Source organism: Phocoena phocoena, chromosome 21 (assembly GCF_963924675.1).
Source record: "Phocoena phocoena chromosome 21, mPhoPho1.1, whole genome shotgun sequence".
NCBI lineage: Eukaryota > Metazoa > Chordata > Mammalia > Artiodactyla > Phocoenidae > Phocoena > Phocoena phocoena.
Genome location: NC_089239.1, coordinates 23,812,169 through 23,956,347, shown reverse-complemented (window position 1 = coordinate 23,956,347; position 144,179 = coordinate 23,812,169). Strand labels below are relative to the sequence as shown.

The 144,179-nt window shown below is 42.5% G+C and overlaps 1 protein-coding gene across 1 annotated transcript; it reads left to right on the top strand.

Moving 5' to 3' along the window:
• The first annotated feature begins 29,468 nt into the window (after nucleotides 1-29,468).
• On the top strand, nucleotides 29,469-131,617 carry STOX2 (storkhead box 2). The gene is made up of 4 exons (XM_065900030.1): nucleotides 29,469-29,634; nucleotides 115,099-115,251; nucleotides 124,150-126,415; nucleotides 131,422-131,617. The coding sequence occupies exons 1-4, from the start codon at nucleotides 29,469-29,471 to the stop codon at nucleotides 131,615-131,617; spliced, it is 2,781 nt and encodes a 926-aa protein (XP_065756102.1).
• The last annotated feature ends 12,562 nt before the right edge of the window (nucleotides 131,618-144,179 follow it).

The window sequence follows — 144,179 nt, the reverse complement described above, 5'->3', positions numbered from 1 at the left end:
CTGATTTTAATCTTACACCAGCACCTTGGATGCTGTTGTCCCATAGGCCCCAAGTTAGCCAGCACGTTTACAGGAGCATTTTGCTGATGCCCGAACCCCCATGTGCTCCTCCAGAGGACCAGATCTCCTGTTGACCCAGGTTCTGTTTATTGGGGACACCTGAACCCTGTCCCTGGCACACAGGCTTTTTTGACAGCGACCATGTCTATCATCTGAACTTGAAGGGGAGACTCCAAGCAATCTGAGCCATTACCCCCGACTTGGCCAAGCTCCAGGCCCTTGGCAGCCTCCCAGACGGGCCGGGCTTCGTTTCCTCCGGGGCCAGCGCCAGCCCTGGCTCAGCTACTTACCTGTTTGGCTCTGATCAGTGAGGGGATGTGACCAATAGGCTCCTTGGCATTCCTTGTTTATAACCAGAAAGGGAGCTCCACCAGGAAGGAGGATTTTACAAATGAGAGTATTCAGCCGAGTTAGGCGGGGCCAGAGGGGAGGCTGCCAACTGAAATGATTTGAGAGGTGCTAAAGGGCCCCAACTGTGCAGAGGCCACCCTTCGGGCCGCCTGCCCGGGGAGGACCTGGGCCCTGCCCTTCTCTCTGACGCCTGGCTACGGCCTGAGCCATGTTGCTTAGCTGCTGTGTCCTCCCTCTCCTGTCTGCAGAGTGAGCAGGGCCGATCAGGGCTTGTCAGGTAGGTGATGTAAACGGGTGAAGTGGGCCGAGGGCACATTCTTGTCCATTGCGGCTTGACACACGTGGCCCTCTGAGTACCACTGTGACTTGGGAATTGAGAATTAGATCTCAGTGTGAGAAAACTTTGCAACAGTGCATGCACCGTGATACACAGCCACTGATATTTTTTCCCTTCGTGTGGAGGAAGGACCCTGGAGTTGTGGAGCCCTGGAGAGCGTGTGGTCTGTACATAGGGTCACAACTCAGCTCCATTCAGGAGTAAAGGCCCTGGGCTATGCTAGTGTCAACCTGAAACAAACAGATGGCCAGATGTTTCTCCAGCAAAGATGGGTTTATTTGGGATCAGCAGAGAATCGCAATTCAGGGTCTGCAGCCACGGGGAGCCGCGGGCAAATCCCCACACAGCAAGGGAAGGAGAAAACTTTTATAGAGGGGAAAAGGAAGTTTGAAGGGCCACGGAAAACAAAGAGTCCCTGGCTTTTCATTGGCCGAGTCCTGGCCAGGAAAGAAGGGGAGTCTTCCTTCTTGCTGTTGGGCTCATCACAGGGTGTGAGAGCTCCCCCTTCTGGTCTCCCAACTCTATTTAATTGAGGTTTCTGTTTATTAATTTTTTTACAGTATCTACAGATTTTTTTTTTTGGATGCTGTAAATATGTGAAAATTCCCCCAATTTGTTTCTTTTAGATTTATTTATTTATTTTTGGCTGCGTTGGGTCTCCTGCTTGCCGGCTTTCTCTAGTTGGGGCAAGCAGGGGCTACTCTTCATTGCGGTGAGTGGGCTTCTCGTTGCGTTGGCTTGTCCTATTGCAGAGCACGAGCTCTCGAGCGCAGGCTCAATTAGTTGTGGTGCACGGACTTAGTTGCTCCGCGGCATGTGGGATCTTCCTGGACCAGGGCTCCAACCCGTGTCCCCTGCATTGGCAGGCAGATTCTTAACCACTGCGCCACCAGGGAAGTCCCTCCCCCAATTGCTAAAAACACTATACGGATTAAAAATGAAAATTAAAAAATGTGTGAGTTGAATTTGACCAATTTATCATTTTGGGATAAAAGCCAATCCCTAAGTTCTCTTTTAGCTTAGAATTTTATGGGTCTTGGAATCCTGTTCTCCCTGAACTAGAACCCTGCTGTTCCAAGTGTGGTCTGTGGTCCAACACATCAGCCTCTCCTGGGAGCTCGAGAGAAATGGAGAATCTCAGACCCCATCCCAGACCTACGGGATCTGCATTGTAATACAATCACAAAGATTACAGTTTGAGAGGCACTGAACTAGAATAATCATTTCAGGAAAAGTTCTGCTCAATTATTTTGGAGTGGGGGGAAAACATGAACAGTATGTGAGAACGAATCCAGCCTTTAGATTAATTCACTGATGGTAAGAATGAATGGGTCCAAATATATAAAGATTAGCGTGGGTGAAAGAAGGAGACAGACCTGTAACTTTGGTTGGAATATTGTTTTGCATCCTATGGGCACCGGGGTGGAATTCATGGAAGCTTTGAGCTTCTGGTTGAGGATAAAGGGTTTTTTGTTTTTTGTTTTTTGTTTTTTAAACTCTGTTAAGAATTCTAAACACCTACCTGATGCCACACTGCACTTAACTCTTTCACATAATTTATCCCATTAAATTCTGACAACAGTATTTTGCGGTAAGAATGATCGCTGGAATATTTTAGACTAGGAAACTGAGCTCCAGGCAGCTTAGGAAGTCATCCGAGGCCACCTGCTAGCTGCAGAAAGAGCTGTGATTTGCACCCAGGAGAGCTGGATCCCCACCCAGAGAGCTGTCCAGCTCAAGCTCCTTTTCTATAACTTTGCCAAGGCTGGGCCTTGCTGGACACATTAAACAATTTTTGATTGCTTTTGGGAAAGATTTTCTCTTAGGTCTTCAGTGGAGGGTTTGCCCCATAAAAAGTGAGAGCAGTTCCAAAGTAAGAAGTATTTGTCACTCCTTAAGGACCGACTATTCTGTTTTAACAATTGTTTCCTGCTCTGAATCCTGGAAGTTGGTTCCTGATTTTGATTTTGAATTCCAATTGCAGACAATAGCAAATCGGGAACATGCATGCAGTTTTGGTCTTGAAAGAAAAGTGAATGAGTGTGAATTTAAAAACCATGTTCATTGTGTACCTTTTATGAAAAATCTTCCTCTATAATGACTTCTTCAATTTAGTATTTAACATTTCAAAGGATTTTGAAGGACTCTGCCTTCTCAAAAGTTGCCAAAGATTTCAGCTGTTGTCATCATTAGACTTCAAAGCGGGGACTGCAGGCGATTTTAATGCCACTGCTTTTAATCCTAACCTTTGTTTTGAGATTAGGAACATAAAGCATAGCCTGTAAGGGGTAAACCTAATTTTTTTTTTTTTTGGTTTTGCTTTGTTTTTCCTTTACCCAAAGAATTACAGTGAAAGCCCCACTCTCTGGAATTGTTCTTTACTCATTGCTAGTTTTTTTTTGAAGTTGTAAGCTGTGCTGAAATCTGCACAATGGTGTCTGTCATGTAAAACGTAGCTGGAGTAATGAAAGGACTTGGCACATAACAACAGTCAACTTCAAGTGCTCCCAGCCTGTTTCCACAAAAGATAAAGAGCCACAGATCTCTCTCAAATTAACTTGTATGTGTCATTAGTTTAGTGTTTGAAGGGTGTATGTGTGTATGAGGAAGTTGGTATAAATTAGCTGCAGTGACCTCAGCCAGCCTCATCCCAGCCTCCACTGACCCATTGCCCATGGGACCCTGCCCCCTCTATTATAGCTGCTGTCCCCACTCCCTCTCATCATCCCGTCCTTCCCCACCTCCCTGGACCCTGCATGCACCATTCACACACCTTGCTACTCTTAGCCAATACATCAAATGCAGGTATATGTACAGTGTTCCCAGAGAATAAAAATTCCCAGAAGCGTACTATGGAGGCAGCCACAGAACTCCCTCAGTGGGTGGTTTCACCAGCAACTGAACATCCTACATGGGTTGAGAATGTGACAGGCCCGTAGGATACGGTTAGTCATTTTCTTTTCCGATGGTGGCTCTGTCAGTAAGGCTTGTGTAGCCGTAAGTTAAAGTAAGGTACATCTCAACGACATCATTTATCATTAGCAATGTTGGATCCCTAGCATTTGTATTGCACATTTCCCCATTTTGCAATGGACAAGCTGTGTATATTAGCTTCTTGGAGAAATCTGGAGCAGAGTTTTTTAATTTTATTTTGTTGAAGTATAGATGATTTACAATGTTGTGTTAGTTTCAGGTGTACAGCAAAGTGATGCAGTTACACACGCATATATATATATTCTTTTTCAGATTCTTTTCTATTATAGGTTATTACAAGAGACTGAATACCGTTCCCTGTGCTATACAGTAGGTCCTTGTTGTTTACCTCTTTTATATTTAGTAGTGTTATCTGTTAATCCCAAACCCCTAATGGAGCACAGTTTTAGAAGTTACAAGTGGCATAGTTGGTTTGCTGCTGCTGAGTCGAGGGAGAGGTGAGTGGGAACTGTTTTAGGTGTGTGGCTGGCTTCCCAGGAGGCTTAGGGGGTGAGATAATAAATAGATGATAAATAGAAGAGGGATCAGTTATACTTGGGAAGAATGGAAGTGAGGAATATGAAAAGGTGACAGCGTGTAATGGTACAAAGAGTACTGAATCAGAGTCAGGGACCTGGGGCTTCCTCCACTTTGGGCTGCCGCCTTGCTGCATGGCCTTGGGAAACTCATTCTGTGCCTCATTTTCTTGACCGTACAGTGCAGGCGTAGGAGCAGATGGCTTTAAAAGTATTCTTGGCCAGGTATCAGACCATTTGATTCCAATCTAACATATCTAGGCATAAACCAGTCTACCAGCCAACCGACCGAACAAACCAGAAGACGCGATGTGGAGGATAAAGCATCGTGCTGATTTTGCCGAGGAATTGAAAGATATTGTTAGAAGTTTAAAAAGACAATGTCATGGCCGGATCAGAGACAAAGGTAATTTTTGTCATCTACATGAACTATACCAGAAAATGTGTGTTTGGAGGCCAGGAAGATGGAAAAGATAAGACTGAAATGTTTAGGTTGGGACCAACGTGGGATTTGTGCCCGTAAAGATGAGAGATGGAGAGAGATAGACCCAGAAAAGGTAGTGAAAGAGACAGCAGAAAGATTAGACATTATTTTATTATTTTCCTCTCATTTTAAAATTTGAACAACCAAAGTGTGAAATTTTAGCATCTTACCTCTGACACATGAAGAACATTGTAGGGTAGTAGATTTGACTGTTCGGTAATTTATTTCTGAATAGGATTTAGTGATTTTTTTTTCCCATCTGTGTACACTCTCAGGAGGAAATTTTTCCAATAAATACATATTACTGTTGGATGTTTAAAATTTAGACCACTGTATAGATAGCAGTTAGTTTTGTCTCATTGGTTGGGTTTTCTGGTTTCAGGTACCAAGTGAAAGAATGAGGGTGAAAATTTCCTTAAATATGACAAACAGTACAGTAGGGTGGTGCCAACCTCTTAAAGATCCTTTTCACCTTCAATGAGATTGAAGTAAAATTATCTTATCTGAGCTCCAAGGGCTGCTGAAGTTACTTATAAGCTCAGAGATTGTCCAGGAAAGAAATACAACCTCAGGCACCAGTGGGGAGAGGAAATCTTAAGCCGAATCATGGAGAACAAGAACAGGGCTTGTTCAGTGAATTGAAAGGACATCACTGTGGCACATTTTAGGCTCTTAAATATTTGTTAAATGACTAAATCAAAGTGTTGTTTTTTGAACACCAGAATTCAACAGGGGTTACTACCCAGGTGTATAGAAAAACCTAATAAAAATATTGCAATCTCTATGTAGGATGCTGTTTAGTCAGAAATGCACAGAGTAATTTTTCCACGTTTAATTGTGTTATTCTCGTCCTCACTCAAGCCTATTTCATACCACGATTTAAATTTTCCATCTGATTTTATTCTCTCTCTGGCATGTGAGCCATCACCCGTGTAGCTTCATAATACCGGCAGATAATGACCAAAATTATTATAGATAGATATATCTTTAGGCATCTCTGTTTGGGAGGTGGAAACTAATTTGAACCAACAACTTTAAAATAACTGATTTCGACTGCTTTGAACTTGAACTAACCTAGAACTGAATTAATTACAGGTAATGTGGGCCCTAGCTAAAGTACCATTCTGCAATATGCTTTATGAGAAGTATGGGTAAGTGACAGATATTAGGGCTTCGGATCTAATGTACATAAATAGCCAACTCACTGTTCTGAAAAATTACAGTGGAATTGTTTGTTCTAAAACACAAAAGTCCTCTCTTTATGAGGACTTCCAAATGGAATTTGGGAAACTGAATCCCTGAGATGAAATGCCATTCCCTTGATCCACGTTAGACCTGGCTTTGTTTTTCTGTATATGGAGTTTTCTTTCCTTTGACGCTTTACTCTCCATTTATATCGATCTTTATGGGTTCTTGAGCTCTGGGTTCCCACTTTTTTTATTTAGCAATTACAAAAGGGAAGACAGGGCATTTCCCAGACATAAAACTCTTTCTCCTTTCCCAGTAGGTCAGTTAATCCTGGGCCATTGCAAGAGTTCAGTGAAACTTAATTCAGTTAAATTCTATCACTCCATTCCATCCCAGTTCTGGAGTTTACCTTTGGCTGCATAAAGAGGAAACAAAGCCAAGACTTTAGCCAATGTCAGAAAAATATCTTTCTCCCGACATTTAGGTTGAATGCTTAGTTCTTGTAGTCGGACAAATGCGTTGTAGAGTTTTAGCAGCTGTTAGGCTTTACTATGCCTGAGTTGCCCTTTAAACTGCTTGTCTGGATACTTCGCTGCTTATTTTGAAGTGGGCTTCATATTTCATCGTATCTTGTAGCTGGAAGAGACCTTGGGAAACTTCTGGTCTGACCCATTTGCTTTAGAAATGAAGCAACGAAGCCCACAGAAGTCAAAGGACTTGTTTTAAGGTCACAAAGCCAGAAAGTGGCAAAACCAAGGCTAGAACCCCAGTTGCCTAACTCCTGTTCCAGTGTCTTGGTCACTGATTTCAGAATAGGATGTAGTGATATTTTTCACCTCTCTCCAGACTCAGGAGGAAAGTTTTCCAAGGAATGCATGTTATTGTTGGAGATTTTAAAAACTTAGACCGCTTTATATAGCTGTTACATTTTTTCCTTTTATTTTGCACAGTTTCTAATGTGCGGAAAAGTAGCGAGAATAGAAGCACAAGCCCAACAGCCAGCTTCGGCAATGTTCAATTCATGATTCATCTTGTTTCATCTATATCCCTACCTACTCTCCCACCCCAGATTATTTTGAAGCAATCCAGACATCGTGTTATGTCACCCATAAATATATCAGTATGCATCTCCAAAAGATCAGCACTTAAAAAGCATAACCACGGTACTACTATTAACTGAAATAAATTAGCGGTAATTCCATAATGTTATCAAATAGCCTATAGTTGGCTTAAAAAAATCTGTTATAAATATTGTATGACCATTTTATTTCAAATATATTTTTCCTTTCAAAGGCGACATACATGCAGTTAAGAACGGTGGGCATTTTAGATCAATGAAAAGAGAGAGGGGCTATAAAGGACTGTCAAAATCACTGATAAAAAACATGCCACAAGTTTACAATCACCAAGGAATTTACTGGATATTCACTTGATTTTGCAGTGTTTTAATTCTCCTTTCTACCTAAACTAGTAAATTTTAATGTGATGTTTTCCAAAGATGTTGCAGCTGTTGTCTTTGTATCCCTTCAAGTCAAGTATCAGTGTATGAAAGAAACTTGTTACCACGGAAGAGGAGAAAGTCGTGGCTATTTTTGGTGGCAGGTTCATGACAGATTTTTCCTTTGTGTCAGCACATGTGAATACCTTCAGCTCCTAGAGCTCTAGTTTCCTAGCATGGGATATAAAATATTTTTTGGTTGGGGACACATTCTCTTCACTACAAGTTAGGGGAGACAGGTTGATTCTTTTGGGAGACACGGTTGATGGTGCATTTCTTATTACTTCAACTCCTTCTGTTAAATGTCTTCAGTGGTGGAAGCCAAGAGCAGGTTTTGAATGACGACCCCATCTCATTAACACATTCAGGTGGGCGTGGAATCTGAGCTGCAGGATATAAAGTCCGAAACAAAAAAATCTCCTCAATGCTTGTCTGCGGTAATGAGAAAGTTAGGAATTTTGGCAAGCTGGCTAACGCCAGAAATGTTTACAGGAGGCTTTTCTTCCTTAGAGAAAAATTAGGAAAAGTTGGATCCTGGGGGTGAGAAGCAGGACGCCAGATCTTCCTGAAGGCCACAGTCATGGAAGTAAACACCCCAGTGTGTAAACCAGCTGGTAGAAAAGAGAAAAACTTGCCGTGGAAGTACAGCCGTGCGCTCGGTGCTGTGTTCCTGTCATCACACACCCGAAACTAACAGTAGAGAGAAGTGTGATCTGAAACGCACTGGAGACTTGCTCCATCTAGGTCAGAGTCACTTCCGGGACATGATACACCTGTGTCATGTGGTTACTGGGGCCACAGCCAGCCTGGAGATTTGCTGAAAATTTTTCTTCCCACCTCCATCACAGTCATCAGTTGACCTCGCACCACCTTTCCAAATCTGAACAAAGTCCTCCCTCTTCATCTTTTGTAGTGTTTGTTGTTGTTTGTTTTACCTTTTCTCTCTGCCATTGGTTTCGGCTGGTCTAAGAAGGACAAGTGTTTCAGAAAAAAAAAGAGAGAGGGACTACATCACTGATAAATCCTACAGTTGGGGCAGCTGTTTTGGGACCACTGGGGTCTCCGAAGGCCTGCCTTGTGCGACCCTCCCCTTCTGTCTGCGGCCTCCTCGCCAGGCTTGAGTTACGGTGATTCTCTTGCATCTGTGGGCCTGCGCCGGGGCTGGCTGCCTCTTCTTTGCTGTGTTAGTGGTGCCAAGGAAGGAAGAGGAGATGCCCCAGCTTCTGGAAGCTAAAGATGTGGACATCCAGCCCGGTGGCTGAGTAGCCTCTCTGTGTCTCCCTCACCGATAGGCCGTCTTCCCGAGGTCCTGCTCTTTCATCCTTTTGCTGTGTAACTCTCTGACGGTGGGATTTGTAGGAAACCCTCCTTTAAAAATGCATATGTCTTTAAAGTTCATTTATTACATTTGGCCTATAGCTCAAGGCCCCAACCAATAGAAAGTCCCCTACACAGGGGCACTGTAACCCCCTCTAGGCCAGTGTTTGCATGGAAAAGGACTTTGAGTCCAGTGTCCTCTGAGGCTGCTGGCCAGAGGGAGTGAATTTCTCTGGCCCCAGAGATAAGGGCCCAAGTGACAGGGTGGACACAGAGGATTGTGGAAGGGAATAAAAAGCAGGGGGCAGAAGGAGGGGGCCCTACAGGGTATGAAAGCCAGAGGCCGTGGCAGGGTTTCAGATGGTTGCCAGAAGGTGTAGACAGAGGCAAGATAAGGGTCGTTCAGGTTGGTTCTTGAAAAGCAGAAAGGATGGGCATTGGGAAGGCGTCCTTGGAGATGGGTCTTGTACCCAAGAGATGCTTTGTAAATGGGATGTCTCTAACTGTGGGACTCCCTGGATGTTTCAACAACACAAACGTTGAGAATAAATCCTGCCTGCGTGTCTGTGAGCCCGTTGAGGATACTTGGGGACACAAAAGAAGTGGGGAGAGAGCTGGCGCTTGGGCAGCTGCTCTGTGTCTGCAGCTCCTGGCACGCTGTCACAGGGCTTCCCAGGTGTGAATGAAGAGAGAACCAGGCTGGAATTAGGCAGGTATTAGTAGGGCAAGATACATAGCAAAGGAGGGGCAACAACTATGTCTTTTCCTCCTAACCATCTTTCTCTCAACTACCTGTTTACCCTCTGAAAAGCACTGCCCCAAACACTGACATCCCACTGCTTGAACATACAGCAAACAATCCGTGATGACAACTCCCATCACCTCCTTTCTTCTCCGCCTCCCTCCCGCCTACAAATGCTCGTTGAAAGCCTTCTACGCATGAAGAATCATGCGAGGCCCTTGAACAACACGTTCCTGTCCATGTTGTGAGCCTTTTCTGTGGCACATCAGCTCAGGACCATTTTGCGATGGTCCTGATGCAGGGTTGTGCAGCCCTGCCCTGCACGAGGATGTCTTAGCTGGAGGACATCATTCACATCAGGGGTTTATACAGTGAGAGAGATAAAGTAATATGTCCTTAGAAAGGAAGCTTCCCCCCTACCACCACAGTTGTCACTAAGGCAGTGTAAAGGCTTCTAGAGGCCCAGAATCGACCTTCCTTTCCCCCTTTACAATCAGATGTGTTGCCGCTCGTGACCAAACCCTTCACCGGTCATTAGCAGTTACTCTGCTGAGTGCACTACATACATTTTCATATTTATTCTTCACACACATTGAGAGGAAGCCACTTTTCCCATTTTACCTTGGAGGAAACGATGGCCTAGCAGAGATTTTTGGACTTTGCTCAAGGTTACACATCTGATAAGTGTTAGATCCAGGATCTTTTTAATACCTGAGGATGGAGGCAAGTATCTTAGACGTATCTGTATCCTCCTTCACCGTGGGAGAAAACTAGGGTGTTGGAGATCTCCATTTTCTTTTTATTTATGAGACAAGTTCATTTTTCAAAGGATGGGGATTCAAGGCTCCAAGCAAGACCCCCCCAAGCCTATGCCCCCCAAGCAGTACTAATAGTGGCTAACATTTGCAGTGCCTTCTCTGTACCAGGCATTGTCTAAGCAGTTCATGCGGATTAATTGATTTGAATCTTACAGCAGCCCTGAGTTCTATTATTATCCCCATTTTCCAGTTGAGGAAATTGAGACTCGGGGTGATCATACGGGGATGGTCAGTGGCCCAGTGCATTTACCTGGGCAGGCGGCCTCTAGACCCTGTACGCCCCACCTCTCTGTAGTGCCATCCAGATCCCAGGTATATCAAGGCCCCGTCCTGCTTGTTTCCTCCTGGCCTTGAAGGAGCGCGGAGGAGGAAGCCCTTGTGAGGTCTGGCGGAGACAGCAGTGCGTAACTGGGATCTGGATGTGTGCTCCTGCCTGCTCTTTGCCAATCCCGTGGTTACTTCTTATTCTGACTTGCTTATTTATGGGCCCTGGGGCTTGGCAAGGAAGAAGCTAGAGGTTCACACAGTCTGCACAGGAACGAGACAGATTCTCGTTCCTGTTAATGAGAGTTAAACATCTCAAGTGTTGCTTTTCCCCCACCCCTTTCAACCACTTCATTCTTTTGGAAAGTGTTCAAACCCCGCAATTATGCAGGTGACCATAGTGCAGAGCCGATTTACCCCTTATTTCTTGGGCTAATTTGGCTTTGGACGAGGGAAAGGGGCAAATGCTCCCTTTCTCTCGAGCACAGAAAACAAGTTGGCTTCTTTCCTGTGTAAGTGATATGCACAGGTTTTCCCAAAAGGGAAGTTTTGCTTTTATAAGCTACCGAAAAAGTTCTTGAAGCATTATTGGGCCATCTCGCTTGGTTTACTTATTTATTTTTCTGAATGAATCCAGCTTTGGTTTAGGAGTTTGAAGGAGTCCAAGGATTGTCATCAACAACACTGTTACAGGTTGAATTGTGTGCCCCCTAAATTCCTATGTTGAAGTCCTAACCCCCGGGACCTCAGAATCTGACCTTATTTGGAAATAGGGTTGTTACTGTTGCAGTTAGTTAAGATGAGGTCATACTCGAGTAGCGTGGCCCCTAATCCAATGTGATTGGTGTCCTTATAAAACAGTGAAATTTGGACACAGATATGCATACAGTGAAATGCCATGTGAAGACAGGGGTGATGCAGCAGAAGCCAAGCAATGCCAAGATGGCCACAGAAGCGCCAGAAGCTCGGAGTGAGGCCTGGAGCAGATTCTACCTCCCAGCTCTCAGAAGGAACCCACCCTGCGCAAACCTTGATCTTGGATTTCTCCAGAACTGTGAGACGGTCTCTGTTGTTGAAGCTGCCCAGTTTGTGGTCTTTTCTTCTGGCAGCCCTAGCAAACTAATGCGAACAAATTCGTACCTTAAACAAACAAACAATAAAAATGAAAACATTAAGTTAGTAAAGTTTGATGGGCCTGAGCCTTTGAGCAAAGTAAAAACTATCTTTTTTCCAGCATCGCAGCAACTTAGAATCAGAGGACCTTGGCACTGGAGGGCCCTGGCTGGGGACTGGCTCGAGGTCTGCAGGGGCACCTGCCGGGCTCAGCCTGAGTCCAGGGTCACTGGCTCACTTCTGCTTCTCTCCACCGACACTTCCTCTCCGTTCATTCTTGACTTCCGGTCCCCTGCACAAGCTCCATGTCCCAGGATAGTCTCCTCTCGGCATGTTAATTTCTCTCTCCCTTCCTACCTCTTCCTTTAAGTCTTCCCAGTTTGATAAAAATATGCCAACTGCTTCCTTTCAGCTCTCTCGATCCGGAAGTGAAATCCCCAACGCCCTCTTGCAGAAGAAGGACCCCGCTAATTTTCGATTCATCCCTATCTTCCACCCCTTCGGTGCCCTTACCCTTTGCCTGTATATTTGGATGCCATATTTTATGCCTCCCTGGCTTGTGTCTGCCCCACTTCCGCCATCCATTAGGTCAGGTCGGAGTTGAGGTAGGACCAGCGTGGGTGGGGAAGCCAACGACAGGTAGGCTGAAGTTGAAGGTGGTACCTTCATTTGGTGGGAGGAGAGCCTGGGTGGGATGCCCACGCTGTGAAGGGGAGATAGACCACCATTAGAAACACAGGTCAACACATAGAAGACTTCGAAACGGGGAGATCCGGCCAAGAATCAGAGATGGGCGAGGAGATAGAAAACCAGGCAGACTGATCACATGGGCCCGGGAACCAGGGTGAACTCAGGGCAGTGTATACGGTCTCTGGCAGCGCCCGATGTGTGCGTGCATGCCATTGGGGGACTGAGTAAGATCAGAAAGGGTGGAAGCTTTACCTCAGGAGGTGCAGAGGCCGTGGGACCATGCCATTGTGTCATCTGCGGTTAAACTCCCCAGGGTTTAAGGCCCCCGTCTATGGAGGGCTTTGACTGTTGTGCTTTCTACAATATAATGCTTCATCGACGGTGCCAATTTTTACTAAAATTTTACTCATCTTCTCTTTGGAACTTTAATGGTTTCCAGATCTGCTCTGTGTTGAAGGATGGCCACGAGCTGTGCCAAAGGGGATGGGTGAGGTGCCCTGCATGGTGGGCCGGCCCCCTGGAGGGTCCGAGGTGCTGGTTTAGGCAGTCTTGAACTGCCACAGCTGCTGGTGGTCTGTACACGGGTGGAGGGTCCCGGATCAATGCGGAAGATGAGGGAGTACCTGGGCATCTCATTTGGTGGGTGTTTTCTACGCAGACCGCAATCCTTTGTTTTTTGCCCAGCAAACACCAAGTAGAGCTGCGTTGCTACTGCTAGTTTTCTTTAGTCTTTGGGAAACAAAACAAGCTTTTCTCCCCCAAATAAGACTTTAAGTCTTAATCAGGTAAATACTTAGTGAAAATCCTTGACTCTACTAAGTTTTAGCCCACTTGCTCATCTTTGTTTTTTTGTTTTTTGCGGTACGCGGGCTTCTCACTGTTGTGGCCTCTCCCGTTGCGGAGCACAGGCTCCGGACGCGCAGGCTCAGCGGCCATGGCTCACGGGCCCTGCCGCTCCGCGGCATGTGGGATCTTCCCGGACCGGGACACGAACCCGCGTCCCCTGCATCGGCAGGCGGACTCCCAACCACCGCGCCACCAGGGAAGCCCCCACTTGCTCATCTTTGATGGCAGGGACTTCCTGAATATAAGACTGAGCCAAGAGCTCTACATATATTATCTTATTTAAATTGACCACTATATATTTTTACCGTTCTTATTTTAAAGATGAGAAGACGCAGGCTTATAGAGGTTAAATAATTTGTTCAGGGACACAGAGGAGGTAAGGAGCTGAGCCAGGACTTAAACTGGGACCTGACTTCAAATTCTGTGTTTAACATTGAACTGGCATAACCAATAGTGTCAAATTCTGAGTTCCTAAGAATTTCTTTTTATTCTTCCTGTTGTTCCAAAGTAAAATTTTACCGTGACTTGCGTTATTATCATCTCAAAGTCACAAAGAAATAGATCAATGACTTAGTATGTATTTATTATTACTCTGGCCCTAATCAGCTCTTCTAAATATCAATAAAAGTGAGATGTAGCGCTTTCCTAGACTTCAGAATGTCTGCATATTTATCGCATTATGGTAGCCCGTCGTGGTGTTTGAACCAGGAAAGGGACGCGGCAGCTGTTGAGTGCAGTTCCCACCTTTTCTAAATGAAGATATTGAGAGTCATAGAGGTTTGGTGAGTTGACTGCTGGGAATTATTGAAGGCTGGCATAGAACTTCCATGCTGGTGTTCTTTATCCTTCCTTCAGTGTTCTTCTCTATAGAGCTCTTATCTTTTCCAGTACCTCGTTGAGGTTGGTGGGTAAAACAATACAGGAGCAGAGAAGTTACACGACACTTGCTCAAAATGCCAGAGGAAGTCCACAGTGGAAGGAAGACATGAGCTTAAGAACCCTGGGACCAGCCTGGTGTGCTTTCCATCACCCCCACCCTGTCTCCCTGAGCCTTGCTGTGCTGTGCTGCCTCTTAGGGGTTGCCCTCTCAGCAGGTCTCTGAATGGCCACATGGCCACGTTGCCTTAAGCCCACTGATGCGAGAGGAAGGGAGGGAGGGGAGGGAGGGAGGGGGAGAGAAATAGAGAGAGGGGACCATCACCATATCATACCTGACTGATTGTGAAAATGGTAAAGGATGTCTGGAAACTTTTGTTTCATGCATGTGTGTGTGTTTCTTTTAATGGTCTCTATTTTTCTTTTTTTTTTTTTTTGGTGAAAAACTCAGATTTTATAATTATTAAGAAATTCTTCCTGTCAGAGACAAAAGAAAAAGTGAGCTGCTTGATTCCATTTCCAGCAATATAGCAGACCATATATCCTCAAAAGCCCCGGGATTAAAACAAAAACCACTATAAATTTCCAGGTGAAATATTTCATAGCATTTCTTGCCTCTTCGATCTCATAAAATGCAAATCTAGCTCCATCCACATTTCTGTACCATTAAGCTAGCAACTCAGCCCCAAGGGAACTGGCCTGTTCATGCTGAGCAAAGAAACTGGTAAACAGGGTAAACTGCAACAAGGTTTGACTATTTAAAACCGTAAAAAAAAGGGGGGGGACAGAGAAAGGAGAGGGGGAGGGGGGAGGGAGGGAGTAGAGGGAGGGAAAAGAAGCAGGAGATGGAGGAAGAAAGAAAGGAAGAAGGAAGGAAGGAAATGAAACAATAACCTGGGAGCCAATATATGTTTGTACAGAGCTGAATCATTGTCAGGTATTTGTGTTGTTTGGGAGAATATGGAGATGGTGATTTATTTTAGATTGTTTTCAAGTTCAAGAATGCCTGTTGAAATATCAGGGTAATCACTGAAAGAATAGAAGAAGAGAAGACATTAAGAGAGAAAGAGACTACTTAAATGATTTAGCATGGCACAGTAAAGAATTTTCTGAGCTTCCCAGGGGGTGCACCACCTGACCTGGCAGTCAGGGTGTGTCGGCCTTGGACCCGGTCGAGGGTGTTAACTAAAATGAATTAAAGTAACATTTACTGAGCACTAACTGATTGCCAGACACATACTTCATTTCATCCTCAGAACAGCCCCATTAAATTGGCACTTTTGTCTTCCCCGTGTTACAGAGGAAGAACTCAGGGATAGAGCTCATGTCTGAGGTCGCCCGGCTGGGAAGTAGAGATGCTGGGATTCAGACACTGAGAGATGTGCTCCAGAGTCGTCACTTTTAACTCCTAAACTCCTCCGCCTTAGCAAAATCCTTGCAGGGAAATCCTTGCCTTAGCAAGATTCTGGGGTGGGGTGGGGGGTGGGTGGAGAGAACTGTACCCCTCCAGGGTGGCTCAAGGCCTCTCCCCTCTGTTCTCCTGTCCTACGGCCTGTGGGCCTCCTGGAAACGTGCAGGCGCGCAGCTGGAGGAGCCTTTTGCCTTGATTTCATGGGCACAGTGCAGTGCTGCAGTTCTTGAACTTGGTCATTTTGGACTCTGACAAGTGCATAAAATCCCTTCCTTTTAAGCTTTTCTGTTTTAGTTGCTGAGGTTATGGTGTTGATTATAATGGTCTGTCGTGACACGTGAAAGCAAATCGGACGTTCTCATAATTGATGCATACTTAAGACGTATTTAGCCTCTCCTCTAAGCAAGTTATATTTCAATTGTTACAGGATCTAAATTTCAAATATCCCATTTGCCGTGCCACCCATTCACTAGCATATAGGTGCTGGCTCCATGAATACATTTATGTCAACACCAAACATGGATGGATTTCTTTAGGTCTGCAACGGAAATAATTTAGGTCTAAAAATGTGTCCTGGCTCTGGAAAACTCTGTAGGAGGCTCACCTCCAAGAACTTGGAGATGTTTAAACACGCAGTGTCTGGAGCCAGGAAGCCAGATCAGATATTCTCTGGAAATCAGCTTCCCTCTAAGATTTTGGAAGAAAACTGTGTCGCAAAACAGTGTCTCCATCCTGTCTCTGGGTTCAACTTTCTCTTTTCTTTATTGCCTTCTGTCTCTTTCTTGTAGCTTCTTATTTGGGTTTGGCCTTTTCCCATTTCTAGGATGTTACTCCTTTCTTCTGAGAAGCCATGAAGACAGAGAGGTAGCAGTTTCCTGACCGGCACAAAGGTGTGTCCACACGAAACTCACCTGTAGGCTGAAACGAGGGCGGGCCCTCACCTCTAGTCTAGTCTGTGTCACAAAGCACAGTCCACGTGCAAAATGTTAGGACTTGGCACTTGTCCCTTCCCCCTGCTGCCAGCGCTCAGCTTGGTGGCCTGGAGGGAGCCCCCGCTGGCCTCTTAAGAAGGTAGTCCCTCGTTCTTTGTGGGAACTGGGAAAACAAGGCGGGGTGGGGGGGAAAGGCTGGGGAATGCAGGTTATGCTGTATTGTGTATTCTGCTTGCAGGAAGCGTTTGCCATCAGATGGAATTACCTCAGCCAATTTTTGGCTTGGGTAAACGAGATCATAGCAGAACCAATGCAATTTATGTCTTGCCAAAAATTAAACTTTGGCCACAGGTCTTTGAGCCTCCACCCCCATTAGTCAGGGGACAAAGAAGAGTACATGGTGACACCCCCAAATGCCAGTATTTTACATTTTAAAATATCTGATCATACTGGCAGTTTTTCTTGTCTCCCCACTTACATTTATTTGTTCCTCTTATAAAGCAAAAATTATACTTTTTGACCAGCCTTCTTCCACTAAAAGTAGAGTGACCGTATGTCCCTGTTGGACCAGGAGGGTTCTGGTCAAGCGTTTTGTCCTAGTGTAATTAATAGCATCCTTTTTACTTGAAAAAAATGTCCTCGTTGAATAATAAATAACATGGTAACGAATGAAAGCTACTGCAAATGATTATTAGGTTATAGTTAACCCTCTCTGTTTGAAATAGAAGTCTCATAGCACCTTTAAAGTATCAAATGAATAATAATAGGAAGACTAAAGATTATTACCCAGAAGGCTAATTACTTAAATTTTGAAATATTGAAGGAGAGTTGGAAAAAATCTCTCCAATGCACTTAGTAGTAATTATTAATCTCATCTGTGTATTTTTTATTCTATATTAAAGTCGAAATGTTATTAGTAATTATTAAAGGATATCACATAAAAGTCCTATAATTTGCTGGGAGTTAAAGTAGTTATTCTTAAATAGAGTCAGGAATTTAAATATCTTTTAAAAAATTATTGTAATTTGATAGAACAGGAACCTGTTGGAACTTTGCTTATGTTTTCATATATGATTTTAATTGTTCCTGTATAACATTTCTTTGAAGCACAGGAAGTGACGTGTTGAAAAAAAGATTCCTCCTTTAAAATCCATCTGTGTTATCGTGTGGTTTTTCAGTGGCTTGGGAAGCAGCTCTGTGGTGACCTGCAAACAGAATTGAGAAAAGAAAACTTTCAAGATTGATTAGTCTGAAGGAGGTGTGTGGATTTAGGTCTAAATCTCATGCACCATCTGTATAAACCAACCGAGGGAGTCATTTGAGTCATCCAAAGAAATTTGTCGTCTCTTCCACACGCACATATATTCATAAAAAGTTATTAATAACTTAGAAATTGGGGGACTATTCTAGCAATATAAAGATTTCTGTGAGCTTCGGACTACCCAAAAGCAATTAACATATAACCCTAAATTTAGTAACTACCCCCATCCATCATTACGGGGGCAGCAGGGTAGGGCAGGAAAAATCCTGGACTGGGAATCTCAAGAGAGGAATTCTGGTTTTTCAACCTCTGTATGACTTGGGGCAAATCACTTACTGCCTTTGAGCCTTCGTTTTTTCATCTTTAATTATGATAACAAATGTTACCTTGCTGACCTCAGACCTTACGAGACTCAATAAACTGTAAGGTCCTATGCAAACATAATGCATTATTTATTATTCCTTAGCTACTAGTGGATCTGAGGGAAAACAAAGTAGGTATGATATTCCTTTATGACCCTGAAAGCACTTTAGAAATCCATGGGCATTTGTTGGGCTTCTGCGAGGAACACAACGCTGCAGAGGGCCAAAAATCAACATATCCTGGCACCTGCTTATAGAGAACCTACTTTTAAAAGGCACGAGGCTTCAAAAGATGAACGAAGTGAAGTCTTCCCTGGCCTCTCCATCTTAAATCGAAAACCTTCATCTTAGCCTTCCTCCCCGGCGTTATTTTCCTCCACTCCACTCATTGCTATTTCATATTCTGTATAATTTACTAATTTGTTTACTGTTATCTTCCCCCATGGGCATGGAGACTCCTTAATCACAGACAGTTTTGTTCTTATTGCTACTTTGTTTTTAAACTTTGAATCCCAGAATTTGTAGCCGTCTTCAGCGCATAGCAAGTGCTCAATGAACATCTGTTCAATGAACAAAACAGTCTTTGGTCTCAAGGAACCGGAAAGCCAGGGAAGCAGGGGACATCTCTGTACGGTACCGCATTCTATTACAGCATTGTAAGCACCATCATGGAAGCGCACAGATTGCTGTATAGATGGGACCAGGGCTCCCAACTCTGCAGGAGAGGGTGTGGGAGGCAAAGAGAGGGAGAAGATGGAAAGTTTGTCGGAGCACTGACTGCAATTTGAATCTTGAAGGATGAATGAGAGTCTTCCAGGAGGACAAGGTGGTGATAGGCATCTTAGGCAAACAGGGCAGCTTCCGAGAAGGTCTGGAGACGGAGATTGACATTGCTGAGGAACAGTGAGAACTCATATGTATATTGATCTTTTAAGGAAAAAGTACAAAAGAAACGAAGGCTTACAGATTGATGCCGCGTGTCACTCGGGGACGTGTGAGGGTCTGCGAGGTGGAGGCCATTTCTGTGTGGCCCTGTGTGTGCCGTGTTTTACTTTTAGGTGTTACTCCTCATAACTGTTTATCTGTGCTCAGTGAGTGGATTTACAGATCACATGATCTTCATGGTTTTGTCATGAGATGAGGAAGAATCGTGAAATATCTTCTACCTCACAAAAGTCTACTTGTTCTCTCATGGCAAAATACTTCAAGGAATCGTTCAGTGTGAAGATAAGGTATTCTTCTTCATAAAATGATGAGAGTTACAATTTTTCTGACCTTTTCTGATCACACCGAGACTGAGACCAGTCACTACAATTGGAGGAACCCACTGATACTGTGATTTTAGCTGGTCTTTTGTGGTTAGTCAATTATGAGCTGAACAAAGTTCACGGAGCCACCACGTTCAGTTGTGCTGAAATCTCGGGTGGTCCAGGAGGACCTGTGTTGCCTCTGAAGGTTGGCAGTAGAAGCAAAGTCGCTCACTGTTGTCTACACAGGGCAAGTCGGAAAATGGAAAGATTTACTTAATGAATTGTCACAACTGTCAGTCATGTCAGTCAGGCAACTGAATTTCTCCTTTTTTCCCTTCAACTTGTGAAGAGGTGTGGTGACTCCAACGGACCCTTGTTTCATTCTGAAGCTTGTTGGCTTTCAGTGAGAAAGTCCACTAATCATCTCTTAGGGTTTGAGAAAAATATTAGGTCTTTCTAGGGGAAGCTTGCTCTCTGTGAGAGTATGCCTAGTGACTCCTGGCTTTGTAAATGCTGACATTTCGGTGCTCCCTTTAATTCCCTGAAGCTTATGAGTATAACTGCAGGTCCGTCAAATGAACAAATATAGCTGCAACACGTGCTAATTTGCCAAGACAGGTTTCTAGTATGAGGTAGATTGAAAGAGGCCACTGGATGTAGAGGCTGCTCAGGGAGAGCGTGGTGAAATGGGCTCCTTTAGTTGACTGAACAACTTGTTTAAAACTCTTATCCTTTCACTGAGAATACTTTAACCATTCTGAAGAGAGACGCGAAACCCTGACAGAAGAGCCTCATGGGTATTTTCTCAAAGAATAGGGCAGTGGACATTCCTATATACGCGGCATATGCAGAACAAAACAGATCCCGAGGTTTACCTCAGGTAACAAAGTTTGTTGAACAGAAGTCAGGGGCTTCATCTTCAGTGTCGAAATCTTGTATCAGAAAAGATGGTTAAATACTTGTACGATTTCCAGCTGCGTTCACATGTGAACTGAGGCTTCTCCGTGCAAGTTAACATAAGACTGAAACACATAATTGTCTTACTATTGTGCAGTCTGATTTTTGCCTTAAACTATTTCATATTGATTACTGATGACAAATTGCTTATTATCAAGTTTCAGTTTTGAACGGATAAACTTTTTTTTTTTTTTTTTTTTTTTGCGGTACGCGGGCCTCTCACTGTTGTGGCCTCTCCCGTTGCGGAGCACAGGCTCCGGACGCGCAGGCTCAGCAGCCATGGCTCACGGGCCCAGCCGCTCCACGGCATGTGGGATCTTCCCACACCGGGGCGCGAACCCTCATCCCCTGCATCGGCAGGCGGACTCTCAACCACTGTGCCACCAGGGAAGCCCCACGGATAAACTTATTTTGAAGTATGTATTCAAGCAAATAAATTAGATATTTGATTACATATTTTTAATTTTTAATATTCAAATTTTACAACAGTCTTACTTCATTGAATTTCTTAGGTTACCCTTTCTGTATCTTAGGCACATGACACTGGCTTGCTGTGTCTGGCCTCCCTCTCCTTCCCCAGTGCCTTGACTCAGGCCTTCAGGATATAGGAAGGCAGTAGAAACACAAGAATTTGGGGATGGATTGAGTGTAGCGATAGGCATGGGGTGGATGGGAGGAGAGCAGTGAGAGACAGGAAGCAGTTGAGGATGCATCCCAGGTCCTCGCTTTGGGAGACCGAATGGCTGGGAGTGCCGTTCGCCACGTCCAGAAATGTATTCCAAGAAGCCAGAGGTTGGGAGCACGCGGATGAAGATGGTTAATTGTGTGTAATGAGAAGCTTGAGTTTGATTGTCCGTGTAGTATCTGGGGAAGATGTTCACTTGGCAGTAGGAAATAAGGATTTGGAGATCAGGAGGGAGGTCTGATGGAGAGTTTTTGGAAATCAGTCATTTCTAGGGGTTAAGACAGAGCAGTGGATGTTGCTGAGCTCAGCTGGTGAGACTGAAGGTAGAGAAGGGTGATTGGGGACGGAATCCAGGGAACACCAGTGTTTAATGGGTGGAGGTGGACTGGAGAGGTAAGAGGAGAACCAGTGGAGAGAGACAGGAAGAAAGACAAAGGAGGGAAACATTTTAAGAGGAGAGAGTAGACAATAGCGCCAAGCAGGAAGCCAGATAAGGGCGAAATTTGTCGATGGATTGGGTAATGGAGAGATTGCCAGTTATATTAGCACGAAGAAAAATGTGTGTGTTTGTATAATATTTTAGAACTATTTAACAGTGGAAAGAAAGTATGAGAATAAGGACCAAAATCAGTAGCATAAATCATAAATACTTCAAAGCTCAAGAAAGGGGAGGATCCAGAATTAAAATGATTTCCCAGTGTCTATGTGTGGAATCAGTCCATAAACATTGGAGTTACCCGTGACCCTGTCTCCTCTGTTTGCCCTCCACTGCCCTGTCTGTCCTACACTCCCCAGGCTCTCACAGATCAACTGTGTAGGTCGGCAGGTTTGAACCTGGCAATGTTCCCTGTTCACTGTTCTCCATTCCTTCTGTTAGAAATCAGATTCTGACTAGCATCCTCTCAATTGTGCTATGGCAGTCTCCTCCTAACTGGTTTTCTAGCTCAAGTCTTTAAGTTTTCCAGGTTATCCTCCACTCTACGGCTGGGTTAATTTTTTTTAAACAGTATCATTGAGGTATAATTGTATACCACAAAATCCAACCATTTTTGAGTGTGCTATGTGTTTTTATAAATTTATACAATTGTGTAGCCATCACCACAATTCAGTTTTGATAACATTCTCGTCACCTTGGAAAGTTCCCTCAAGCTTGCAGCCAGTTCCCGCTGGATTAAGATTTCAAGTCCAAACCCAGCTATGTCTCTCCTTTGCTCAGGGTTCAACGCGCCCCTTTCCCTCTATACTTATGCACAGACTAATTGACCTGAAATCCCAAACACTCCACCAACTGTCCCAATATACCCTTCCAGCTTAGTGGCTCACGAGTCCCTGACATTTTCGTGCCTTTCAGACAAACAAGACTATTTAGGGTTCCCTCCATCGATTTCTGACCATTGTGACTTTGCTCAGGCTCCTTTCTCCAGCTGGTAGAAATGGAGTGTTTGTTAATATAAATTTTAAAGAGCAAAAACTTTGGTGTCCCTAAACTTTAAAAAGTCTTTAAAAAAATTTCTCTAGATCTTGACAAATTCAAATGCACCTTTGAAAGAATCATTTTCCAGTTATATTTGGGTGGAACCTGACCCTGCCAGTTTACTTTTGAGCTTGTTTTATATTCTCGGTCTACCTGATATCAGCATTTGTTTTCAAACATAAAAAAAGGCGAGGCTGTGTGCCCCGCGTGTGTGCAGGTGAAAGGACCAGCTCACAGCAGCTTGTCTTCCGCCCTGTCCACTTCCTGACTGTGCCTTTGCTTCTTGGACTCTATTCTTTTTTATCTTTTAAATTGCATAAAATATACGTAACATTTACTACTTTAATTCTTTCTGTACAGTTCAGTGGCCTTAACGTTGTTGTGTAACTGTCACCACCATCCATCTCCAGAACTTTATCACCATCCCAAACTGAAACGCGATACCCGTTAAACCCTAACTCCCCCTCCCCTTCCCCCAGGCCCTGACAACTGTCTCTGAATTTGACTACTCTAAGCACCTCATCTAAGAGGCATCACACAATATTTGTTCTTTTGTGTCTAGCTGATTTAGCATAATACCTTCAAGATTCATCCATGTTGTAGCGTGTGTCAGAATTTCCTCACACTTGCTCTTTCCATTTGTTGACAGACGCAGGTTGTTTCTACCTTCTCTGGACTCTGTTCTCGACCCTGGGTAACTGCTCCAGTTTGAGCAGGGTGTGCTGGGCACCACTGAATGCTGCAGCTCTTGAAAACACGCTAGCTGTGCCTGGGTGTTTTCTTCTTTCTTTTTCCTAAACCCAGTTTGTGGGTGCTCTGTATTTCAGCTATGTAACTCAGTAGCATCCACGGTATGGTATCACTGTTACTTGCTGGCCCCCACTGGAATTCAGCTTGTTTTGTTATTTGATGCAAAGCAGGATGCATAGGTGGACAAAAGGATCTAGAAAGGGTTCAGGTTTTTTAAGTGCCCCTCCCTTAGTGATCAAGCGTAATAATAAACTTGGCTATTTTTTTCTTGATGCCTTCTGCTTGCCAGCAGTGAAATGGAACGTTTATATATTTACCTCTGATCTTCACTTTGAGAGCTTATCACCATGACAGTTGAAACAGTGGAACTCAAAGATGAACTTTTCCCAGGCCCCCAGCAAAGACGTGAATGCCTGCTCTCCTTGGCGTCACCACACCGACCTGCCCTCTGTTACTCTGACTTCGCTTAGTCTGGCCTGGAGACGGATGTCATCATCCTGCCAGCCTACTCCAGCCTCTCCATTCTCCCAAACACTCAAGGACCCTCTTGAGTTACTTCTCCTTGGTGAGTTCCTCCATCCCCAAATAATTGCTTTCTTTGGGAGTAGAATTCATTGACCACCATTATTCATTGTAGCCCTGTCGGCAGTGGGTTATAGGTGACAATGTACCTGGTGGAGAGACTAAGGGAAATTCAGCTTAGATTTTGATAGGGGTGCAAAGACCAATATATACACTGTCTCATCAAACTTACGACTTCTCCGAAACATGTTTTACGCCATGGATTTATCACCTCCCACCACCTGTCTAGATCTGTTTGCCTAAATGTGTTCCAGCGACAGGTGGTCCTATGATTAGAGCTTGAAGAGCAGTTGTTGTTGTTGTTGTTGTTTTCTTGGTGGATTTACAAGGTGCGTTTGCACATGAAAGGCTCTGAGAAGTCCAGCAGGCCTGTTGTAACTTTAGCACATCTTCTGAATTTATAATGGAACCCTCTTTCCAAGTCACATTTGTTAATGTATCTCAGGACAGGGGTTCCCCAGAGCACATTATTTATTGGGAGCTGCAGACCTTCATGCCAGCAGCGTGACCACTGCCCTGGCAACCACGCTGGTGGTCCACATAAGAAGAGAGCATCTTCTAAGACAATAAATGCTCAAGCTTTCTGATAAAATTATAGCTAGCAGTTTGGAGCCTGGGCAAAGGAGGACAAAGATTTATCTACCAAACACATGGTCAGCTACCTTATTAGCTACTTTTGGAGGCCCAGGTCATATGAATGTGCATATGTACATACATGCAAATATATGAGTGTATATATGCGTCACATAAGAAATACTCCCAATCTTCCAGCTCGAAAGCCTCTGAAAAAGCCCTCGTCCTTTTGGGACACATTCATTTCCAGATTCCATTCAGCTTCTTAACCCGGGCCACGCAGCCACACAATTTTAAGGTGTGTATATGTATTTTTTTTTACTAAAAGCACATTTGTCAAATGAAACTGTTAATATCTTTTTCAAATTATGTTTCAGGATGCAGCAGCAAGATAAATGACTATCAGACTCAGAATTTTGATTTTTATTTAACAAATATTTTAATCACAAAGTTTGATGCATATATCACAGACGTACGTAAATACATAAACACCTATTTCCTTTCTGCGGACTTAGCTCTCTTACCATACCAAAGTGGGGCTTTCTGTGCACAGCAAAGATCACTTATATTTAGGTCTTTAATGAATGTTCAGTATACCAGAGATACAAGTTCAAAATATCAAATTTTCCTTGATTAGAGATACAAATGGGAAAATCAAATTTCCTTCAGTTTTTAGGTTCAATGCATTCAGTTTGTAAATTTGGTATTTTAAAAATAATAAAATTAAAACTGTAACTCTCAGGGGCCTTTGAAAAACATTTGATCAACTCACATTGAAGACTAAAGTCCTTTTACTCAATAATTAGCCCCATTTAGAAACACAGTTATGGAAAATTTCAAACCAGATTCTTCAGAGTACTTAATCAGACTTCATTAGTCATCACATCTGGGCCAGTTACTGTGAGCCACTGGACACAGCTATGAACAAAGCAGAACAATGGACTGCAATGAATAAAACAGAAAACATCCCTTGCCTTCATGGAGCTTACATACTTGTAACTATTAAATTCATTCAACCCTTGTAAATCTAATAAACCAAGGTTTTAAATGAGGAGCGAGTCAAAGTCAAAATTCTTCTACCTTTCAACTTAAAATTACAAGTCTAAAATCAATTACAGTTGACCCTTGAATGACACAGGTTTGAACTACCCATTTCCACTTACACATGGGTATTTTTCAATAGTAAATACCACATGGCCCATCCGTGGTTGATTGAATCTGAGGAACCGTGGATGGAATGGCTGCTATAAATTATACTTGAATTAACCTGGTTGTTCAAGGGCCAACTGTATACATCTGAATTAGAATCACAAAGCACATGTGGGTCTAATTAGTGTCTCTATCTGATGTGTAAATACCAAATGTACAAATTATTAAGCCTGATTTAAAAATTACGAGTACTGTGAAAGTGATTTGCTGTATCATTTCGCTATTTAATTCTAAACTTTCCTACTAGGAAACTGGGATTATACAACTGAGCTTACTTGATGGACAGTTCAAGACCCAGATACTTGATTGTCTCAAGTAGGTTGAGCGATTTGAAACTAGGACTAGGGACCTAGGGGTTGAGTATGACCAGAGTGAATCTTTTCATAGGACAGATGGACACACTGAGTCTGATTTTAACAGTGGCTGTAATAACGGGATTCCACTTTCTTTACATAGCGTTGGTTTCACAGTATGTTGTTTGCTAGATTCAAGTCTTACCTTCATAACTTCTTTTGATGTTGCCACTTAATTTGGATGGATAAATTACTTAGCTGTCTCTACCTCTCCTGCTTTACTATCTGATTCGATTAAGCTAACCCAGCCTGTTTACCACCTGATTCTTCTGTGTCTGGCTATTTGACTTTGGCTCCAAGAGCATTCTGTTGCGTATGGACACTGGGTGATATCGCTGCTCTGCAAAGGCCAGCATTCAGAGGTAGCTGAGTGGAGCTGTAGCTCTGCTCCCAGAATATCCATCAACCCACCCCCATTCCTTCAGATGAACAATGAATATTTTCTCAGTTTTAAGTCAAGTGCGATTCAAATTTACAGTCCAGAAAAGTCCTGGATGACCCCTCCCCTAAACAGAATCCTTCTTCTAAGCCCCTTTTATATAGAAATTCTGAAACTATCATTGCTTCTTTGCTTAAAACCCTTCAGTGGCTCACATAATACAATAGAATACAAAACCCTTAACATGGCCTGCAAGTCCTTTCGTGATCTAGCTCTTGGCTTCATCCGTGATCTCATCACACGCCTTCCTCTTATGCTCCAATTCCAGCCACACTGGCCTTCTTTCACTTCTTCCAACAGAAGCCAAGTTTCTTTCCCACCTCAGGGCCTTTGCATGCACTGTTCCCAGTTTCTGAAACATCACTCTCCTTACTCTTTGCTTGGATGACTCCACATACTGTAGGTCTCAGATTAACTGTCATTTTTTCATGGAGGTGATTCTTCTTTGTAGACCTTAACACAATCCGTGCATTTATTTGCTTACTACCTAGACCATAAGTTACGTGGGGCCGTGTGTGTTGTTCTGTTTGCCCAGCATCCATCACAGCATATACTAGACAGTCAAAAATCATTTGCTAAATGAATAAGTATCACAGTTGTCACAGCAATCACCATTAGACTTCAGTCGTAACCATTATAATCATTCATATAACCACTTTTGGCTCATGGGATGTAGGGTAGTTGTTGAATTGGATTGAGATATCTAAATGTCAATATCTCATGCATTCATTAATACAATTATTTTTTATTACCTTTATGGTTCTTTACACATTTAGTCTTCCTTAGCTTCAAAAGCTGGAGGCTTTCTGTTCTTAGCAGTCCTCTTACAGTAAAGAAGACAATTTAGCAAAATGTGCCTTTTGGGAGACTGTCCGTTTCTAACTTTTAAAAAATATCATTGAATATTAGCTAACTGGTTTACGGTAATAAATTTTGTATTAATAAGTAATAAATTTTGATTAGTGTAAATACAAGTTGCTTAGAGATTTTTGTTTGTTTACCCCCGGGTTCCCGGGAGATAGATCAGTTACACTGGCCCCAGGTTACAGAGGGCAGCCCTTAGATATTGAATGGAAGTTCTAGGTTCTATAATGTTTGTTGCCGAAACCTCGCCCCTCTCTGTGTCGTTCTTCGAGAACCTGCCCCCCCCCCCCGCAAAGAATTAAAGCCTTGGAAAAGCACCAAATTGTGCTAAAACTCCTGAATCTTAACCATTTAGAACCCAGTGCGGGTTTTTTTTTGGGGGGGTTTACAGTATCAACCTGAAAAGATCATAGGTTCATAAAGATTTCATATCCCTGTCTCTGTACCTTGGCACCTGCGAATATGTAGAACAGCATAAAACATGATTTTGAACGTTGCATCGTCACAAATGGAAAAAAGCGCAAAGACGTAAGAAGAATCGGGTTTATTTTTGTTGTTTACAACACCTAAGCGTTATTGGAAACCCAAACGAGAAGCCAAGCTGACAAAACGGCCGCAGCGCAGCGCGGTCGGGGTTCTCCGCAATGTGGACGCGCACCTTTAACTTGCAGTGACCTCCGCGTCCCGGCCCGGCATCCCGGGCCCGGCGCCTCGGCCGGGGCGGCGCATCGCCCCCTCCTCCCCTCCCGCGCAGCGCGCATTGTTGTCCTTTAGCGATTGGTTGTTGGACCAGAAACAGCGGTGCAGAGCCGAGCCGGGTAGTGGGGCTGTGGACCTGAATGCAGGTTAGCGGGCTGGCAGTGACTGACACCGGGGGCTCGAGGGACAGCGAGGAAGAGCCGGAGACGCCCTCGCTGCGTCCTCCAGGCGGCGTGGACCAGGTGCCCGGGCGTTTGCGGCTGTCGGCGGAGCTCCGGGTGGCAACCCCTCCCCCGGATCTAGCTGCCTCCGGGATTGGCGCAGGTGGGCAAGGCAGGGCACCGCAGACTGCCCTGTTCCCACCGAGCGGTTTCTCTCCCTTTCTGCAAGCGGGAGGCGCCATCCTAAAAAGATGTAAATATCCGAGCGCTGACTCCTGGCTGGGGCACCAGCCAAGTCCCAGAGCCGCCGCAGGGTGTTTTACATGAAAATGAGAAGCCTGACAGGATCCGTGCTCTAACTTAAGGCAGCTCGGTGATTAGCATGAGGCTGAGCGGCTTCCTGGCTTCCGGTCCTTCAATAGCTGTTCTGCGCGCTCGCGACCGAGCAGCGGTGCCGCCGTGCGGGTGGCGATCGGCAGGCTCCGCATCCTTGGCAGCCATGGCTCCCGTCGCCGCCGCGGCCAGTAAGTAGGAGCATGCCTGTGTAGGGGGGCACATGCGTGTCGGCGCGCGCGCGCACACACGCACACGCAGACACGCACGCACACCACCCTGAGCCTTGGAAGGAGGAAGATCGACGAGGCGCTGCAGTCGCGAGGACTCTTCCTGGATTCGGCAGGGGCCCGCCGCCGCAGCTGCTGACTGCAGAGCCTGCTCGGATCCTGTGCACACGCGCCCCCCATCCGAGCCTCTGTAATGAAGACTGCCTCCCGAGGACTGCAGGGGAGGCAGAGCCAGCCCGCGCCCGGGACTGCGGGCCGCGCGGCTGATAGGCCCAGGGGGACACGACTTGGACACTGTCATCCCCACGCCTCGCTCTGAGCCGCCCGGTGCGGAGAGGGTCTGCCGCCGCCCCTCCGGCTTCCCGGGCGCCCGATCCCGGGTCACCACCGGAGGCCTGGGCTTCCTCATTTGTTTGGGTCTTTTGTGCCGTGGCTCACAGTTGGCTAAGCACTCCTGCGCTGAATCGGGCCATTGTCTGCGCTCCCATTGCTTTCACGCTGCAAGTCTCGGCGCCCTCACCCCGCCCGCCCCCTCCCCGCCTCCTCCTGGCCGGGGAGCCTCCTAACGTGCCTTTCCCCCCAGGAATCTGGAAGCTATAAGCCGGGCGGATTGCAAATGAAGTGTAATGCATTGTGGGACGTGTGTAAAATCGGAGCCTTCGCCTTGGGGGGGTGTGGGGGCGTGGGGAGGGCCGGACCCGCCGCTGGCGGTGTAGACGCCGACGAGGAGGGGCTGGGAAAATGCGCGCAGAGTCCGCCCGGGTCGTGCCCGCCGTAGACGGATGAAGCCGCGTGCTGCGCCCCGGCGCTGAGGCCCCGAGGATCGGGGCAGCGGGTCGCCCTCCCCACCATGAAGAAGACCCGGAGCACAACCTTGCGGCGAGCCTGGCCTAGCTCGGATTTCTCAGACCGGGCCTCGGACCGCATGAGGTCCCGCAGCGAGAAGGACTACCGCCTGCACAAGCGCTTCCCCGCGGCCTTCGCGCCCCAGGCTTCGCGGGGCTACATGACATCAGGTTGGTAACCGTGTCCCTGCCCCCAGGCCGGGGCCACGGGGCGTGCTCCGAGCGCCGCGGCCGGGGTGCTTCCCCGGGAGGACGGGCGGTGATGGATGCGATAAGTTATGGGGAAAGCAGGAAAAAAAATTAGCTCTCATCCACCATTTTGTACCTCCGCAAGATCCACAGCAGGCCCTCTCAATATGGGGTTGGAGAGCTATTAGTTAGGTGAAATCTGGGAGGGGGACGTGCCGGGCGTTTTGGCTGCGCAGATAAATGACCGCCAGCTCGGGCGCCCAGCCTCCTTGAGCTTGTGGAAGAGCCTGCGCCCGCCGTTGCCCGCAGTATCGGTTTTGCTCGCTCCCGCATTGTGGCCAGTTATTATCATAGTGGGTATTTAAACAGCCTTTCTTTTTCAAAAGGGAACAGGTTCCATGCACAGTTCTGGATGGTTTGAGTCAGGGAAGAGGTCTCAGGCTGGTCTGCTTACACGCAGGGAACTGTGTTGCAGCCCACTGAATGCATTCGGTGGGGTAATGGTGTGTATGCGGATTGAACGCTCACATGATTTTGTGTGGATTTAACATATGTTGTTTTGAATCAGGTTATAAGGAAAGAATGGAGGCTGTGTCATGTATTTGCATGTCAGACAGGAAGGACAAACAAAACGGTGAACGGGAATGAAGGATTTCATCTTAAAACGCATAGAAGCATTTCTGAAGGCGCCGGTTAGTTGCCTTTGGAAATACAGCGGATGGCTTTGCTGTGTGACTTGGAAACCCAGGGATAAAATACTTGAAACGCTGAAGGAGGAAAATCCTGAAACTCTTCTCGTTGTTTTCTCCTTACTTACTGTCGACCACTTGTATGTAATGACGTGGAAGACACCAATTTTGGTTTGTTTGTTTTTCATTCTGAATGAATTCATTTTCTTCTAAACAAAATGTCCTGGGAAAACCGAGGTTATATTTGAAAACACATCTATACCAAATCACTCTAAATCCTGGGAAGATTGTTTTAAGCTTGCAGTTGGTACGCAAAGTCTAGCTCTACTATCTTTCTCCTAAAGCAGCAAGTTTAAAAAAAAAACAAAACTGGGGCTGGTATCTCATGCTTTAAAAATGTCTTGTGAGTGCATTTCCGTGAGTATAAAACCTAAATAAAATAACCGTCTTTTTTACTGCAAAATCTGGTGACATAAGGATGTACTGTCTTGGCAATAAGGCTCCCTTGATTTTCCCTGTCATGAAATGCCAGATTTGTAAAGGAAGTGACAACTACAGTTTATACTTCAGTAATTGAAGTCAGTCACTGCTGTGGTTGCTTTATTCTTCAGGCTGGTGGTAGTAAATTTTGAAATACACCTAAATCCAAGTGTAACCTCAAAACACGTATGTCCATAAACCCATGTCTACACTGAGTGTTCAGATAATCTCAGGTTTCATATCCTTGGGGTTTGAATGTCTTCATTCCACACTGAAGAGTTTCGCCTCTTTTTTGCCCCTCTTCAGGAATCAGTACTGATACCAAGAGTGAGGCTGTAGGAGGGCAGGTGGCCATAATGTCTTCAACAAACCTGCAAGACCCTGTAATGATTTCAGGCACGTTCCCATGGAGCCTGTTTTCGCCTATCTTGTCATAGCATCATTAAGATCACATTTTTATTCTTTGCTAAAGAACTTCTCTGCTATTGCCAGTTTTTCAAGGCGTTTTTGAGGGCTTGAGGAAGAAGCTTTTCATTTTCTTTGATTCTCTTATTTCTTGACTTGTAAATAGTAAGCTGGTCCTATGGGGATACTGAAGGATCAGTTCTTTCAGGTTGGTGGTTGTCTGTGCAGGTTTCATGTTAGGTTACTACTGAGAAAAGAAAACCAGAAGGTGGGGGAAGAAGAGCCGTGTTATTCATTCAGCATTTTATGGAGTCTCCCCCCACCTCAAGCAAAGTGCCTTGCTAGATTCTCATGGGGCTGCAGGGTTGGGTATAATATGGTTTTGTCCAAGGATGGAAGCTGTTATTTATTCTTTATTTTAATTATTAGCCAATATGTATAATAAAAAGGGTTGGGGCTCATGGAAGGATAAAGTAAATATTAAGACAAGCACATACAATGAACACTGGGAGAGTAGGTGGAATCTTTCTCATACACATCTTTTTGGGGGAGATTGAGAGTAGCTTGTCAATTTCCTTTTCAAATATGGTTCCTTTCCAAATACCAGTGTTGATAGTAATAGATGGTATACTGAGACACTTTGACATCATTTGGGAGAAGTTGTCTTCCCCTTAACAAATGTAAGAAAGTCCTCTTACATCAAGTTAGTGACTCTGGATACAAACAGAGCCTTTGTCACATGAAATGAAATAGAAAATGAAGCAGCTTAGAAACACATGAAGCTTTTCATACTTCTTCTTTCTGTTTGTCCAGTCATTTTGCCATAATAGCTACTAGTATTTAGCATACTTATTCTCAGTAAAAAGAGGTTTTTTTGTTGGGTTCAAAGGACAAGATAAGCTTCTTCAGAGAAATACTCAATGACTTGAAATAACTTCAGTGGAGACCGTTTTTAGAAATCCCCTCCAACAAATATTCCTTAAAAATATGGTGAAAGAGAAATCCCCTCCAACAAATATTCCTTAAAAATATGGTGAAAATCACTGTTTTTTTTTTTTTAACTTTAGGAAAGGAGAGGTCCTTGGAAATTTGAATAGCTGTCCTTTTGATCTGGCCTACTATCTCACAGTAGGTATTTCAAGTTTAACTCTCTTTACTTAAGCCAAAATTATAGGCATTCCATAATCGCTTTCTAATGAGACAGAACCTTTTCAAACAGTCTTTTTTCACTAATAAGTAACTACCAGTTTGAAATGTGATTTATAGCAACAGGCTTGACATTTAGCCTTGGCTTTTTCACGTACCTTTGGGATAAACTACACTTAAGCTCAAGAGGTTAGAGTAGACACATATCAAACCCAAGGAGATCCTACAAACGGACAGTTAGAGAATTCTGAAACTTTAAATTTTGAAGACCATGCCTTATATGACTATTTAAGCCCCTGATTCATGCTACCAAATCGAAAATAATCCTAAGAATTCACAGGCCTCCTGGCAACCAGCAAGTTCACAGGCCATGAGATGAGTTCATTGTTCATCTTGAATATTAATTTCCCAAAGGTAGTTTCTGAGCAGAAGGGGGGAAAATCTTGCCTTTTGTTCAAATCAAGATGAATAATAAAATGTGCATCCATGAGCTGAATAAGAAAAGGGGTTAGGCCAAATGCACGTGGGATTATTCTCCCACAGTTTCTAAAACTAGAAATTATGATATTAATTAACTAGAGAGAAAAGAAAACTCCCCATAAAGAGGCACATAGCTGTATAATCCTTAGGGCTTTATATATGAAAATATACTCACCTACCTTCATGAAATGATTTTCAAGGCACCAAACCTTTGTTAATGAAGGTGTTAGAACCTTCTCTGTCAGGACCTTGTGAACTGTGACCTCTTTATACAAATGATGCTACTTCACTTTCCTCTCCCCAAGCCCTGGGGATGGCCGCTTCTTTATATTTCACATGGCATGCCACCAAGTTTGGGGACATTTCATTGATCAGGACTGCAAAGTGATTTGTTTTCCACTATAAAGGTCCTACAGAGCATGTGCATAAAAGGCGTCCCCTGTGAACGAGACACCCCCAAAGTCATGGTACTTTTGGATGGATGTTTGTCATTTTAAGAAACAACAAGGCAGACAATTTTAAAGGATTTGAAAAGAAAGAAAACACAAGCCGCAAACTGACATCTATAAACCAGCTTTGTCTGCCGATCTAACTAATATAAATCAGCGGGGAGGAATGGCCAGGACGCCACCTTGATGAGTTATTAGTTTTCATTTTATAGAAACTAATTCTGGGGCACAGTGGATTGTGGGGCCCAGTTCCTTACGTTCTGTTATTTTGAGAGTTTTCTGGGAGTGGAGGATGGGCACCTGAGGTTCTAATCTGGGCCTGCCCCAAACCAGCTGTGTCCCTGGCGGGTAACATGACCTCTCCCCGTCTGGAATGGGCCCTCCTGGCCCGCATTTCCATTACAGAATTGGGCTCCGCAGCGCCTCTGTAATGGGCAAGCCCAGGATTTCTCAGCACTTACACAGAAATCGTTAGAAATAACCTTTGCCCTTTCTGCTTATTGGAGTCATGTGCTTCCGTATGTGGGGTGTGTGGGAATAGCGCTCATTTTGCAATGGAGTCTTATTTCCTGTCATCCCCAGATGTTACGTTAAGTGGCTGCATTAGGGCTTGTCCTGGTGACCAAACTAATGGGGGTGAGGGGACAGGGATGAAGCCCTGGCAGGTTCCGATCACGTGCAGGTTTTCATAAAGAGCATCCTGTTGCCTCCTTATACCTCCTCGCAGAGATACATTTCCAGCCTCGCTGCTCCAACTGTGCTTTCATTTGAAACTACCTGTGTTGACTCCTTTCATCAGGCCTGTGGAAGTGAGGAATATTACACTTGGTGGTGAATGACTTTATTCTTTATTTCCCAGGAGAACGTGAATGTGCTTACAAAAGGTCACCTCTCTTGGTATTTCAACATCTTTTACGCTCTTGTGAACGTTTTTATTTGAAAAAAGGAATATGTGTATATTGTATAAAAACCTTAGCATTTTTACACCTCCAGAGCAATTGTGGCTTAAATTCTCTATAGCCCCAGAGAGTTAGGGCAGTTCAGACAACTGTATGTTCTTTGGTACAAGATGGCTTATGCCGAGTGCAGCTATAACCAAGGAGCAGAGTCTGGTTGGATCCTTGCCGGTGGGTTCAGATGCCGACTTTTGCAACTAGGACAGGTTTTGTACATCAGTCATAGAAACTGCGTGATGCCTAGTCTATCAGGTTTAGAGTAGAGGTTCTTGTCGTTCGTAAGACTATAGACTATAGTCAATGCTAACTTAACCTTCACCACAGTAACATGGGAGAGAAATGGCATGGGTAATTTTTTTTAAGTAGATAGTGAACTTTTCCTTAAGTAGTTAATCCCCAGACTATTTTTATTTGACATTGGAATGCACAACCAGTTGGCCAGAAAATCCCATTGATTTCTACCACCTAAATATTTCTAAAATCTCCCCCTCCCTTTTCATCTCTGTTGTTGAAATCCTTCTGTTCTATTACAGTGTCTTCCAAACTGACCATGTCCAATTCTTGCTCTGCGGGTCCCCAGAGGGGTTTTGTTTTTTAGGTTTTTAATACCTCCTAAAGCAAAACTGGTCATGTTACTTTCCAACTCTTTTCAACATTTCTCATGCCTATGGGGTGAAGTCTGAGACCAAGGCTCTTCATGGCGTGACCTCCCCTGCTTTTCCCACCCCTCCTTCCATCCCTCCCCCACCACCCTACACTCCACGCTCTGGAAACTCTTTGCCTTCTGCAATATCTTGTTGCCTTTTGTGATTTATGTGACACCTCTGAGAGTGTGCTCGCCATCTTTAAAAGTCTGATATTTAGCTAAAATATATAAGGCTCATCCTGTTTAGCCTTCCAGAACAAGCTCATATACCCCTTCTCTTCCTAGAGCGGATCACTCATATGATGGTTGTTTTGTACTTGTGTTACAACAGCATGGTGACATTGTGTTGTACCTCGGGTTTACTAGCCAGTGAGTTCCTCAGTTACAGTATGTGTTTTATTCACATCTCTATTTTGCCAACAACCACAGAGCTTGACACATATCAGGGACTCAGGAAATATTTATTGGATAAATGAATAAAACATGGCTTCTCTTAAAAACTTGGTTGAAGAAATGTCTTGAACTCCTAATGTGCGTCATCCTTTTGTAACAGAAGGTTCTACTCTTCAAGGACTTCCTATTGTGGCTGGTAGGACCAGCTCTCAATGAGTTGACCATTAGAAAGCAGGAAATACTGGAATATAATCAAGAGTTAAGTGGGTTCTTCATGACATTCTTTTTTTCTTAAATTCCACATATATGTGCTAGCGTACGGTATTTGTCTTTCTCTTTCTGACTTACTTCACTCTGTATGACAGACTCTAGGTCTATCCACCTCATTACAAATAGCTCAATTTCTTAAGACAGGAATAAAGACACAGACCTACTAGAGAATGGACTTGAGGATATGGGGAGGGGAGAGGGTAAGCTGTGACAAAGCGAGAGAGAGGCATGGACATATATACACTACCAAATGTAAGGTAGATAGCTAGTGGGAAGCAGCCGCATAGCACAGGGAGATCAGCTCGGTGCTTTGTGACCACCTAGAGGGGTGGGATAGGGAGGGTGGGAGGGAGGGAGATGCAAGAGGGAAGAGATATGGGAACATATGTATATGTACAACTGATTCACTTTGTTATAAAGCAGAAACTAACACACCATTGTAAAGCAATTATACTCCAATAAAGATGTTTAAAAAAAAAAGTTAAGCGGGGTTGGTCGATAGGGTTGGTGTAAGTGGAATAGGACTTCAGAGGAGAGATGTCAATAAAAAAAGGTTGCCTGGAAGGAGGACTTACTTGCTTCTCGAAGGACTGGGTAGGATTTGAAGAGCAGAGAAGGCAGAGGACTGGGGGAAGGTTGTAGAAGCAGTAAGAACCAAGACATTCAGCTGGCAAGGAAAACGTCAGTGTGAAATTTGCCATACTGTAAATTTGGGATGTAACTAGAAATAATGTGTAGCTAGATCAGGTGGGCTCTTGAAATCTAGGTGGAGTTTATTGGGGTAGGAATCAGATTTGTGAGTTTGGGAGAGAAATAATGAAAGGAGCATCTTGGGAAGAGGTGTCTGGCTGTGGCTTACAGGATAGATGGAAGAGATGGGAGTTGGGAGGCTAGGGGACCAGCTGGGAGGTGGTTGAGGGAACAGAGGTTATCAAGCAGTAAGGTGATGAGGGACCACCCAAGAGCAGTGTTTTGCAACACTGCTAGGCATTAGCACACCACCCTTAAGAATTTGTAAACCATGTCCATATACTATCTGTGCTATTATTTAGTTAATATTTTTCTTTAACTCTACCCACTTTTATATTTAAATGGATGTAAAAGAAAAATTTTTAATTTTATATGAAATTATGGGTTTCATTTGACAATTATTTTTCTAACCCCCATTACAGTTCATATATTCCTATTTCAGTAAAAAATGATTCAACCAGGTACCACCTGAAATGCCCTCACATACCTGAGTGGTACTCATGCCTCATAGTGAAAACCGTATCCAAGGAAGGAGGGATGAGCATGAAGGGCAAAGGGAGCATCTATGGGGACCAAGGGCCTGGCTGTTCCTTTAAGTGACTGGATTGAAGAGGGGAGAGAAAATCAAAGGCGAATCAGAGATTTTTGTTGGAAGAATGCAATATGTGACCAGGAGGCTGGGGGAAATGGAGCAGAAGATGAGTTCCATGTTGGACGTAATGGTTTGGCTGTCCAAGCAGAGAGGTGGGCACTCACGTGACCGGTAGAGGCTCCAGGTATAGTTTGGGGGTCAACCACTTAGCAGTGTTAGTGAGAACACGGGAATAGTTTAGCTTTTGTACTTTATGTTCCGCTTCTTAGAGGGGAACAGGTGACTTGCTTATTTTTATTTCCAGCAGATGGAGGGTCAGTTGGATTCCATTAACATTGAGTCCTACTTAGGTTTCTGAAAACCTGGAGACTCAAGGTTAGGATTGCTTGGAGATCATCTGCTCTCTTTTCCTAAAAGTAAAGAGCTTTTTAATGTTTGGATGTTTTTGATTAGTGTTTGCATTTATTCAGAAGCTATTGTAGTGTTGATAAAAGGGATGTGCTTTTGGTATCTCTAGTTCTGGTTTGAAAAGGATTCAGAGCTATGCAAGCAGCAGCACAAAAGACTAGACCAGCTATGTAAATAACGTATATTTCAAACATCTGTCATATACCGATCTAGTTGAAAATTTATGGCTTAGGTAAGGCATATACACAGTTAAAATCTCCATTTATCTTCCTACTTAAATCCATGATGGCCCCTCCAGGCCAAGTTTTCTCTTTTTGAAGATAAAAGAGAAATATCTGGCAGGTGCCTGTGGGCATTAGAGGTAGCAGGGCTTAAGCCTGGCCGTCTCCTTCTGATGGCCACAGTTTCAGAGGGAGGACCCTTCTAGCTTTGTAATTAACACCCTCACCTCACCCCTACTGCAAGTTCCTGTCTAGTTGGTTCCCCTAAGAGCTCACAGACCAATTTATTGCTTTCGGCACATCCAACTTTTGCTTTGAAGTCATTTATTTCGTTATTAGGTGAAATGAAGGCTCTGCCCCAGCAATTGAGGTTCTGTGGATACTTGTCATTTTTTTTGGCTGTCCAGCATCTGAACCCCCTTCCCCTGTCTGTATCTCCCCACTGTTGTGGGTTGAACGTGTGCCCCCGAAAACCCCTGGTAACCCTGGATATGACCTTATTTGGAAATAGGGACTTTGTAGATGGAATTAATACGTGGTCGTACTAGAGTCGGGTGGGTCCTGAATCCAGTGTGACTGATGCCCTTATGAGAAGAAGAAAAGAGACACAGACACAGGGGAGACGTCCATGTGAGGATGGAGGTAGAGATTTGAGTGATGGGTCTACAAGCCAACGCAGTACAGGGATTGTTGGTGACTGCTAGAAGCCAGTGGAAAGGCATGGAAGGGATTGACCCCCAGAACCTCCAGATGGAAACAATCCTGCTTCTGACTCTTGGCCTCCAGAGCCGTGAGAGAATAAATTTCTCTTGTTTTAAGCCACCCAGTTTGTGGTACTTTGTTTCAGTGTCTTAGGAAACCAACACACTCACCTTATGGACCTTGGGGGGAGGCAGAACTTCATTTCTCTACGTGGACACCGAACTTGGCCGTGGAATTGATGTTCTGACGTGCCTGGCTCACGGTCGTGGTTTCACCAATTACACACTCCTTTCCAGACTGCATCTGGTGCTTGTGGGGCAGGGTAGGGGGGCTCTGGGGCACGTTCCCTGGCTGGCAGTGGTGTGGCAGCAAGATGGCATTCTGCAGGCAGTGTCTCGTGTGTGGCAGTGTAGGTGGGTGCCAGCTGCAGGGTTTGTGCTTGGCGTGACTACCGAGTTCCAAGCCCGGATCTCCAGGCCTCCCCGCAATCCTGAGTTACTCAATACTTTTCAGTAAATTCCTTTTTGGAGAGGCCGTGTAGCAGAGTGATTTAGAGCAGACATGTAGTCCAGATGGCTTCATAATCCAGCCTTTCCAGTACTGAGCGGGTAAATTTGGATAAATTACCTATTTATTCAGGGCCTCAGTTTCCTTACCTGCAAAATGGGAATAATAATTGTATGTATCTATGAGGTTCGGGGTGAATTACGTGAATTAATATGCGTAAAGCACTGCATTGGTTTCCGTGCATAAGAACAGAAGAACCCCAAAGGAAGCAAATAGACTCCCAACAGGATCTCAAAGTTGTCACTTCGGAGGATGCTGTCAAGAATAAATTGCATGTGACCTACACAAAGAAATATAGTTGAGTTCTACTTTGCAGCCACGTTGGCTTCATTTTGTAAAAGCTTCCAGGGTCCTTGTTTCCATCTCTCCAACAACACCCAGTTTCCCTCTTCCTTGCATCTAGCTACTTCGTGTTTAAAACTCAGTTCCAGGGAATTCCCTGGCGGTCCAGTGGTTAGGACTCTGCACTTTCACTGCCGAGGGCCGGGGTTCAATCCCTGGTCGGGGAGCTAAGATCCCGCAAGCCGTGCAGCGTGGCCAAAAATAAAATATAATCAAATAAAACTCAGCTCCGGTCTTAGCTCTCGAGGAAGCCTCTTTGGCCTGGTGGACTGTTGATTGAGCTGCCCCTTCCCGGTGCTCCCGTGGCACCCTTGTCCGCCTCTGACATCATTTACACATCTGTCCTCATCTTCTCGCCGGATCTTCCCTCTAGACTGTGAAGCTCTTTGTGAACTTGGCTCTAGTCTCACTTGGTTTTGTTCCAGCAAGTGCTAGGAATGTAGTAGGCATACAGTAGGAATTTAAACGTACAACTATGGGGACCCATTGTCTTGCGAACATTTCTGATAGTTTCAGTGAAATCTCTGACCTCTTTGTTTCACTTCCTTCTTTAACCGCATTCACATTCCTAGTTAGTCCCCTGGGGACTGATGATAAGCGGCCTCCAGGGCCCTTGTGTCCTATCAGGAAGCCTGATCCATTCACACTGGGCCAAAGGAGTGAACGCTGGGGCGTTTTAGATATCCACCGGGTTGTACATATACAAGCTCCTGTTTTGGAATTCTAAAAATTCCAGCATGGATGTTCCATGAAAAAACAATATAGCTTTTTGGAATCCACCGAACTTCTAAGATAAAACATCACTTTAGATTGGATGCTGGAGAGCTTGTAGTGGTAGTGGGGCTTCCTGTGAACCTAAAGAACTCATTTGAATTTTCATTTTGATTGGTGTTAAAATAATTGAAAGGAGTATTTGGACCATCTTTCCCCCCCCACACTTGCTAAGTGGTTATTTATAATGAAGGCAATGGACAGCTGTTGATTATCTTAAAACAAATAAAAAGTTTTGAAAAGTCCACTTAGCCAAGGACTTGAACATGCCCGGAAGAGCCGAACAATGAAGATGGCTGTAGTGTCAGGTGGACTTTTCCACATTTGTAATAGTGGCTTCTTAGGTTCGTAAAGTGCCTTTATGTAGTGGCAGAGCTTTTTGATTTAGGACTTTGAAGTCAGACAGGACATCGGTGTCCTGGCACCCCCCTGCTGCCTGTGTAATCTTGGCAATATATCCTCTGTTTCTCATTTATAAAATGAGGATACAGTAGTATCTAATTTATAGTTGCTATGTGGATTAAATGAGCAAATGCATGTAAAATAATTAGCAGAGTGCCTGACGCATAGTAAGAACTTAGTACATTTTTGCTACTGTATTATTATTTCTTTGGGGACATACCTCTACGAGAGTGACCCATTCCTAAATATTTTACACCTGAGGCTGTAGAAGAAGGGAGATGACAGGCGACTTGTCCAGGGTCGGGTAGAGTTAAAACAATCAGAGTTCAATCTGATTCTTTTTTTTTTTTTTTTTTTTTTTTTTTTTTTTTTTTTTTGGCGGTACGCGGGCCTCTCACTGCTGTGGCCTCTCCCGTTGCGGAGCACAGGCTCACGGGCCCAGCCGCTCTGCGGCATGTGGGATCTTCCCGGACCGGGGCATGAACCCGTGTCCTCTGCATCGGCAGGCGGACTCTCAACCACTGCGCCACCAGGGAAGCCCTCAATCTGATTCTTATACTTTGGTCCTCATTTAATCACAGATCAAATATTTCATTACCTATTGATTTGGGTATGTGGTCTTCTAAGAAATCCACAGAATTATTCATTTACCTAAGGGGGCTCACTTGTTCTGGAGTTTCCATCTTAGGAAGCATGGTGGAGAGTCATTGTATATTCAGTATTCCTGTGAGTTAGAAATCTAAGAGAACTTGGCTTCACCTAAAATCAGGGAAATGGTGCCCTGTCTAATCAGAGATATTGACTTGGACTTTTCCAAATAAGGTAAAGAGAAAAAGCCTCTTCCAAGGTTATGGTTGAGCTGTGTGTTTGTATGCGTTTGCGTTTGCAATAAAACGAGTATCGCAGAAACGCAACGTGAGGAGGGAAAGCTGGGAGGCTAAGGTACATCTTTCAAGGGCAGCCCAGTGCCTTCTCTCCTCCAAATCAAGTGCATGTTCCTCCCTTGGTGAGCTTTAAATAGTAGTGATGGTCCCCTGGAATCTCAGGTCAGCACGTCCCCCTGGGTTGCGGAAAGGGAGTGCCACACTTTGGGATCTGCTTTTCACGTGTTAAGATTTCAGCAGCTTTCCTTCTAGCAGATGGTTTGGCAGCAGGACTCGGGGCTCTGGGATGACAGCCTGAGCTGGGGGAGGAGAGAGGGTTTTCCCTCCTCCGAAGCTTTCAGAGCTGCCAGCACCTCCGCTTCACCTCACCGTAGAGACAGACACGCCGACCCTGGCCAGCCGGGATTTGGGAATCCAAAGCTTCCTGTCTTCAACACGTTGCCCCTCCCCAGTTCTCCCTGCCTGCAAGTCCAGGGGAAATAGCTCGAGAAGAACCTCAAGTATTGATATATTAAGCGGCTTGCCTTCCAGGGTTGCGGCCGACTAATTAAACTTCAAAAGCCTCCTCTAATTCTAGAGCCGCAATATGACAAAAGCCTTGGCTTTTGCTGGTAGAAGCATGGTTTTGGGAGGTGGCAGATCTTGCTTTCCTGTATGTTGTACCCTGCTTGGTGTGGGTGGTTTCAACATGTGGAGAATTTCAAAGAACATTTGTTCAGGATGCCAAAGGCAGAGTACATGATGGTGTACCATCCTGAGCTGAAGGGCCAGAAGTGGAGGTATGCGCTGTCAGGTGCCACCGGAAGTGGGAAAGCACCTTCTCTCCAGTGAAGCTGTGCAGAGCGTCATTGGGCTGGGGCTGTGCTGAGGGCCTAGGAGAGCTGTGGTTAATCCTTACACAGTGCTGTGTAGACAGGCCCTGGAAGGTTTCTGTTGAGCCTGGCCGTGGGAAGCCGGAGGTCAAAGGTCCTGGGCCACGAGCACAGCCTTCCTCTGTTGGTCTGAGGACATGCTTCCTATCAAGATAACAGAGTTCCTGTGTGCTCCTGAAATGTAGACATGAAGAGGGAGCCTTTTTACCCCCAATTCACTTCCCCCACAAGGAAGGGAACCAGGGTCTACTGAGCATGTACTTGGTACCAGCCGGTGCGTGAGAATGACCTCACGTAGTCTCAGAACAACCCTGGGAGGCAGCCACTAATGAATATCTGAAGCATCACAGAAGACAACACTGAGATTTTATACATGCGCACACGCTCACAGACTCACACACTCTAAATCTTGTATGTACTCGACTCTTAGTCTACATGCCACCTGTTAGTAAAATTACCTTCTTATTTTTATGTAAACATTAAATATTTTCTTTCACTACCCCGGTGGTTCATCTTGCACTTGCCCTAAGGAGCTCGCTTGAGAGGCCTGGCTTGTACCGAGAGGAAAGATTTCAGAGTTCCCTGCCTCTTCTAACGAGTCTCACCTCAAATATTTGTGTGTGTTATCGGAAAAGAATCTACTCTGCTGGCTGATGTTCTGAGAGTTACCTTGCTTTGCCCAAAGAACCGTAGTCTCCTAAAACCTGACAGGGCGTTGGGGGGCGTGGGAGGCTATTGCTGGAATAGTTCTGTGCTGCTGTTTCTTACCCTTCCTCTTCTCATCACGCTGGAGGGGGTGTCTCATCCATCCGCCGTGAGTTCCTCGCTGTCTTAATTGGCCCGGTGTTATCGGGAACTGTCTGTCCTGCAGTGAACACCCCTCATTCTTGGAGGAGATGAAATCGTTGGGCTTGCACAGTTCCTAGGCACAAAAGGCACCAGACAAGAACATTGAAACTTCAAATGGAAAGAAGTCCCCCCGCGTAAACATAATTCCATTCATTCGTAAACCATTTTCTTCTGCTGACGCATTCTCTTCTGTACTTTTTCTGTTAGGAAAAACTGAAGAAACATGAGATTTCGTGCCATCTAACTTTTGCCATCTGTTGTAAGAGTTTACACTGAGCAAGTCATTCTGAGCATCGCAATAGGCCAGGGTCCAAATAATGGAATAATTTGACAGTACCCAGCACAACAATTTAAAATAATGCTATCAGGGGTCAAAAAAGGCTTGAGGAGTTATATGGGTCTGAATGGTATAAGATAGGATTAAGTCCAAGGTAGTCAAGACAATAATAAACTAGGAATTTTGGTGGATATGACTTAAAAAAAGTATCGATGGTTAAAATTGAGTAAATGAACTGTATTTTTTTTTTTTTTTTTTTTTTTTTTTTGCGGTACGCGGGCCTCTCACTGTTGTGGCCTCTCCCGTTGCGGAGCACAAGCTCCGGACGCTCAGCGGCCATGGCTCACGGGACCAGCCGCTCCGCGGCACGTGGGATCTTCCCGGACCGGGGCACGAACCCGTGTCCCCTGCGTCGGCAGGCGGACTCTCAACCACTGCGCCACCAGGGAAGCCCTGAACTGTATTTTTGATAAGAGTCAGTTCACTGGTTTAGAACACATCAGATGTGTTTTATAAAATCTTCGATTCGGGGGAAAAGAAAAAAACTGTCCTTGTGATTTTCCCATAGGAGGGTCACTGAGAAAATCCTTTACAGTTTCTCCTAGTTTTTCAGTGGTCAAGGAGGGTGAGTTCAGTAACCCATGGCAACGGAATGAATGTGAATAATATGAATGCATAATCTCCATTTAGTACTTCTGCTAGTAGGAGGACCTGCAGAATTTAGCACCTGCATAATCCTTGGAGTATGTAATATTTAAAGTAATACAAATACAGGAGCAAACTCCCATTCTTTAGAATATTTAAGAACAGTCCCAAAGCTTTATGATATACTGTGTATTTTCAATAAAACAAAAATTGCTTTTAAACACTACGTAATAGTTAAAAATTATATCTCTTCTTAACCCACCCCCCCTGTTTTATGGCTAGTTAACTAGCGAACACTTAAAATTCTCTATATACTAGACTTTAAAATACCAAACAAATATAACACAAAGTTGTCAGCTCTTAAATTAAAAAATGTAATTTATGGTTTCTCTGTATTTTTAACTTTAGAATCAAGGCACCAAAATAAACTCACAGAACGAAAAAGGTCAAATTTACTTGTATTCAATTTCTTAGGATTAGAATTTCTTAATATTTGCGTAACGATTGTTTTAACTTCTTGTTGCCAAGAGGGCGGTCTGGGAGAGATTTGATTAGTAAACCGTTTCCTTAAAGAAAAGGGTTTTAACACTATGCAGTAAATTAAATGTATGGAAATTACATTCATCTGAGCTAGAACTTTCACAAATTCCCTGTGCTCTGCTGCTGGGGGGAGATGACCCCTCAGGTACAAGAATATTTAACTCTATAGGCTCATTCTTAGTCATGTGTTGTTGTTTTTTTTTCTTTGGTATGCGGGCCTGTCACTGTCGTGGCCTCTCCCGTTGCGGAGCACAGGCTCCGGACGCGCAGGCTCAGCGGCCATGGCTCACGGGCCCAGCCGCTCCGCGGCATGTGGGATCCTCCCGGACGGGGGCACCGAACCCGTGTCCCCTGCATCGGCAGGCGGACTCTCAACCACTGCGCCACCAGGGAAGCCCGGCATTTAGTTTTTAATTTAATTTAATTTGATTGAGTGTGTTTTCAGGACTAGTGTTCTTTAATCTGAGTGCAGAAGTGGAAAAACCAGATATTCGGATTTTTCTAGGCTTGGCACTTTGCCAAGCAGAAGGATCAAGACGGATAAGGACGTTGATCCTTTTCTCCCTTTGGGTGAAGCTGGAGCCAACGTGTCATTTGGAGGTGTGGTCTTGATGGTGTTCAGGAAGGTGATCCGTGGATGCTGCTTTATCTTCTGGATAGCTGTCTGATGATGGTATTCTAAATACTCAAAAGGTGAACTCAAATTGGGCAGAAATACGATAGGCAAAAATATGAATCTTGTTCTCAAGCTAAGTTGTCCAAAACTCACTTTTAAAGTTGTTTCAAGAATAACTGAAATCTGAGTATGGTATCCCTAGGAATTTTTTCTTAAGAACCGTTCGTGTTCTTTTCTAGCTCTAGTCAAGAAAAATTGATCATCTGATTAGGCCTTTGTCAGATGGAACTTGCCATGTATGTAATGTTCCACACTAGACAATGTAATAAATATAACTAGGACTAGAATTGCACTAATTTGGGATAATTAGGAGGAAAACTTGTCTAAATAAGTGAAAGACCTAAATTTTATAGAATGCTTAATGAAATGGGGTCATTACTTTCATGTCCTTAGGCTATCTAACGAATGGATAAATTATTTATAATTAGCATACCAATTGTTGCCATATAAGAGATTGCTCCTTTAGTACTTGAAAGCAGGTTACTTTTCCCTTCTTCAGAAATTATATGGTCCCTTGAAACCTTATTTATGCCACTTATCTGTACGAACTAAAGATGACCTTCAGCCTAACTCTATTCCATAATCCCCAAATTCCAAATTTGTAGATTTCAAATTAAAATGAAATTTTGTCTTATGGGAGGATAATTCTGCATCCTTAAAGACATCTTTGGTCTTTTGCTTTCTTTTTAAAAAGAAATATATATTTTTTTAACATCTTTGTTAGAGTATAATTGCTTTACAACGGTGTGTTAGTTTCTGCTGTATAACAAAGTGAATCAGCTCTACATAAACATATATCCCCATATCTCCTCCCTTTTATGTCTCCCTCACAGAAGTTCTAAAAATTCATAAATAATACATCATAATACATACATATGACATAAATAGATGTTCAAGATTAATTATTCAAGATAAATTTTAAAAAATAAAATTAAAAAATGATATCCAGGGCTTCCCTGGTGGCACAGTGGGTGAGAGTCCACCTGCCAATGCAGGGGACACAGTGAGAGGCCCGCGTACCGTAAAAAGGAAAAAAAAAAAAAAAAAGTAAAACATTCAAAATGATAAGTAAGTAAATATCCCAGAAGAAATAAATAATAAACATATTGTTTTCCCTAAAGAATACTTTAGAATTCATGATGATAATGTCCCTCATTTATTGAGGGCCTCTTAGATGCCAATTATATTCTTTCATTTAATACGACGACCCATTCTATGAAGTTGGTACTATTATTATATCAATTTACTGATGAGCAGTCTGGGGTTGAACATTTCACAGCTGATAAGCGTCCAAGCTAAGTCTCAAATCCAGATCTAAGTTTTCCTAGTAAAAACCTTTAGTATGTTATCCTCCACCTTTCAGTTAGAATAAAGCAAATGATGTTTTTAACCAGATCCGTAAGAGAATTAGGCAATGGAAACGGGGCAGTGAGTAAAATACCAGCGTGCTATGAACAGAGAGTGGAAGAGTGGTATTAGTGCAAAACTGGCGGCATGGCATGCGGGTCAGAACGGTATGTCGTGAGGAGTGTTATTCATTTGACCTTGATCTTTTTATTTTTCTGGCCAGTTATCGATTCTTTGCACACTGGACTTTTCAGTTTTTCTGGATGTAGAGTCGACATCAGGTACTGACTCCGGGCCCTGGTTTGGGAGAAGGCTTCCCTGCTTTGGATACAGGCTCTGCACGTAGCCAGCTGTGCAGCCTGGCCTCTCGGTGTCCCATGTGTAACATGGGGTCGTAATAGCACCTACTCATTGAATTGTTCTGAGGATTAAATGCCTTAATACATGTAAAACCTTGAGAGTAGCGCCTGGCGTGTAATTTGTGCTCAGTAATAGCTAATAGTTATTATTATTAATAATAAATATATGGTCTGCGTATAGCAATAAGGAGCGTTGAGGCTCTAAAAAGGGGTCATTTATATCTTAGAACTATACCCTTTTTCTTAGAGGTAGGAAAGACTTCACTGCCAGTTACTAGAATCCCGCTGACCCATGGGAGCAGTGTAACACAGTGGGTCTAGAATAGATTGGCTTTGCAGAATAGATGTGGTGCTTTTTCCAGTACATGTGTTACTGATCTGGAAGCAGCAACTAGGACTTAATAGTCATGAGGTTGCCAGCTGACATTTTTGACAAGAGGCAGGAGGGCGCGTGTGCACTGGTGCCACATCCTAATTTATTGCCTTGTTTTGCCCTTTCTGGGACTTACCCAGAACGGTGAGGGGCTGCCATCAGTCTGTTCTCTCTGCTCCCTTTGGAGAGACCCTCCCTCCTCTCTGCAGGTAAGTGAGCAGACTCCCCAGCAGGCCACGGGCTTCCCTCCACGTCGCTTAGAATCTCACTGGCTTCTGTGCCCCTCCCTGCTGTTGATGACAGTCTGGAAGAGGCTGTGATGGGGCAGGCGTGGTGGTCACGGTCCTGCACAGAGAAGACGCAGTTGCAGGTGTGCTCCCAGTTGGCTAGAGGCCCTAAGGAGCCGCGGTGCGTTATTTCAGTGCTTCTGTCCTGCATTGTTTGCTGACCAGCTCTGTGGCAGCTTCTTTCTCATAGATTCGTTTTCAGTTCAGGACATCTGTCTTATTAAGTGCATTTGTTTCTTTTACCTCGGTTAGGAAGGAGAGCAGCTCAGACCATGGGACACTTTTGTGTCTGGTGTTACCTCCTGTCCGGCACTGCATCTTCCCAGAGGTGGCCACTAAACGCTCATAGCCCCAGTTGCTGCTTTTATGTGCAGAAGAGAAGCTTCTTGGGGTGGAAAACAACAGTAATAAAACACATTCGCGTAAGGTTACTTCAGTGCCTAAAGGAGTTTGTATTTTGCCCTCTTAAGATCCTTGAGAAATTTGTATTTCAGGTGGAGAATACTGTGGGGAGGAAAGCCTTGTGTTCAGAGACTTAGTAGAGATTTCAGTTATTAATGGGTGATCGGGGAGGAGGTCTAGATTAAACGTGTAATTTTGCTCAGCACAGACTTTACTCGTGTGTCCTGTCAATGTGGATGTGGACCACTAACACCGTGATGACCTGTCACCAGCAACCAGCGCCCTGGGGCTCTTTGGTTCTATTCTCAAAGTTTCTGAGACAAGAGGGAATTAAAAACTTGGCTTCATTTTGGAAATGGTCCTGAAAAGAACCCCAGCCACTACTTTTGGTGATAGGAATTAGGAGGAACTGAAGATGTCTGAGAAAGCCACAGTTCTTATCCAGAGAAAAACAAGCTTAGGATAAAGTGTAAAATACAAAATTTGGTGATGGTTTGGATCTGCGATGTAATTTAAGGCCAGAAAAAATAACTCCTGTAACCATCTCGAGAGTGTACTCAGATGAATATATTTTAATTGCTGTCTTCAGTTTCATACACACAATCTTTGAAGACATACAGAAGTAACTTAACGTTTTTAGTTACTGGAAAAATTACATGGAGTATAGTCATATTCAAAAATGTAGTAGAGATTTGCTGAAGTCTTCGAACCTATTCATTACTAACGATTATTTTCTTTTGTACAGCATATAGGGTGAGACCAAAAGACTATAGAACTGTACCCTGTATATCAAGTAACTAGCTATAATTAAATTCAATACTTTGTGCTATTTTTTGATTCTGTGGTGACATTTGCCTTCCCTCGAAAAACCCAGTACATACAAACCAAAAACCCAGTAGATACAAATGTTTTAGGAATTCAAGGAAGAGAATGGCGCTTGGTCTGGTGGGTTTAGAAGAAATACGTATCCTCTCCTTATACAACATTAAGTGCAAATATGTTGGGTCATTACCTATCTGAGCGTAACTTTGAGGTGGAATTTCTATCAATAACCAATTGTTGTGTATATTTCAAGTATACTGAGTGAGACTGAGAAAGTGATAGAATCTCTGGTCATAGTCACACATGGTTCTTCTGAGTCTTTTGGAAGCATTAAAACCAAATGAACAGGGGCTTCCCTGGTGGCGCAGTGGTTGAGAGTCCGTCTGCCGTTGCAGGGGACGCGTATTCGTGCCCCGGTCCGGGAAGATCCCACATGCCGCGGAGCGGCTGGGCCCGTGAGCCATGGCCGCTGGGCCTGCGTGTCCGGAGCCTGTGCTCCGCAATGGGAGAGGCCACAACAGTGAGAGGCCCGCGTACCACAAAAAAAAAAAAACCAAAAAAAATCCCCCAAAACACAAATGAACAAAGAGACTCTTTCTAAGGATTCATAACTCTCACTTCACCTGCCTCATGTACTCCAAAAAAGGCCATTTAGCAGCACTGGATGGTGGAGGGCCGAGGCATTGATGAGCTTGTAGTGAAATGCATTTCTGAGATAACAACACCTGTCTTGTTTGCATTATGGCCACTGATTATTTTTGTACATCTACTACAATTAATTATCCTAACTATATAACTTTTGTTTTTAAGAAGGAAATTCGTTTTCAGTATTCGTTTTTAAAGCTTAATAGAATAACAGAAGCTACATTTCTTTCCTTTTTCTTTTTTTGGAGGAAGAAACTATATTTTTTTATGCCATCCATCAGTATTTCTGAAAACCTGGTTCAAGTATTGACCCAGATCTACAATGTTTTCTTTCTCTCTTGCATGATAATCCAGGAAACATTTGTGACTTCTATGGATGTCTTTAAATCAGAGAGCCTGAGCTAAAGCCACAATAGAATTTTCTATTGGGGGATAATGAAAGTGTCTTTATTAGGATCAAAATAGCCTTGAAAATATTCAATCTAGAAACTAGAGTTTGTTGTTGAAGTGACTGTATTAAAACCAAACCCTAGCTTGTTGAGTAGCTTTTTCTTTTAATTTCCTAAAAGATCTTCATTTATCATCTACTACAATAGATTCCTTAGGAAGCTACCTTATTCCTGGTACTCTTCTCTTGATTTATTCAATGATCTAGCGTCTATATACAAGCAATATTTTAGGTGCCAGGAGTCTAAGGATGGTAAAAGACACAGGCTCCTGTTCTCATAGAGTCCGCAGGCTATTGGGAAAGAAAGGAACGGAAAGAAATTCACTATTCCTTGGAAGGTAGTGTCCAAGGTAAGGAGAAGCAGGAACTGAGTCTGAACAGTCAGACAAATCAGAAGGGCATTGTACTATACAATTTATCACCCAAACTGGAATGCTTGGGCCAGGGAAAGGGGCACTATTAATAAATACACCAGAATAGCAGGCAGAAGCTGCAACTCTCCCATGAGACACATGGTTACCCTACTTATAGAGTTAAGGAATTTGCATGTTATTCAAGAGGCAGTCAACAAAGAGCCACGGAAGGCTTTTAATCTAGAAAGTGATGTAGTAAAACTTTGATTTGTGGAAGGGCAAAGGGGAGGCGTGGAGACCAAGTAAGGGCTGTTCCAGGGACCCAGGCGTGAGAAGGTGACCCCTGGGAGCTTATGATGACAGCAGAGAGGCAGAGTGGTGGCCAGACCTAAGATGTACTTTGGAGACCCAACCGACAGATCTTGGTGATGGATCGGATGTGGCAGCTGAGCAGGAAGCGGGGAGTCGAGGGTGGCCCCCAGGTTTCTGGGGAAGAGAGTGCCGTCATTTGCTCAGATGGCAGTGGTGAGAAGCAGGTTTGGGGTAGGGGCGTTGGTGAGTTCCATTTTGGATGTGTTGTGTTTGAGGCACTTTTATGCAGATGGACAAGTAGAGATGTGTGATAGACATTTTTTCTCTTATGCATTAACCTGAAAATCAGCCTGCATAGCATACTAATATTGTTACGTATGGTTTTGATTCCCCATCAAGACCTTGAGCCCATAGATTTGCCTTGTTTTACTCAAGGAATCATGTCAATCTGCAATAATCTATTCCCCACTTTGAGCCTCGGGAGAAGTAGTATGGCTAGTATGGCTGGTCCTCTTGAAGCAACTTAAAGTTGACTATGAAAAGAGGATCCCAGCTTCCTACAGCAGCGGTGTTTCTCAGTTGCCTGTCAGAACTGTGGAAGATGTGGGTGTTTCTGCAGCTTTAGACTTAAAGAAACGTCCCACATGAGAGCTCCTCATTTGAACAATGTTTATAGCCTTTTGCAGAATACTACTTCAAAAATACCTAGTATTTACAAAGCACGTATTCTAAACAGCTAGACTATATTTTTCCATATATCCTTAGAACATACATGTGAGTTTGGCAAGAGGCAGATATACACTCTAAGTGGCAATGGAAAATATGACAGTGCTTTCTGAATGTTTTCTTGGTTAATGTTTATATTATCCTAATATGTACATTTTTAATGGGCGTCAATATAAAGGTTTCTCCTTAAGCTCATGGAAGATTTCAGAAGCAGAATATCTGTTCTGCATGCAACATGTATTTAAATTTGTGGACAGAACTATCATACCTTTCCCCAATGTATTTTATTTTTAAATTTTGTTTATTTTTGGCTGCTTGGGGTCTTTGTTGCTGCATTCGGGCTTTCTCTAGTTGTGGCGAGTGGGGGCTACTCTTCGTTGTGGTGCGCGGGCTCCTCATTGCGGTGGCTTCTCTTGTGGAGCACGGGCTCTAGGCACGCGGGCTTCAGTAGTTGTGGCTTGCGGGCTCTAGAGCGCAGGCTCAGTAGTTGTGGTGCATGGGCTTAGTTGCTCCGCGGCATGTGGGATCTTCCTGGACCAGGGCTCGAACCCGTGTCCCCTGCATTGGCAGGCAGATTCTTAACCACTGCGCCACCAGGGAAGCCCTCCCCAATGTATTTTAAATGATAGTGATTAATTTTAAATTTGATACTGTACATTTAGCAAAAGACATAATTGTGGATGGTTTCTTAAGCATGTTTAATCTTACTGAAATTAAAGTGATTACATAAAAATCTATTTTTAAAAAGGGGGAGTCTTATGTCATTGTACCCAACTTGGGTATTCCTAATGATTTCAGCTTTGAACATGGTAATTAAAAATGTAGTATCTCCTCTTTGGAAGAGCATTTATTATTTATTTACACCCCACCTCATTCTCCCTCCCCCAAAAGGATTTGAAATGTCTTAGGGAGATATTTAATATAATATGATTTTTAAAATTTAATAAATGGAAAAATTGACAAAGGGAGAAAGAATAAAAGTAGAAAAGTAAACTGAAGGTAGGGTGTCTTAATTCACATAAAGAGGATAGAGTTGCTGGAAACGACAAGAAAGTCAAACCTGATTCCATCCTATTTAAAGATTAAATATAAATACCAAATGTAAAACAGATAGCTAGGGGGAAGTAGCCACAAGGCACAGGGAGATCAGCTCGGTGCTTTGTGTCCACCTAGAGGGGTGGGATAGGGAGGGTGGGAGGGAGACGCAAGAGGGAAGAGATATGGGAATATATGTATATGTAAAGCAGAAACTAACACACCATTGTAAAGCAATTATACTCCAATAAAGATGTTAAAAATAATAATAATAAATATGATATTTAACTGAACAATCACTGCCCCTCCTTCCTGAATGCCCTGCCCCATCCCCATTCTTTTTTTTTTTTTTTTTTTTTTTTCCGGTACGCGGGCCTCTCACTGTTGTGGCCTCTCCCGTTGCGGAGCACAGGCTCCGGTCGCGCAGGCTCAGCGGCCGTGACTCACGGGCCCAGCCGCTCCGCGGCATGTGGGATCCTCCCGGACCGGGGCACAAACCCGTGTCCCCTGCATCGGCAGGCGGACTCTCAACCACTGCGCCACCAGGGGAGCCCCCCATTCTCTTAAATCAGGATCAGACTTATTCGGCATTTTGATCAAAGTGTATAATCATCTTTTATTTTCCTATAGTCTATCTTTTATTTCTGTCTCCTTTCCTGACTTACCTAGTTACACAGCAGTTAGTGACAGAATTAATTAAAACAACTATCCAGATTCTTTTATTCAACAGTTCCTTAATTTAGAGCAGTAGTTTTCAACTCTCTTAGCCTCCACAGACCTCCTTTTTTTTGTACAATAAATACTTCGGTGATGCTTCTTTTCCTACCCAGAAATATAATCTTACCTACATACATAATTTCAAAAGAATAGATTTGTTACCTAATTGTAAAGTAAGTGGAGATAAGAAGAAGGTAATTTATGATACAATAATGTTTTGTTAATTACCAAAAAAAAACCATTTTTTTTTAATATGTAAATGCTTGGAGAGGGCCACACTGGAAACTATGATGAAGTCGTCAGATGCCTTGCTCTGTCAGGGGAGTCACCACAAGTGCAAAGGCAGCTGATCCAGCTGTGCTACACACGTGGCTGAAACCATAATCGCCATGGCCGTTGTGGACACAGTTTTCTGAAATGCGGACTAACTCAAGGCAACATTTCAAACAAAGCAGGGTTTGTTCCACGTCCAGTTATAATCCTGGAAAATTCAGCGTTTATTAAAACTGCGTGAAACGGTTTTGTGTTAACATGTAGAATGGAGTTCTAAGTGCAAGTAATTACAAATAAATATTTCGCACAGTGGATGTCCCACAGGACGCTGGGAGGTACACGCAGGAACATGTGTTCTGAGGGTCTGCCTTGTGCACGTCAGAGCGTCCAGCATCCCGGGAAGCTCGAACACCGAAACACAGTGGCGCTCTCTCAAGCCTGGTGGCAAACAAAATGCCCTCTCAAATGTCCCAGACTTCTCTCATGGGTCTCACCCTGCTGAAGGAGAAGCAGAGGAAGATGAAGAAAGGCAATTACAAGTTCGTGTTTAGGGCTGTCTTTCCCTTAGGCCTGGCATGTAGCATTTGGGGATCAACTCCCTAGAGAATTGTAGGAGTGAATACCTACTACTATACTATACTATATACTATACTACTATAATAGAATTTAAACGTAAGTTACTCCTTCAGTATTCCTCCTGGTTTGGGCAAAGCCTGCTCTTCCTTCTGGAGTCTTTCTGTGCCATGTTTGTGAAACTTCCTTACCTGTCCTGTTGAAGCCATGCTGGTATAAAATGTCACTCTGATCACTTCAGCCCAGCTCTTCTGTGTCTGTAGGGCTGGAATGGATGTATTTCTCTTTGTATTTCTCCTGTAAGGGTTTTGCATACTTTCTTTTCTTTTCACAGTCGATCATGAGTTTATTGAGTGAACGGTTTTATTCTAGTGTACTAAGTTATTTCACTTTATTGTAAGCCCTTATGGTGGTGGTGGTGTTTTTGTATAAGAAAGTTGTTCAAAAATGGAAAATACAGACCAAAGCATTGAAATTGTGATTATACAGGAATATTCTGTCGGCAGAACTGTGTCAGAAGACCACAAGTGAAAAAACTAGATTGTGAGAAACCAAGAACTTTTTTTGAGTACATTTAATCATAAATAAGTTTATTTAAAGGAGAAATGCCAGGTGCATGGAGCTCTTTGATATTTAGAATTTCCAGCCTGTATTCCTAGAGGTCCGTATAAACGTTTGGTGCTATATGACCTTTGGTCTTATTTCAAACTTCATGCAGTATTATCTGTTGTAAACACTTATATGTGTCCTGTAAATGCTGTGTCACCTTATTTCCATTATAACTAATGATTGAAAAGAGTTTTATAAGAATGAACAATCCTTAAATGTAATTTTGTGACCAGAGGATTGATGCTTTTAGGTATGATGAGTTGTCTTTACAAAGGCATTATCTTCTTAATTTTAACCAACTCTGAAATAGGCATCATAAGTAAGGAGGGAAATAATCATGACATTATCTTGAATTTACACGTGCATATATTTTTATGGACTCCAAGCAGCGCATGGGCGTCTGATGCACAGTTAAAGCATCCCTGATGGGGACTGTGGTGATTTCCATTCCATTTAACGGACATTCACTGGGCTTTTCTTTCCCTGGGTCGTGCCCTGCCTAAGAGAAATCTTGGTAACTTACAAAGAAAATCCCAAGCACACTGAAACTGGTTAATGTGCATGATGGTTCAGTTGAGATAAATACCTGCCATTAAAAAAAAAATTATTAACCCAGAATTCTCCTAGTTTCAGTTCCCCATTTAGACATAGCTTTCTTGAAAGGCTATAATAAATTCTTCATCTGACTTGAAGGAGAGAATTTACAGTGGAGAGAAAACTGTGTCTTCTTGCCTTACTTCCAGTGCACAGGGAAGCCATAAGCCCCTTCCTTTATTTGCTTGGGGATGTCAGCATTGGTTTGCGAGCTACTCAGAGTGAGGTTGGCAAATAGGTCCATGAGGACTTACATTCACGAACTGAGAGTAGGCATGTCAGTTATACCTCAATAAAGCTACATTTTTTAAAAAAGAAATACTCTTCTTTTGAAGGCAGAGCTAGAAATTTTGTTAATCAAGGTAATCTGAAACATAATCTTGCCTCTTGCCATATACATAAGTTTTTATACCTTAGTTTGTGAGATACACTCCTGGAAGACTATGTGATAAAAATATAAAAATATCCATTACCTCCAAAAGTTTCCTCCTGCCCTTTTTATTTACTGTCATTGTGTGTGTGTGTGTGTGTGTGTGTGTGTGATAAGAACACAACATAGGATCTACCCTGTTGGCAAATTTTAAGTATACAATACAGTGTAGTTAATACTATGGGTATTATTCTGTTCCACGGGTGTACACTTATCTCCAGAGTTATCAAGTTGTGTACATTAAACATGTACAGCCTTTTGTATGTCAATCATACCTCAGTAAAGTGGTATAAAATATATTTTAGGGCTTCCCTGGTGGCGCAGTGGTTGAGAGTCCGCCCACCGATGCAGGGGACACGGGTTCGTGCCCCGGTCCGGGAAGATCCCACATGCCACGGAGCGGCTGGGCCCGTGAGCCATGGCCGCTGAGCCTGCGCGTCCGGAGCCTGTGCTCCGCAATGGGAGAGGCCACAGCAGTAAGAGGCCCGCGTACCGCAAAAAAAATATAAATAAAATATATTGTAAAAAATCGAGAGCAGCATCTAAAAGCTGATAGCAGTTTGATGTTTCAGCAACGCCCAAGCACGTTTATTAGCACCTGTCTCATGGCGTGAACTGCTGATGGTGTGTCCTCACTGGGACACCTCATTTTAAGATTAGCTTCTCTAACCGAAAAGGCTATAAAATCTGGAAACCATTTATTTCATTGGTAGATGATTTAAACCTAACTCTAACTTTACTGGATAAATTGTTGGCATCGACTACTGATGGAGGATTAAAGATGAGTTTTGAAAATACAGCATCTCTGGCTTTGAGTAAAAGTTTTAAAAAAATCCCAAGCTTGCTGAATTGTTTTAAAATTTCCATTCCCACTGACGTACCTTTTGTGAGACTGGTTTCTCTACTATGACTGTTATTAAAACAAAAAGTTTTAATAACATTTTAGAGAAGCGTTTTAGAGACGCATTATCTCCCCCAAATAGCACTGCCATCCATCCAGTTTAGATTAGAAAATTAACAAGCAAACAGCAAGCTCATTTGTCACATTAAAAACTTTATAGATACACTTAGTTTGTTCAGGGTGTGTGTGTAGACATTTAGTATGCAGAATACTATTTCTTCCATAAATTTTGTTTCGTCACAATTACAGAAAGTCAGAGAATTACAAGTATAGTAGCATTTCTCTAAATTAATTGTCTATGAACACACTTTCAGCAATGTGCAATATTTGTAAGTCTTTTTTTCCTGTGATTTATTTGTTCTGACTATACTTATTGAAACGTAATTTTATGTCTGCCTACAATGATAAAAATTTGGGAAAAAAAGAAAAAATGTGGGATTGCTTTTTTTGTCTTTCATTTCATTTTTCCCCAGAAATTCATTTTTATTATATTTTGCAAAAATATCCTTTGCCACAGATAGTTTGAGAAGTGCTGGTATAATGAATCCATCTGAAGTTGAAGAAACAAGCAGACGTTTGGTTTGTAAGCTCATCTTAGAAACACTCCTTTATCTAGGCGCATCTGGTGAATGCTTGTACATTGGAATTTTCCTGTGACATTCAGGGTCCTCATCATTTTTTCTCTTCTTTTAAAAGAAAGAGTGTTCTCTTTCCATTTAATTTCCCATCACTTTGTTTACAGTAGAATTTGTTTTATTACCAAAGTTTGCTCTTTCAACTGCTGTGGCTTCTGTGTGATAACTTTGGTCTCTAAAACTCATTATGACCTTGGAGACCACATTCTGCCTAATTTTCGGATGATTGTTTTGAAATGTATTTTAGATTCTTTTCTAGCCTTGAACAGTAACACCAGTTGTTACATTATATTAGCTCTGATTTCAAATGCTCTTTTAATAGGCTACTCATAAATTTTTCAAAAGAGAGCCATGTGATAAAATTGGTCAGAGTCAGCTCCTTGGTACATACAGGGTAGAAGACTGCTTTTGGATTTTAGGCCCAAGGTACCAAACTTAATCATTTGGTACCTTGGGCCTAAGGATGGTGTATTGGTTTCCTAGGGTTGCTATAGCAACGTACCATAAACTGGGTGGCTCATAACCATAGAAATGTATTCTCTCACAGTTCTGGAGGCCAGAAGTCTGAAACCAAGGTGTTGTCAGGGCCTCACTCCTTCCTAAGACTCTAAGAGGTGAATCTTTCTTTGCCTCTTCCAGCTTCTGGTGGCTTCAGGCTGTCCTTGTCTTGTGACTCCAATCTGTGCCTCTGTCTTCACACAGCCTCTCCTCTTCTCTGTATCTTCTCTTCTGTCTCTTGTAAGGACAATTGTCATTGGATTTAGGGCCACCCAGCTAATCCAGTACGATCTGCTCAAGATCCTTAATGATATCTACAAAGACCTTTTTCTAAATAAGGACACAGTCACTCGTTCTGGGGGTTGAAATTGAGATATATCCTTTTGGGGGCCACCACTCAATCCACTACAGATGATAACAGCTTTTTAAATTTTATTTATTTATTTTTAAAATTTTTTTATTTTTTGTGGTAAGCGGGCCTCTCACTGTTGTGGCCTCTCCCGTTGCAGAGCACAGGCTCCGGACGCGCAGGCTCAGTGGCCATGGCTCACGGGCCCAGCCGCTCCGCGGCATGTGGGATCTTCCCGGACCGGGGCACGAACCCGTGTCTCCTGCATCGGCAGGCTGACTCTCAACCACTGCACCACCAGGGAAGCCCGATAACAGCTTTTTAAATAATTACTGAGCATCTCTTGAGTGTCATATCTAATGTGCCATAGTATTTGCTAGAGGGATGTGAGCTGTGGTAGAATGAAGGGGGCCGATGTTGGGGTAGACAGTCCTGGATTTGGGTTCTAGTGTTCTAGCTCTGTGAGCCGGGGAGATGTTTCTTAGTTTCTTTGCACCTCACCTTCCTCATCTGCAAAATGGCGATATTCCTGAAAATTCTGAACAGTGTGACAGATATGTCAGGGGTGATCATAATTAACAGTGTTCCCTTATTTGAAGATGCACATTTTTATCATTTCAAAATCAAGGTGCCCCTTGAAATCAACCACTGGTTCCCTGACTTTGTGGATTCACGGTGCCTTTCGTGCCTCAGTAATGTTTTTATGGCACTCCTGTGGCCAAAGAAATACCTCGTTGTTGTGTTTACTAATTAGTTAGGTCCAAACGACTGAAGGAGTGTTTAAATGATGTCCTAACAGCAACTCCAGTAACTTCCTAAGGATGTGTGTGCATATGCTGGGCACTGCACGACTTCTCAAACCTGGGAATGAGATTGGTCATTGTCACCCTTATTCATACTCCATACCGATTTTTGCACAATACTGCACTGCTTTTTGTCAGAGCCACCACCCAAAAGCCAGCTCCTCGGAGATGTTGCTTTCAGCGGGACTGTAGCACAACCTAATCTGAAACCGTAAGATAACCCCAGCTGGTTGTTGGCATGATGTCCGACAGAGGTCAAGTCACGTTTTCTAATTTGGTGATACTAAATTTACTCCCTAATCAGCAATGTAAAAGCTAGACTTTAAGAGTGTCCTAGGGGCTTCCCTGGTGGCGCAGTGATTGAGAGTCCACCTGCCGATGCAGGGGACGCGGGTTCGTGCCCCGGTCCAGGAAGAGCCCACGTGCCGCGGAGCGGCTGGGCCCGTGAGCCGTGGCCGGTGAGCCTGCGCGTCCAGAGCCTGTGCTCCGCAACGGCAGAGGCCACAGCGGTGAGAGGTCCGCGTACAGCAAAAAAAAAATATAGAGTGTCCTAGTCTTCATTATCCAAAGTAATTGACATACTATATTTTATTCTAAATGTAAATTGCCTTTTCTAAATGTCCGACCCCATTTATTTTAATGCTTCAAAATTTTGTTTTCTATTTCCTGCATCAAATAATTGTTCAGTAAATGCATGTTGATAAATACCTTGTCAAAGAGATGAGTTTTCATTCAGGCTAACACCAAGATGAAACATTCAGGAGACACAGAGCTTGGTATTTTGGTTTGTTTTATTTCTGATCCACTATGGCTAACCAGCCATTTTTTAGGAAGTAAGCTCTGATCTAGCTTCTTTTACTTAGCCCAGAGATAAGGATGGTGAGTTAGTAAAAAAGCATTGGTCATCTTTAGTTTATCTTTTCGTGAACCAAACCCGTTACTCTAGGAGATGACCGTCCTGAACTCTGGGTTCAGTGTACAGATGGAGTCTTTGGGTAATATGCTTTTGTTCATAATACTCATTCTCACCCATTCTTCTGGTTCTCCTCCTACCCTCAATTCTTTCATTCATTCAAAAAATATTTCTTGAGCACCCTAGTATTTGTGTACTGGGGATTTGTACCGAATAAGCCTACTGAGCGTGTGGTGATAAGCAAGATGGATATCATGCGATATACTTAAAGTACTTAGCACAGCGCCTGGCACATAGGAAGTCCTCAGCAAATGGTAGATGGAATTCATATTAATACTCTTACGTTTATGTCTTATGCATTAAAAAGCTCTACCAGAGGGAACACGGGGATGACATACAGATCAACAGATTGTGAATTTTTTATTGTAAACCTTGGCTGGAGAGTGGGAGACTACTCTGTGATAAGAGCCGTGATGGTCCCCCTGTTGACATTTGTCACATCATCTTGCCTGGCGACTGACTGTTGCTCGTCAGTTATTAGATTGCACATGTGTTGAAGGATCTGTCCTCAACCCATTAAAAAATATGTATGGTCCTCAGGGGTATTTAGTACATCAAAAGTGTTTAAAACCCTCAAGGATTAGTAAGTAATTAGCCTTCATCCCTAATGTGTAAACAGCAGAGGAATCTTTGATTTTGTCTCAATCAGTGTAATTTTGATGTTAACAGCTCAGCAGCCAACAGTTAAATAAACTTTGACATTGAGAGTAGACAAGCACAGTCCAATTTATTGTTGGTCGATCAACCAGCTCATTTCCTTTTAGTTTAGACATTTGTAAAGCACTTTTCTCATGCATTCGTGATACACATATATGCAAAGCTTCTTGCTTAAAAAAGCAAGATATAAATTAAAAAACCCTTAGATAATTATAGAACACTCATGACTCACCCCATTGCACCAGACTTCAAGTCTTAGATCTGGTCTCAAGCGTTCACTGAAGGATCACTAAGAGGCTTCTGATTCTTCTGAGCTCATACCTATGTGATACTTATGCTTCCTTCTTTCATTTTTATAACCTATATACAAAAACCTCTAGTTCTCCAGCTGCCCTTCAATTATATTTTTCCTTTTTAAAAAAAATAAATTTATTTATTTTATTTTTGGCTGCGTTGGGTCTTTGTTGCTGCACGTGGGCTTTCTGTAGTTGTGGCGAGCAGGGGCTCCTCTTCGTTGTGGTGCACAGGCTTCTCATTGTGGTGGCTTCTCTTATTGCGGAGCACGGGCTCTAGGCGCGCAGGCTTCAGTAGTTGTGGCTCACGGGCTCTAGAGCGCAGGCTCAGTAGTTGTGGTGCACGGGCTTAGTTGCTCCACAGCATGTGGGATCTTCCCAGACCAGGGCTCGAACCTGTGTCCCCTGCATTGGCAGGCGGATTCTTAACCACTGCCCCACCAGGGAAGCCCCTCTTCCTTTTCTTAAAAAAGTAATTCCATATTGCATAATATATATTGGTAAGATGACTTTTCAGGAACTCCGAAAAAAGAAGAGATAAAGTTCTTTGTTTGTAAAACATGGGCCAACTACTGTTTCAACGTGAGAAAACAGATGACAGTCAAAACCTTTGTAGAACTGCAAGGCTAGTACAGGTTCAAATGGAGAGATAGGTGACAGTTATAACGATTTTCTCTATCATGTGGGTTTTAAAAAACATCTTTTTTTTTTAAGAATTTAATTTTGAAAGCATTTCTTATTGACCTGCAGTGAGTTATTAACACTATCCTAGTCATCAAGAAATAGGCCCCTGTCTTTGTATTGCTGTTTCGTATTACAGGTCAGTTCATCCTATTGCTGGGGCTTTGAATTCCAATTCTGACAGTAGTGAGTTAAAACTTTTCTAGAAAAACATGTGAATCTGGGATGCAGTCAGCTTTCAGAGTGGCATTCAAAAGAAACCAAGAGATTCCAAATTTAATAAGGTTCAGTATTCCAGATGGAAGTCTAGGCTGGAAGAGAACACTGATCCTTCATTACTAAACACATTTAATCATTTAACTACATTAATTGTTGGTATAGGATGTTATGGGGCAATGACCTTGTGTTTGCAAAGGTGACAAGCCAGGAACACACTCTTCAAGAGCAAGACCAGTAACTAAGTTATTCAGTTGATAAACTTAGCTAAAGCAGGGAGGCATTTTTTTAAAATCTGAAATATTTTATTTTAACTGGAAATACCTTTTTTGATGTAGGACCAAGGACTTTCCTTTTCATATAAGCTTGCACAGTTTTTCTTGAATAAATCATACCCACAATACACCATCTATGATTTCCAGTTTGGGTTCCTGTAAGGAAGGATGAAAATGAGTTCATTAGCGAAACTGGGTGATCGAGTGTTCAGCATTATCATCTGTCAACTTCTGAGTGTTTGGAATTTTCTGTGTTAAAAATGTTTTTAGAATAAAAATATAAAGAAGTAAAGTGATCAAGAATTTAAAACATATGAGAAGTGGAAATGCAGAAATCATTCTTGAGTTTTATGATAGTTTAAAAATCTACCCAGGAGATCCACTGTACTGCAGCTACTACTGAGCATTGACCTAAGTGCCCTGGATTCAGAGATGTCTACAAATCGGTACCCCTCTTGAGAACCCATGGTTTGGTGTACAGAAGACAGACGTGTAAACCCCCCCCCCAATTATCAATACATTACAGTGTCATAAATGCTCTAACAGAGTACATATATACAGAGAGGAGAGAGCTAAATCTTCCTAGGAAGCTGGGACATACATCACCAAATAGGTGACAATGATAAGCCGGAACAAAATAGTAGTTATTTATGAGTGTATCCCTATTGCAATGTGAGCGTCTTGGCCAGACTGTGCATAATGCGGATGGGAGCTCCCCTACTTCTCCTTATCCTGGAAAATACAAGCATCAGTGCTGAACTGGAATAGTTCACGTGGCACTGATACGTGAGCCTTCCAATCTCTAGCGAAGACTCAAATACTACGTTAAGGTGATCTCATGCATACTCATTATAGAGCATGCATTTATTTTTTTAAAAATGTATTTATTATCGAGGTGTAATTGGCATAAAACATTATATGAGTTTCAGGTGCACAACATAATAATTTGATATTTGTATATATTGGGAAATGATCACCAGAAGCCTAGTTAACGTTGGTCACCACACAGTTACACATTTTTTTTTCTTGTGATGAGGACTTTTAAGATCTACTCTCTTAAGCAACTTCCAAATATGCGATATTATGAACTCTAGTCACCATGCTGTGCATTATATCCCATGGCTTATTTATCTTATAGATGTAGCTTTTGTACCTTTTGACCCCTTTCAGCCATTTTGCACCCCCAGGCTTTGGCAACCACCAGTCTGTTCTCTGAATCTATGAGCTTGCGGGTTTTTTGTTTTTTTTAGATTCCGTATATGAGTGAGATTATATGGTGTTTGTCTCTCGCTATTGGACTTACTTCACTCAGCAGCTTAGTGACCTCAAGATCCATCCATGTTGTCACAAATGGAAAGATTTCATTCTTTTTTATAGCTGAGTGATATTCTATTGTGTACATATACCACAACTTCTTTATCCATTTGTCTGTCATTAGGCACTTGGGCTGTTTCTATATCTTGGCTATTGTAAATAATGCTGCAATGAACATAGGGGTGCATATATCTTTTTGAATTAATGCTTTTATATTCTTTGGATAAATTCCCAGGAGTGGAATTGCTGGGTCATATGGTAGTTCAATTTTTAATTTTTTGAGGAACCTCTGTACGATTTTCCATAGTGGCTACACCAATTTACATTCCCACCAACTGTGTGTGCATCAGGGTCCCCTTTTCTCCACACCCTCACCAACACTTCTTGTTTCTTGTCTTTTTGATGCTGGCCATTCTGACAGGTGTGAAGTGATATCTCCCTGTGGTTTTCATTTGCATCTCCCTCATGACGAATGAGGTTGAGCATCTTATGCATTTAAAATATGAGTGAGGGCTTCCCTGGTGGCGCAGTGGTTGAGGGTCCGCCTGCCAATGCAGGGGACGCAGGTTTGTGCCCCAGTCCAGGAGGATCCCGCATGCCACGGAATGGCTGGGCCCGTGAGCCATGGCCGCTGGGCCTGCGCGTCCAGAGCCTGTGCTCCACAACAGGAGAGGCCACAGCAGTGAGAGGCCCGCGTACCGCAAAAAAAAAAAAAAATAAATAAATAAATAAATAAATGAATAAATAAAATATGAGTGAAAAAGTCATTTAAGTATAAATTCTCTATTGGCATTTGAGCACCAGGATGTCTACTAGTAAAGAAATGTTTAGAAGAACTTATTTATTCACAAATTATGGAACTGCTCTATTATAAACCTTTCATTCAGTCAACAGATATTTATCTAATATCTACCTTGTCCAGACCTTGTAGTAGATACTGGACACATCAACAAAGAAGATAGACACAGTTACAGAACAACGTACAATATGATACCATTTAACTAGCCTCTTATTATGCGCCCAAAACTACCAGATATCGTTTGTACGTACATTTACATATGGAAAAGTGTTTTAAATGTACTGGGAGGATTGACATCAAGTTCATGAGAGTGCTTGCCTCTGGGTATGCAGACAATGAATGCATCATCTTTACCTGAAAGATTTCATTTCTTCTATAGAAAAAATTGACAAAAATGGGAAAAAATGACAAAATTTCAACAATTGCCCATTTGAGGTCGTGGCTCAGCAGGTGTTTATTACTTTAAAAATTTCTTTGTAGTTTAAAAATTTCTCCAACAAGGGAAAACACAGAAGAACCCCAGTTGCAGATTTGGGGGATGGAGATGGGAGAGACAGAGCTCCTTTTAGCAGAGGACAGAGCTGTGATAGGACAGCCATTCGTTGGTGAGAAAGCAAAGTGACTTATTATTTATTGATTGTAGCATGATTTCTTTCTTTATTTAGACCAAAAAGTAATTTTGTCCTTTAGATTTTATAGGTCATTTCCAGGTTGCATGTGTATTTTGAACAAAAGTTAGTAGCGCTCACCTTGGTTCTGATGGGGGCAAGGTGCTCTGAGTGCCTATAGAAGTGCACCTAGAAATGGGACCCCTGGCATTTCTCGGGAGAAAAAGTTTTGTGAATACAAAAAGGTTTGATTTTCTTGGAAGATTATAAATGATGCAGAGGGTTGAGGAAAACCATGTACAGTGAAGTTGTTTTACATCCCTGAAGCCAGAGCACACCATTTTAGTGGCGAATCAGGGGCTCTGTAGTTTAGGGTCTAAGACTTTGGGAAATGATCCCTTGTCCTTGTTCAGTATATTCTTTCATCTTTGGTTTGTTTTGCTAGGACGCATCATCTCTCTCCTTGCTAAGAACCGTAGTCATCTTATCCTCCTTTTAGAATGTATTTCTTTATGCTCTTTAAAAGGCTTCACTCATGAAATACTTAATGTTCTAAATCTGAATAATACATTTTGAATGTAGCTACATAGCTCCCTCAGGACTCCAGTTTTTTAAATGGAACAATTTAAAATATTTTCTATGCAAATGGGCACTCAGGGTGAAAGTGATTTTGATAAGAATGCAGTCATATTTTCTAGGTATAACTGGTCTGGTTCTAAAACAAATGCGAGGTATCTGCTGAATTCGAGGTCACAAATGCTTTTTTTTAAAACATCTTTATTGGAGTATAATTGCTTTACAGTGGTGTGTTAGTTTCTGCTGTATAACAAAGTGAATCAGTTATCCATATACATATGTTCCCATATCTCTTCCCTCTTGCGTCTCCCTCCCACAAATGACCTCTCAGTGTTTAATGAAAGAGCAGGATAGCCTAGAGGTTGAAATCATAGGCTTGGTGTCAGACTGACTTGATTTCAGGTTCTGAGTCCAGCATTTATTTGCTGTGTGACGTCAGGCAAATCACCCTTCCTTGCCCTGAATTTGCTCGTTTGTAAAATGACTGTCGTAAGAATAACTACTTCAGAGATTATTGTGGTGAAGATTAAGCGGGATTATGTATATGAAAAGTGCCAAGGACAGAGCAAGAATGTAATAGTGAGTAATACTTAACTGTTGGTCTCAGCATTTCCTGGTGTATTAATTGTGTGGTTTGGGGGACGGGTCTGTCTTTTGCTTCTCATATGATGCACATCCCCAGATGTGCCGTATTGTTTCAGCCCTTTGGTTATAGTACACAGAATTCCACTCTTCCACCAGCTGTATACGTTATTTACTCTCTTTGTGCTTCCGTTTCCCTATCTGTAAAAAGTGACAGTAATGGGACCACCTGACCGCGTTGTCATGAGGATGAAATAAAGTTATAGTTGCCTTACTGTTTAGCACTCAATACGTTTGCTCTGTTTTGGGCGTTATATACTCTTTTCTTTCCTTGAAATGCCTTTTCCCTAGTTCTTCCTGAAACCTCCTTGGTGTTCACCGTGTCTGTTGCATGTTGTAGGGTTCTCTCAAGCAGAGCTCAATGTTCCCTCTTGTGTGTCCCAACACCATTTTGTACATAAGAATATTATAGCACTTGGTGCATCGAATTATAATCCGTTGGCTTTTTACTTGATTCTGTGCTCTCCTAAGTTGTTATAACAAGACTCTGTTGTAACAAGCTTCTATTTAAGAGTAAAATAGATGGCGATGCTTGTCAAGTATAAGGAGCCTTATTTTCTTTCAAAAGTAAAAGCCAGTAGATAGACGACTTTTACGTTGCGCATTTATTATTTGTCCTTAAACTGATATGTAGCATTTCAAAATGGGCAGGTGGAGTGTTTTCCAATTTAGATTCACATCACTGTTAGTTTAACACATAATTTGGGGAATAATCACTAGGCAGGGACTCGGGGGTTGGTTCCCAGGGCTGTTGCCCTAGGGACCGTGTAGCCTTTGGATAAGCTATTAACTTATTAAAGCTCTGTTTTTTTATTTTTATTTTTTTTGCGGTACACGGGCCTCTCACTGTTGTGGCCTCTCCTGTTGCGGAGCACAGGCTCTGGACGCGCAGGCTCAGCGGCCATGGCTCACGGGATCTTCCCGGACCGGGTCACGAACCCGTGTCCCCTGCATCGGCAGGCAGATTCTCAACCACTGCGTCACCAGGGAAGCCCTGTCTCCAGTCTTTTAATCTAGGAGAGCTTTCTAGTTCCCTCTTGGCTTTTATGACGTTAACCTTTTTGAACACTACAGGCTGATGGTGTTGCTGAGTGTTCCTCAATTTGAAGTTTGTCTGATTATTTCTTTATGATTAGATTTAAACACCTTTTGGGGGCAAGAATACTTCATAGGTTGTGCTATGTTTTTCAGTGTGTGGCATTGGGAGGCATGGTGGCTCTTTGTGTCATTGGTGATGCCAAATTTGATCATTTGGTTGCAGTGGTGTCAGCATAGCTTCCCTATTGTTTTTTTCCCTTTGTAATTAAAAAGTAATTTATTCCCTCAGAATGGGAGAAAATATTTGCAAATGAAGCAACTGACAAAGGATTAATTTCCAAAATTTACAAGTAGCTCATGCAGCTCAATATCAATAAAACAAACAACCCAATCCAAAAATGGGCAGAAGACCTAAATAGACATTTCTCCAAAGAAGATATACAGATTGCCAACAAACATATGAAAAAATGCTCAACATCACTAATCATTAGAGAAATGCAAATCAAAACTACAACGAGATATCATCTCACACCAGTCAGAATGGCCATCATCAAAAAATCTACAAACAATAAATGCTGGAGAGGGTGTGGAGAAAAGGGAACCCTCCTGCACTGTTGGTGGGAATGTAAATTGATACAGCCACTATGGAGAACAGTAGGGAGGTTCCTTAAAAAACTAAAAACAGGACTACCATACGACCCAGCAATCCCACTACTGGGCATATACCCTGAGAAAACCATAATTCAAAAAGAGTCATGTGCCACAATGTTCACTGCAGCTCTATTTACAATAGCCAGGACATGGAAGCAACCTAAGTGTCCATCGACAGATGAATGGATAAAGAAGATGTGGCACATATATACAATGGAATATTAGCCATAAAAAGGAACAAAATTGAGTTATTTGTAGTGAGGTGGATGGACCTAGAGTCTGTCATACAGAGTGAAGTAGGTCAGAAAGAGAAAAATAAATACCATATGCTAACACATATATATGGAATCTAAAAATTTTTTAAATGGTCTTGAAGAACCTAGGGGCAAGATGAGAACAAAGACGTAGACCTACTAGAGAATGGACTTGAGGATACGTGGAGGGGGAAGGGTAAGCTGGGACGAAGTGAGAGAGTGGCATGGACATATATACACTACCAAACGTAAAATAGATAGCGAGTGGGAAGCAGCCGCATAGCACAGGGAGATCAGCTCGGTGCTTTCTGACTACCTAGAGGGGTGGGATAGGGAGGGTGGGAGGGAGGGAGACGCAAGAGGGAAGAGATATGGGAACATATGTATATGTATAACTGATTCACTTAGTTATAAAGCAGAAACTAACACACCATTGTAAAGCAATTATACTCCAATAAAGATGTAAAAAAACAGTAATTTATTTGTTGATATTCTGAGACTATGTGGATCTTCAACAATGTTTTACCCTATGGTTTTGCCATGCATCAGTAATTCTTGCTTGTATTACTTTTATTACAATGGTGGTGACAGATGCGAATTCTGGTTCTATAATTTCTTCCAAAGCTATGAATTGGCGTTCACTTGCTTCAGAGAAAGCTCTCTCCTCTTCTGCACACCCTGTAATTTTTGTTTGTTTTTTATCACAACGAACTCATGGTTTTTTTTTTTTATTCAATGTGTCGTAGTCTTTTGCATACATGCTATTTGATGCTTAACTTGTTCCCTATTTAGCTGTGGAAACCCTTTCCGTCTCGTTGCCGAGTCACCTGAGGTGTCTCTGTCGGTTTTTGAGCCTTTTTGTTGCTTCCTGGAACAAAAAGATGTTTCTGACGCACTTAAGCATTTCCTGCCTCAGACCCAGAAGCAGTCGTTTCTCTAAGGAAACCTTTTTTCTTTTAGTGGGGAACAGTATTTAGAACCAAAGATCATGAAGACTAAATGTGCTCATTGCTACTGGGGTAACCTTGCTTCTAGGATTTTCAGCGGACAGAGCTAGGGGGAAAGCTACACACATACATATTACACACACGCATCCATCACAGAGCTCTTTCTCTCCTTTCCGCAGTGTATATTTGTGTACTCCTCCTCCCACAGTATATTTACAAATTTTCTCCGTCTCAGCATACACACAAAGTTGTTTCAGAATCACGACACCCACACCACCATCCGTGGTTTGCTTTTCCTCTTATATTATATTTAAACTTTCTTCACTCTCTTAACTCAGCTACCTCTCATCCATCTGCTTGTCCAGCTTCCAGAATTATTTGAGGATTTCATCTTCTCTCTCATTCTCTTCTTTTATATTCCTCTTACTGTCATTTCACAGGGAATTGGGAGCTACTGTTGACAGTCTACCATGTTTAACCAAGAGCCTCATCATAGATATTTCCATCTGTTGGTTACTTGGAGTCAGAAGACAGAGAGAAAGGAAACAATATTTACCTTTGATACCCGAAATGGCCATGCCAATCACCTCTCCTTCAATTTCACAGCTGGTATTCTTCCCATAGCCCTCCCAGACAAATTAGAATTCTCTATGGCTTCCTTGATGTTTCCATTTCTAACCATCTCAGTGGGTGGGACTTCTTTTCTGTGGTAATTGTTGGCAGACCTGAAAATTCAGAGATGTGGGTAATACCGGAGAGGAGATGCCCTGCCTGTCTGATTCTGAATTAGCATTGTGCTTGTGGGCTGAATGTTCTCAGTCAGGCAGCCCTGGGTGACTTCAGGCAGAGAAATGAGTAGACCTACCTGAGAGGAAGCAAAGACCAAGCTGCCTACCCAGGCCTGATTTTGATATCTTGATTTTCCCATTTAATTGAAATGAGGGCCGACTTTTCCTATAAACTGTAACACTGGGATTTTCAAAACCACTTTCATGTTCGTTATCTCTGCTTCTTGACAGTGAAGTAGGTTCACATTTTAATGTTCTTTCTACTATATGTTAAGTGGCGCACTGAAATAGCAAGAGAAATTTTGACCTTAGAATTCTAAGAATGCCTTTGGTATCAACTCCAGTTATGAGGTGTAACTAGACATAGAAGGGGAGTTTTTAAAAGGCCATCTCTGTGAGGCAGCCATCATCTCTGAAAGAGTTTGGAAGGTTTAATTTATTTCTCTGAGCTGTGGTAAACAAAAGCTGGCGTTTTTCCTTCCATGGGTTTTCAACTGCAGAGCTGCTCCAGCAGTGGTACAGTTTGATGGTCAAATATAAAACATATGGCAGGTTCATAGGCATGCTTTATGCTGAGAACCTCTTCTGGCGCTTGCCGTACTGGCAGTTTTTGCAGGATCTTTTCCTCTGTGCCTTATTTATTTATTTACTCTGCTTGCGTTGTGGAATTATGGGTAAAAGGCTGCTTTAAATCAGAATCAAAATTTTAAAAAAATATTTAAAGAACATTTTTGACCAAGAATAGCGCAAACATCTCAACATAAATCATCTTTGCCGAATTGGCTTGTCTATTTCAAAACAAGAAGACCATCCTTCTCGACGTTCACGGTGTGGTTTTGCTTTGCTGCAGACTAGGTTTAGCGACAAATTCCATCTGCCTGAAGCTACATGCAGTCTGTCTATTGATTGGTTATATTGGGACTTCATGGGAGTGTCCTTCAAATCGCTTTTCCCAGCGTTTTTAAGAGCTCCGTTGGGGGGAGAGAAAAAAAGAGAGAAAAGAAAAAAGGACCTTGCATTGTTTCGGTTTGCGTCCAACATGCAAAAACATAGTCCTAAATTTTTAATTAGCTAAGTGAGTGGTGAAAAGGGAAAGTAATATAACAAGCCTCGGTGAGCAGCTGGGATGTGTTGCCATGACGACAAGTTCAGCAGGCTGCCAGCATGTCAATGGGTAATATTGGGAGAGGGCTTTGAAACAGTGCCTGCTAGCCACAATGTGATTGGTCACGCCTCTGTTGTCTTTGTGTGAACCAGGGGATGCTGGGTAAGACCTACAGTGAATGCTCAGCTTGTCTCAAGGCTGCAATGAGGTAATGCTTCTGAATCTTTGGGGATTATGAGCTCCTGCCTCCAAAAGACTGCAGTCTCGAGTGTTTTCATTCTTATTTGCGTTAATTACTGACTATAACATGTTAAGAAGTTTTACGGCTGCTTTTATTCATTCTTTTATATGTGCATGTGTGTATTATAGATAACACGTGTGTATGTTGCATATAGACTCTCAAGCGTATTCTAAAAAAAGAGATCACCCTCCATATTAGTCATTCTGCTTAGAGTCAACATTTCTTTTGATTGCTGGCATCAGTGGCAGTATCTATTGATGGATAAATGATGTATTAAAGTGCATTTATGTTGGGTAAGCAAACTTGTTCATTTCTAGAGAATATTTTGGCGTTGATTACTTTCGGAAGTCTTTTATTTATAAGTCTTTTAATAGATATAAAGGGGGTTGTAAAGAGTGTTGGTTTCGCTTGGTCAGGAGGTGTAGTTCGTTTTAGATTCCTTGAAATTGGCCGGTTTATATCCTAATATTGATCTTATATAGTTTTGTTTTGTGTGTTTTTTTTACTAATTGAACGTAGTATCTGACTGTTCCACAGTAACATGCTGAATAATGGCTTGACAGTTGAAACTTAAAGCTCTAAAGGGGAACTGTATTTACAGATGAAGAGATCTAGAAGTGTTTATGGCTGGCTTGTGAAACAAATACATTAAGGTGCTGCTGTGACAGAGACACATGAGCTAAAATTCTAAGCCCTAACTCTGGTCCTCAATAATACCGTGACTTGGATTCTCTCCAGGGTTTTTTTCAGGTGGCTAGAGGCTGTTTCATCACATTCGTAAACAGTAACCTAGTGCCCTGGAAAGGTTAGGGCAGCATTTCCAAATGCTGTAGGTATAACCGGGGGAAGCTGAGTGGATGACCTGGTCTGTGTTGTCACAGTTGCAAAGGAGGAGAACTGGTTTCTGGACAGAGCTCATCGAGCTGTCGTATTGCGACCCTGTCGTATTTACCGCACAAAGAGTTCATAAAAATTTATAAGCCTTTAAATGGATTTTTAAAAAGAGTAAAAACCTTAACGGTAACCAATGGTTTCTGCTGCTTCTGCATAATGCAGTGAACTCTGCCAGCTACCTTGCTTTATTTGAGGTCAGGCCACGGGCATGTGGTTAAAACCGGATGATTCTCCAGCTACACCATCCCAGTTCACAGAATCCGAGGCCAGGCAGCAGGAGTCAGAATCTGGTCTTGTTGCAAACCACGCTTTCTTTATTCTTTGAAAGAATTTAAAGCCTGCTTTCACTTTACCCCTCTGGATGTTTTCTGTTTATAAGTAAAGTAAGCAAAGACTTATAAACAGAGCCAAGGATAAATAAATGTGACAGTATATCTAGGTTTTAAATAATTTGGTTCAAAATACTTGTGGCACCAATAGGATCTTGGGTTGTGACTTTTCACCAACATGTTGATACTGTCTAGTGGCTCAAATGCCCAAGCCAAACAGCCTGCATTTACTCCATAAATGGGGAGGCCTTGGAAGGAGGCCAGAGTCCTTTGTCTAAAACAAAGCAGGATGCAGTGATCCTGTGAAGCATGCGAGAAAAATCCACCTGTTGATAAGACAGGCACTTTTTCTCTAAGAGAAATTTGATGTTCTGTTACCTTCATTTCTTTGGTGATAAGTTACTAACGTAGCTTCAAATCTCAGGCATGCCTTGCTAAATTGAAACAGTTTTCAGATTCATTAATGAGTCAGAGTTTTCATAGAATTGGATACTCTAATACAGTCCACTTGTTACTGGCAGGATTTGCTATCTTTGCTGTCTTGCAGGCTGTAAGCGAGCCTTACTTTAAAACTTGGAAATCATATTTATTCATCCTTATGAGAAGGCGTCTTTCTTTCGTGCGATTCCATGCTAATTTGTTTCCCTTCATCAAGTAGTAAAATTCGAATCTCTTTTATTTCGGGGATTTAGTGTATCTCTGTGGGTCAGATTATGATATTGCAAAATCTTCATTATTAAGTCACTTTAGAGTATTTTACATGCAAAATTAACATCTTAAAGGTGAAATGAAAACTCAAGAAAGTTGCCGTTTAATTTACTATTTCACAAGCTTTTCACGAGTTTGGAAGCCCTCTTGAAGGGGAGGAATGGCAAGTTCCAACTAGCGTGAGTCATTACATCCTGTGACAGGCTCCACAGTAAATGACTTCTGTTGGATGCGAAGCCTGATGCTTAGAGATTAATGGCAGATACAGTATTGCAGGGCCTCCCTTGCATCATTAATATTATCAAATGAAGCTAGTTGCTTAGCAAAGGGCTTTGCTCAAAAGTGACATGTGATTGATACTACTGATGGTTTGTAAAGTTTTCAAAAATATGACCCTTTTGGCAAATCTAGAGGGGAAATAATTTGAGGGATTTAAGAGATTAAAAAATACTTTTCTTTAAAAATTCACCCTTTATCACAAGCCCACCATATTTAGAAAATGGGGTTTATTGAGCAGTGAAAACAAAAGTTTTTGCAGGAAAAGCGAAACTTTAAAAGAAGGAGAATAAAATTAGGGCCTCTGGAAGGTAGACTATCAGAAGTCTTAAGGCTGTGGAATTAGACAAAATCCTAATTGTTCTACATTCCTTTAGTGTGACTTTTGGTCACTTATCCCTTCTAAGTTGATCCTTCTCCCTTGACCCCCCAGTCACAAAAGTCACTGCCTCCCAGGGGTGGGAGTGAGGGGGACCCATGTACACACCCGGATCTTTATTCTAAAGGAAGTTCTTTCAGATGGAAACATGAGGAGAGTAATAACTCTTATCCCCAATTGAAAAAAAATGTTGTTTCTGTTCTCATGGACTTTATTATGACATCAAAAAGTTTCATTTGTATAACCCTTAACTTCATTAATCAAGTGCTATTAAAGTAATTGTCATAAGTGGCACAACTTCTTGTAATAGGGAACTCAGTGTTACGTGTTGATTTCATTTAGAAATGTTGTATTCTTTCTAATATGATAAAAATAAAACCTTAGCAATTCACAGCATGCTAATTCAGCATGTTAATAATTGAAACAGCGACTAGTATGAAATGTACTTCTCCTCCATTCAAGAAGAGAGGGTTTTCTAGTTGAGTTGACAGCACTGGAAATTATGCAAGGGAGAGTATCTGCTTTAGGGAATAAACTTTTCAAGTCACATCAGTTCTTCAGATGGATTATTAATTAATATTCATATGTCAGGCTTAGAAAGGACTACTTTTCAGGTCTTTATGATGTAGAATCTCCCTTATTATGGTGTAATGTACCCATTTGTGTGGTTTTAATATGTCAAATCCTTTTATATTTGGAACTATTATTGTTTAGGTTGACTACATGGTAAAGTTGTATGTAATATATAGTGTCAGGTACTGGGATAGCAGTTGCTGACTTTATCAATTACTACATGTTTATCTTGGCGTCCCTGAGTTGATCATTTACTTGGAGGTGGACAGTACCATGTCTTTATTTTCCTTTTGTTCCTCATGGCACCTCACCTAGTGCTAAGTATAAAATAGGTGCTGATACATATATCTTATCAGGCTGCTAAAAAAAAATGGTGGGTTTTTATGTGGAAAAGTGACTCTTGACCTCAGACACAGGAAATGGAAGGGATCTCTGAAATCTTACCTATGCTGCCAGTTGAATTTCCTTATCATCAAATAGTTTCTCATCTCTACCTAGTTCCTCCTTCAATCAACATACAAATCTTATGTTCTTGAAATTTGAAATTTCAGCAAGAAAGGAAGTATTGTGGTTGAATTAAATGTAAACAGTTATACCGTGTATGTGAATCTTTTAGTCACTCATTGCTCCTGTAAGCTTCAGCATTTTCTTGGTAAGAGGGGATGTGGGGTGGTGATGAGTGTAGAGGTTTGGAATACTGATCAGAACCCCATTTGAATCCTGGATGTACCACTTACTTACTAGGAGACATAGAACAGATTACTTAGTTTTAGCTCTTTAAATGAGGATTATCCCTCAGGGTTGTATTGATTACGGTTACCTGCATAAAGTACCTGATATATAGTACCTGCCATGTAGTAGCTGCTCAATAAATGCCAGTGCTCTTTATTTCCTGTTGGCATTTAATTGCTCCCGTGACCAAATCCTTCTAGCCTTCCTGAGATATTTTTCCTGCTGGGATAAGAGAAAAATGATTTGTTCTTCAACTCTGATATGTTATTCTAGAGGGATATCTTTCTGATATGATAAAATTTTATCAGTTGTGTTTATGTAACATCTTTGGTTTTATCTACTTGAAATTAGGGATGTCATTGGTATCAACGTATTTAGAGTATTTGATTTTGATTACATCCCTATGTTCAAGTGGATGAAACCAGGCATATTAGATAAATACAGGAGTATCAGACAGGAAGAGTATTCTGGTAGTCGTGCTTAGAGTGGGTGGAAGAAGACAGCAGGAGGATTTTCTGGTGGTCCAACAAGGCAGAAATCTGGCTAACAACAAAGCAGAAGAGAAGGAACAGATTTAGAGACATCCAGACAGTGAGCAGACTGGCTTTATTGACTCTTTATACGACGGAGTAGGGCAGATGGTCAATGAAGAGAAAACAGGAATCTTCCATTCACGGTGTGTCTACCTCGATGATGGTGCTATCATCCAGACTAAGAGATACCAGAGGTAGCAGGATTTATGGGAAAGATCACAAATTCTGTTTTGGACATGTTGAGTTTGAGGCACTGGGGACATGCAGATGGAGTTGTCTGTTAAGGACAGAGGAGAGAGAGATGAGTCGGGGGGTCAGGGAGAGTTTCAGGACCAGAGAGAGGGAGAGTTGGCCCCCATCACGTCTATAGAGCTGAGAGTTACAACCGGGATGGTGGATGGGAGTGCCTCTGATGGGGATTTAGCAGGGCAGAGAGGAGGGTAAAGGTTGGAGCCCTGGCAAGCACTCCTTTCTAGAAGCAGCCAAAGGAAACTCAGACCCAAGATGTGAATTTAGAATCCAGATTTCCTTTTAATGGTTTACACATGACTGGTTTCCCCAAAGAAATTGATAAGTCAGCTGTTTGGAACTGAAAAGCCAAAGCTGGAATGAGCCACAGTCATCTAAGTCAGCTCTTCTGCATTTGACTGACAGACTGATGGGTCTCCCGAGTCCATCAGAGACCCTGCCGTTTCATCACGCTGCACCCTTCCAGGAATTCACTTTCTCCAGAAGCTGTGCTCAGCGGTGGTTATGTACTCAGACCAAACCACACAATTCAGTTCATGAAATAAAAGTACTACAGATGGCTGTGGAGAATAGAAGACACTAAACACTAAAACAGAAACAGAATTAAAAATAGTTGTTAGCCATCTTCAATGTGAATGCATAAATAAGTTTATAATTCGAGGGACTGACCTACGACAGGTGTGGAAATTGCAGCTTAATCTAAGTACTTTTGAGAGCTATTAAAAGAAGCATATATTGTTGGGCTTCCCTGGTGGCGCAGTGGTTGAGGGTCCACCTGCCGATGCAGGGAACACGGGTTCGTGCCCCGGTCCGGGAAGATCCCACATGCCGCAGAGCGGCTGAGCCTGCGCGTCCGGAGCCTGTGCTCCGCGAAGGGAGGGGCCACAGCAGTGAGAGACCTGCGTACCGCAAAAAAAACAAAAAGAAGCATATTGTTCCTATGTCAAACTTTGCTTAAAACCTTTTCCCTTTCCCTTGATATAACTCTATCAATATCATAGTTATTATGATCATCTGTTATTAAACCTGTTTATTGACTGGGACCCTAACTCTCCTGGATTTCATGTATAACATGGAGATAATAGTATTTATTTCATAAGGTTCTTGTGACAAATAAATGAAATGGCATATTACAGCCCCCTTGATAATGCTTGGTACGTACAGGCACTCAATAAAGTGTAGATATTGTTATTAATAGGAGGGGGGAAGGGAGAAAGCTTCTGAAGTACTAGGTGGGCATTAGAAGTGAGAGGAAAGTGGTTAAAGATGATTGGGGTGTGTACACACAAGTGAAAAAGCTTATAGTGGGTGCCATTATCACAAAAGTGTAAACGGTGCAAGAGGAGGAAAGGGGAACATGATAGTATTTGGTTGTCCTTAAGGATGAATGAAGGACGGTGGGAAAGACACTGGAACATACACTGGCCACCCAGGGGGTTGACCATAGCTTGACAGTTGGATATTTGGGGCCCAAGGTGTACCTCACTTAGACAACTTGTTGATTGCCCTATGCTCCAATTGTCTTGCTGGTTTTGTTTTAGTTTTCTCAAGTCAGACATAGTTGGCTTCTAGGATGTAGTGAAAACGGTGATACTAAGAAGGAAAGTAGTGAGAATCCTGTATTGGATTCAAAACATCAACAGCTCTGGATTATGAAATATAGAGTGCTAAAAAAGTAGAGAACATTAAAACTTATACACCGGTGACTTAGAAATGTTAATCTTGGAAACTGAAAGATGAAAGTCCAGTTTTTTAAAATCAGAGAAAGACAAAATGAAGAAGACAAAGCTTAAGGGAAAACAATGAGGCGATCTAGTAAAAAAAAAATTGATTAGTGCATGCTGATTAAGTAGCTGAAAATCATGCCTTTTATGAATCAAGAAGATATCAGCGTCAGTAACACTTTGCTTTCAAAATCCCGGGCCTCACAAATGGGGTGTGGGATGGCTGCAGGCTGTGTGTTAGGACTGTCAACTTAGGACTGTCAGCTTAATCTATGTCCTTCCTCCCGTCAATCTGAAATCTAATCTGACGGGTCTCACAGAGACCAAAAGCATTTCAGTGAAATTTGTGTAGACCAACTTAAGATCACCAACTTTTAGTTCCGGCAAGAAAGTACTTTTTAAAAAAACTATCGTCTATTATCATCATAAAAGAGAGGACATTTAACATGAAAAGCGAGGACGTCTCACACATACATATACACACGAACACACACACGCAAACAAGAGGAAAGAACAGCATGGTAAAAGGCAGCTTTCAGTGAACAATTTTCCATGGCGTCCTAATTTTTCCTTCTTTTTATTGTGAACTGGTGACATCATTGTCCGGTCAAGCACAGAGGTAGGGCCAGAATTTGGAAAATATTGGACCAGCCGTCTGGACCACCCAGCTCCCAGGTGACCAGCCCAGGACAGCTTGGGAGACAGAAATCCTGGCACTTCCACTGCTGAAAGCCCAGTGCTGAAAAGACTAACACTTTTTCCGGACCACTTTGTGCCCCAAAGCTGATTGATCAAAAGGAGCTTTGTTGCCAGGGAATTTTTCTTTCTTTCTTTCTTGAGACTAGTTTGAGTTGGTGGGGGGAGGAAGGGATAAAAGGTAAATAGTATAAATACAAGAACGTGAAATTTTAAATACTTGCAAAAGTACACACATCTTTACGCTATAGCAGCAAGCATATGTCAGATTCTAACATAAAGTAATAGTATATTGTATCACATTGGGAATGGTGTCTTCATCAGTTGTTTGGTCTTAAAACAAGCATTTTCTGGGGTGTGGAACTTTAAAGAGGACAGTTTTGCTATCCCTATAAGAATTGACTCCCTTATTTAAAAATATGAATGTGGTAGACATGCTGATTTTTCAAAATTAACAAACATTTACTAATCTGAACAGATTATTAAGAGAACAGTCTCTTTCATCAGTGTTTGTGGTACTTGAAAAAGACATTAGCAGAAAAACAAAAGGACGATAAAAATTTGAAAACTTGGTATGGCAGTGATTGTATCAGCAAGGAAAAGAAGAAAAGTTAAAATGCGGAAGAAAAAAATGTACCATGATTCTTTTTTGTAAAGGAGCATACAGATAGCTTTTGCTGATAAATTTTATAAATTTAGAATTATATCAACAGTTCAGAAACACTTAACTCTTAAAAAGGAGTTTGATTTGTACTTTTTCCTGGTATATTGACTCTCGTGTTATAATTTGCAGGCTTTGCAGTTTTTAGATGGTAAATGTACATCCCTGGTGTTATGGAAACTATTGATCTAGGGCTACAGATTTAAATAAACCTTATGAAAGAGCTCATCAGTCACCCATTCCCATCTCTATATAGACTATGCATGCTGCTCTTTGCCCAGATATGAGAAAATACTTTATACATCCTTGCCAGCTCTCTCGTTCTCTCTCTATAACCGTGTGTGTGTGTGTGTGTGTGTGTGTGTGTGTGTGTGTGTAGTTTCAGCTGAATTTTCTATCCTGAGTTTGACTTAGAAATCAGATTCTACTCACTTTATAATTTCTCATTGTTTCAGTAAACGATGGTGTTGAATGTCGCATTTCAGACGTTGCCAGTGGCCTTGGTGCTTTGAATACCTCTCAGAGGTGTCCACACCGATAACTCGGTTGCGACGATTCCCAGGCCCGGGGTGGACAGTGGGAGCTGTGCCTTCTCAGGTGGCTGGGGGAGCTCCTCTGGGCGTCCCACTGCTCAGGGCCCGCCAGGCACAGCATGTCCCTCACTGAGGGGACACCCCGGGGCCCCATTCCCCACCCCAGGTCACATCATCGTCCCCCACCTCACCTGAGTCTGCCCTTCAAGGGTCACGGGGGGATCACGCAGAAGGAAGGGCAGTCACCGCATACGCTTAAGGAAGATGTTGTGGTGACTCCCCACTCGCAACATGGGGGCCTCCACGTAAAGCAGTTTGAGCTGAGTGGCCCTTCATTCTTTCCTCATTTTCCCCACCCACGCACTGTTGCCAGTAGCCAGAATTAAAATCCTCATTTGGGCCAAGCAGGAAAGTCTATCCCCTCTACATAAACCTTGTCCAACAAATGTACTCATGCTGCAGATGGGACTTTGAGCTTCCACTCAGGAATAGAGTAGATTGTACATATACCTTGCCCGCTCATCATGCGATCCACTAACAATTCCTGTTCAACGGTGCCTTTGGCGGTCCCGTTATGACGAAACTGCTGTAGCTACATCATACTGTGTGATAGGCACCATCTGACGTGTGATGTGAACACTGCCTTCATAGAGCTCTTTTTAATGGAACCATCGGGTGGCATCCCCCCGTGAGGAGGCCATTAGACTTTAGGGGTCAAGTTATTTATGGCTGGGGGTATAATTGCTGGGAGGTAACGTTTGAGAGTTTTGCTTTTGGTGCAGTTTTGTGGGTGGATAGAGGACAGAAGCTACTCGGGCTCAGATATGAACCAATTTGAGGGACACGCCTCTGGGGACCACAAGTGCCAACAGTGTGAAGTAAAAGTAGGAGGACTGGACGTACTTGAGTAAAAATCTCAGTGTGTCTCAGTTGTAATGGCCTCAGCCAAGGCTGCGGGGGGAGTCTTTGAAGCACCCATTGCTTCTCTCTGGGAGGCGTAGATGAAAGAGGGAGGGTCAGAGAGGGAAGCAGGGCAGGCAGTAATTACATCTGTTGCTAATGATCTGGTGTGTGGGTAGCGTGCATGCCTCATTTCTCCTGGTCCCTCTGACACTGATAACAAAGCTCATTAGTCCTCGTGCCAGAGCATGGACTTGGCGAATGAGAGGACAGCACCCACGTCAATCACTTCAGCTGCTCATTAGTGAGTCTAAAGCAAATGTTATGCCAAAGAGGCCAGGACCAAAAAAAGGAGGTAAATTCTAGTTAACATGTCTGTCTACTATTTTCACAGAGGTGGGCAGGGGGAGTTGTTTGGTATGTTGGCAAATAGATGAACTGAAAGGATACCTTTTTGAGGCTGAACTTTTTTAAAAGAACTCAATTAAATACATCCTAAAATAAAAGGAAGTCCCTATAAAAGGAAAACAAAGACCAACGTTAACGTATTTGCTTCTATTATTAACAGCACGTATTTATCATTTATTTATTATTGTTATTCAAACAATGAAAAGTAATTACAACACAAAGAAGAGTCCACTTCTGAGCAGGGTGGGATAAGTACCCTCCACTCTGGCTTTCCCACTGACTGTAGCAGGAGCCCTGGACAGAGGACCTGGAGCATCTCTTAGGACTCTGAAAAGTACATGGTAGCAGGGCTGCTTGGGGAAGGAGATGAGAATTAGAAGTACCACCAAACTGGTCGTGAGTTTCCTGTGTCCCTCTCTCTAGTATCACATGGCATAGAGGTAGCCCAGAGCCCAGTAGGACACACTGATATGCACAAAAGATATTCAGGATCAAAGTCCTCACTTTCCGGCCTGAGGACCAGGAGAACGGACTCCTATGTTCAGAGTGAGTTTTTCCTCTTTTTTCGTTCTCTCCCGTCCAACCTGCAGTCAGTCCTGCAGAGGCAGCAGCAGGAGGTGCTGGACAGCCATCTAAGACTGTGCAGGTAGGGGAATCCCTCTCTCTGATGAGAGGAACTATAGTCCCAGGAGTGTGGGGTGAATTCCTACTGCTTTCTTCCTCTCTCTGTCCTCCCACCACTTGGCACCAGACTGAGACACAGTTGCTGAAAGTACGCAGCTGAGCAAGGAAACTGAAGCCCCAGGCTCTGGCAGAAGGGCCATGAAAGGGGGCCCCAGGGAACTGGAAAGTGTTGGGACAATCACACAGAGGAGGGAGCGCGGGAGAGCTGTCACGTAAAATACTGTATGAACTGCGGCTCGCTTCGGAGCTGTGCGTGTGTGGATCTGACCCTAAGTAGCATTCCAGACGCTTTGAGAGCTGAAATGTGAACTAGACCACCACAGGGGTCTCAGATTGACCACTGGATGGCACACACATGGGACCGATCCAGATAGCATTGCACAAGCTTTGAGCGCACTGACATTCACATCACACCTGACAGGAGGTGATTTGGAAATGGCAGTTGGAACTTAACCAAATGGATCACCTTCTTAAAATGAAAAAAAAAAAAATCAGCATCTTCCTTAGGATTCAAAGAATCAGGGTTTCATGACAAAATGATTAATATTACTCAAAATTCCTCAACGTATGAAGGAGGAGGGTAACCTCAATTTGTATGGGGACAGATAGTCAACAGTTGCCAATGCTGAGGTGTCACATGCTGGATATATTAGACAGGCTTTAAATCAACGATTATAATTATGGTCCAAGAACTGTGGATAAACACTCTTGAAAAGAATGGGAAAGTAGAGTGGAAAGGAATAGAGGGTATAATGTAGAACCAAGGTAGGGTTTTTGAACTGAAATATGTAATAACCCAAATTAAACGTTTACGGATAGGCTCAGTAACTGAATGGAGATAATAGAAAAGTCAGTGGACTTGGAGATAGATCAATAGAAATTATCCAATCTCAACAACAGAGAATAAAAGATTGAAAAAAAACAAAAACAAAAACCCAGAGCCTCACGGTGTGTGGGTCAATACCAAAGATGTCTAACATTTGTGTCATTAAAGTTCTAGTGTGATTTGAAAAAACGTTTGAAGAAATAATGACCAGAAAGTTCCTAAATTTGGTAAAAGACATAAACTTTCAGATTCAAGAAGCCCAGCAAATCCTAATCAAGATAGATGGAAAGAAATCTATGCTCAGATACATTGTAAATTCCTGAAAACTAAAAAGAGAAAAATCTTAAAAGCATTTAGAGAAAAACAATGTATAATAGAACAACAAGTAGAAAAGACTGCAGATTTGTCATTAGAAACCACAAAGCCCAGAATGAAGTATTTTTAAAATATCCAGTGAATATATCCTTCAGATAAGAAGGTGAAATAATGACATTGTCAGATAAAAGAAAGCAAAAATATTCACTTCCAGAAGGCCTGCTCTAAAAGAAATGTTGAAGGACAGAAAATAATACCAGAGGAAAACTTGGGACATCAGGAAGGAAAGAAAAGCAATAATGGTAAATATCTGGGTAAATGTAATTAACCATTCTTCTCTTAAGTTCTTTAAAATATGTATGATGATGGAAAACAGATCTAGCATTGATGGAGTTTTCAGTGTATATACATGTAATACATATGGCATAAAGAGAGGAGGGTAAAGAAACCAATGTGGTGGTAAGGTTGGTCACTTGGAGCAGTAAAATATTAAGTCTAAGTAGACTGTGAAGTTAAATATGTATGCTGAAATGCTTAGAACAATAACTAAAAGCACTGTACAAAGACACATAGTAAAAACTCAATAGATCAAATAGAATTATACTATTTATATAAATAAATATTACTAAAAGCATTCAGATAGTCCAAATGAAAGTAGGAAAGGAAAACAGAGGAACAGAATGAGAGTAGAAACATAAAACAAATAATAAAATGGTAGATCTAAATTCCAAAATATAAATAACTACACCAAATATAAATAAACATACCAAATGAATAACAGAGATGGTTAGAATGGATTTTTTAAAAAGGACCAAAGGATATGTTGCCTACAAGTAATACATTTTAAATATAATGATATGAGTAGGTTAAAAGGTAAAAAATATGCCATGCAAATAAAAAACAAACAAATAAATAAATGGAAGCTAATATTACATAGAAGGGATTAATCAGGGCTGGAAAAAAAGAGAGAAAGCTGGAGTGGACATATCAATGTCAGAAAAAGTAGACTTTAGAGCAAAGAAAATTACTGAGGATAAAGAACATTACATAAAAGTAAATGGGTAAATTCCCCAATATGTCATTAAAAAGTCTATTTATCTCTTACACTATACAGAAAAATCAACTCAAATTGGAATAAAGGCTTAAATATAAGACCTGAAACTACAAAACTCTTAGAAGAAAACAGAGGCAAAACTTTATGACGTTGGTCTTGGCAATGATAGTCATTGAATGATTTCAGTGATTATCACTGGAAATGACACCCAAAGCACAGACAACGAAATTACACAAGTAGGACTACACCAGACTAAAAAGCTTCTGCACAGTGAAAGAAACAATCAACAGAGTAAAAAGGCAACCACAGAACTGAAGAAAATATTTGTAAATCACATATGTGTCTGATAAGGAGTTAATTTCCAAAATATGTAAGGAACTCCTGTAACTTAATAGCAAACAAAGAAACAAACTAGTAACTGAATAACTGAACAGTTTAAGACTTGAATAGACATTTCTGCAAAGAATATATACAAATAGCCAGGGCTTCCCTGGTGGCGCAGTGGTTGAGAGTCCGCCTGCCGACGCAGGGGACACGGGTTCGTGCCCCGGTCCGGGAAGATCCCACGTGCCGCGGAGCGGCTGGGCCTGTGAGCCATGGCCGCTGAGCCCGCGCTCCGCAACGGGAGAGGCCACAACAGTGAGAGGCCCACGTACCAAAAAAAAAAAAAAAAAGCCAAATAGCCAGCAGGTCTATAAAAAGATGCTCAACATCACTAATCATCAGAAAATGCAAATCAAAAACCACAATAAGATATCGCACTTCATACCTGGTAGGATAGCTGTTATTAGAAAAACAAAAGATAACAAGCGTTGGGGAGAAGCTGTGATTCTTGTACACCATTGGTGGGAATGTAAAATGATGCAGCTGCCATGGAAAACAGTATGAAGGTTCCTCAAAAAATTAAAAATAGAACTACCATATGAGCTAGAAATCCCACTTCTGGGTTTTTATCCAAAAGAACTGAAAGTAGGATCTTGAAAAGATATTGGCACTCCCGTGTTCCTTGCAGCACTGTTCACAATAGGCAATATTATCAGTATGAAACAGTCTAAGTGTCTGTTGATAGATGAATGGATAAAGAAAATGTGGTGTATACATTCAGTGGAATATTATTAAACCTTAAATAAGAAAGAAATTGTGCAATATGCAACAGCATAGATGAGCCCTGAGGATATTATGCTATGTGAAATAAACCAGTCACAGAAGGATGAATACTGCAGGATTTCACTTATATGAATTATTTAAAATAGTCAAAGTTATGGAGGCAAACAACAGAACAGTGGTTGCCAGGGGCTGGAGGAATGAGGAAATGGGTGTGTAAAATTTCAGTAACGCAAGATGAGTAAATTCTAGAGATTTGATGTACAACTTTGTACCTATAGATAACAATACTCTATCGTACACTTTAAATTTTGTTAAGAGGATGATCTCATTTTAAACAATTCTTATCAAAATAATTTTTTTTAAAAAAAGAGTATGTTAAACATGTATGTGCCTGACAACAGAGCTTCAAATAGAACTAAAAGGAGAAATGGATGATTATAGTTGGGAATTCAGCCACTCTGTCAGTAATTGATAGAAAAAGTAGATAGAAAAGCAGTAAGGATATAGAAAAATTGAACAATACCATCAAGCAACTAGATCTAACTGACATTTATAAAAAGTTCTTCCTCCAAATAGCAAACTATACATTCCTTTCAAATCCTCAGAGAACATTCACAAAGATAGCAGATATCCTGAGACATAAAGGAAACCTAAAAGCAATTACAAGGATTGAAATAATTCAAGGTATGTTATTTTATCATAGTGGAATTTAACAAGAAATCAATAACAGAACGATAACTGTTAAATCTCCAAATACTAGGAAATTAAACAATGTGCTTCTAAGTAATCCGTAGACCAAAGAGGAAGTGTCAGGGAAAGTTGAAGGTATTTTGAGGTGAATAAAAATGAAAATAGAACGTATCACAATTCATGTGAAGAAGACAAAGCCGGGCTCAGCAGGAAATATAAAGGCTAAATGCTCATGTTCAAAAAGAAAAGATCTGTAATGAACAATCTAAGCTTTCACGTAAAGGAACTAGAAAAAGAAGAGCAAAATAAATCTAAAGAAGAAGGAAAGACATAATAAAGAGTAGATACCAATGAATTTGAAAACAAAACTAATGGAGAAAACCAATGACGTCAAAAGCTGGTTCTTTAAAAATAGCAGTAAAACTGATAAACCTCTAGCTAGATGGACAAGCAAATTAGAAGCCACAAATTGTCAATATTAGGAGTGAAAGAGGATATATCACTGCAGATCCCCCAGACATCGAACGTATGAGAAGCAAGTACTACAAACAGCTCTGTGCACATAAATTCAACAATTTAGATGAAATGGAAAGAAATGTTGTTTCTTTTAGGACAAATCAGAACTCATCCAGGAAGAAATAAATTACTTGAATGATCCTGTATCCTTTAAATACATTTAATTTATGGTTAAAATTTACCCTCCCCCGCAAACCAAAACCCAAAGACAGGTCCAGATAGAACTCTGAAGAATTCTACCAAACAATTTATGGGAAAATACCACCAATTCTACATAGTCTTTTCCCCAAAATAGAGGAGGAGGTGACACAACTCATTTTTTGAAACCAGCATTATCTTTATGCCAAAACTGGACAAAGATAGTATAATAAAAGAAAACTACAGACCAATGTCCCTCATAAACATAGATGGAAAAATCCTCCACAAAATATTAGCAAATTGAATCCAGCAATTTATAAAAATAATAAACCACGACCAGGTGGGGAATAGCCCTGGGATGCAAGGCATTTGAAAATCAATCCGTGTAATACACCATATTGAAAGACTAAACAAGAAAAATCACATGATGTTATCAGTTGATTCAGAAAAAGCAATTGATGAAATTCAATATCTATTTCCGATAAAAACTCTTAATCTAGGAGTATCAGGCAGCTACCTTAACGTGATAAAGAACAAAACTCTGCACTAACATCATTCTTAATAGAGAAAGACTGAATACTTTCCCCTTAAGTCTGGGAACAAGGCAAGGATGGCCACTTTCACCATTCCTGTTCAGCATCAATTTGGAATTCCTTAAAAAAAATTTCTTAAAAAAAACAAAAAAGAATTAAACACTTAAAAGTTGTAATAAAACTGTTCTAATTTGCAGACAACATCATTGACCATGTAGGAAATCCCAAGAAATCCACAAAAAAATTTCCTAGAACTACATTGTTGGTTGCATTGCAAAATTGTATAGCCAATCTGGAAAATAGTTTGGTGGTTTTTTTATGAAGGTTTTTATACCCTTACCATATGACCCAGCATACAACATAGATGAATTTCAGTAGCATTATGCTCAGTGAAAGAAGCCAGTCTCAAAAGGTTGCATACTGTGTGATTTCATTTATATGGCATTCTGGAAAAGACAGAATGAGAGGAGCAAGGAACATATTGGTTGTTTCCAGGGATTAGAGGTGTGTGAGGAGCAGTGTGAAGGAGTTTTTTGGGGTGATGAAAGTGTTCTATATCTGACTCTATCCTGATAGTGATGGTGGTTACACAAATCTGCATAGGTGCTAAAGCTTATAGAATGTGTACATCAAGAAAGTCCTTGAGGAGATTGGTTCAAGATGGCAGAGTAGAAGGACATGCGCTCACTCCCTCTTGCGAGAGCACCGGAATCACAACTAACTGCTGAACAGTCATCGATAGGAAGGCACTGGAACTCAACAAAAAAGATACTCCACATCTAAAGACAAAGGAGAAGTTGCAGTGAGATGGAAGGAGAGCTGCAATCACAATCAAATCAAATCCCATAACCGCTGGGTGGGTGACTCACAAGCTGGAGAACACTTATACCACAGAAGTCCACCCACTGGAGTGAAGGTTCTGAGCCTCACGTCAGGCTTTCCAACCTGGGGGTCTGGCAATGGGAGGAGGAATTCCTAGAGAATCAGACTTTGAAGGCTAGTGGGATTTGATTGCAGGACTTTGATAGGACTGGGGGAAACAGAGACTCCACTCTTGGAGGGCACACACAAAGTAGTGTGCACATCGGGACCCAGGAGCAGTGACCCCATAGGAGACTGAAGCAGACCTACCTGCTAGTGTTGGAGGGTCTCCTACAGAGGCGGGGAGTGAATGTGGCTCACTGTGAGGACAAAGACACTGGCAGCAGAAGTACTGGGATGTGCTCCTTGGCGTGAGCCCTCCCAAATTCTGCCATTGGCCCCACCAGAGAGCCGGGTAGGCTCCAGTGTTGGGTCGCCTCAGGCCAAACAACCAAGAAGGAGGGAACCCAGCTCCACCCATCAGCAGACAAGTGAATTAAAGTTTTACTGAGCTCTGCCCACCAGAGCAACACTCAGCTTTGCCCACCACCAGTCCCTCCCATCAGGAACTTGCACAAGCCTCTTAGATAGCCTCATCCACCAGAGGGCAGACAGCAAAAGCAAGAAGAACTACAGTCCTGCAGCCTATGGAACAAAAACCACATGCACAGAAAGATAGACAAGATGAAGAGGCACAGGGCTAGTTACCAGATGAAGGAACAAGATAAAACCCTAGAAAAACAACTAAATGAAGTGGAGATAGGAAACCTTCCAGAAAAAGAATTCAGAATAGTGATAGTGAAGATGATCCAGGACTTCGGAAAAAGAATGGAGGCAAAGATCGAGAAGATGCAAGAAATGTTTAACAAAGACCTAGAAGAATTAAAGAACAAACACCTAGAAGAATTAAAGAACAAACAAACAGAGATGAACAATACAATAACTGAAATGAAAAATACACTAGAAGGAATCAATAGCAGAATAACTGAGGCAGAAGAACGGATAAGTGACATGGAAGACAGAATGGTGAAATTCACTGCTGAGGAACAGAATAAAGAAAAAGAATGAAAAGAAATGAAGACAGCTTAAGAGACCTCTGGGACAACATTAAATGCAGCAACATTCGCATTATCGGGGTCCCAGAAGGAGAAGAGAGAGAGAAAGGACCCAAGAAAATATTTGAAGAGATTATAGTCAAAAACATCTCTAACATGGGAAAGGAAGTAGCCACCCAAGTCTGGGAAGCACAGAAGAGTCCCAGGCAGGATAAACCCAAGGAGAAACATGCCAAGACACATAGTAATCAAATTGACAGAAATTAAAGACAAAGAAAAATTATTGAAAGCAACAAGGGAAAAACGACAAATAACATACAAGGGAACTCCCATAAGGTTAACAGCTGATTTCTCAGCAGAAACTCTACAAGCCAGAAGGGAGTGGCACAATATATTTAAAGTGATGAAAGGGAAGAACCTACAACCAAGATTACTCTACCAGGCAAGGATCTCATTCAGATTCGATGGAGAAATCAAAAGCTTTACAGACAAGCAAAAGCTAAGAGAATTCAGCACCACCAAACCAGCTCTACAACAAATGCTAAAGGAACTTCTCTAAGTGGGAAACACAAGAGAGGAAAAGGACCTACAAAAACAAACACATAACAATTCAGAAAATGGTAATAGGAACGTACACATCGATAATTGCCTTAAATGTGAATGGATTAAATGCTCCAACCAAAAGAAACAGGCTTGCTGAATGGATACAAAAACAAGACCCATATATATGCTGTCTACAACAGACCCACTTCAGACCTAGGGACACATACAGACTGAAAGTTAGGGGATGGAAAAAGATATTCCATGCAAATGGAAATCAAAAGAAAGCTGGAGTAGCAATACTCATATCAGATACAATAGACTTTAAAATAAAGGATGTTACAAGAGACAAGGAAGGACACTACATAATGATCAAGGGATCAATCGAAGAAGAAGATATAACAGTTATAAATTTATATGCACCCAACATAGGAACACCTCAATACATAAGGCAACTGCTAACAGCTATAAAAGAGGAAATCGACAGCAACACAATGATAATGGGGTACTTTAACACCTCACTTACACCAATGGACAGATCATCCAAACAGAAAATTAATAAGGAAACACAAGCTTTAAATGACACAATAGACCAGATAGATTTAATTGATATTTATAGGACATTCCATCCAAAAACATCAGATTACACTTTCTTCTCAAGTGCACATGGAACATTCTCCAGAATAGATTACATCATGGGTCATAAATCAAGCCTCAGTAAATTTAAGAAAATTAAAATCATATCAAACATCTTTTCTGACCACAATGCTATGAGATTAGAAATCAATTACAGGGGAAAAAACGTAAAAAACACAAACACATGGAGGCTAAACAATACGTTACTAAATAACCAAGAGATCACTGAAGAAATCAAAGAGGAAATCAGAAAATACCTAGAGACAAATTATAATGAAAACATGATGATCCAAAACCTATGGGATGCAGCAAAAGCAGTTCTAAGAGGGAAGTTTATAGCAATACAAGCCTACCTCAAGAAACAAGAAATATCTCAAATAAACAATCTAACTTTACACCTAAAGGAACTAGAGAAAGAAGAGCAAACAAAACCCAAAGTTAGTAGAAGGAAAGAAATCATAAAGATCAGAGCAGAAATAAATGAAATAGAAACAAAGAAAACAATAGCAAAGATCAATAAAACTAAAACCTGGTTCTTTGAGAAGATAAACAAAATTGATAAACCATTAACCAGACTCATCAAAAAAAAGAGGGAGAGGACTCAAATCAATAACGTTAGAAATGAAAAAGGAGAAGTTACAACAGACACCGCAGAAATACAAAGCATCCTAAGAGACTACTACAAGCAACTCTATGCCAATAAAATGGACAGCCTGGACAAAATGGACAAATTCTTAGAAAGGTATAACCTTCCAAGACTGAACCAGAAAGAAATAGAAAATATGACAGACAAATCACAACTGATGAAATTGAAACGGTGATGAAAAATCTTCCAACAGGGCTTCCCTGGTGGCGCAGTGGTTGAGAGTCCGCCTGCCGATGCAGGGGACACAGGTTCGTGCCCCGATCTGGGAGGATCCCACATGCCGCGGAGTGGCTGGGCCCGTGGGCCATGGCTGCTGAGCCTGCGCGTCCAGAGCCTGTGCTTCGCAGCAGGAGAGGCCACAGCGATGAGAGGCCAGTGTACCGAAAAAAAAAAAAAAAAAATCTTCCAACAAACAAAAGTCCAGGACCAGATGGCTTCACAGGTGAATTCTATCAAATATTTAGAGAAAAGCTAACACCCATCCTTCTCAAACTCTTCCAAAAAATTGCAGAGGAAGGAACACTCCCAAACTCATTCTATGAGGCCACCATCACCCTGATACCAAAACCAGACAAAGATACTACAAAAAAAGAAAATTACAGACCAATATCACTGATGAATATAGATGCAGAAATCCTCAACAAAATAGTAGCAAACAGAATCCAATAACACATTAAAAGGATCATACACCATGATCAAGTGGGATTTATTCCAGGGATGCAAGGATTCTTCAATATAGGCAAACCAATCAATGTGATAAACCATATTAACAAACTGAAGAATAAAAACCATATGATCATCTCAATAGATGCAGAAAAAGCTTTTGACAAAATTCAACACCCATTTATGATAAAAAACTCTCCAGAAAGTGGTCATAGAGGGAACCTACCTCAACATAATAAGGGCCATATATGACAAACCCACAGCAAACATCATTCTCAATGTTGAAAAACTGAAAGCATTTCCTCTAAGATCAGGAACAAGACAAGGATGTCCACTCTCGCCACTATTACTCAACATAGTTTTGGAAGTCCTAGCCATGGCAATCAGAGAAGAAAAAGAAATAAAAGCAATACAAATTGCAAAAGAGGAAGTAAAACTGTCACTGTTTGCAGATGACCTGATACTATACATAGAGAATCCTAAAGATGCCACCAGAAAACAACTAGAGCTAATCAATGAATTTGGTAAAGTTGCAGGATGCAAAATTAATGCACGGAAATCTCTTGCATTCCTATATACTAACAAGGAAAGATCAGAAAGAGAAATTAAGGAAACAGTCCCATTCACCACTGCAACAAAAAGAATAAAACACCTAGGAGTAAACCTACCTAGGGAGACAAAAGACCTATATGCAGAAAACTATAAGACAGTGATGAAAGAAATTAAAGATGATACAAACAGATATACCATGTTCTTGGACTGGAAGAATCAAGATTGTGAAAATGACTGTACTACCCAAAGCAATCTACAGATTCAATGCAATCCCTATCAAATTACCAATGGCATTTTTTACAGAACTAGAACAAAAAAATCTTAAAATTTGTATGGAGACACAAAAGACCCTGAATAGCCAAAGCAGTCTTGAGGGAAAACAACAGAGCTGGAGGAATCAGACTCCCTGACTTCAGACTATACTACAAAGCTACAGTAATCAAGACAATATGCTACTGGCACAAAAACAGAACTATAGATCAATGGAACAGGATAGAAAGCCCAGAGGTAAACCCACACACCTATGGTCAGCTAATCTATGACAAAGGAGGCAAGAATATACAATGGAGAAAAGACAGTCTCTTCAATAAGTGGTGCTGGGAAAACTGGACAGCTACATGTAAAAGAATGAAATTAGAACACTCCCTAACACAATACATGCAAATAAACTCAAAATGGATTAGAGACCTAAATGTAAGACTGGACACTATAAAACTCTTAGAGGGAAACATAGGAAGAACACTCTTTGACGTAAATCACAGCAAAATCTTTTTTGATCCACCTCCTAGAGTAATGGAAATAAAAACAAAAATAAACAAATGAAACTTAAAAGCTTTTGCACAGCAAAGGAAAACAAGACAAAAAGACAACCCTCAGAGTGGGAGAAAGTATTTGCAAATGAATCAACGGACAAAGGATCAATCTGCAAAATGTATAAACAGCTCATGCAACTCAATATTTAAAAAGCAGGGCTTCCCTGGTGGCGCAGTGGTTGAGAGTCCGCCTGCCGATGCAGGGGACGCGGGTTCGTGCCCTGGACCGGGAGGATCCCACATGCCGCGGAGCGGCTGGGCCCGTGAGCCATGGCCGCTGAGCCTGCGCGTCCGGAGCCTGTGCTCCGCAACGGGAGAGGCCACAGCAGTGAGAGGCCCGCGTACTGCAAAATAAATAAATAAAAAAAAAAAAAAAAAAAAAAAGCAAACAACCCAATCAAAAAATGGGCAGGAGACCTAAATAGACATTTCTCCAAGGAAGACATACAGATGGCCAAGAAGCACATGAAAAGCTGCTCAACATTACTAATAGAGAAATGCAAATCAAAAGTACAACGAGGTATCACCTCTCACCAGTTAGAATGGGCATCATCAGAAAATCTACAAACAGCAAATGCTGGAGAGGGTGTGGAGAAAATGGAACCCTCTTGCACTGTTGGTGGGATTGTAAATTGATACAGCCACTATGGAGAACAGTATGGAGATTCCTTAAAAAAGTAAAAATAGAATTACCATATGACCCAGCAATCCCACTACTGGGCACATACCCAGAGAAAACCATAATTCAAAAAGAAACATGCGGGCTTTCCTGGTGGCACAGTGGTTGAGAGTCCGCCTGCCGATGTAGGGGACACGGGTTCGTGCCCCGGTCCGGGAAGATCCCACATGCTGCGGAGCAGCTGGGCCCATGAGCCGTGGCCACTGGACCTGCGTGTCCGGATCCTGTGCTCCGCAATGGGAGAGCCCACAGCAGTGAGAGGCCCGCGTAGTGCAAAAAAAAATAAAAATAAAAATCACATGCACCCCAATGTTCATTGCAGCACTGTTTCCAATAGCCAGGTCATGGAAACAACCTAAATGCCCATTGACAGACTAATGGATAAAGAAGATGTGGTACATATATACAATGGAATATTACTTAGCCATAAAAAGGAACGAAATTGGGTCATTTGTAGAGACATGGAAGGATCTAGAAACTGTCATACAGAATGAATTAAGTCAGAAAGAGAAAAACAAATATCGTATATTAACGCATATATGTGGAACCTAGAAAGACGGTACAGATGAACCAGTTTGCAGGGCAGAAATAGAGACAGATGTAAAGAACAGACATATGGACACCAAGGAGGAAAGTGGCAGGGGTGTGGGGGGGGTGGGATGAATTGGGAGATTGGGATTGACATGTATACACTGGTGTGTATAAAATTGATGAATAATAAGAACCTGCTATATAAAAAAATTAAATTAAATTCAGAAAAAAAATAGGGGCTCCCTAGATGGTGTGTGTTACCAGTCAGCCTTCTGAAAGACAACAAAGAGAAAATTGCAGTTAATCAGAGGGCGAAGCATTTTACCTGGAGCCTTCTTGGGAGAAAGAAGTGGATTGACCCCATAAAAATTAGTGAAGAATTCTCTGAGCAGTAGCCCTGGTATTCCAGACATCCCTCTATCAATATCACCTACCTGGAGGAGGAGTACAAAATTCTAGGCAAGTGTGCAGTCCCCACTGCATCAAGAAAAGGACTGGAAAGGACCTCAAAATGTCTGATTTAAGAGGCAAATATTTTAAATGACATTAAAAATTTTTTTTCTAATTAAAGAAGTAACACATATTCAGTACAGAAGCGTTAGGAAATTTGGAAAAATCTCAAATCTGGTCAGCTGTAATCTCACCAACCGAAAGACAAACACTTTTTGTGTTTGCAAATTTCCAACCAGTATTTTTCCTGATTATGTTTAAAACTAAGATGTGTGAGGGCTTCCCTGGTGGCGCAGTGATTAAGAATCCACCTGCCAATGCAGGGGACACGGGTTCGAGCCCTGATCTGGGAAGATCCCACATGCCATGGAGCAACTAAGCCCGTGCGCCACAACTATTGAGCCTGCACTCTAAAGCCCGGGAGCCACAACAACTGAGCCCACATGCCACAGCTATTGAAGCCCGCACGCCTAGAGCCTGTGCTCCGCAGCAAGGAAGCCACCGCAATGAGAAGCCCACGCACCGCAACAAAGAGTAGCCCCCTGCTAGCCGCAACTAGAGAAAGCCCGCGTGCAGCAACAGAGACCCAACACAGCCAAAAATAAAATAAATAAAAAATAAATTTTAAAAAAAGTCCTTGATTTTGCATATGTTAATTTTTTTAATTATGTTTTTAAAATTATAGGTTTTCATGGTCAAAGGGAATGATACCTGATAGTCTTGTGATTGCTTCTTAGTCAACCAGATCGTACTGATCAGTGGAACTTTCTGAAATGATGGAAATGTTCTCTATGTGTTGTGTCCAGTATGGTGACTACTAGTGCCGTGTAGCTACTGAACACTTGAAATAGAGGAACTAAACTTAATTTCGTTTAAATTAAATTAAGTAACCACATGTGGCCAGTAGCTACTGTATTACACTGAGCAAATATATTGTATAATCACTGTGATCCCAGGCAACAAAGAAATTCTCTTAGTTTCATCTATTCATTATAGAGAGATAAAAGCAAAATATGACTGGCTTGTAGTTTTTGACATAGGGATTTTATGATTTTTTCCCCTAGCTTTATAAACACTTTATTAATAAAGGTGTATGATCTAAATTCTATAAGACGATTTGTGGAGGTAACCCTGAGGATTGACGTCAGCAAAAGAAGTTAGTGGATACAGAGAAGTGTGTGATAAGGAACCCAAATAATGTTTTGTTTTCAGTCAGCAAATATTTGACCACTTTAGGGGCTGAAACCACTCTTTGGGGTACTGAAGATACAGTGAACCCTGTTCTCATTCTGGGAATAGGGGTAGAGTAGCCATTAGCTGCAGTCAGACCAGGGTGTATTGAAATGTCAGGAAAGCAGTCCATGGAAAGACTCAACTTCTCTGAAGCGTGTGTTGGTTTAGTGGCTCACCCCTTTTGACAGATTCTATGGGAGTCTGTAGGAAATATGAATATAACCCAGTACGCCGAGTTCAGCTTCATGATGGAAAGATTTGGCTGGTATTTCTTTACTTTCCAGTCCATCTGGACTTAGTTTCAGTCATTTTCCCCCTCTTATTCATAGTTTTCTTGGGGAAGTATTGTGATACCTTCTTTTCATGTGCGTTTACTTTTCATTCCTTAGTTAATTGGAAGCACCTTGAGGTCAAAGGTTAGCTCTGGAGATAAGTCTCCTTTGAAAAAATATGGCAGCCTTTGCAACTTTCATATTTTTTTCCCCGATTCCATCTTACAGAGGAGGAATGCAACCCACAGAGAGGATAACTTGGTCATAATTAAATAAGCCAGTGATAAAGTAATTCAGTTTCTCAGCTCTTTGATCTTCTAACTAATTCCAGCTAAAAGAGCTCTAGGACCCAATCATGGTATATCTTTAGAGCAACAGAAATACTGATGATAACTTTGAAAGCTAATTGGGAAATACCTCTTTCAGGTGTATTTTCAGATGTAGTTGTTGCTTCTCAAATTGAGGGCATATTTGCCTCCAGGGACCGGGGCCCTATTCTGCAGGCTCAAGATCAACGTGGAGGTCCTCCCAGAGGGTCAGTTCACTTGTCAGTTTTGGAAAGTAATGTTGAATATTGTTCAATGGATACAATTTTTTAAAATTTTATTAAGACAAAAGCGATATGTTAGCATAATACAGAGCTTGTATGAATTTCAGAGAGACTTCCAAACAGAATCTTTTTTTTTCTGTGTATTGCAAACTTCTCTGGGCATCCCTTCACTATCCTGTGCAATGGAAAATACTAAGTAGAAATGTCTGAGATCCCTTCAGGTGTGTTGGAAGTGAATAGTCCACAAATCCAAATGCTGTTGTAATAAAATCATAATTGAGAAGGGTAACCTCTCATTTCCCCACACTTTTCCATAGTTTTCTTACCACTTAAACTGAAAACTCACAGCCTCTCCGTTTTTCTTTTCCCTTCCTTGCCTTCTTTGGACATTGATTAGAAGAACTGAGAACAGAGAAATAATCTGTCCCACAGTGTGTAGTATGGAGAACTGCACATCTGCCTCCTTAATTTACTGTATTGTATCCAAAGTGCATCCAAAGTGCATCGGAGAAGCCTTAGAGTTTAATTTTCTTTGAATCAATTGTACAGGGTGTTGTGGAGTCGTGGGGAGATGTCTGCACTGAGAATCAGGAGGTCTGGATGCTAATTCTAGCTTTGCTACTAACTCTGTGTAACCTTGGGCAAGTCATCTTCCCCGCTTGGCCCCTAGGATTATCTTCAGTCAAATGATAACATACGAGATGACTTTCTGTCTCCTCCAGCTCGAAAATGCCATTATTCTGTGTTCCTAATCCTATGAGAATTGACTGATCCAAAGAGTTTGAAAATTTTATGAAGTTACATGGAATAGCCACGCTCTTCAGTTTGTGTTCACACCGATGCTCTTTAACAAATACCAAGTGTATTTGTTCTTTAAATGTTTAGTTTCCTTGCCTATACCGTGCTGCATCAAATCCAACTTAATTGAAATTGTTTCTTCCACCGTAATAAAAATGCACATAACTCAGTAAACCCTGGGCTATAACTTGAAAACTTTGGAGCTTTCTGTTTTTGAAACCACTTTCGCTGAAGTTTTAATTTGTGCCCCTTCCCCAGCTTTTGTGTAACCAGGAAAGTCTGATCTGTTACGGGTGCCCAAGGATTTTTGTTTACAGGGTTTCGTCTCTTCCCTTTATCTGTCAGTTTGAACTAATGTTCTACCCTGGGCACTTCTCCAGATGTCAGACTATCACCGTAGCACAGACAGTTGGATAGATTCTGGGCAAGTTGTGTTCGATGTACATGGTACTTCGAGAAATGCATTTCTGATTTTCATGCTGGAAACTTTGGACAGTCCCTTTGTGAAACAGGAAAGTACCTCATATCTCTGTGCCTCTCTCTGTTCCTTGTTTAAGCCCTCTTTGCATCTCATTTGGTCTCTCACAATCATTGGCCCTTCCCTTGTCTCAGTAATTAATTATCTTCTCTCTTTGGATGCATCCCATACCCCATTGCCAGAGTAACCTAAACTTTCAGCGTCGGTAGCATTACTCCCCTGTAAAAACTGCCTTTTTCTCCTAGAATTTCATGTTCTTCAAAATCTTACCTAGCCTGACTTACTCTTTGGCTTCATCTCTACCCACCTCCTTTGTGAATCCACTCTAGCCACGCTAGATAGACCATCAGCCATGCTCCAGAACCTCCTGGACTCTCTACTCCACGTCAGCGCTGTGCACGCTGCTCCACTGCCTGGAAAGACGTCTCCAACTTTTCTCTTCCTCCCCCTTTCCTTATCCATCTTTGGGGTCCCTTAACTGCTGCCTTGTTCCTGAAATGCCACCCAGTTCTCTCCATGCTTCCTTGCCGTCTTTCTCCTGTATTAGAAATAACCATCCTTCGCTGTTCTCGTGGCACTCTGTCCCTCTTTGCCTTGAATGACTCAGATGTTGTTGCCACACTGTGAGGACAGGAGCTGTGACTTCTTCATCCTTGTACTGACCTCAGCGACAAGCAGAGAGTCTTCCACGTTGTATTTAGTAAATGTTGGTCGAGTTGAACTGCATTGAATTAGGGTAGGTTTAATATAATATTGCTACAGACTAGGATTTTTTTTTTCTTCCCTATTGGTACAGTTTTGCAAAGGGAAGAGAGTCCTAGCATCACAGACTTCTTTCTCCGTGGTGATGGGAGGTGGAGAGGACCCCGGGGGTGGGCAACGTCTGACCATGCCGTCAACATAGCTTCCCTCTAATGAGCTGCCGTCAGCTTATAAATACTTGTTTTTAGAGATAGGGTAATGCTTCTTACGGGGGGAGATTGATTAAGGCTATAACAAATAAGTGAAATTTATGGCAAGTGTCAGGTGGGTCATTTTCTTATTCGTTCAAAGACTCTCCTTAATCGGATCTGAGGACACCTCTTCTTCCCTCCTCTCCCTGTGCGCCCTGCTATGAACACGCTGCTCCTGCCTCATGCCCCTCCCATCTGTACTTCCATACCTTGGTTCATACTTCCTCTCTCCAGGTCATTCATTCACTCAGCACAGAGTGATTTATTGCCTGCCGGTGGCTAAGCACCCTTCAAGAATGTATCTGTATGAACAGACTTGTGCTTGCCAAGGGGGAGTGGGGGTGAGGGAGGGACGGATGGGGAGTTTAGGATTAGCAGATGCAAACTGTTATATATAGGATGGATAAACAACAAAGTCCTACTATATAGCACACGGACTATATTCAGTATCCTGTGATAAACCGTGATGGAAGAGAATATAAAAAAGAATGTCTCCATGTGTATAACTGAGTCACTGTGCTGTACAGCAGAGATGGGCACAGCATTGCAAATCAGCTCTACTTCAATTTAAAAAAAAAGAATGCATCTGTAAACAATAGAGCATGCAAAAATCCTTCTCTCCACGGAGCTCGCGTTCTAACTGGTGGTATGCCCTTTCCCTGTTGTCCAGATGCTAGGACGAGCTTGTCCTGCCTGGAAGCCGTTCCTGACTGCTTCCGCCCAGGTTCTCTCTCCTGCATTTTTAGAGGCACCTGTTACCTGTTCCTCCCTTTTGACAGACATTGTCTTGTATCCTTGGTGCTCTTTATGTGTGAATACCTTATTTCCTCGAGTTCATTAGAAGCGTCTTGAGAGTGGAGACCATGTCATTTGTTCATGAAAAAGTTTGTGTACCCACGTATATACCCTGCCTTATGTACACTATCTTAAATGTTTGCAGTTAGGTCCCTAATAAATATCTTTAATTGATTTGAGGGCATTTCGTGGCTCTCCGTTTTATCAAGTACGGTCGCCCTAAGACCGTGCTATACCGTTAGTCATCAAAGCGTTTTTTAAAGATCCTGTGTGACTGTGTCAGTACTGGTGCTGCTGCTGCTTAATCCTCTGCCGAGGAACCAGCCACATGCCAAGCGCAGCCTCTGCCTACACCCCACCAGCCGAGGAGATCACCTCCGCGATATTCTATCTGAGGTTCGTACGTCTTGACTGTAGCACTGATTCTGTTATTCAGAGGAGGAAAAGGTACCAGGCGGAGGAGAAGGACTGCTAATTATGTCTGCAGTTGATTCGTGTGTGCATCTCTCCATCAGAGACTGGCAGCTAAGACATCAGAGTGCCTTGATTTCTTGCCTTTATTTCTGAGTTGAGGCTAATGAGTGTCCATCATAAAACTCATCTCTGTATTAGTAGGACTGCAAAAGGAGGTTATGGCTTTGGCGGGTCAGTTGCACCCCTTTGCATGGCCATTCGATGACAGTCTGTGGCTGAGGCTGTAACACACTCCGTTAGGGGCTAGAGAACTGAGCAAAGGCACCTGCTCCCAGCCTGGGGGCCTCACCTTACTGGCCTCATGTGCTGACAAAGGGAATTGGCTTCCATTTAAAGGTAAAAGTTGAGGGATGGAGTTCTGGTTTTTTTAAAATTTTGTTTCCAGTGGCTGTAGTCGACAGGCAGACCTCTGAGGCCTCCTGCCCCAGGTTCAAATCTTGCCTCTGCCACTTAACCAGCTGTGGAAGCTTGAGGAGGGCAACTAATTTCTTTTTAAAACGGTGCTAATAACAGTACTTACCTCAGTGGGTCCTTATAAAGCTTGGATGAGTTTTTATATGCGGGCATAATAGGCCCACATAGAGATGGAAACATACAAGCTTGGATATTAGAAAATATTTATCCACTTACTTAACCTTTTCTATGTCATAGAGGAAACGAGATTTTAGCTGTCGAGAGGTGGTCCAGTGACCTAGAGCTGCTTCCCTAGATTCTCTTAGGGTGCCAGAGGTCAAGATGTCTCGATATAGATCTTATATATATATAAGCGATCAGATATATATATATATCTGATATATATATAGCGATATAGCGATATATATATATAGCGATCAGACTATGCCTAAGAGGACTGGGCTGAGTTAGGTGGATTTCAGTGGATTTATAACGACTACCAACATAAACAAGCTCAGAGTGTTGAGTAGAGGTGAGCTGTCTTGGGAGGAGGCCCTGGCGCTGGGCCGCAGACTGAGACATTGTCACGGATGGGAGCTCAGGTGGCATATCCAAGGAGAGGAATTAATACATTGGAAGGGAACACCACAACCAGACTGTTTCTGATAAGATGAATACGGCATAATTGATGACGTTTTCTTTCTTTTTTTAAAGTTGCATAAATGAGACCCGATTTAATCGCAGATAATGTGAAAAAGTTCTCTAGGGGTTGAAAGTGTGACAATAGCAAAAAGCCTACCACTGTCTCAGATCAGGTGGATATAGAGCCCAGAGCGGGGGAGGTGATGGTGCCGTGGGGAGACACGGAATCTATCTCGTTCTTCATATGACATTTTTAGAGGGAGTTTGAGACGCCCGAGCGGGAGCAAAGGCGAGGAACCAGGAGGGCAGAGGATTTGAAAACCGTCAGGTGGTAGAAGGAGCTGAAGAAGTTTTATTTAATAATGTTGAGATGGAACATACCAGCAGATCCATAAATGCACATAGACTTACCTACGGTGTCCCACGCTGTGGGCAGCTAGAGAAGAGACGGCTTAGAATGTGGGCACGGGATTATTATTTGTAGCCATCAGATGAGTTATCAGACAGAAGAGGGTTCTGCGTCGGTTAGCTTTCCGAGGGCGGAATGGGAACCACTGTGTGGGGTTCCAGGACTCAGCTGGCGGGGGAGGCCTTCACCGGAGGATGTGCCTGGCTCGGACGAGGCCCGAGCTCTGAGGGAAGAGGGCCTTGAAGACGGGCTAAATCACAGGTGTGAAGACACCCTGTGATTCTGGTGGAGCTTTAGCCTGGCAACCCTTCTACCTCAGAGATTCGGGGTAGTCTTGCTGAGAGATTCATTACATTGTTGTACTTCCCAGCTCCAGTCTCATCCTAGACTTCATCTTTATTGTTGGTTAGCTACTGTATTCATGAGGATGTGGGAGAATTTGCTCTGCAGACATCCTCAGCTACCCAAATCTACTTCAATTCGGAGTAGGGGATAATTTATCGGTATCTCTTTGGTTCCTGAGTGGAGCTAGTGAGAGGTGCCTGCTTGGGTATTATTTTGTTTGGGGGAGTTTGGGCAGAATTAGTACCAACACAACAGCATTCATGTCCTTCTTAATTATTCTTTTCCTCTCAGACTCCATTTTTCTGTGGTCTTAACGGGATGGTTGATATTCCTCTCCTCCTTTCCTCTCTCCCAACTCCCACCCCTTTTCCGTCTCGAGCCATTTCTGTGTCGTTTCTTGTACTGTAAACAGAGATGAATCATTTTCTCTACGGTTCTGTCAAAATAAGTTCCTCTGTGTGTCCGTGTGTCCGTGGGTGTGTAAATACAATGTGTACACGTGCCTATGCCAGAGCGATTCAGCGTGGGGCTCACCAAGCGTGTGGTACAGTACAAACAGTGCAGTGAAAAGGATGTTTTTGCACAGATCTGGAATGGCTTTTTTGTGCCTTACCGATCTGAGGCACAGAAATTCTAAAAAAGAAAAGAGAAAAAGCCGAGGAAGCAGCAATGTAAAAGAAACCCTGTGCATCATCCAACCCCCCTCCCCGCCGTGGTTTCCGTGGTGTCGGGAGCTCAGGGGCACCTCACGGGGAGAACGAGCTCTTGACACAGTGACCTCATTCCCCATGCCACCCTTCTCCTGGCAGAAGCTGTGCTGGCTCCCGGGTTGTCTCTGCTGCAAGGCGGCCGGCACTGCATTGGGAATGATGCGACCCAGGCTTGCAAGGACTTGCCCGGCAACTGGAATTTTTGACAGATAGCTCGCTGCAGCTAAACTTTGATCTGGGGTACAGTCGAACCGCCTCTTAAACACAGGAGGGAGACACGTCCTTCTCTGCAATGAAAAGCCAGCCTTAAAAAAAAAAAAAAAAAAAGAGAGCGCATGTGTCAGGTTTATAATTATGAACTGGTGAGTGTATGATGGCAGATCCTTGTTAACGTGTGTGTGTGTGTTTTCTCCAAACATCCGGAGGTATTTGCCCTTTTCCCTGTTCTCATGATGAAAAGATCTGAGTTGGTGCTCAATGCATGGGAGGGGGCCTGGGCTCCTTGGAGAGGAGGATGTGCCCCTCGCAGCCCCGGGCCTGGGGTGCATTCCCAGCCCAGAGTCTCCGCATTGCACAGACAAAGGCGCCCCTGCCGACAACCAGAGGCTGTAGCTTTTCTTGGAGTGATGACTCATTTCAGCTCACAAAGGATTCTGGGCAGGGTAATGAGAAGCCAGGTTAGCTGACCCGGCCCTATGACTTCACTTTGCAGAGAACAAGGCAGTAGAGGAGTGACGCGCAGATGCCCAAGGCACTGCAGTGGGATATTGCCACAGGACCAGTGGCCACGATAGACGGGACTATAGGTATGGGACGGAATGCCAGCTGTTCCAGGCAAATAGGAGGAAAGAACGGAAAAGAGGACTTTTTCCCTCTGAAATCATACCAGCAAAGTCCATTCATAAAGCTTTTTAAAGGTGCTTCCTGCCAGCTTTTGAACTGAACTTGTAACAGCATCTCCAGCCCTGAATTGTCAGAAGAGCTGAGAGTTGAGGGACTCATTTTTTTTTCCAAGTAGACGTATCAAGGTAAAGTACCAGATTCCTGTTGGGTTCCACGTGCCCTCAGTAGCCAACCTGAAATGCTCATTTAGGATATTATGACTTGAAGGTTTACTCTTTCTTCTTATTCCAGATTCTAGGACGTCTGTTTCTGTTACTGGTTCTTTCTTGTGCCTGAATACTACCCCCTAGCATGCACCAGGCTTTAGCGCCAAAGCTACCTGGGGGATGGAGCCAGTCCAGAAAGGGTCAGGTAGGTCTCCCCTGCTTTTCTTTCAAGAGTTGTTGTGTGCAAAGAAATATGGTAAAATGTATCCATATTTTGTATGGATATGGATACAAATGTATGGTCATCAACTCCCTCGATAAGGGTGCCCTGTCCTCTGAAACGTGGTCTTGCTGTGATAATCCCCCCGCAGCCTCAGTCCTAGGCAGTAGAAGTGCTTCATGGAGGTGCCCACCAGATGCAGCCTTGCCAGCATGATTCATGTCACAGCCTCACATCAGAGACCAGAGTCAGCTGTAGGATGTGCAAATAGGAAATAATTAAACTTCTCCAGATTTCCATCAGCGGAAATATCTCTTTCATTCCTCTGCTGGAGGCATTCAGTAAATATTTTTTGAAATTTTTTCTTTTCAGTATACTCCCTAAATTTGGTGTGTTATTTGGCCTGTTAACCTACACGCAATGCACTAAAATCCGAGAAAGCCTGCTTTATATGCTCGGGGACTGCTTCCAACGTCAGACAGAGGTAGCTGTTAACTGCTGGGGAAGTAAGCGTATTTCATCATAGTCTGTTGTAGGATCCAGACGATTACTGAGCTGTTTTCTTACAACGTCCATGGGCTTTTCACACAAAAGCTTTTTTTTTTTCTTTTTAAATAGTGAGGTGGTAAAATTTGGTTCTCCAATGTACGTGACATGCTACCTTTCCAAAGTGAACCTTGGCAAATCTGAAAGCATGGTTTTACCACTTCATCCAATTTATGGTTTTAGCGCTTTCCGTTAAAAAAATATTTCTGAGAATGTGAAACGCATTTGTAATAATAATTAGAACATTTTAGAATAATGCAAACCGTACGTTGGACAGGGCCCTCAAACATCTCTTTTCTCTTTGCTCTCATATCCACCCCCATAGCTCGCCCTCTCACCAAAGGAAAGAATGCTTGCTTCCTTTCTTCATTGTAAAGATGTGTCTTCTTTGTGCCTAGTACTTGGCATTTTCAAAGCAAAGTTGAGGATGTTGAGTCAGTTTCAAAGGATGTTTGATCACATCATACCATGCTGAGAATATAATGTCCCCACACCCATCAGTTCTACTCATCCTTAAATACCTTATTCAAAATCTCCCTCCCACAGAAGGGCTTTCTCTGATACTCCAGCAGGAGGTCATTTCTTAGCCCTGTTATAGAATTAACTTCTCTAGATAGACAGATAGATAGATATAATTAGACCAAATTCCTATCATAGGAATTATAGGAGTTAATTTGCTAGCCATTCAAGTACTTTCTTCTTACATCTCTTCTAAGGACATTTTAAACAGTAATTTGAACATATTATAATTGCTTATATTTCTACACATTTATATCATGTTTCCCCACCTAAATTATAAGCTCACTGAAGGCAAGGATCAAGATTTGTGCCTTTCTCCACAATTCCCATCTCCTAGCAGTTCTCTGCACATGGAAAGCACTCAACAAATAGTTGATTAAGAAGAAAGGCAGTTTGGGCTTCCCTGGTGGCGCAGTGGTTGGGAGTCCGCCTGCCGATGCAGGGGACACGGGTTTGTGCCCCGGTCCGGGAGGATCCCACGCGCTGCGGGGTGGCTGAGCCCGTGAGCCATGGCCGCTGAGCCTGCGTGTCCGGAGCCTGTGCTCCACAGCAGAAGGGGCCGCAACGGTGAGAGGCCCGCGTACCGCAAAAAAAAAAAAAAAAAAAGAGTAAGTTGAATAAATTTAGATAGGCTTGGGGACAATGATGTTAATACTAACTACTTATTAAATATCTATTAGGTTTCAGGGACCATGTCAGCACTTAATCCCCTCAATAACTCTACAAGGTGAACACCACTGTGTACACCTTACAAAAGAAGGCAGTGAGACTCAAAAAATGAATTAATTTGCTCCAAATCACACAGCTCATGAGGAGCAGAACTGGGCTCTGAACTTAAAGTTGTGGCTTAGAGTCCATGGCCTCTGCCACTGTCTTGTAATGCCTGACTTTGGAGAGAAAAGTTACTTCGGGTACAGTGAGTTGTGTTTTCTGTGTGTGTGTCTGTCTGGCCTTTTGTACTCTTTCATCCCTGTGTACTTGTCTATAGTTCTGTCAATGACAGCTTGAAGGGGTGGTAGGTGTTCCTTCATTGGGGAGTTGGTGGCAGTCATTCTGTATGATTTGGTTGTAATTTGGGAACTATCAACATATATATTTGAACTGCACTTAATTAGGCCTTCTGGTTCTATTACGACTGTATTTTACAGAAATTGGTTGCAGTATAGTTGGGGCCTAAACAGATGAACCAAAGAAAACAAAGGTTGAGCGTCAGCTGTGGTGCTTCTAACTTAGAAAGAGTGGAAGAAGAGGCTGACCCTGGATATTTGACACTGACGTATTGAACTATAGTTGAGGAGTATCATCTGCAGAACTTGGAGCATCTGATATGTCTCTGGCGTTAGGTTCTGATACAGAACGGAGAAGGAAGAGAAGTGTGTGATAGCTTAAAATAGGGCGTTAGATTCTGTCCTACATGATGCGCTTATAACGCAGAAAAAGAAGACACTCGATTCCACAGGACTCTTGTTAGCCAGGTGCCGTACAGAATTGCATGACATCTGAGAGCTCTTATTACCTGTTGTCATCTAGGACTGGTATTTCATCATGATTTTATCGCTGGTGGTAAATGGCCTTCACTGAGCCCTGGATGAGGGACTAGGGAGCAAGGAGGCTGCTGTTGATGGGAAACATCTCGGCGGTTAGCAGGGTCTCACCTTGCCTCGTCTATATGTGTAGTACCTATTTACTCAACATTTGAGTGCCCGATGTGCGAATGTTTTATTCCATAGTGCCTAACATACGCCCCACTCGGCTTATAACGGATAATTGGCCCGATGGCTCATATTTTCGTTGTGACTTTTCAGCTACAAATCTATTGCAGTAGCGGGACGATCCAGAAGTGTTCGAGGTCTATGATTAGAGAGATGTCTGTTATCATCCTTGGTGATGGTGAAGACAGCTCCCGAACTACAGTTCTCACTTCTCCCTGTCCACTGATTGCCTTCTCTATCTGATTCTCCACCCTTTGTGGCTTGTCCATCTCTGCTTATCCTATGACAGTTTTTCATCAGTAGTCAAATCTCAGTAGCAAGAGTAGTAGCTAATATGACTAATGAAAGCTTGTAGCCTCGGGAACATAACGGGTTTCTTCTGTAAACCAATGAACCGGCTGATTTGTCATTATACCTGCCTCGGGAACATAACGGGTTTCTTCTGTAAACCAATGAACCGGCTGATTTGTCATTATACCTAGTGCATCTCTGCATTAGACAGGCTGCTAAGCAGATTCAGGTGATACGGCGGACGTTAACCCGTGTGTGTGTGTGTGTGTGTGTGTGTGTGTGTGTGTGTGTGTGTCTGCCATCTGCCACCATGACCACTCTTATTTAACTCTCATTAGAAGTTTCTTAGTAAGTCATAGCTAAGAGACACCATTAACTGTAGGATTATTAATGAGAGCCTCGTATTTACATTTTCTTTTGAATTAAAACAGTTTATCTAAATAATAAGCTTAGGAATTAGACCTTCTTTAAGAGAACTCCATCAAGCGTTGAAATAAAGCACCAGGGAGCTTTAGAAAAGCTGTTAGAGAGTTTCTAAATTTTCCAAAAAATTTTTTTATTGTCAACTTTACTGCCATCGACGATTGCAATGAAGACTCGGCCTTAAATTTCTGAGATCAGTGACATTTAAGCCAGACATACAGTAAACTGGTAAAAATGCCTTTTTCAATGCTGGGTGCCTTTTAAATTTCAGATACAAATATTTGAAAGTCAAGTATAGTAATTTGGTTTCAAGGGAAAGCTACTTAAAATGAAGCAGCGTGTGAGTTGATGGGGGTTGTTGTGTGTTCTGCCCTTCTGTAAGGGTATTTCGGTCTGCAAGAGGGTGTATAGGAAGGGGATGTGTGTTTTTCTAGAACAGCGTTTTAAAAAAGAACCGTCTGTTAAAAGAACCAAAAACAACACCTATACATAAAATCGGAGCTAATAAATTGAACTAAATTGTAAAACACAAGATTCATCTGATTCGTTCTGCCTCCGAGAAACTGTTCACTTAACCTCAGAGAGCTTATGATTTCCCCAGGCCCAAGGGTATTGAAGATAAAACTCGGCACATTCGTCGTTCTATGAATAGTTTGTTGAAAGGAATAGACCTGTATTATCACTGTGCCCACTGTACATTTTACAGGCGTGTTTGACCATTTTTAAGAGTCACGGTATCTACTGCATGTGGTAGTTTTATTGACATCTATAATCTTAACTTTAGTGTTAATTTTGGCAGTCCAGAGAACAAAAACAGGCACACTTTGGTCCTGAGGAGCAAGACTTTGAGTTAGAAAAGAGTAAATTATGAAGCCTTTATTACACGGGAAAAAGTTAATAGCCGATCAATCTATTTTGCTATCGTTTTTAAAATTACAGCCTACTTTTTCCGGTTGGATGAGCATTAAACTAGTTTTCTCCAGCAAGACGGAAACAGAGGTAGACAGCGGTACTATATTCTGCTTTTATGCCAGAATTCTGCTGCATTGATATAGAATCAAAGAATTTGAGAGTCTGAAGGAATCTTTGAAATTATGTCATCCCAACCCTCACCTGCAGACACAGAGTGGCAATTATATTTTGTTATTAGAGACTGGGCACTTACCAAACTATCTCCTGAATGCCTTCTTATATTGGCAGTTTCCCAATGATAAATTAGTACAGTTTCAGAACTACGTTTGTAAGTAGGTTGCTTTGGTTCATGAACTTCGTTAGGGTCAAAGGTAACTTCAATCCAGAATACAGAGTGAATTGACATTTACGATGGAAAACAGTATGTGAAAATAAAGAGGAAAACAGGATAATTTGAACGGAATGCTGGTACTTGGGGAAAAAAAGATTATTCAAAGAAGGCTAAGATAGAAGATGAACTTTGGGGAACTTTCAAGGTTGTATTATAGTTTATTGTGATGTGATCCACCTGGAAAAATTACAGCTTTCCTTTTCGTATTTGATGGGTATGAAGATGGGTACTTTAAGATGAAAGGAAATAGATTTACGTTTGTCTTTCTGGTAGGTATCTTTTGGAAAGCTATGGGTATCATCTGGGAAGGGGTGGATGTAGGTTGTCATGGAAGTCACATCTTCTTAGTTGCGACCCTCCCCCGCCCTGCCCCCCGTGCGTATGCAAAGGTTGGGGAGCACAGAGAACCTAAATTAGTGACTGGGGAAAATGGCATTCATAGAGGACTGAGCTTTATTATAGTTGCTTTGGTTACTTTTTTTTTCTCCTACAAAAAGAACCAAGATAGGAACGATTTTGGAACTCGAGTTTCAGAGGTTTGGGGTATCTAAGAGGCACTCAAATAACTTTCTTGAAAGGATGAATTATGTGAGAGAGAATTTTTTTGAAAGAATTCTAACTAAAGTAACTGGCCAGAAGTTGGAAGGGAGAGTAGATAGAAGGGATTAAATAGTAAAAATGCATGGGCCTGATAAAGATATTTCTGAGGTAGAAGTCACCATCTGTAGAAGATAAAAGACAGGAAGTCGGCACATGCATGATTTCTGCTTGTTGTCGCAGACCCTCCTTTCAGTTGCCTGGCGGTGGTAATAGTCACCAGTTTGTTCCCCACAGTTGCACAAGAGTGATTTTCTAACACAAACGTGTCATGTAATTCCCCTGTATAAACATACACAGGGTTCCTGTCAGCATAAAGGGTAAGAGTGTGGAGCCTTCTGGTCTACGAGGAGGCTGCATTTCTCTCCGTCTCACCCCCAGCCTGCTCCAGATGTGCCAGAATAGGCCGTCAGCATCCCCAGCTCAGCGCACTGCGCCGTACACGCTCACTCCCGCCTCTGCCACGGCGGCTGCATCCTTCACTCTCCTCATCACCACCGGACACATTTACCTTTGTCCTCATACTTCTTAGCCTGACTGTAGTACGTTAAGCGAAAGAAGTGTCCAAATATTCCCTGAGGTATTTGGAATCTAATGTGAAATGCTCTTAAAATCAACAAGGTTTACTTAGAATTGTAATATTGTCATGCCTTCTCACATTTTAAATTCATTTAACAGAAATTTATTGAATGCCTGCTCTGTCCAAGGCACTGTGCTTGGCTTGATCTGACTGATCCTGGATTTGACAAATGTTCCCTGAGGACTGGACTTAAATGGATGTTCGTAAGAAAATAAAGCTGAGATAAAACCTATTTACCCCTGCTTTCTAGAACAATAGGACAGAATGATAGCATTTTAGAAAGAATTGGCTAGCCCACAAGGTAGCCGTGAGCTTTTCCCGGAGTTGTCTTTATGAATATGTTCAGAACTAATTCTGGCAATAGAAAAATCCATCCTATAAATTATAGACAAGTAACAATTCATAGTTTATGCAAAATGTGGTCGTTTCTATAGATTATGATGACCAATAATATTTTAGCAGTATTTACATTCCTTTGTTTTCTTCTTTGACCATAAATGTGGTCCAGTTGTTGGAAGAATTTTCTAGTAGCATATTTTAAGAATGACTTGTTGGTTCCTTAAGTAGGTCTGATATAAGATCCAAAGAAAATCATTGTAAACTTGAATAAGATGTTGTGTTGTGTTGATCGATACCTATAATTCCTTTTATAGAGATCTTAAATGCATGTCTTAGCCCTCACTTAATGTATAATTATTTTTCTGTGGTAACTGCTATGTTTGGGGCAAAATTAATAGGGAGAAATTTCATGGTTAAGTATATTCGGTCTCATTAAATTCTGTGTTCGTTTTGCAATTATTTAGCAACATATATTAATAAAATCACAATTCTTTGGATACCCTGAGCAATCCCTTGGATTCCGATGTTGTAAATGGATATTCATTCATTCAGCAAACAAGTACTGGGTGTCTGGGGTGAGCTCTGCGTTATTGCAGGCACTGAGAATGTAGGAATGTGGGGTTCACGTTTCCTTCTGTCTTGGAGCTTATATTCTAGTGGGTGAGACAGACAGTATACCAGTACACACATACACACATTCAGAGAGTGAAGACAGTGACTTGGAAGGACCCTGGTACCAATTCCAGTAGTGGGGCGGGGGTCCCCACTCCACCAGCAATTCTCTGACACCAGCTGAGTGTCCCACAGTTCATCCCAATTCCAACACCATGTACCTGGAAAGCATCAGATCCCATGGGTTAAGGGCTCAGTCCACAGGAGTGCCCTCACCCCACCCCACCCCTGACCACCGATGTCACTTGCAAGCCCAGATTGTCACCTGTGTTCTGAAAGACTGGTGATAGATTGGAGGCTCCCACCACCCCCTCCTTGGGTTCAGTTACTTTGCTAGAGCAGCTTACGGGGAGAAACACTTTACTTACTCGTGTGCCAGTGTATTATAAAAGAATACAAGTCAGGAAGGGCCAGGTGGAAGAGATGCATAGGGCAGGGAATAGGGACATGGCACGGAGCTTCCATGCCCTCCCAAGGTGCACCGCCCTCCCCAATCTCCACGTATTCAGCAACCTTGGAAGCTCTCTGAACCCCATCCTTTGGTTTTTTATGGAGGCTTCGTTACATAAGCATGCTTGGTTAAATCATTGGCCGTTGAAGATTGATTCAACCTCCAGCCACTCTCCTCTCCCCGGCGGAGGTCGGGGGCGGGGCTGAAAGTTCCAACCCTGTAACCACGTGGTTAGTTCTCCTGGCTATGAGCCCCCATCCTTAGGTGCGGGTCCAAAAATCACCTCACTGATGTAACAAAGATACCTTGATCTCTCTCGCCACTTAGGAAATTCCAAGGGTTTTAGGAGCTCTGTGCCAGACATGGGGATGAAGACCAAACATATATTTCTTATTATAAACCATAGTATCCAGTAACATGAGAGAGAGTGTGCTGTGGTTTTAGGACAGCATTAGACCGGGTGCCTGGGCAGGGCTTCCCTAGGAGGCCCTGTTTAAATGGAGACCCAGAGGCGGAGAAGCAGCCCGTCCTGCAGAGATCTGCGTGAAGCACATCCCAGGCAGGGGCTCAACAAAGGCAAAGGCTCTGAGTGGGGAAAAAGCTTGGTGAGTTCAAAGAACAGAGGAAGTTGTGAGCATGTTGTAGGGGGGAGCAGAAGAGGGGTCGGCGGATGGTCCCAGATGTGGGTGGACAGGCTCAGGCCAGCGTAGACGCGGCAAGGAGTTCCGATCTCCTAGGCGCAGTCGGCAGTCACTGCAGGATTTCATGCAGGGAAGCAGCGTGTTTTACGCTTTTCTAAGAAGACTGCTCTGTGGAGAACGGAGAGTTGGGTAGGAGAGAGTGCTGGGAGGCATCAAGCCATTGTCATGGGCCAGGTGAGGGGGACAGTGACCTGGGGTAGGGGTCGCATGGCAGATGGAGTGGAGGGAAGAGACCCAGGAAGCATGTGGGTGTAGAGGACACAGGATGGCCGGTGGGGTGGGACGGGAGTGAGAAGTAATTTATCTTAGTGCAGTATAAAAGCAAGAGGACGGGCTTCTCTGGTGGCGCAGTGGTTGAGAGTCCGCCTGCCGATGTAGGGGACGCGGGTTCGTGCCCCGGTCCGGGAAGATCCCACATGCCGTGGAGCGGCTGGGCCCGTGAGCCATAGCCACTGAGTCTGCGCGTCTGGAGCCTGTGCTCCGCAACGGGAGAGGCCACAACAGTGAGAGGCCCGCGTCCCGCAAAATAAATAAATTAATTAATTAAATAAAATAAAAACAAGAGGACGTGGAGATGGTCACTTAGAGCATCCAAATTCCATTTGATTCTCTCTCCTGAGTTAAATGTTATTCCACGTATTCAGTATTATAGTGAAACTGAGCTTTTTCAATACCAATGCGTTTCAAGAGACACTTAAAGCTTACTTGCCTCTTACAGTTGGCTGCAATGACTGAAAAGAAATTAACTTAGAAGATCAGTAAACGTTTGATATTTGTTAGTTAAACTAAACAAGAATTTCAGCTAACAGCATAAGGACAAGCATGACCTAAACTCGTTAATTTTGCTAATAGTCATTCCTTCTTTACAGAAAGCTCAAGTTCCCTATAACATATACGAAATTAGAAAATAGACCTGCATTATTTTTTAAAAATCCTATTTAGTATTTTTGTATCTTTAGTCTTCTGAGAAGTCCATAAGTATGACAGGCAAATTCTAGAAGGTGTTACCCTCCCAAATGATGCACAGATGCAAAGGTACTGGAACGTGCTTTGATCTCCCCACCCCACCCCCCTGCGTGCTTGTCAGCTGACCCCATTGTCCTTTTCATCTGACTTATGAAATTATTCCAGGGACTTCCCTGGAGGTCCAGTGGTTAAGATGCCCTGCTTCCCAGCCTCATAGCACAGGGAGATCAGCTCGGTGCTTTGTGACCACCTAGAGGGGTGGGATAGGGAGAGTGGGAGGGAGATGCAAGAGAGAGGAGATATGGGGATATATGTATATGTATAGCTGATACAGTTTGTTATACTGCAGAAACTAACACATCATTGTAAAGCAATTATACTCCAATAAAGATATTAAAAAAAAAAAAAAAGATGCCGTGCTTCCACTGCAGGGGGCATGGGTTCCATCCCTGGTCAGGGAACTAAGATCCCACATGCCGTGTGGCATGGCCAAAAAAAAAAAATTCCGGGTGACTTTGAAGTCCACGTAACCAACCTAGCAACTCTTAAGAAACCTGCCTCACTGTGGCTCATCCTGTCCTGTAGAAGGTGGAGGGACAGAGAAGGATCCACAGGAGAGATCTTTAGAGTGGCTATGGCTGAGCTACACAGCCACCATGGGGAGGGGAGATTTGAACATGAGTAGCTCCAAACACACCCCTCTACTGCATCTCACCACCACCATTAGTTCATCCTTTACACAGGAGCCTTTAGAATACGGTTGTGTTTGAATGAAGGGTACAACAGTTTTTCAAAGATTTAAATACACTCTTCTAGGCAGTAGCAAGCTTGCCTACTGAGATGGGCACAGTCCACATAATTCTGTCATTTTTGGTTTTTGGTTTTTTTTTTTTTTCGATACGCGGGCCTCTCACTGTTGTGGCCTCTCCCGTTGCGGAGCACAGGCTCCGGATGCGCAGGCTCTGCGGCCATGGCTCACGGGCCCAGCCGCTCCGCGGCATGTGGGATCTTCCCAGACCGGGGCACGAACCCGTGTCCCCTGCATCGGCAGGCGGACTCTCATCCACTGCGCCACCAGGGAAGCCCAATTCTGTCATTTTTGAGTCACCAATATGAATTGAGCTTCACCAGCCAGTGAGTGAAACACATCCTTAGCTGCCTCCCAGAATTCCGTGTTCCAGCTTCTGCCCTCTGCTACCCCAACAAATATTTGCGAGCATCTCTCAGAGGTCTATCTCTTTATGAGACTTACATCCCATAGGCCCTGGCAGTCTGTGGGTTTTAAGTTAGGTCAGCTCCTGGTTTCTGCTGCTCTGGATTTGTGTATTTCCCCCCTCTCTCTGGCTGTTGAGGAAGTGTCTCCCTCTTGTCAGACCCATCTTTCAGAGAATGGAGCCACAGCAGAGCTGATTGGAGCCCCGAGGGCTGCAGGAAAGAGGGGAGCATTGGACTGAGCTGGTCCTGGGGATGAGGGGGGGGTCAGGCTTCAACCTTTGACACTGGGGTCCTGATGCTCCATCTGGTGCACCTGTTAGACTTACCCCCTCACCTGTTGGTTTTCATTCCCAGGTGCTGTTGCCTGGTTTTATCCAGCAAAGCATTTCCCATCCAGTCCATCAAAGCAGGGTTCACGTTCTTTCCCAAAAGGCCTCAGGATTCCCCCATCAAACTAGGAGTTGTGGCTGGGTGCAGCAGGCTGGTCCACCCCAGAGCACCCAGACACCTTCCTGGAGGCTGTTGTTTAATGCCACAGGTTGGCCCAAGTCCAGTTCTGGTTAGTCACGGTGATTTATAACAAGAGTGAAATCATACTTGGAAACAAGAGGAGAGATTATGTAAATCCATGTGGGAAAGAAGCTCACAGATTTTCTACTCCGCTGATGGTTTCACCCCCTTTCTGAATGGCCTTTCTCAAGTGAAACCTTACAGAACCCCAAGGAGGAAACAGGTGGCACCCAGATGTCAGGAGCAGATTTCCCTGCCCTCCCACCCCTCCCTCTGCTGGGGGCACCCCTCCCTGCCCCCAGAAGCCTCTCTGGGGAATGCTAGGGATCCTTCCTTGGAACATGACTTGAAAATCACCACACTGTGACGCCAAGATTGCAGAAAGGAAGGCAGTTATGTGCATTAAACGTGGCCATGTCTGCCCCTGGCTTCTGGGTCTGCAGCCTCCCCCCACCTGCATTGGCCATGTCTGCCCCTGGCTTCTGGGTCTGCAGCCTCCCCCCACCTGCACTGGCTCTTTCAGATGCAAACGTGTGCAGGATATGCCAGAGCCCTTCCTGGGTGGTAAGATCATCCTCCACGTGGCCACTGGAGTCCTCTTCTTGAAATTCATATCTGACATTGTCATTCCTTAAATTCCTTCTCTGGCGCACCATCCTTCATAGAATGAAGGCCTTGGGCACTCAGCTCTTTGCTGTTAATAGTCCCTATATACCTGTCTCCCTTCTCTGCTGCTCCCCAGAAAATACCCCTACGCCCCACAGCCACCCGGCACACTCCCACTTCAGCACCGGATTCAGGCTGCATGATCTTGGTAAAACCTCCTCTCACTTCCTGGTTCTAAGCTCTGTCCTCACCTCCGGCTGGTGTACATACATCACTCTACCCTCTGCCCCAGAGTTTATTTTTCAGCCTTCTCTGGCGCACGATGAACGTTGGTCTGTCTCCTCCGCTTAAATGGAAACTCCTTGAGGGCAGAGATGTTGGTGGGAGGGGACTTATTCACTTTTCCAAGTGACTCCCAAGACCCCAGCAGATGCCTGGGGCAAAGGGCACCCAGCATTTGAATGAATGAATCCTCAAGTTCCCACAAGTGCGTTTGTCGAGATGTGAATGACAGTTATTAAACAAATCAGCTCCGAGTTAATAAAAGCAGAGATCATTTGAAGAGGCTCCGTTGTTGCAAGCCTTTCAGTAGCAAGTCTATTTAAACAAGATCTCAGGTTTTAAACGCAAGTCTTCTTTGTGGAAGCAATTGAAGCTTCCGCCGTTCTGTGCACGTCTTTCCACCTGAGAGGACGTGGCTGTAATGCACCTCAGTGTTGAGGGTTGATTGTATTCATTGCACAAGGAACAGGTGAGAGTCACGGGAGAGGCGCCTGTGTGTGTGGAGGTGTGTGTGTGACAAGTGGCTGGGTCTTAATGAACCACTTACTTGAAAACTGTCTTTCTACAGGTGATGTGTCACCAATCAGTATGTCTCCCATCAGTCAATCTCAGTTTATCCCACTCGGGGAAATCCTTTGCTTGGCCATCTCCGCAATGAACTCGGCAAGAAAACCTGTCACCCAAGAAGCACTGATGGAGCACCTGACCACCTGTTTCCCAGGTAACAAGAAAAGAATGAGGCACTTCCCAAATGGATGTGTGCTCTGGCTGTCCTGGGACTTCCTATGGACAGTTCATCCCATGTTTAAGTTCAATAGGAAAAGAAAAATCTTTGACAAAACTGACCAGTAACTTTTCTTAGTTCTGTAATTAAAAACCAAAGCATTAGTGTCACTTCAAAAATGATTTGCCTTCTTCAGCTGTAATAGTTTTTAATTGGCACTGAGGGAAAGAAATTAAATCAGAATCCTTGAAGAATTCTGTGAAAGACTACCACAATTCCATTTAACCTTTACAACACAACCTTCTTAAAGTACGTGAACATCTTCATTCGTGGGACCGGGTCAGAAACAACTGAAAATTTAAGTCCTAAGGGATTCAGCTACAAAGAGAGTCATGTCAAAAATAAACATTATCTTGCATGCTCGTGTCACGGCCTGATGAGTTTTAAGAGTATGCTATTTGATAAATTAAACTGACCTTATTTTAAAAGAAAAAAATTAAACAAAATGGTTCTTTTTCCTTTTAAAATTTTTTAAATTTTTAAATTCTTTTATTGGAGTATAGTTAATTTACAGTGTTGTTAGTTTCAAGTGTAGAGCAAGGTGATTATGTATATATATTTTTTCTTTTTCAGATTATTTTCCATTATAGGTTATTACCCTATATTGAGTGTAGTTCCCTGTGCTATACAGCAGATCGCTGTTGTTTAGCTATTTTGTATATTGTAGTGTGTACATGTTAATCCCAAACTCATAATTTATCTCTGCCACCCCCCCCCCACTGCTGCTATCCCCTTTAGTAACCATAAGTTTGTTTTCTATGTCTTTGAGTCTGTTTCTGTTTCGTAAATAAGTTCATTTGTATCCTTTTCTTCGATTCCACATATAAGTAATATTGATATATCTGTCTTTCTCTGTCTGACTTATTTCAGTTAGTATGATAATCTCTAGGTCCATCCGTGTTGCTGCAAGTGGCATTATTTCATTCTTTTTAACAGCTGAGTAATATTCTTTTGGGGGGAGAAAATACACACACACACACACACACACACCCCACATCTTATTTATCCATTCATCTGTTGATGGACACTTAGGTTGTTTTCACATCTTGGCTATTGTAAATAGTGCTGCTGTGGCCATTGGGGTGCATGTATCTTTTCAAGTTAGAATTTTCTCCAGATATATGCCCAGGAGTGGGATTGCAGGATCGTCTTTTTCTCTTAAGTATTATAAAAAGAAGATAATAGCCCAGCCACTGTATGAATAGTATCTGATGCCTCCAGTGCTAGAAGATGTTAGGAGTGGTGATAAGCTGAGGAATTCTCATGTCCTGTCTCAAGAGAAGCAGCCCACTACTCAGCTCCAGTGTATTGTATCTGCCCCCCCAAAAAATATAGAACCCTCCCAGAGTTGCCAAATCTAATTTTTTAAGACAACCTGGAAATACAGTTTTAGGTGAAATCTATAAATTTCCTTAAATAATGGCAATTTGCATGTGTGTGTGTATTTTAACATGTGTATGCTGACGACATACAAGTCGAATAAAACACATTATTGGGCCACCAGTTTGCCAACTTGGCCTGATCTCAACCCATACCTAGCTTGAAACAGAGCTTACGTTAAAAATGAGCGACAAACACTTGACATATTTTTCATTCGACCTAGAAGAGACCTTAAACCTCAGTAAAATGAGCTGTTGGCTGCATTTGTTAGCTTTTGCTACACAAATGCTGGGTAACAGTTACAGAACATCAGTGATGTATGACAATGAACATTTATTTAGCTCGTGGGTCTGCGGGTTCTCCACGAGTCAGCTGGTCCAGGCTGGAACTTGCCAGGTGACTGTTCCACCTGTACTCCGTCCTCTTTGGAGAAGGGGACCTATTCTGCTCGTTGGGGTGGCAGAGGCCCAAGAGAACAAGTCCAGGGGCTTTGGGGCTCTTCAGACCTCTGGTCATGCCACGCCCACTAACATTTCATTGACCAAAGCAAACCTGGCCAAACTCAAAGTCAAGGTGTAGGGAAATGCACCCCACCCATGGGGAGACGGCAGAGGGACTACTTTTAAATAGTCACCCACCGTGTTGAGTCTCCCCACTTTTCCTGTTGCCCCAAAGGAACTTCATATTTCTCTCCCAGTGATTTTTTCCCCTCCTTTTGGGGTTTTCTAATTATCACCTTTGAACAACAGGGGTTAGAACTGTGCGAGTTCATTTATCCATGAATTTTTTTCAATAAATCTAGTATCTGTATTTTCCTTTCATAGATCTTTAAATTAACTAAGGGTAAGGGAATGTTTGTGTTCAATTAGAGATCACGATATGTGGAATCAAAACCAGACTATCTCAGCTTCCTGCCCTTGGGTGAGTCATTTATCAATTCCTCTGTTTTTGAGGCAGAGATAGCAGTACCCGGATTTTTGACCACGACGGGGAGCGCTGCCCCTAACCCCTGCCTTGTTCAAGTGTCGACGGTAATATGTTTTGAAATTACATGTACTCTTTAAAAGTTCTGACGTGAGCCCACCCCTTCAACCTATTGATTATCTTAAATTTTCTAACATTTTATTATTTCTGAATATTCTTCACTGTCTGTCTTTCTCTGTTAACTTCCAGGCAACTCCTTTCCCGTTCAATAGTAAGATAAGAGAATCCCAGGTGAGATTACTTAAGGGGACAAATGTGTTCATGAACTAATGCTCTTGTGAAGGAAGGCTGTTCTTTTTGGCCTTTTACCTGGGTAGCCTCTTCTGACATCAAACATCCCAGCTGCTTTTAAAATCCCTCTGTTTTTATGTAGGTTCACGAGAGATCCCATAGCTTTTCCAAACTTGGTTACATGTCTCCCATTACAGGGCCATAAAATAGAGAACAGAGGGTTTCCCTGGTGGTGCAGTGGTTAAGAATCCGCCTGCCAGTTCAGGGGACACGGGTTTGAGCCCTGGTCTGCGAAGATCCCCACATGCCGTGGAGCAACTAAGCCCGTGCCCCATGACTACTGAGCCTGCGCTTTAGAGCCCATGAGCCACAACTACTGAAGCCCGTGCGCCTAGAGTCTGTGCTCCGCAACAAGAGAAGCCACCGCAATGAGAAGCCCGCGCACCACAATGAAGAGTAGACCCCGCTCGCCGCAACTAGAGAAGGCCTACGTGCAGCAACAAAGACCCAATGCAACCAAAAATAAATAAAATAAAATAAATTCATTTAAAAAAATAGAGAACACAGAGCAAGTATGTAATAGGTAATTGTGGGTCACTGCCAGACAGCTGCTAACAGTGCCACTAAGTTGGAATATTTTGTAGAGAAATCCATAGAACAACTCTTTGCTAGTTTTTATGGTAAGTGACCCTAAATCCCAAGGCCTCGCATTCAGATGGACCAAGAGGAGCTAACAACCTTTTTCATATGATGATTTATTGGTCAACCCTAGAAGTTTGCAAGGACACCATACAAACCTGAGTCTAGGGCAGGGCTTGGCAGACTATGGCCTGCAGGCTGCGTGTGGCCCTCCACTTGTTTTTGTAAATAAAGTTTTATTGGAACACAGCCACACCTGTTAGTTTATATATTGTTTTTGGCTCCTTAGGCTACAGAGTTGAATAGTGGCAACTGGGAGATCATATGGCTCATCAAGCCTGAAATAGTTATTACTATCTGGCTCTTTACAGAAAAACTTTGCCAACCACTGGTTTAGGGCAAGGTAGTAATTATTTAAAACTTTGTTCAGCAGTAGCTCTGTATTTTAAACTACTATTTCCCGAAATGAAGTTTTGTTTCCTGCCTGCCTTCCTTCTTTTCTTATCTCTCTTCCTCCTTTTTTTCTTTTTTTCCTTTGATTTTCTGCTTTTCTTTCGCATCATTTAAGTTACTTCAGAACAGAACAATTTAGAAAACTTAATACTGTTCAAATTCTGTTTGAAAAATGTATTTCAGTGCAATTCTAAAACTTTGGAGGGATTCAAATATTTTTTTTTTGTTTTTTAAAGGTAACACTGTTTACTTTTTATTATTTTACTACTTGAAAATAAAGTTTTGAAGTCTAACTGAATATTATTAAAACATTCAAGCTCTTATTTTTAATGCATATGTTATAAATAGAAAGAATAGTCTAGATTTTGGCCTCTTCCTGTTTTGGACATCCATATTCTAAAGAAACTTTTTATTAAAAAGTCTTCTAGTAAAAATGTCTGATATGCAGATACTTAAACTTTTTTATCATCTTTCTACATTGGTTAAATTTTTTTTTTTTTTTGCGGTACACAGGCCTCTCACTGCTGTGGCCTCTCCCGCAGCGGAGCACAGGCTCCGGACACGCAGGCTCAGCGGCCACAGCTCACGGGCCCAGCCGCTCCGCGACATGTGGGATCCTCCCGGACCGGGACACGAACCCACGTCCCCTGCATCGGCAGGCAGACTCTCAACCACTGCACCACCAGGGAAGCCCTATATTGGTTAAATTTTTGAAAACAACTTTTATATACCAGTTCACATTATAGAAATAAGAATATTTTTTAAAGGTTTGAAAAGAATAATTACTGCTTCTCAGCTTTCTAAATAGGTCCTCATACTATTATATATGGAATGGATAAACAACAAGGTTTTACTATATGGCACAAGGAACTGTATTCAATATCCTGTGATAAACCATAATGGAAAAGAATATAAAAAAGAATGTATATATGTATAACTGAATCACTTTTATGTACAGCAGAAATCAGCACAGCATTGTAAATCAACTATACTTCAATTAAAAGTAAATGAATTTTAAAAATAAATAAATAGGTCCTCATCCATCCAGAGTGATCATTTAAATTGGACTACTACTTGTTAAGTTATTACACCTGGATCTTCCCGGGAGGAAAGCTGACCCTCAGGGGAATAGAATTAGACCTATAAGTCTGCTTATGGGCTTGAAGTTGACTTTCGAGTTTGCTGGAGACTAACATTATCTGTACTGTGTTCTGTCTCCAGTTCATCCGTTTACATCGCTTCCTACTGAATTCCCCCTCAGCCAACGTCCTTCACAAACACGAAGAAATCATCCGAAGAAGCCCATTAAGTTTTCAGTCTACAATGCTTACCATACAGAACATGTACATATGTGCTCTGTTCCAACAATTGTCAGATTTGCAAGATTAAAGTGGTATATAAGTCTAAATAACCTCGCATTGGCATGCAGTATATTGAAATATCTGTTTTTGCTTTGAGAGATGTAAAGTGTAGGAAAAGAGAGAGGTCAGATTCCAGCTCTATTTGAGTGTAAAGCTTACCTTTGCTCTTTACGCTATCAAAATCCAAACTCATGATGACCTTTGGGACTAGAATACGGAAGTGATGGAATACGCAGACCTTGACAATCTCTATCACAGCCACATCCCCTTTTCAGTTGAGCCCTACAGGTTTCCAGTGGAATCCTGGGTTTCATAGACAGTTGAAGATACCAGTCATTATACTGGAGCTTAATAATAAAATAATAATCATAAATATCAGTGACTTTCAGGTAAAGCTTTGAAAACTCACAGGTAGGGGTATGGAAAATGGATTGGACAGGGAATGTTTCTAATTTGTTTTTTCAAATTAAACATTATTTGATTGATCCACTTGAAAATCCAAGACATCAAAACTTTAAATGTAAATTCTCTCTGGAAACTCTTTCTTATTCCTTCATTTGGGAACACTCAGAAAGTGGTAAGTAAACATGATTGCATTGTAGTCATGATTCCATATAGTTTTGTGAGTTTTCTAAGATCAGCACTTGGTTGGCCTCCAATCAGCAAATTCTGTAATACAGTGAATTTTTTGTTTTATAGTAATAGCTATTTTTATGAATAACTCTCCAGCTTTCCTTTTTTTGTGTGTGTGGTACGCGGGCCTCTCACTGCTGTGGCCTCTCCCGTTGCCGAGCAACCAGGGAAGCCCAGCTTTCCTTTTTTATAGCAGCGTCGTAAACCAGTCAATCATGAATTCTTCTAAATGAGCCTTACCATTGTTTGAAAAATTTCTGTGTGACTCGCGCCCCCTGAGGTTGTTCAGCAGAAGCAGAATATTAGTAACGTTACTAGCAGGGGCGTAGAAGCTGCTTTTAAGTTGCTCCTCTCATGGGCAAAGCATTTTCTGTATGATGTTGGCTCTCACGAATTGCAAATATATAGCTTGGGTTGTATCACTAATTCAATTGGCACTCATTTTTGTTTTGTACGGAAACTACCTTAAATTTTTTTTAAAAAATTTGTTATTGGGCTTCCCTGGTGGCGCAGTGGTTGAGAGTCCGCCTGCCGATGCAGGGGACACGGGTTCGTGCCCCGGTCCGGGAAGATCCCACATGCCGCGGAGCGGCTGGGCCCATGAGCCATGGCCGCTGAGCCTGTGCGTCTGGAGCCTGTGCTCCGCAATGGGAGAGGCCACAACAGTGAGAGGCCCGCGTACCTCAAAAAAAAAAAAAAAAAATTTGTTATTATACCAGCCTTAAAAACCAACATACATTTGCATAAAAACCAACATACATTGCTCCAGAGTAGAACCTTAGACAAAAAGGAAACCGTGTAGCTCAAAAATTAAATAATTATATTAAACAATACGTCATTCAGAAGCAGTGTTATCTTTTCTGCCTTGATCACAATGGGTGCCCTCTGACGAGGGTGACAAAAATGGGTATGTAACTTACTCATACATGGACTCTCCCCTTGAGAACTGCAGGCCGTTTCCAGTGGTTTTGTATTTCACTTTCATAGTTTTGGAAGGATTAGGGGAGCCTAAACTTCTCAGCTTACCCAGCTGTTCTAGGCTGTTACACAATGTTCTTGGAAGGTAACGGGGGTTTCCATGGATCCTGACCCAAAGTTGAGACTACTGATATCTAACATTTATGAGCGCTCACTGTGTCAGGCAGTGTTCTTCATACACTAAACTCATTTAAACTCACAACAACCCTCTGAAGGTAGGTACTATTATTGTCCACATTTTGATGACAGTCAGTAGAGGCTCAGAGAGGTTAAGCAAGTTGCCTAAGGTGACACCAGCTGTAGTAGTTCTCTAAAACAGTCATATCATCAGAGTTGGTTGGTTTCTTCTAAGGGCCGTGAGGGGAGAATCTGTCTCAGCCTCTCCCCTTGGCTAGTAGTTAGCTGCCTTCTACCAGGGTCTCTTCACATCTTCTTTTCTCTGTGATGTCTCTGTGTCCAAATTTCCCCTTCTCATAGTGGCTTAGGGCTCACTCTAATGACCTCATTTTAACTTGATTATCTCTATAAAGACCACATGTCTAAATAAGGTCACATTCTGGGGTACTGGGGTTTAGGACTTAAACATATGAATGGGGGGTGGCGTGCTTTCAGTCTCCACTGAAATTGCCATTTTTGTGGGTCAGACACGGTTGAATATTGCCAGGATGATTCAACCTGACCTATTTCCAAATGACATCATTCAGGTCAGTCTTAGAAATATTATCACCCGTGATTTGCCTAGCACTGAGGCAGGGAGAATACGAAAGAAATAAAATAAATGCGCTACAGCCTAGAGAATTTATACTCTCTTAAGAATGTATGTTCTTAATTATCTCAAAGTAGACAATGCTTAAACGTGCACACAAAACCCTTTGAAAAAGATATCAGTCCCTGTACAAAGGAATATCTGTGATTTTTTTCTGGAATTTCTATTCTAGCAAAGACAGCAGTTTGGGACTCAGTGACCAGATAGATGTAGAGCCTCTAAGCTTTCACTGGTGTATTTATTAGAGCTCTCTGGTTATGAATCTGAGAAACCACCTTCATCCTGCTGGCTCCTGCCAACAAGGATGAACTTCTCACCTGAATTCCACCAATCACTTTCAAATTTGAAGGTGATGATTTCAAAATTGGAGAGTACATCCTAAACAATGGTCAAGTCTAGTTGCCCTTTGATATAATTTATAAAATTAAGTTTATTAAGTAAACTTAATCTTAAAATGAGTGCGTGGAGTAACTCCAAGTGTACGTGGTAGCCTCTATGTATTTTAGATTTGTTTTTCAATACCAAGATGGCTATTTCAACCCTGTTTCCCCAGTTGCTTTTATTGAAAAAGTCTTTTTTGTAAATTTATATATACCGAAAACGTTTTTTCTTCATTTAAAAATATTCTGTCTTTGGGACTTCCCTGGCGGTCCAGTGGTTAGGTAGGACTCAGTGCTTCCACTGCAGGGGGCACAGGTTCAATGTCTGGTTGGGGAACTAAGATCCCACATGCCGGGAGGCCAAAAAAAAATTTCTGTCTTTAACGATTCAGTTCAGTAAAGGTTTTTAACAACAGCAGCCACCTAACGCCATCTATCATCCCTGTCTCACTTCCCAGCCTTTATATTTTCCTGTTCTGTTGGTAGTAATATTCCATAAGAGTTATCAGAGAAAACTAGGATTCACACTAAACTCAATGAACACCTGTGAATCCTGCTTAGTTTCTGTCTGATACTACTTAGAGGCTTGCAAAATTAGTTAGATTCTGTGTTAGTCCGTTCGGGCTACTGTAACAAAGTACCATGGACTGGGGGGCTGAAAGAACAGACATTTATTTCTCACAACTCTGGGGGCGGGGAAGTCCAAGACCAAGGCGCCTGTAGGCTTGGTGTCCGGTGAGAGCCCTCCTCCTGTTTTGCAGACAGCCGTACCCTCAAGTCACACAGAGAGAGAGAGAGAGAGGGCTTAGTCTCTGCTCTTCTCATAACGCCACATCACAGAGGCTGCACGCTCATGACCTCATCACCTCCCAAACACCCCATGTCCTATTACTGTCACATTGGGGTTCGGGGCTTGAACGTGGGGATCGGGTCGGCAGGGGGACCATTCAGTCCAGAGCATACTTGGAAAACTCCGGAATCAACACCACGTCCCCTCTTCATTCTCACGAGTGTGTCCTTTGGGTTTCAGGTGTTCCCACCCCAAGCCAAGAAATTCTCCGGCATACGCTGAACACGCTGGTCCGGGAGCGGAAGATCTACCCGACTCCAGATGGCTACTTCATCGTAACCCCACAGACTTATTTCATAACTCCTTCCCTCATAAGAACTAACAGTAAATGGTACCATTTGGATGAGAGGATACCTGACAGGTCTCAGTGTACCTCTCCCCAGCCCGGGACCATCACGCCCTCTGCCTCAGGCTGCGTCAGGGAAAGAACGTTGCCCAGGAACCACTGCGACTCTTGCCACTGCTGTAGGGAAGATGTGCACGGCGTGCACACGGCCACCCTGCAGAGGAAGACCGCCAAGGACTGCAAAGACCCGTACTGCCCTCCTTCCCTCTGCCAGGTGCCACCCACTGAAAAGAGCAAAAATACTGTCAACTTTTCGTATAAGACGGAAACTCTCTCCAAACCTAAAGACAGTGAAAAGCAGTCCAAAAAATTCGGACTCAAGTTATTCCGGCTCAGTTTTAAAAAAGACAAGACCAAACAGCTAGCCAATTTTTCCGCCCAGTTTCCTCCCGAAGAGTGGCCCCTGCGAGACGAGGACACGCCAACTACTATCCCTCGGGAGGTGGAAATGGAGCTCATTAGGCGCATTAACCCGGACTTGACCGTGGAAAATGTCATGCGGCACACTGCACTAATGAAGAAACTTGAAGAAGAGAAAGCGCACAGGAGTAAAGCCGGGTCCTCCGCCCATCACAGCGGAAGAAGTAAAAAGAGTCGGACGCATCGCAAGTCCCACGGAAAGTCTCGGTCGCACAGCAAGACGCGAGTGTCCAAAGGAGACCCGTCAGATGGCTCCCGTCTGGACATCCCGGGTGAAAGAGAGTATGACTTTTGCGATCCTCTTACCAGGGCTCCCCGGGAAGGCTGCTTCATCATCGAACACAAAGGTGATAACTTCGTCATGCATAGCAACGCGAACGTGATTGAGTCTCATTTCCCCATGACTCCAGAATGGGACGTGTCTGGGGAACTGGCCAAAAGGAGAACTGAGATGCCTTTTCCTGAGCCTTCCCGGGGAAGCTCCCACTCAAAAGTGCACCGAAGCCACAGCCATACCCAGGACCGAAGGTCCAGGAATGAGAGATCCAACAAGGCCAAGGAGAGGTCCAGATCCATGGATAACTCCAAAGGTCCTCTGGGTGCTTCTTCTCTGGGGATGCCTGAAGACCTGGCTGAAGGCTGTAGCCAAGACGACCAGACCCCCAGCCAATCCTACATTGACGACAGTACTTTAAGGCCTGCACAGACTGTCAGTCATCAAAGGGCTCACATTTCGTCCACAAGCTACAAAGAGGTGTGTATTCCAGAAATAGTCAGTGGCAGCAAGGAACCTCCCAGTGCTTGCAGCCTCTTGGAGCCAGGCAAACTGCCCGAGAGTTTGCCATCCTTTGGTGAACTCAACTCCTGTCCAACAAAAACAGCTGCGGATGACTATTTCCAGTGTAACACCTCCAGCGAGACGGTGCTCACGGCGCCGTCACCTCTGGGAAAGAACAAAGAGGACCATGACACTCTGACCCTGGCGGAAGGGGTGAAAAAGCTGCCTCTGTCGGACAGGCAGGCCCCGCATCCCTCCAGGGAGCCTGTAGGGCACAAGGAGGAGTCGCCAAAGGGGCCGGGCGGGGGCCCAGCGGCTTCGGGCGCTGTGGCCGAGGGGATTGCCAATGGACGCCTCATCCAGCATCACGGTGCTGAACCCAGCGGCCTGGACAAGAGGAAAGAGATATTCAGCAAAGACACACTGTTCAAGCCTCTTCACAGCACCTTGTCTGTAAACAGCTATCACAAATCAAGCCTGTCCGTCCTCAGATCTCACCCGAAGACACCCGCGGACACACTGCCAGGCCGATGTGAGAAGCTGGAGCCGTCCCTAGGGACCTCGGCTCCACAAGCCATGCCAGCTTCCCAGCGTCAGCAGGAGTCAGTGGGGAACCAGGAGGCCTCTTTTGACTATTACAACGTCTCTGATGATGATGAGTCCGAGGAAGGGGCAAACAAGAACACAGAGGAGGAGAAAAACAGAGACGATGTGGGAACCATGCAGTGGCTCCTGGAAAGGGAGAAGGAAAGAGACTTACAGAGGAAATTTGAGAAGAACCTCACCCTCCTTGCCCCAAAGGAAACCGACAGCAGCAGCAACCAGAGGGCCACCCATTCGGCGCGTCTGGACAGCATGGACAGCAGCAGTATCACGGTGGACAGTGGATTCAACTCCCCACGGTAGGAAGAGGCATCTCTCTGCACACACATACACCTACCGGGGCCTGGGGCTTTATAAAATAACTCGGAAGGTTTCTGATTTCACAGTCTCAGTTCTGTGAATGAGGGTTAAGAGTTGTGTGAGTTGTATTGTTAACAGCCTGTTTCTGACTTCTTTTTCAGGAATTGAAACAAATGTTTCTGCAGCTGTAGAGATCACCAATCTGGACTGGTGGGTTGGCCCCTTCCCATCCAATCTAACACCAACATTTCCCAGTATTTCTCCTTCGATGTTTATATTGCCACCATGCTGATAAAGGAAGGGTTTTTTAAAGATCCTTCAAAAATAGTAACTTTTTGAGTAGAATGAGTAGTCAGTGTGGAGGTGGGAGGTAGGGGTTGGGAATAACTTGATTGACTCAAGGATGGGGAGTCCTTCTAATGAGAATATAATAGCCAATTTCAAAACCTTTCCAGTGGATCTAGAAGCCTGTTACTATTTTAATCCCGACTTTTTATGCTGCCCTCGCCCCTTGCTCTCATACATCTTCCTCTCACGCTCAAAAGTCTGCAGACACATGGAACCTGTTCCTGTTACATAAAGATTAGGGGCCTGTGCGCCATCAGTTCAAAGCATGTGCCAGCACTTTTCTTTCTCCTCCTGCAGGACTAACACCATTTAGGCATGCTGATCGTGGTGTCTTCTTTTCAGTAGGTGCTGGTAATTCAGCAGAGGTTGACAGCTAAGAGTGTGCAGTGCCCGATGGCCACGTTCAATGCAGTGAAGTGGTTCAGGGGGTTCGAAAGCAAAAGGGAGTCTATGCAACTTTCCTTTTTTCTCCTTAATTCTTCCTTCTCTTCCAAGAGCAACTTGGGACCTGATTCTGCTTCTAAATTCTACTCCAGATTGGTGACTCTGAGATGCAGAAATAACATTGAGAGATTGACATCTCCCATTTGTTGTGATTCCCAACTTTTTACAATATTTATTATTTTAACAAGTCCAAGATATGATTATGTAGTTCATATATTTTAATTATTAAGAGTTAAAATTAGTTATGTTGTAATCATTTCACTCTATCTATGGATAATTTGGGGACAGAGCAACCCAAAATCAGAATTGGGAATCGTTATTCTGTTTGTCCCTTATTGGGCCTTTGTTATTTCTTAAAGGGCTAGTTCTTTTTATTATTATTATTAATTTTTTTTTTTATTGTCGTGTAACCTTCTTTTCCAAGTTAACACATGTGTGGAAGTCTAATGTCTAAACAAACCACAGAGATGGCACTCTGGTTAAAGTGGAGACCAGGAGTCCCAGATCTCCTCTGCCCATCCCTCAAGGACCCTAAGAGACTACGGGGGGCCATGGCACTTAGTCTGAAAACTACTGGCCTATTAAGTGACTTTTCTAAAACGTAATTTTTGCTAAATATTTTTTAATCCCAAATCGAATCTTAACCAGTTATTTTATATATTCTTTTCTCTCTACTTCCCTCTTCAACTCTTGTTTTTCCTCTTGATTTCCTAGTAGGGATACCAGATAAGCATAAGTGAAAGTCTGCTATTGATGGTAGAAGTTCAGTACCATCGCTTATGGAAGGTGTGCGTCATTTGCCTGGACGTTATGCTCTACTGTTTCTTATTATATAGCCTCCCTGCCTGATGCTTCTCTGCACCAGTTTCCAGCAATTCCTTTGGCCCTCTTGGCCCCTGGACCTCCACGGAGGGAAAACCGCAATACTCCAGAGATAGCTGCTAAGGAGACCTTGAGAGTAGTTTAGTGAGTTCTAACTCAGAACTTTACCACTGCATAATATTGAAAGTTTTTGTTTGGGAACAAGTAAAAAGAAACGTTCATGTAATCATTGAACCAATCTCTCCACAGGATATATTTTATTATCTCTAGATTTGGAGTACAGAATATGGAATTTATGAATGGGATTATTTCTTGAACTAAGTTTATTTGCGTTGCTTTAATAATGTAGTCAAGGTCAAATGCGTTGTCCTGGTAGAAGAAAAAGGTCTTCCTAAGGAGACAGTCTTCACCCAGGAGCTATGTATCTGCCCAGTGTTATTAGGTGGAATTTTCTCTACAGAAAAAGGTAGATCACCCGTAAATTTCATGCAGTTAGAGAATCTACAGAACAATTCCTAATTTTACCCCTTTCGTAATTAATATCCTTTGGTTAGAAGCTGGGTGACAAACTTATTTTCTATATCTATTTTTAAACTACTTTAAAATTTTATTTTATCTCATTTGAAGTATCTCCCTATACTTCAGTAAATGCCCTAATTTACCTTTCTGATGTATGAAGATGGTCTGCGAAGGAGAATATTTGAGTTACAGGGAGTTTTATTCTCCAGCGTGAGCATTTTAGCCGTATAGTATTATCACGCTGACACCTCTCCACCACTGCGAGATACAGGAATCTTAAGTGGGCCGTTTACTCAGATTTTTCAGTAATTGACAGAGCAGCTACGATCTAACCTCGTCCCCGCTGCCAAAAAAAAGAGAAAAATCAAAATCAGAAAAGATGATCTTCATACTCTCAGTCTTCAGTGTTGGCTCAGAGGTCACGTTCAGCCACATTTCCAAAAGTCTTCAGTCCCTCTTGTCGGGAACCAAAGGGCACTGAGAGAAGGAAACAAGGCAGAAACTTAAACTATGCTGTGAGATCTAATATTGCAAATGAAAAATCCCGACATGCAAAGCCTGCTATTCCAAATCTGAGGCCAAAAACCGGTTGATAATCACAATATGAAAATCAGAGGGATTCAGGCTGCCAGGGATGTGTCTGCACAGCGTACCGTGCCGTCCGAGTGTGGGTCCAAGGGAAACGTGTGCGGCAAGAGGCGCAGCAGGGCCTATGGTTCCGTTCTTCTGCCTATAAATTCCTGAGATGTTATTTTTAATGTCGCACTCCATTAGTTCTCTTTAAAAAAGTAAGGAATTTTAAATTGGGGGTCTATTGTTACTGCTAACCTTCCATCTCCGTGAACTGTTTCACCATCATATCCACAGCCTTCCATATGACTGTCGCACATTGTACTCAGTGTCACAGCAATAATGAGATATACCCTTTGGAGACACTGGAACGCTCTATGTATTTATCACTATTAACATGTTGGCCGTGGTCAAGGGTGGTCTGAGTACAGAGAGCTCCTACCTTAGACCATCTGTTGCGATGATGTGTGTTGATGGTGCCTGGAAGACAGTAGGGTCTTGATAAATTAAACTCCCGCCTCAAAAGCTGGTTTAAAAGTGGATCCCTGAGACCTCAAAATGCATTTTCCCATAGAAATAAGACGGCATTAGTAGTGTATAGATTCCCAAGCCTACCCGCAGTGGCTGCTTAATTGATCAGATGCCAGATGTGCTACAGAAATAGCTTGTGTTTCTCTAGCTTTTTGGTGTACGGATTCCTCATTATCGCTTACTTCTTCTTCTGAGTCACTCAGTGAGTAGGTGTGACACATAGCTCGCCCTGTTTTAAAGATGAGGAAGTCAAATGCCATAAAAAGTTATCGTTGTGATTAAGAATGAAACTGAAGGAACGCGCCGTGACCTCTTTGAGGTTCTACATGTCTATTGCCTTCTTCCCTCCTCCACCTGACCCTCAGTTGTAGTCCTGGAAAACCTCTGATGAATTTTCTTAGAGGAGGTGTAAAGCAGGTAAGTAGGTAAGTCTGGCACTTTCCATTGCTTTAGTGATGATGTATTCTTTGGGCACGCCCAGATTTACGGTAAGCCTCATGAGAGAACTTAAGTTACTTCTATGAATGTATTAACCTTCCAGACGTGCCCTCTGCAGTCAGGAAGGGTCCACTTGTCTTTTTGGTAGCCAGTGAACAACATTCCTATTAAACAATTAACTCTTGGCTTTTTGATGAGAAGCAAACTTAAGGCCACAAGGGGGTTAGGATGAAATAGCCTGTCAGGAATGGCTGCCACGGTATAATGTTCAGACAGAATTGCTGTCAGTTTAGGATGGGAATGAAAGTGAGCTGTGAGGATGTCCCCTATGTAGTTTGACCTTCAGTCAGTGATGGGGACCCACATGTAGAATATTTTATACATCTTGAATCTATCCAGTAGAGTGGATGTTCTGAGCATCATTATGGTTTCTTCCACCTCTTTATAAGTTGATGTTTCTTACTACCATTTTGAGGACCTTGAACGTGAAACCCATTCAGTTCTGATCAATCAGGCCAAGTAATCTTATTTCTGCTGTTGCCCTACATATCTGACATGTAAAATTTTATAAACCTCTTGGAACAATAAAATAACTTCAAGTATTTCTAAATTAGAAAAACTAAAAGAGAAATCGAAATACTAAAGCCTTTAAACCACCTCTGTTCTATAAGAATCCTTTAAAAAATAAAATATTTCTACCAAGTCAATGTAAACAGGGAAAATCTAAGATTCCTTATCTGAAAATAGAATGTATTTTTTACTATAACATTATATGTTTGAAACAGAGGTATGAAGTGTTTAAAAAGAATTTTATTCCCATCAGTGTGGCATACTGGCTAGTGGCCTTACTTGAAGTTCACCGCCAAAGTCAAAAATCTGCTACTCGAGAATGAAAACAAAATCATCAGGGTAAAATTATGGAGTTTGTTCGGGAGCAGTTCTGCCAATGAGTTTCAAGCCTGAAATGAAATCACTACCTGTGTATATTTATGAAGACTATTCTTTTTTAAAAACGAACGCGATAGCCATCTAGCACATCAGATCTTGAAGGCGTTTCCTTGAGTGTGAAAGGCAAGGGAAGACATTTATTTAGCTGTATAAAAACCCTTTACTCAGCATGCTGATTATAACATGTCTTGTGAAAGCTGCCGAAGTCCAGGTTGGAGGAGCATATGTGAATAATCAGTATGAGATGGTAAATACATGACATGATGAACCGACAGAGGAAATCCATTAACTGCATCATTTGCTCTTCCTCTAGGGCTCGATATATAATTATTTATGTTCCAAACCAAACCAAACAAAACCAAACAAAACCTTTTTACTCTTTTAGCACTCGGGAGAGCCTGGCTTCCAACACATCAAGCATTGTTGAAAGTAACCGTCGTCAGAACCCTACCTGGAGCCCGGCCCACGGTGGAGCTGGCCCGGCCTTCAATTTCCGAACAAGTACGGACAGCCCCACAAATGAAGCTGAGAAATTACAGAAACCTTCCAGCTGCTTGCAAGCTTCTGTTACTAGCGTGTGATAGTCATTCTGCCTCACATCTCCTGTCTCATTCGATACAGCCAAGTTTACGGCACTGGGACTGTTGTTTACATCTTCGGGAAGACAAGCATCTCAACGGCAGTTTTTGTGTTGACTTAAACTGTGCTGCTAAGTAGGCTAGGGCAAAAAACAACAACAACAAAATCGTTATTTCAGAGTATTGCTTTTCACATTTATGGCTCTGTAGCAACAAGAATAGCAGTAGGGGTGATATGTATACTTTTGCTTCACTAATTGTAACTGAGCACACATAGGAAAGTCTAGACACTGTCAGTGTAATATGCGTTTTCGATGTCATGCAGTTGCCAAGTCCATTCTAAAATGCCACAGATGTGTGTTGCTCCCAGTCTGTGACCGAGTGGTGCCACAGAACACTGATCCTTGACACTTCCAAAAACAAAAAACAAAACAAAACAAAAACTAAGCCTCCACAAAATGTCAACTGCAAGGGTCTACCTTTAGGGAAATCAATGCCAAACTGACTAAAGGGGACCCCAGCCCAGTGTGTGTGAATCGTTTAGGCCCCAGTCATTTTGCACTGTGAGTTTTCGTGACAAGATGTTGCGGGAGCCCACGGAAGTGTGTCAGAAGGGGTCGTGATCCAAATACTGGGAGTGTTTGTTTTCAGGATTTTAAATGTGTCACGGATGCTTGTCTGATTTTTTTAACCTTCCATAATCACAAACAGGAATATAGGCCTTTGAATCTGAAATGGACAAAGGAAGGGTCTCCCAGCCTGGCTGGGGCACAGCACTAAGTGATGGGAGAGGTAATGGGGACCTGTAGAGGTGTTCATCAGATACTGAAGGAAGATCATTTCCTCCTTGTGATACTTGACGGTGATACTATCTTACTATAATAGATATGATAATTTGTTTAAAATCAAAATGTTCTTTGTGATACAAACGAAGACTACGGCCTGGGGACGTTATTCTTTCTAATGGAAGGACATAAATCTATTTTATGTAGTTTTAAATAGAATGCCTAAATTAGGCTGTGGGAGATAATTTTTAGTGGTTATAGGAAAGAGCAAATTTAGGGGGAGTTGAACTTCAGGCCTTTTATTCCTGGGAAGATATCTATAGAGAAAACTTTAAAATACTTTTTGATTAGAAATATACATGTGCCCATGTAATTAACAACAGAATGTGATCATTCTGCAAGTGTGGTGTCATCCTAACTTGTACGCCCCTAAAACTTATTGGAATAACAATTATGCATACATGAACTATGCCAGAGTAATGTTTACAGATACTTCGTAACGAGTTTCAGGAGGCATTTTTAGGTAGATGTATAGTTTTTAGCCCAACTTATTTCAGAATGGTTTGTTAACATTTTGCTTTGGTTTACAATATGTCATGTTGAATACAAAGAAGGTTCTCAGCAGCAAAGGGATTACAAATAATCAAGATTCAGCCTTCTAAGAAAGAGGCACCTCCAAGTTCCCATGTCTTATTTTATGAGAACCATGGAATAAATCTATAGATAACGGAAAATTATTCACAAAAGGGTTACATGTGACACAAGTAAATGGTCTGACAAAAAGTTTTATTTAGTTAAGTGGCATGTGATGTTTGGAGCCATATACCGTAAAATATATATCCAAAACTTTTCACCTCAGATTTCAGCAATTGGCATAGGATCTGTGAAACACTTCTGCTTCGGTATTAGGTTGAATCACTAGGCATCTGTTTAAAGAGTGGAGTCATATACACAGTTGAACTGTTTCTTGAAACATTTGGGTCCTTCCTCATGCTTTTTCAGATATCTGGAAGTTGCATTGGGTCAAACTGGACTCATCAAGTTTAGTACAGATTCCTTTTTTTGTGCTTATAGTGAAACGTGAGCACGTTTCTTGGCAAACTCCCGTACCTTTAAGATGCTTAAGTCAGTTGGCTTTCAGTCCCATGCCTTATTTCCTCCAAGGCATGCCTTGATTTCTCAGAAATGCACTCTTCTCTCACTGCTCAAATTTGTCTGGGAGGAATGATAACGTATCGAATAGACTATATACAGAGTCTGTTTCCTTGGGGAGTTGTATGCCACACAATTACTAAATTCTTCTAAATTCTTTTTTTTCCCCAAAACCCTGCCCTCCAGCGTCTGTCACACCATCAGTTCATAAATAATAGAACCATTGAAACAATACATCAGCCTCTAGTTGATCCTCCTAAGGTAGCCATTATACTAATCAAATACTGTGTGAACAGGAAAGGAAAGCATTACCTTTAAGAGAAGCTTTAAAATATGAATTTATCAACATTTCACAAGAAATAGGTTTACAGAAGACATTGGAATAAAATGTGTACCACGCTTTGCCTGATGCTATGAGGTACATGATTAAAAAAAAAAAAAAAAAAAAAAACTCCCTTAGACCAGCAGCCATTAGCATAGAAATGATGGACTTCAAAGAGGATATGATGTGAGCAGACGTTCCACGTAGAAATATGCCCGTCTGAATCGAATCAGGATTCTTGAACGGGGGAGAAGTGGTGGCGGGAAGCACATTACAAATATGACCCTAGATGGTCTGCAGTGATGTTCTCAGTGACCCACTCCAAGCTTTGCCAGCATCCTTTTCCTCCAGGAAACGATAGCTTTGTGGCCCATGGCTGCTTATCTAGACTTCACTTAGAGTTTATCAACTGAAAGGTTTACAAAACTGAATCTGGTTGAATCTCTGTGTAGTGTTCAACTTTAAAGGGTCAACCCATCTGTCGGCATTTTGCACACGTATGTATTATTATGATACAGCATATTACTTTATGGTAATTTTTATTTTTACATATAACTACCTCCATAAATTTGATGAAGCGGCAGCAGTGCGTTCAAGTGTATTGTTTGGAAAAGCAAAGTTGAAAACTTTCTTAACCATTAGGCCATGGCGTTCTGTGTGTGTGTCAGTGATTATGTGGACTTGTGACTGTTTCATTGCCATGGTTTTTCTCTGACGGCATTATTTCACTCTCGTCTATAAACCTGTCTCTCTTCTTCCCCACAAAAGCACACTTGAATTTGTTGTGAATGAAAAAAGGAAGTTTAAATTTCTTGTCTCCCCTGCCCCGGCTCCTGCCACCAGCCCCGGACCTCATTCCTGCTGTGAGTTCTCTCCGGCGAAGAGCCACTTGATAAACATAATTCAGCAAGCTATTGACTCCTATAAAATCTGATCTGAATTCTAGGTTTTCGGTCACAAGACACACCAGAGATTTGGACTGCCAACTTTGAAGCACTTTGGGCCTCACTACTTGCATGCTACCATATCGAGCTCAGACTTCATTTGAATTAAAAGAGCTGTGCGTTGTATCCACAACTTCTGTTCCATAATTCTTATTTCATTTTATATATTTTGCACATCTCAGGGGACCTTCATAAGCATATGAAAAGGGGGAGGGGTCCATCAAAAAAAGGAAACAAATAAGAAGAGCAGAAAAAGGACTTAGCTGGATAAAAGTAACAAATGAAGGCTTCTCCAATGTTGTGAAATTCAAGTTCAGGAAGCATCCATTGAGAGTTAATCTGGAGTCACAACAATCTGAACACCAGCTGTTCCCCAGTCTCCCTTTTTCATAACCCAACCAGCATTTCTAAAATATAAATTTAAATTATATTGCAGTCACCATGGGGAGAAAAAAAAAAAAAACCTGTTCAGCGGTAACGAAAGCATTGTTTGTTTTTTAGGTTGGCACAGCTTTGTAAAATTCTACCCAGGATGAACCACTTATCACCACAAAGTGTACTTGAAAATAAAGTTTTTAACTTAAATGAAAGGCATATTGCTCACAGTACGATAGTGATCTTGATTTGAAAAGTCTAACAATTTATAACACGGGCAGTATTTGGAGCTTGATTAAAAACCAACAACAACCTATGAGGACTTTGCAAACTCATTCTGGGATCTCAAAGTGCTTCCAAAGCATTCGGATTCACAATTAACAAAGCAGGTCACATTTGTAATACCCATACTTGAAATGAATAAACAGGAGGAGTGACATAAGATTACCCGGAAACACAGTGGCAGCTATCAGTGATCTATTTTCTATCTGTTTGATAGACCATCATGAGAAATCACGAAATACAATGCTATTTTTCTGATGTGTGCTAATAAAGTCAAAGAAAACGAATACAACTTGATACTTCTGTCCATTTTCATTCAAAAAGTTCAGGGTGTTGGGAGTTTTACAGAAATCCACCCATATGCTATTGTGGTCCAAGGTAGATCTGGACATACACCCTTGTTTACAATTTCATATTGGGCTTCTCTAAATCCCGTGCTAAAATACTGTCTTTCAGGAACACGACTGCTCCTGTCAGTGGAAGGTGCTGAGACAAAAATTTTCATTAAAAACGTTATCAAGTACTCTCCACAGTGCTTCTCATTAGCACAACTGAAATTCAGTACACTCTATTGAGCCCTACTTTGAAGAATCTGGATTTCCCAGGGAAGCCGATCTAGTTCTAAGTGTTTTTTTCTCAAATTATGAGATGAAAGATCCTGGTCGGGGACCTTCTCCGTGTATCACAGGCCAGTCACAGAACCAGTTATCAGCGCGCTGTCAGGTGACAGTGGACCCCCGCAGAAGCGATCCCTTCCTTCCCCCCGACTCCCCAGGCCCCCAGGCCCCTCCCACCCATACTCTTCTGTTGAGCCAATTTCTGCACACGTTGAGGGCTTGAGGAAGCTAGAACACAGGAAAAATGAATGCAGAAGCCATGGAAGACATTGCTTTGCTCTGGGTTAGTAAAATACGGGCAGGAAAGAGGTTACTATCAGTCTGCTCTTTGCCAAGTAAGATAAAAGAATCAGCCATCACTCTGTCAACTCTCTCGGAAGGTCTTACAGTATTAAGGATACATCCAATGTTTTGCCATAGATTTTTATTTGGGAGACATTTCATAAGTTACATCCATGAGCAAGTTCGTTATTAAATTTCCTGGTGTGTTGGAAATAGACATTGGCGTCTCCCTGATGGAGTTAATCTCTGCGTCTTTTACAGCAACATCCCAAGGGAGGGATTCCCCAGCCAGTGCCCCTCTCACACAGAATCCTGTGTTCTTACACTTGTTCTAGGACTTACAGTTGCTGATTTGCAAGGTTCAGAATTCTACAAGGCACAAGGGGAACTAAACCTGATGACGATGATCGTATATTTACGATCAGTTACAGGGCTTTGTCTGCTCGTTGCTGGCTTCAAATGTGAAAACACACACACACACACACACACACACACACACACACACACACACACGCCCTGCCAACTAGGGAAAGGGGGTTTCCTAGGTGAGGCAGCAATGATTCTGGAAGCCAGTGTAAGGCTAAGAGCTTGCTTGGTCCGTGTACGGCTGCCTCCCTCCCTGTCCAGAGGCTGGCTTTGGCATGCCTATTCCCTTGCGCCCACCAAAAAGAGCTACCAAATCTGAGATCTGAGGTCTCCTCCAACACGAATCCTCTGCAGTTACAGGAAGTTCATCTTGGTGTACGCACTTACGGCTCCTTGCTTCCGAGGTCCACCCTCCCTGCCTCCTTCCCATCCCCCCACTTACATACCGATACACCGCCGTGGTTTCCACATTGGAAGGGCAAAGCAGTGTGTGGTATTGTGCACACAAGGATGGGTTAGGACTAGAGCTGCCCTAGGGTCACCTTCATGTAAGTACTGACAGCTACAAATTAAGGTCCTCAGCGTAGTTGACGTAGATACAACTGTCTAGAAGAGAATTAAATTTCAACATTAAGTTTAAAGGGATCATAATTCTGCAGGTATCTTTCTCTGAGTGACTGAATGTGACTATTGCATTAGGGTAAATGAATTAAGAAGTGCAAGTGGGATTTACTGTATGTTAGAAAGGAGTTTTGCAGCCAAGACTGCCTTGAATAAAATGTGTTTGCACTGAAAAAAAAATTTTTAAATTACTTGGTCTCTGGTTGCTGTAAAGGTCATCCAAGATGGATGTTCTGTTTATATTGTATAGTATTTCATATGAAATAATTACAGTCATGAAATGTCTTCCCTAATGTTACTGATTTATAACAACACATTTGTAACATGGTTTTTATCGTGTCAGTGTACCATATTGTAAATGATGATTACTTGTCATGCTTAGTATAATAACTTAAAAGAAAAAAAAGCACAGGGATTTTTGTAAGTCTATATTTGAAAGTCCCTCCATATGGTAATATTGTGTTCATGTTTATGTAGTGTTGTGTGAAATATCCATTTTGGATTGTGTTACTTTTTAAGATATTAAATAACATTTGGTTATATGTCTAAGTGGATTTTTTTTTTTTAGTACTTGAGAGAAAATACCTTACATAAGACCATTTTATTTCTCTCCTCAATTAATTTGACGTCATAACAAATTTTTATTGCACAATCTTGGTTATTAGAGCTTTTGAATTAAAACAACTGAAAATGGAAATTTCTGATCAAAATTTTTCGAGGAATGTTGAAAAGTCCCATTTTTAGCTAGCTATTCAAACTTGAGACTGAGTGAGGCTTATGGATGCATATAATTAAGTTTTATAAATGGAATTATAATGTGGTTGGTTTTCTCGTTTTGTTTTGTTATCACTCATATCACATCTGCTACCCCCAAATAAATGTGATCCCCTCTCCAGAACATACTCAGAGGCTACTCACGTCTTCCAGTGAGGCCCTTGCACAAGTTTGGAGTGCTTCCATGTTTAATTGCCCTCAGAGTCTATTCCGCACTGCTCTGACTCTCCCCAGCGGCGGCGAGAGTCACCACTGCCCTGGGGGAATGCACCTGATTTTTGCAAACCAAAAGTTATCTGCTGTCAAGCAGATGGTTAAGCTAGGAAACAACATTATTAGTCAAAACCAGTATATGGAGCTGTAACGTGGAGCCTGATTGTCTTGTAAAGGCAATACTCAAAGCAGGCTTCCCAAGATCTTTTGAACCATGACAGTGTGATTTGGGTAAGTGTGGAAAACCCAAGGTGACTACTTTGAAGGACAAGCCTTATTTTAGTTAAGTTTGTCTATATGTATTTTAAACTGTCTCAATACAGACGCTTCATTTTTTTCAAGCATGGAGCTAGGAAAAACAAGGATACTGGAAGTACATTGTGAGTTTTCTGCTAGGACCGAAAACCTCTGTGCTGGAGGAGAGGTAATTGTCTGTTCCTTTGAGAACCTTCCAGTGAGCTGTACACATGAAGGAAATGTAGTGACTCACTAAGAAGCTGGAAGGCAGGATTCTGACTCCTCTGCAAGAATGGTCACAGTTCACAAAAATCTTTTCTTTCCAAAGGAAATGGTGTGGTTTTAATTTATTTTTAAGTGTTTGGAGTGGTTGGGGTTTTTTCCTCTGTAAAGAAAATCCAAGCAGAGTCCTTGGTATTTGCCATCTCTGTTGTTACAGCTGTGAAATCAAGAGCCACTGAATAATAAAGTTATTCACCTGGTGACTTTAATCATTTATTTAACTGTGAAATCTTATCCCTACTACTGGAATACTTGGATTTAGTGATATTCCCCCTCTTTGCGTTCCATGGCTCCAGATTTTTCCTGTGAAGCAAATAGCTAGTCATCTAACACGTGGAATAAGTGTGTGTGACTAGTGTTCACAGAGCCTAACACACCGCACAGGAATTTCAAGAAAAATTCAAGGCACCTGCACGCAAGATAGGCTGGGTAGGGTTTGGGGTGGATCTTCTTAGAAGCGTTGCATTACAAGTATGATGGTAAGAGGGGGAGGGAGGTGCAATGTGTTAGATAAGAGAAGTAAGGCCAGAGGTGTTAGTTTGGAAATTCAAAGGGCAAAACTGAACTACTGATGTTCAGTGAAGAGCAGATTCTCTCTTCCTCAGCATCAGATCTAGGACTAGTGTCTGTGGCTCAACTGGAGTGGACGTGCCAGCCTGGGCTTGTCTAGGTGAACGTGTACGTGGGTTACTTAGGCAGCCCCCAAAGTCCTCAAACACGTGCCTCCCAGACCACCTCATGTCCCCCTTGTTTCTCTTCCTTCCTTGTTATAAAGTTCTGGACATCATTGTTCTTTTCTATTACCTTGGGTTTATTTCACTCTATTACTCTTTTCTCTGTATAAAACTAAGAATTTTTGTTTGTTATGCTTTCTTGTCTATTAATGTTTGAACTCATTCCTGATCTCAATTTTTTTATATAATAATGTAGTATATAATATAGAATAGAATATATAGACTATAACACTAATTATATTAATAATAACTATTATGTTAATATAAGACATAAATTAATATAATTATAACATTGTATATTATTGTATATCTTGCACACAATTGTATATACATTGTATATATTATATTAGGTATAATAATATAAAAGTTATATACGTAGTAATTTTGTATATAACTACAATTGATTACTAGCACTTATATTTTCACATTTATAGTGCCTTACACTCCTTATATCCAAAGGCCACTATCTTTCCTCAAACTCATTTCCACTCACCTTTGCACCAAGAGTCTTTTGTTCTCCAACACTTAGATATAAATCTACTACCAGCTGATTCATCAAAGGCCTGAGAAATCACCAGAAACTTTCAGAGATATAAATAGATAGATGATAGAGAGATCGATATATGCTATAGATAGATGATAGACGATTGGATGGATGGATGGATGGATAGATAGATGATCAGTAGATAGACGATTAGATGGATGGGTAGATAGATGATTAGGTAGATGAATACATAGACGATAGATGATTAAATAGATACATACACAGATATTGCATTAGACCAAAGATCTCTGTATTTTTTATAATCTGTAAATGGCAACAAAACAAAAGGAGATGTCATGCAGAAAGATAGAGTGTAACTCCGTTTTAATGATGTATTGAGAATTTGTTAGCTTGGGAAATTTGTGTGTGTGTGTGTGGTACGCGGGCCTCTCACTGTTGTGGCCTCTCCCGTTGCGGAGCACAGGCTCCGGACGCACAGGCTCAGCGGCCATGGCTCACAGGCCCAGCCGCTCCGCGGCATGTGGGATCTTCCCGGACCGGGGCACGAACCCGTGTCCCCTGCATCGGCAGGCGGACTCTCAACCACTGTGCCACCAGGGAAGCCCGGGAAATTATTTTTGAACCCTCTTGTATCTGTGCTTCAAGCCAGCATCTCCCATTCTTTACTCTATCTTATATTGCAGGGGAAAATTCCCCCTGAAAGGCACCTCCTTTAACATCAATAACAGCTCAATGGTTCTAGCATTTAAAATGTCATTCTTGAATACCTTCCACAATCATGACATTTCCCCTTTTGCTATCCTATCAGATTGCAGAGGTGGCAACTGGTCTGCCCTACATAGTCCAGCTTCATATTGCTTGTCATTGTTGACAAGACGTGTGACAGATTAAGAAATCCTAAATGGACTGGAAAAGACAAGGGTTTTTTTCTCTTTCGTCCCTTCATATGTTTTTGATGGTAGTTCGTGGGACATCTGTGTTGAATGTCAAAGGATCGATATTCAGACTGGGAAGGTTTCAAGGTTCTCGGGGATAGAGAGATGACCTTGGGAACAGAAGATGCCATTTCCAGTTGTTTCCCTTCCGTGTCTCCTGTCTTTAAAAGGGATCTAATTAGATGGATGGTGGGGGGGCTCCATCTGGCCGCATAAGAAGTCAGCCAAACGGGCACAATAGAGCTTATCTTTTACAATTGACTTTTGCTCTAGCCAGTTGATAGAACTACCAATACTTGGAGAGAATTCCCTAAAGACTTCAGCAGTCAGAATATTTTGTAGACAGCTTATTGAGAGCAAAGCACTTCCACTGCATTTTTAAAATATTTTTTAAAATGCTTTACTTATTTATTATTATTTTTGGCCACGCCATGGAGCATGCAGGATCTTAGTCACCTGACCAGGGATTGAACCCGTGCCCCCTGCAGTGGAAGCACAGAGTCTTAACCACTGGACCACTGGAGAAGTCCCTCCATTGCATTTTTAAACAAAGATTTTATTACGGTTTTAGAATTACAGAATTACTGCAACCACAGTACAGAGAATTCCTGTATGCTCCATTACCAGTTTCCCCTATTATTAGTATCTTGCTTCAGGGTGGCACATTGGTCATAACTAATGAACCAATCCTGATACATTATTAGCTAAAGCAATACTTTACTCAGATTCCCTCAGTTTGTCCCTACCACCATTTTTCTGTTCATCATCGTGTATCAAGAATGCATATTATCAGTATGACTCACCACTGTTGACGTGAATGTTGATCACCTGGCTTCAGGTAATGTGAGGTCCCTTCACTGCAGAGTCACTCTTTTTCTTCGTTTTCATACTGTCCTCTTTAGAAGAAAGTCACTAAGCACAGCTCACACTCAAGGAATGAGGAGCTATGCTCCATCTCTTGAAGGGCAGAGTATCTAAATAGATTATGTGAAATTCTGTACGGGAAATTTGTCTCTTCCCCACTTATTTATACAATAATTTATTCACATCGCTGTATGCCCACAGATACTTATTTTATGTTTTGAGATGTGGTCCATTACCACTTTATTTATGTTATGCCTCTATTTTTCAAGCTTTTGCTATTGTTTGCTCCTTTGGTGGGCTTCTGTATCCCTTTGGCACACCCCCACTGTTGTGGTTGTCTGTTCGTTTGTTGAGCATGTCCTAACTTCCTGGCACTATAGGATGCTCTAGGCTCCTCCTGTATATCCCACTCCAGTCTCGGAATCAGTCACTTCTCCAAGGAACCCTAGTTTCTTTTACTGAAAGATGATATTAGAAACCAAGATCTAGGTGGTCGGTGTGCCCACCAGTGTCGGAGAGCCATAATTTCTAAGCCCTCTCAACTGATAGAACAAGGAGACACCTGTGTGTATACTAACCTGTGTACATGTACATGTCTATAAATATTTCCAGATGGAACATCTGTATCTCTAGTAAGCTGAATGTGAGTTCATACTGTTGTATCCAGCTCGTATCCATTACTGCATAGACCGTTCTCCCTCCACCGCCACCACCACCACCCCGCCCCCCGGCTAAGCTATAACCTCCACTCCAGCAGTGAGGATCCTGGCTCCCACCATCACCGTCCATTCATTTAATTGTTCAGTTGCAGTGTATGTGTATAATAGTTCATCCATTGCATTTTGTGAAACTGATTAGATAAATATGGATAAACATGAAAGTGGAAAGAATGGAACGTTTCCTCGACTTTTCCTTACTTAATATGACAGTGCTGTGAAGATCACAAACTTATTAATGGGTTTAGTAGGTCCTAATGGGATTTCGTGCTGAAGAATTTTAAGGGTGAGAGGGGAAAGGGTCATGATTAATATTATTTAATGTGCCTCTTTCCTTATGTCACACTGTCAGTACTTGGAAAGAAAGTGGTATGCTGGCTTAATAGCAATACCCATATGCTTGTTGATAAGACACTACTTTCTTCTCCCCACTTCCAGTCTCTGCATATGTGAATTGTAGCCATATTTCAAGGTCCAGAGCAAATGCCTTCTCTATCACAAGGCCTCTCTGAACATCCCTTCCTACTTCCATGTCCTGACAAGAGTATGGCCTCTTTCCCGCTCTTGCAGCAAATTTATCATTTCCAACCCTGTGTTCCCAATTTTTGTCTTAAAGTCTAGGCTTCGGACTCCCGCCCCAAACCATGACCTCAACTAAGCAATTGATGGCACTTTCATACTACTTATTGGATTTCCTGGGGTTGGGGGAGGACCTTCTCTTGTGACTGTTTCTTGGTGGCCCTTATGAGCTTGGAAATCTTCTGTAGGCTGGGCTGTGCAAGGAATGGGCTCGGTGAGATGGCTTCAAGCAGGATTTCAACAACCTCGGGGGCTTTGCTCGTGTCTGCTTCTGACCTAAGTTGCCTTCTGGAGATGGGCTTACTACTGTTACTGCTGCTTTGCCTCGGTGCGTCTTCCCTCTCCCAAAAGAACACCAGTAACGAGGGCATGGCTTTTGAAGTGTCAGAAAGTTTTTCAGAGATTTAAAGCTAATGGGAAGCTTTAGTCCCTTCTTCCAAGGGCATCTCCATCCTTTGCTCTTGGGCTGTGACTCGGGAGCCATTGAATGGACCACTGTCTGACATGGGAAGGGGGCAAAGCTCACCCAGTGGCATGTGGGGAGTCCTTTTGCGGGGGAATAAGAGGCTGCTGGTGAGGGGTGGCTCCTCCCCAAAGTGGTGGGGTTGTCTGTGGCCACGGACACAATATGTTTCCTTTTAACCGTATCTCAGATCTAAAGACTGCTGACTATTGTTTATGCAAACAATCCACAGAAGCATAACAGAAAATTTGCACCCTGGATTTCAGGGGTTTTCTCGCCCATCTTAGCCACATGTTTTTCTTTGTTTCTTGTCATTTCTTCCCCGAACCTCCTGCTACTTCTCTTTTTGCATCTGTGAGATCTTGACTACAGCTAATTTTTCATTTTAATATGCTCATTTCTCTCCCCTCCACCCCACCACACACTTTTAAAACAAGTCCTTGATTTTGATTTCTTGACGATCTTTGTCGTATCTGCCTACAAGAGTGTCCCCAGATGTGACTAACTCATTTTGTAG

What these genes read in the sequence shown, in the direction of transcription:
- STOX2 (XM_065900030.1), top strand. Translation starts at nt 29,469, where the DNA reads ATGAAGAAGACCCGGAGCACAACCTTGCGGCGAGCCTGGCCTAGCTCG. An exon ending in GCGGGGCTACATGACATCAG is followed by an intron (nt 29,635 to 115,098) that starts GTTGGTAACCGT and finishes GTCTTTCTACAG; the next exon opens with GTGATGTGTCACCAATCAGT. An exon ending in AGTGGATTCAACTCCCCACG is followed by an intron (nt 126,416 to 131,421) that starts GTAGGAAGAGGC and finishes TTACTCTTTTAG; the next exon opens with CACTCGGGAGAGCCTGGCTT.